Source organism: Coenobita brevimanus, chromosome 53 (assembly GCF_032717465.1).
Source record: "Coenobita brevimanus isolate Jiangsu-jjx chromosome 53, ASM3271746v2, whole genome shotgun sequence".
Taxonomy (NCBI): domain Eukaryota; kingdom Metazoa; phylum Arthropoda; class Malacostraca; order Decapoda; family Coenobitidae; genus Coenobita; species Coenobita brevimanus.
The window spans coordinates 34877243-35021421 of record NC_137006.1 but is presented as its reverse complement, the minus strand read 5'-3'; positions in this window follow the sequence as shown (position 1 = coordinate 35021421).

The window sequence follows — 144179 nt, the reverse complement described above, 5'->3', positions numbered from 1 at the left end:
GGGAAATATGAGAAAAGCAAGACAAGACCTCTAAAGGTGACTTTCCAGAGTGTAAACACTGTGGAAGAGATACTAAAAAATGCAAAGAATCTTATGGAAAAAGAGGAGTTCAAAAATGTATGGATAAAAAGATGCCTAACACAAGAGGAACTGGAATTACTGAAAGAGAAAAGGGATGAAGCAAAAACAAAAAATGAGGGAAGATCAGAAAAGGAGAAGAAGAAATTTTTTTCCAAAGTAATAGGATTGCAGGCACGAAAGTGGTACACAAACAGGATGGAATAAAAAGGAGGAAGGTAGCAGAACCATGTCATGACAAGTATATAAACAAGATGATAAAGTTGATGTACTCAAATGTGGATGGAATGGTATCTAAATTACTAGAGATGAATGATTATCTCAGAGAAAATGAACAACAAGTCTATCTATCTATCTATCTATAGCCCGACGCCCTAATCCCGCAAAGGGTGGCCGCAGACAAAACGCCTCCAAGTCACTCTGTCACCCACCATTTGACTCCCCTCCCCCCAACTCACCCCCCCCTCCCTTACTTGAACAACAAGTAATATGCCTAATTGAAACAAAATTAACACCAAGGATATCCAATGACATACTAAACTTAGAGGAATACAATATATGGAGAAGAGACAGAAATTTAAAAAAAAGGAGGGGGAATTATAATATTAACTAAGAAAAATCTAAAAGTCAATGAAATAAAACTAGATATACCATCACAAGTAGAACTGATTGCAGTAGAGATCAACACATCTGAAGGGAAAGTAATTGTAGCCAATTTGTACATGCCACCCAGATCAAACACATGGGAAAGAGATGAATATGAGGACCTGGCAAAGAGTACAATTCAGAGTTTAAGATCATTACTACATAAAATGGAAGAGAAATCAGAAAGAATTATACTAACTGGGGATTTCAATACAAATATAAATTGGAATACTCTAGATATAATTAGCCAAGAAAGCTGTTGGGACCAAAAGCTCCTGGATCTCGTACAAGAGTTCTTCCTAACGCAACATGTGAGGGAAACCACCAGAAAAAGAGGACTTGATGTACCTTCAGTGCTAGATCTAATATTTACTAGGCAAGAAAATGATATTGACAGTTTAATATATCACCCTCCACTCGGCAAAAGCGATCATGCAGTACTAAATTATAACTTCAGGATAGCATATGACACAGTAAACAGTAATGACAGTTACAAAAAGAGCCTAAACTATAAAAAGGGAAATTATCAAGACCTAAAGAAGTATTTCTTAGAAACTGATTGGGAAAATGAGCTTAGAGGACAAGATTTAAATGCTGTATATAAAAAGTTATGTGAATTTTATGAAACAGGAGTCCAGAAGTACATCCCACAGCACAAAGAAGCAGATAAGAAAATACAGAAATGGTTCAATACAGAATGTAAAAAATCAAAAGAAAGAAGAGATTTGTTGTGGAATAGATACAGAAGACATAATAGTGAAAGGGCGTATAATAATTACAAACAGGCAAGAAACGATTATACAAGAATAAGGAGGGAAGCCCAAAAACAGTTTGAGGAGGATATAATAAATAAAAGTAGTGATCAACCAAAGCTGTTTTACAGCTATATCAGAAGCAAAACCAAAGTAAAAGATATAATACAAACAATTACGGACGAGGAAATCACTTATACACAAGAGAAAGATATTTGTGATGCACTAAATAAGAATTTCCAATTAGTTTTTACAGAGGAAAAAAATTTTGAGAGGGAATATGTGGAACACGCATGTCCACACATACTACCAGATATACAAACAGCAGAAAAAGTAATACAGGAGGAGTTAAGTTGATTAGACAAAGGAAAAGCAAGTGGTCCTGATGAAATTTCATGTTGGGTACTACGGGAATGTGCAAAGGAGTTGAGTAAACCATTGTTTTTAGTTTTCAAGAAATCCTTGAGTCAAGGTAAACTACCTGATATTTGGAAAAAAGCAAATATTGTCCCCTTATTCAAGAAAGGAAATAGACAAAATCCACTCAACTACCGACCAGTATCACTGACCAGTGTTGTAAGCAAGGTATTAGAAAAGCTTATAAGAAAAGCTTGGGTAATTCATCTAGAAGAACACAGTATGATAACAGAAAGACAGTTTGGTTTCAGAAAAGGAAAATCATGTGTTACTAATCTGTTGAGCTACTATGACCGAGTAACAAACACAATACAGGAAAGGGAAGGATGGGTGGACAGTATCTATTTAGATTTCAAGAAAGCTTTTGACACAGTACCACACCAAAGACTTTTATGGAAACTGTACCATCAAGGAGGAATTCGAGGCAAACTGTTTAGTTGGATGCAAGACTTTCTCATAAAAAGATAAATGAGAACAGTACTAAGAGGAAACTACTCATCATGGAAAGAAGTGACTAGTGGAGTACCACAGGGTTCAGTGCTGGCCCCAATCATGTTTTTAGTGTATAGAAATGATATAAACAGTAACACTGGAAATGAGAGCTATCTGAATATGTTTGCAGATGATGCAAAAATACAAAGGAGAATTACTAACACAGACTCTTGTAAAGAGCTACAAGAAGAATTAAATAAACTTCATGAATGGAGTAGTACCTGGCAACTGGAATTCAATGTGGACAAGTGTCATATAATCAAGTTTGGTAAAAGTGGAAAAAGACCTGATTGAGATTATAAGTTAGGAAATAAAACCCTATACACATCAGAAAGAGAGAAAGACCTAGGTGTGATCTTCAAAAACAGACTATCTCCGGCTGACCACATCAGCGAGAAGGTACGGAACATGTATACACTGCTTGCAAATATGAGAATAGCATTCACATACATAAATGAAGACATGCTAAGAAGGATAATAACATCATTCATTAGACCAACTCTGGAATATGCATCAGTAGTCTGGAGTCCTCATCTCAAAAAGCACATAGAGAAGATTGAAAAAGTTCAAAGGGCCGCTACAAGATGGATACAAAGCTTAAGGGACCTAAGCTACGAAGAAAGACTAAATAAACTGAATCTACCAACACTACAGGAGAGAAGGAAAAGAGGTGACATGATAATGCTATATAAGTGCATATCAGGGAAGGAGAAAATAGACATAAATGATTATTTAACATATGGAGATGCATCAGTAAGAGGACACCGCAAAAAACTGCATAAGAAGAGAGGTGATAAAGACGTAAGGAAATTTAGTTTCCCAAACAGAGCAATTGATCAATGGAATGCACTACCGAATGAAACAGTGTGTGCCAAAACAATTCACAAATTTAAGGATATGTACGATAAATATGGTTTAAGACACGGGACAGTACAAGCTTGACTCATTCCTGTAAAGATACAATTAGGTAACAATTAGGTAAGAACACACACACACACACACACACACACACAGAATCTCATACCTTTATATTACCCATCTTCTTCTCTTCTCTTCTTAAACCATTCTCTTGATGACATCTTTTTCAATATATTCTTGTTAGCACCAAGACAGAGAGAGAAAGAGAGAGAGAGGTAAGGAGGTATGGACACATCACAGTTCCCTTGGGCTGCTAAGCTTAGTGATGAAACGAAATTTGTTTACTTAACACTACGACCACTGGCCTTCTCTACCTAAACCATTTGTATATATTAAAATTATACATAATTTTGTTATATATAATAGTATTTAACTATATTTCTTAATATTTTCACGATCTGGGAGGAAATAAAAATGGTACTAAAATACAAGGTTGCTATACTTGGGGGTGTCACCTCTCCCAAAACGTGACTCCAGTAAAGATCCATTATTGTATAATATATAATGCTCTTAATAAAAGGAAATTAATTAAAATATGGTACTGACCCCTCCGGGCGATCTGCCAGTAAGGGCAACTGGTGATCTTCAAGGGTCCCACCCTGCCACAACATTGCCACGGAAAACGCCTACCAGTCAGCAAAATTTCGTTTCCCAATGTTAAAAACTATGACCGTCCAAATTTTCATTACCGAGGTGCCAGCAGACTGCTCACTCCATCACAAGGGGCGAACGTTGTTCATTCATTCCTCTCATCCGTACACGTGACTAGGGTGAATACATATCAATTTTTAAAACATCAAATTTTGGCCATGAATATGAGTAATGACTCTGACCGAGACCACCGGAGTTTGCTCCCCCCTGCCTCCCTTGTGTGGGGTGGCCCTCTGAGGATTCAACTTGCCTTACATTATTACTGCATAGGTCATACAGACATACCATCTGGCCCACTTTAGTCGCTGCTAAATCTATGGGAGATTATATTTTGGACTGAGGGTGTTGTGGTACCGACTGCGTTATATGGGGCTGAAATATGGAATATGGAAGTAATACAGAGGAAAAGTTTGAATGTAATGGAGATGAGATGTCTGAGGAGTATGTGTGGAGTGACGTGCATGGATCAAGTGCAAAATGATGAAGTGCGAAGGAAAACTGGACTTGTGCGGAAGATGGCTGATCAAGTCAAGCAGAGGGTGTTGCGATGGTTCGGGCATATGGAGAGAATGGATAATGAGCGATTGGTGAAAAATCTAAATAGATCTGATGTGAGAGTTGTAAGGCTGAGAGGAAGACCACGAATAGGATGGATGGACTGTGTGAAGAGAGCGTTGGATGCAAGAGGGATGTCTGTTGACCAAGGAAGGGTGGCTGCGTGTGATAGAAATGATTGGAGAGAAATTGTGAATGAATAAATGATGACGCAGCCCTGAGGAGATATTCTCACGCATTTGGTCTGACCAGCTGATCAGGTCAGGTGCAGGTAAGGGGATGGGTCCATTATGATGTGGCAAGGGTAAAGCAGCTCTGCTGTTGGGTCCTGCTGCGGATGTCACTGATTGCACTGCGCAGTTGACCCTTGTGTGGTGTGATGCAGTGAGGATCTTTCCCTTCTTCCCTTGGGGCTAAGATGTGAATGAGTGTGTTTGAGTGGATGAGTAACTTGGGAGTGTGTCGTCCTGTCTCGGCCACCTCCCTTTCCTTGGAGGAAGCAGCCGAGGTATATAGATAGATAAACACTGGATTTTTTACAAACCTGTATTACTTTGGATACGTTCAAGGCTGTAATTACTAAACTTATATGTGTGTATTCACCATAAATTGTTCCCAAAACCACTTGCTATCAACCGAGAGTTATGCTCGTTTTGAATGACTATCCGCGTGTCCCCCCACAGAGCTTCATTCTCAACTCTAATAACACCATTCATTTTACCTACATTTATGAAAGTGGGTCTGTCTGTTTGATTGTCTGTCTGTCTGTGTTTGGCCACTATGAATATAAAGGGGGACCTATCTAGAGGGCTCCAAAGGCGTCTAATGTGCAACTTTTTTGAGTAATTTAATTGGCGCAGTTTAAGTAGGAAAAGTAGTGCCCTTGACGGCCAAAATTAGAAATAATTAGAACTATTCAAGTTAACATAATGGAACCATCGTGCCCAACTGCCATAGAGCTTTTAACTTCCACCTACACACATATCAATAGTACGACAATTTGGCTGGTTGGGTGTGTGGGTGGGTGTTGTGGTACAGGGTGGGACATTGTGGGTGGTTTGTTGGGTTGATAATGGGAGAGTAGGTGCATGGTAAGATAAGCCCATGGCGAATAAATTCCCTGGAAAATGGACACAAAGAATAAAACTGGTCCAACGGTTAAATGGAATCCCATTGGTCGTCTCCCACAGGGGGTGGCCCCCTAGAATCACAGGCTATGGCACTATACACAGTCATAAATTTCCCCCGGGGAATGTTGGATACCTTTGCTGTTGCTTAATTTAACAGAGTTTCACTCTCACTTGTACCTATACAACCTCACTGTCACTCTTACATACGTGTGGTTGTTGTAGTCGTTGATGTTGTTGTTGTTGATGTAGACGACGTAGTTGTGCTAGTTGAAGTGGAAGACGTGCTTGTTGATGTTGAGGTAGACGATGTACTTGTGCTTGTGCTTGTTGAGGTTGATGATGAAGTGGATGATGAGCTTGTTGATGATGAAGTGGACGGTGGGATTGTAGATGTTGAGGTGCTTGGCGTACTTGTACTTGATGTTGGTGCACTTGTGCTTGTTGGTGAAAGAGATGGTGCACTCGTGGATGTTGGTGGTGAGGTGGTCGATGATGTACTTGTGGTTATGAGCACGGAGGTGGTTGGTGTGCTAGAGGTTACTGGAGGTGAGGTGGTGGTTGATATGCGTGTTGTTGTTGATGTTGTCGTCGGAAGTGGAGTGGAGGATGTTGATGTGGTAGTGGGCACTGGAGTGGTAGATGTTGTTGATACCGGCACTAAGGTGGTTGAAGTACTTGTAGTAGATTTACTCGTTGGCGCTAAAGTGGTAACCTTAGTTGTAGTCTTTGGCTGTGTTGTAGTAGACTTTGTTGTTGACACTGGCCTTACAGTAGATGTAGTTTTAGGAGGTGTTGGGAAAGTAGTGGATGTTGTTGTTGTTGCCGGCACTGAGGTGGTTGTATCGTTGCCTGCCTCACTTGATGTGGGTACTGCTGTGGTTATGGGAGGTGAACTCGCTGTGATACTTGTTGATGTCACCTTGGAAGTGGTGGATGATGTCTTCACAGGTCCTGTGCCAGAGGCCAAGGTTTAATAAGGTAATCTTTATATCTAAATCCTACTTCTATTTACTAATCTTTTACTTTAAAAATATATACTTTTGGGGTGTTAAGACTTTCTACCAAAGTTAATGCTAACTTAACTGTAGAATAAGTCTGCATGTACGAATATACAAGTATTATTTTGTAATTACTTTTAATCAGAGTGATAAGTTTTTCATACAAGATCATGGCAAATTGAAAAAAAGAGCATACACTTCATTATCTGGCTTATACAGGTCTGTAAATATCTAATTGTTGGCCAGCAGAAACGTGTGTCAGTATTTTTATTTTTCATTCGTTATTATGCCATTGTTTCAAGCATAGGGAAAAACGTATTAAATAAACTGATAACATGATTTTCAGAGGGTTCTGTAACTAACTGTATAGAAATGGGTGTACCAGTTTTCATTATTATGGATCCACAGATATAGAAATATGAGAAATATAACCGTACAATAACAGTCCAAAGGCTAGACCACTTTCTGCAGCACTTGTAGTCTATGCTAACAAGGGAATAATATCCATTATAATACCCCAAGTAAAGGAAAAGGGCTGATGACTGCCAATCACCGTATGTTACTTTTATGTACCTTTCGTTAAAGTTAAGTTTTGGCCTATGCAATAATATGCTTAATAATATGCTAATCATTTTGTATTTAAAAAAAAAGTTAAAATTGGTCTCATCATCCTTAAAATATGCTAAATTTTCCTTACCGCTCAAATTATTGATAAAACCATATATTATGGGGATATTGGCAAATTTAGTATTATAATATACCATCTAGACACCATGCTTAATATGACTTGTGTTCAAAAGCACATTATTAGAGGCATAACGTTCAATTCGTCAGAGTAAGCTTAGTACCCTAAGAGACCATGTCCATGTAATTCTTAACGTCATCTGTGTCAGTTATCCCCAGTACAATCACTGATTCACCTGGAAGGCAGCACCAACAGTTCTTCTTTTTGCATCCTCCTGGCAGCTCGAACTCACTCCTGAGGCACGCGGTCATCTGACACCGACCCCCGGCCACGCGACACTGCTCAGTGGCACTGCAGCCTGCGCACACCACACCGCAATTATATATATATATATATATATATATATATATATATATATATATATATATATATATATATATATATATATATATATATATATATATATATATATATATATATATATATATATTATATATATATATATATAATCATTTCCACCCCACGGGATGCATAGGGCCTCGACGAACTCTCTCCATCAATATTTGTCGCTTGCCATCTCATTCAGGTCCCACCAACACTCCTCTCCTGCTTCTCTTTTCATTGTCCTCAACCAGGTTTCCCTCGGCCTACCTCTACCTCTTCTTCCTCTAGCAGTCCACTCTGGCACATCCTGTATTAAACTGCCTTCTTTTCTGTATTGTGCCCCAGCCACTTCCAGCGAGACAGTCTCACATAATCATTAACTGGTTCCACTCTAGTAATATCCCTTACTCTTTCATTTGTAACTGTCTTGCCACTTTACCCCATGAATCCTTCTCAGTAATTTATTCTCAAATCCTAATACTTTCTGATCTGTTGCAATTGTACTGTACCATGACTCATGCCCATAAATTAAAGTTTGTCTAACCATGGACTTGTAAATTTTCACTTAGTATGTACCGAAAGCATATTATTATTCCAGATTTCAACATTCCAACAAGCTCGCCAAGCCTGTCTAATCCTCTCCTCAATTTCATTGTTTAATGATCCATTAGATGATACAATCCATCCATCCATCCATCATCCAATCCTACATTGCCCCATGAGGAGCGTAGGAGCCCTGGGCTAGGCAGTTGGTCCTGACATTTAAGATGAGAGTGACCAACCTCACTCATCCCTGAGTGGCATTACGTGATCAATAAACCCCAACCACCCCTTGGATATAAACCATCACCCTCTCAATCCGATTGGAGCACAATAATTACCCACTAAACCGCCAGGCGCCAAAATTTGGATATATGGTTACCACCCAGCGTAGTAAATAGTTCCCTGGTGTACAGGAAACCATTTGACGTGTCACTCAGTGTAGAGTCACCCGTAGGCAGAAGAAAGAGGAAAGAATGAAGGAATGAAAGACAGAAGAGGGAGTGTAAAGTCACCCGTAGGCAGAAGGACGAGGAAAGAATCAAGGAAAGAAAGATAGAAGATGATGGAAGGAAAGAAGGATGGAGGAGAGGACAGGGCAGACACCCGAGAGCAGCACTACATTGAGTGAGTGGATGGTGAGCGCCCCCACCTACCACATATGATACAATCGTTCCCAGATATTTAAGGTTTTCTACTTTCTTCACCACAATATTCCCAATTACACAATCGATTTGGTTCTCCACGTTCATATTAATAATTTCAGTCTTTCCACAATTTATTACCAATCCCACTTTTTCTCCTTCCTCCACCAGACAATCAAGCACCCTCTGCATCTCATAAATACTTCCGCAAATCAGTACAATATCATCAGCATAGTCCAAATCCATCAGCTTCTTATTTTCTTTCCAGTTAATTCCTGTACCTGTTCTCCTTACAACCTTTCTCATAACATAATCCATAACCAAAACAAACAGCAATGGCGAAAGAACTCCTTGAATCACTCCTGACCTAATTTCAAATGGATCACTCAAAGAACCACCCACCATTATCTTACAAAAAGTACCTTCATGCAGTCTTCTAACAATATTTACAAACTTTTCTGGTATACCACAGAATCTCATAACATTCAACATAACTCCACGTGAAACACTATCAAACGCCTTTTCAAAATCCACAAAACACATACTAAGTGGCATTTTCATCTCATTAGCTTCTTGCATTAGATACCTTACAATAAAAATCTGATCATTACAACCTCGACCCTTTCTAAATCCTGCTTGTTCTTTTCTTAAAATTTTATCAATTACTGGCTCTATTCTGTTCAAAAAGATTTTGGAAAAGACTTTTGCAACTACAGGTGTCAAAGTTATCCCCCTCCAATTGCCACACACACTTAAATCACCTTTTTTCGGTATTTTTATAATCACTCAATTTTTCCTCTCTTCTGGAATTCCACCATTATCCCAAGCCACGTTAAAAAGTTTCAAAAGCGCATTCATCAACTCATCATTTTCCACCTTAAGCATTTCAGGAAATATTCCATGCTCTCCTGGGGCCTTAAAACTCCTTTATAGATTTTGCTACCTCTTCCAAAGTTATATACCCTGTTTCTGCAAATCTCTCTCGGCTGGCAAAATGTCCTCTTCAGCTGGGATTGGTCTATTTAGAACAGATTCAAAATGCTCTTTCCACCTTCCTTTTATATCCAAATCTTTAGTCATCAGATTATCATTTCTATCTCGTACAGGTATTTCCTTCCTTCTCTTTTGTCCCAGTTAACTCCTTTATGGCCTGATACGCTGCTCTTGTGCTCTGACCGTCATTTTTACTTAATTTAATTTCTGTCTCTGTCGCCTTTTCATCATATAGCCTCCTCTTATCACGTCTATCGAGTCTTTTTACTTCAGAATGTATACTCCAGTACTTTGCTCTAAGTACTTCAACTACCTGGCCATCAACATGTTGTTCTTCACTTCTTAACTTCGCCCCTTTCCTTTTCTGAATTGCATTCCATGTTTCATCTGACATCCACTTTTTCCTTCTCGTTTTTCCCTTTTTTTTTTTTTTGCACTATCATGCAAAACCTCTTTTACCTCTCTCCACATTTGATTAATATTATTGTCTTCAGATTCCATCTCTCTCTCTCTCTCTCTCTCTCTCTCTCTATATATATATATATATATATATATATATACAATATATATGTGTGTGTGTGAGTGTGTGTGTGTGTGTGTGTGTGTGTATCATCAGCCGTCTGAGTATCCACTGTAGGACCGGCCTATCCCGACCAAAGTCGGGACGATATAGCCAATATATCTCTACCAAGTGGCTTAGGCTGTCTGGTAGACATTGTATGTAGGGTGAGAAGTGCTTGTATGTGTAATTGTAGTGTTGGAGTGTCTTTGGATGTGTGTGTAGTCTATGAACCAAGTGTAATCGGCCTGAGCAAGCCGATTGGGTGCAAGTAGTAAGCGACACTGGTTCAACCAAGGCACCCCTTGTGTCCACCAATGCAGTACGTGGCCGGGTGAACACTCCCAAAGTTTATTATCCTGGCAGGACGCGAACCCTGGTTCACCCGTGTACGAAACACGCACTCTACCACAATACCACAGAGGCTCCATATATATATATATATATATATATATATATACAGGATGTGCCAGAGTGGACTGCTAGAGGATGAAGAGATAGAGGTAGGCCGTGGGAAACCTGGTTGAGGACAATGACAAGGGAAGCAGGAGAGGAGTGTTGGTGGGACCTGAAGGAGATGGCAAGAGACAAATATTGATGGAGAGAGTTCATCGAGGCCCTATGCATCCCGTGGGGTGGAAATGAATGATATATATATATAAATATATATAAATATATATATATATATATATATATATATATATACATATATATACATATATATACATATATATATATATATACACATATATACATATATATATACATATATATACATATATATACATATATATATATATATACATATATATATATATATATATATATATATATATATATATATACATATATATATATATATATATACATATATATATATATATATATATATATATATATATATATATATATATATATATATATATATATATATATATATATATGCCGCAACACGCTCTATGGCACATTATACTGCCACACCTCATACCCAGCAATGCTATCACAATGCGAACCACACAACACACCATACCACACCATACCAACTTTAACATCACATAACATAATACTATAACGTTATATGGCACACCACACCATACTCTTTATTATGTCATCACATATTATACCAGCACACCACACGCCACGATTACCATGTTATACCAGCACACAGTACCACAACGTATCCTATTGTGCCACTACAGCACACCACAAATTTTCACACCACATTAAATTACCACACCACATCATATTATGCTGATATATCAGAAATCATACATGACCCCACCCCACACAGCATACATCACACCACATACAGTAATACACCACACATCACACCACACACTACACATCACAGCACGACCCACATCACACCACACAACACAACACACCACACAACACAACACAACACACATCACACCACACAACACAACACAACACATCACACCACACAACACAACACACATCACACCACACAACACAACACAATACACATCACACCACACAACACAACACACAACACACCACACAACACAACACACAACACACATCACACCACACAACACAACACAATAAACACCACGCCATGTCGTGGATATCATACTATCCCATCACACCACACAGCATGACATCACACCACAATACACCACAACACAATACATTGCACCACAATACTACACACCACAGTACAGAACACCAGAATGCACAACACCACAACACACCACACGACATCACAAAGGGTCATACCAAAGTATCACATTAAGCCAGGTTACCACACCTTAGTAATACATCATAAACAAGTACGAAGGAATAACAAGGCAACAAAGGCACAGGCCATTTCGAATATGCAATCTCTTGTATCATTCAATATAATGATAGCAATGAAAAAATTCTCCCTCACAGGGGAGAGAGAAAAACGGGGCGGGGGAAGGGGAGAGAAAGAAAGAACAGAGAACAAAATCAGATGGAATAATTAAGAAGCATCACCATATACGGTACCATAAGTGATCTGCCATGAAATATTCCTGCAAAAAGATATATGGCAAATATATTCTGCATTATGATAATATGTAAATCTAGAATAACTTCAAATGCATAAAAATGCAGCACTGCTGCTGTATCCTCCGTAATCTGTGTAAGAGAAACATAGTTAATCAGATATTTATATCGTTCATATCATACTTATCCATAGGACTGTTCAATTCTTTCGCAGACTATCACACGGCAAATTTTCTTTTGCTCTGTATATTTATAATCTACTTGATTCCAGATGAAGTTTTATGATTATTTCATTCGATAAAAACAGTGTGACAATTGTGTAACCATTCCATTTACTCAGTTTTCTAGGGAGTCTGAAACCTTATTAGTATAACACTATCATTTATTTTTACATAGACAAATATGAACAGTAACTTCGTTGAACTGCAAGATAATATGCTCATCTTCTGTAGTCCTATATCGTCCATTCGGGGATTAAAGATGGAGTTCAGGGACGTTTTTACTGTACAACAGGGCAGCAAACCCGCCTGGATATATTGATGCCTTGGCATGAAGGTGTTCCTCTCCATAACCAAAGTATCCGATGAAGACTAAATAAATTTAGATCAAACCCCCTCAGATTCTGCGCTTGGTACTTAATCCCGGTCCGCCTGGCTATGCAGACCTGGTGACCACAAGTAAGCAACTGCCCCTATTGTGTCGTCCCATATGTTCCTTCACAGTTGATGCTACTTTTGTACTTTAGTCTGACGCTTTCTGTACAGTGCTTCAGTATGTGTACTATGTTGTCTGGACCTATTCTACAAGCCTGCCACGTGCCACCTCTCATTCCACCCAATCGTACTGAAGCTGGTAACTAAGTGGACTGGGTAATTTCCTGAACGAAGCCTAGCTAGCTGAACTCTGTCAGCTGTAATTAAGAATATCTCTGATGGGTGATTGGTGGGTGAAGGGGCATGTAGTATAGTGTCCTGATCAAAGTTTTGTATTGGTCTGCGCGTGAAATAAATATATACAGTAGATATTTCTTCTTTGCTAGTACTGGTGTGTCTGGAGGGTGGATGATGTCGAAGAGGGTCTGGTAATTTAGGGGGGGTTATGTTATGGGTAAAATTGTGTTGTGTGGCTGTGCCGTGTAATAACAGCGGTGTTTTGTGTGCTGCTGCAGGCCGGTAAGTCTTTTCGCCGAGACACCGAGGGCCACTGGAAAAGCAAGTTTAGGTTAAGTTAGTTTAGGTGGTCCTCGGTGAAAAGACCAACCCCCGGGAATCGCTGAGGACAATATCGTGGCACACCGAGAACCAATGGAAAAGAAGGGTTAAGTTAGATTAGGTTAGGTTAAATGAGGTTAAGTTAGGTTATGTAGCTCCCGGTGGTCCTCGGTGAATAGACCAACCCGCTGCAGACTGCTGGGTAGGACTGTATGCCTGTCATATCAAAATACTCTCCGATAGGACGGATTTTATTTTCAACGTGTAAGTCATCGGTGAGAGTAGTTTTGGTGCAGCCAATCAAGATGCACAAGGCGATGTTGCCCTGTATGGTCGTCAAGGTGCTGTAGTGGGTGTTACATAACATGGGGACCCATGTCGGGGAGGCACTGATCTGGCAGAGTAGGAACCTTTCCTTTTGTTGCCCAAAGTTTGTCCCTGTAAGTTCCTTGAGTGCAGTGAGGGGGGAGTCCAGTGTCGTGATTCACTCAAACGATCATCGAGGAGGGTGTGTGTGTAATGTCAGGTGAATACCTGTGTTCGTGCTTGTTGGTGGTGATGAGTGTAGTAGCGGAGTAGACTGGCGCAGTCATCAGCCTCATTTCCTCGACCTATACCTGAAGAAAGGTAAGGTAATCATAATGCAGTGAGTAGGTTCTGTCCGTGATGCTGTTAGAGGTTCTTATGGTAATGTCGTCTGCCTATGACTGGCACGGAACTGGAGATGTGGGGGCATGCATACTCGCCATATTCCCAGTGTATTTCCTAGTATAAAGTAAGTATTATATACCAAGCTATATACAGTTAATATCCTAAAACTATATCAGTGAAAAGAGGGACTTCGTAACGTATTTCAAGGAACTGTTAATGAGTCAGAATAAATTCACTTCTTTTGTATCTCCACTGGGAATCAAGCAACCTCCTTTTTCCTAAGTGTTGACTTCGGCCATTTATGAGGTAATGTTTGTCTACGGTCAGAGTGTAGGAGTATCGCTATATGCAGTAGCTTATAAAGTGTGAATGAAAGCACTGAGCCCCGTGGAGCGCCGTTAGGAACGGTATGTGTTCATGATGGCTTGGCCTCGAGTGTAACATGTGCTTGTATACCAGATAAGCAGTTGGCAAGCCCGCTTTGTGGTGGTGTTTCCATGTTTTACTATGTGCGTTTTGCACAGAAATGATGCCGTCATATACTTGTTTTGTAAAATAGGTTAATAAGGTGTTTGCGGTGTTTAATACTCTAAACCTAAAGTCATGCGGTAAGGGAGAAAGGAGGATATGAAGTGTGACATTTTTAAGAATTTGGAGTTCGGTAATCGTGCATTGCGTGCCCCAGTCGCTTACCTATGAGTTCTGGTTTTGTCTGGCAACTGCAGTGTAGTGTATGTGGTGTGGATCAGTTTTCTGCAAGTGATTCATCGAACAGATCCACACGTTCTGTTGGTGTTTGTTGTTTATGGAGGAAACCGGGCAAATGTATCGTGTTTAGGGCCCAAGACTGCTGTCAGCATCTTCAGCTTGTATTGGAAGCTGGGATATGACACCAGGAGAGTCATTTTCCCTTATATATATATATATATATATATATATATATATATATATATATATCCGCACATGCTTCTTTTCTCTCTACCCAGGGCATCGACGGCATCAGCTGAAGGATCCTCTCCACCCACCGACGCTTGGTAGGTTAAGCAAATTTAACAACCCATGTTGTTCCTATTCTTGGGTATTATTCTTCAGGCCCTTCGATGTACTTTCTATTTCGTACAAGTATCCTTTATTTTTTTTAGTTTTTTCTTTTTTCTTTTTAAGAAGGTGAATGGAGCTAAGCAAATTACTCCAATTGTTCTTGTACTAAGGAAGTGTATATGATGTGGATAGTATTGTCTCATTTTGAACTCGGATATTTCCCCGTGTTTCAAGTAAATGTCACTGCTTTAGTTGCCTGCATATCAGCTGGGGTTTAATCATTTCTTATTATTATTACTAATAATTATTCAGATTTCGAAGATGGCATCGAATACTACTCATGGCATGATTAACTTTCTCTAGCTATGGTTAGGAATTTGCTATTTGTAACTTTAAAATCCATTTTTCAAGTTTGGGACTTAAAGATCATATTATTATTTTTTATAAAAGGCTCACTGCTCAGATCCACATTTCCTTATTATCAGCAAATTTGGATATTTCACAATGCAAACCATCACCCATCATATATGTGCATTCAAAACAACTCAGAACCCATTACCACACTATAATCACCATTACCATAAATATAAACTGATGGTAGTATATACACCTACCTATCTATCTATTTATCTATTGCCAGACTACTGCACCAAAAATCACCGTTCCATATCACTAGCCCCACAATCATTAGCAACTGTCACCATTATCATCAACATTAAAGACAGTTAACACTAAACTGTCTGTAACATCATTCAACCTAAGCATACTTTAATTATTTTATGTATCGCCTCACCACATTTTCACCAGATTATAATAACTACGGGTATTACCATTAGCTCTGGACTTTGTTAACATCGATAGACAACTTGCCGTCACTACTCTCTTTATCTCTTGTCATTTCTCATCATTGTTATTATCATTAACTATCACCACTCTCACCCCCACAAACAGGAAGGCAGCACTGGCAGACTCCTTCAGGCTTCTTGGATTTCCTCTTCTTCGACCTGTAGCCAACGGGACACTTGCCAAACAGGTATACACCGCCCTTCTTGGAGCAGGACCTGGACGACTTCTTATCTGACGGCCATAAAAAAAAGTGTATCTGAAGTACAAAATAGTATCACTGCAGTTTCTGAAGAGTGAACCAAACAAAATTTTAGCGTAGAAACATGCAAGCATGATGGCCAAATAAAGATCAGATGTAAAAAAAAAAAAAAAAAAAAAAAAAAAAAAACACTGGTATTCGACGTAAATGTCCGAAAATGAAAAGTAAAGATAAACTGTATTAAAACGATTTTTTGGAGGTGTCACCTTGATTTCGGAAGTAGTTTAAAAATGGGCAGTCTTTAAACAAACCTTACTGGACACCATGAGTGATAGCAGGGACTGGGTGCTGTCCCTGGCAAGTACGATGGCTTGTGCTGGGAAGGAAAATTATACACACACACACACACACACACACACACACACACACACACACACACACACACACACACACACACACACACACACACACACACACAAGTGCCAAGTCTGGTAAAGAATCGATCATGTAGGTGTAAGTCATCTGGTTTATGATGGAAAGCAGTTCATCACTTACTAAAACCCAACTCTTATTATTCAAATAAGAAAAATTAATAAATGGATAAGTAAATATAACACACTTACGCAAATAAAATTAGTTGTACCTGAATCATGGTGTCCATGAAATACAAACTATAGGATAACTAACTGCAGCCAACAAACCTCCTCCAACACATGGACCCTTGATGGGCAGAAACAGGTTTTTCCTCATTTACTTTAAACCTTAAAAATGAGTTTATATTATTTCATAAACATTTTTATCACCTTCTGTAGCATCATAAGTCAATATCAAGTCCGGTAACTCTTGTAGACTTCATTAACATTTGTTGTAATATCACCATTAAACCAAATTGAGACTTAACTATTATAACTCCTTTTACCAACACCGTAATCAACATCTCCCGACATCGGTCATGCTTAAGAACTATCATTAGTAATAATAATCACCATTAAACTATCACATTTTATGAAGCTTATCATTATTAACCTATTACACAGGTATAGCCTGAAAAGCTGTTTTGATTTTTTCATGTGATTTTTTTTTATTATTTTACTTTCGGGCACTGAATTGAAAAATGAAAAAATGAAAACCATTTTCCTCCATAATTTCTTTTCAAATTTTTTTTTTTTTAGTTTTCAGTTAAAGTATTTTGTTAATCATTTTGCACTATATAATTATTTACTTAATTATATTCCATTACATTGATAATATTTTTGAATTTATTTTCTAATATTGAAATTCATGTTTAAAAAAGCAGTTATTTTACTTGATAATAAGCCACAAGAGCTGCGACACAATAGTGATGAGTCATACTGCCACTGGAGTGCAGCAAACATATCCCAGTGTGACACAGTTGACTAGTGTGCTTGTAAATTACTTTCAGTGGAGTGTTTCTTTTTCTTTTTTATTTACCACAGTGATATGTATTTTTTAAGTAGTGGTATTTTATTGAAGTAGTGATATTTATTTTTTTTTCTTTACTGATAAATTAACATTTTGTTGCACAGTTATTGGTCTTATTAATGTGTCTGCAGGTTGTGTGAACAGTCATGATCTTTTTTGTCATATCTGTGGAAAATTTTTAGTGAAAAAGCAGAGACAGAACATAAGAGATTTTATTTGAAAAAAAACAAAACAAAACAAAACAAAACATTAAGCGTACTTTGAAATAAAGCTTGGTGACCTGGGCAAAAGGTGGGTCCCTCAAAGTGTCTGCTTTGGTTGTGTTGAGGAACTAAGACTATGGACAAAAGCTAAAAAGAAGGCCCTTGCTTTTGGTATTCCAATAATATGGAGGGAACTCCAAATTCATAGTAACGATTGTTATTTTTGTTCTTGCAAAATTCAAGGATACAACAAAAAGAATCATAAAAAAATTACATCATATTATTCCATCAGCAATATGACCTGCACCACATGGACCTGATCTACCAATTGTTGTCCACCTGATAGTCTTCATTATGTACAAGCTCACACACAGGAAGAAATGACTGCTGTAGACGAAGAAGACTTTGTCCCAAAGTGTTCCAGCAATGAGCAAAAGTAGTTCTCTCAGGATGACCTTAATGATTTAGTAAGAGATGCCGGTCTCCCCAGAGATCCTACAGAGCTCTTTGGGGTCCCGCTTAAGAGATAAAAACTTATTATACCCAGACACAACTTTCTCTTGGTACCGAAATTTGACAAAAGAGTTTGTACCATATTTCAAGAAAGATGTATCCTTGGTTTATTGCACTGACGTTAGTGTCCTAGTGCAGAAACTTGGGAGACCTGATAATACAGAGGAATGGAAACTATAGATTCATATGCAAGAATCCTGAAAGGGGAACTTCTTCAAATTGGTAGTAAAAATGCATCAATACCTGTTGCTCATTCTGTGCATTTAACCTGCCATGTGCCACAGCCTTAAATATACTGTTATGTCTCCACCCCACACTGCCAAAAGCTCCAACAGCAGTAGTTCAGTATAGGGAGGACGTTGCCCAGTGAGTTGTTCTTCCTATGGTCAGCCTTTATGCACAGTACACAGGATTAGCTCAGCCGTCGTAAACAAACACTGGGTTCTTAAGCTCACTGTCTTTATTTTCCAAATAATTACACTTAATGCTTTCCGACTTCACTATTCTCACAAGCACTTCACTGTTTGCCAACAACACTTCACTGTTTTCACAAGTATCAAAAACATACAAACTACACTGACACTGCACTGACACTGCACTACACTCAAACTGAATTGAAAACCAACTAAACTCAGTGTTCCCAGTGGGAAATCTGAAAACGTAACAAAAAAACGTAACATCTGGCAAGAAAAAGTAACATTTATGATTTTTGATCAGGTGTTTGAAGTGTAACCTATTTTCATCTATACTATTGAACAGACATTATCTGAGTAACAAAAACTCTATACATGTTAATTCTTTAGTTAATGAATCAGGTGACCTGGTTTCAGTAAGATAATTTTCCCCAGATCTGCCAAGATATTGGGTGAATATCCGATACATAAAAAAAAAAGTTAACACGAGTGTTTATACAAGAATATCAGCGGAAGAATGCACTAGAACCAGCAACGCATTCGAAATGATCTGTGCATTGTAAATATGCATGTACAGTGTATTGCCTTAGTTTGCCCTCTGAAGTGGCTAGTTTTGTTTCATAGTCCTTTCTTCATATTAGTACAGTCTAAGTGGACTCTATAGTTAATACATGAGGAAGGTGATTAAGTTTATCAAGGCTTTAAATTGATGGAAATTGTATTGTCTATAACAGAACAGTCTACAGTCAGCAGAAATGTTATTGTCTATAACAGAACACTCTAGAGTCAGGAAACTTATAATTATGTACTCTTTGTTTGCTTGAACACAGTTTGTGCAGAATGAATCACACACTGAATTTGGTAAACAGATGACACTATGACAAGCCCCCTACTGGAACCCCTTGTAATCTACGTATTTCACGTATAAATTCTCTTTATTTAAAAATAATAAATCACAACACGCAAACTTTAACACCACTTTTCAATCTAAAACTCTTAACAATATCAAGATGGCATACTAGCACCAAGAAATGCGATGTAAAATTGACCTGCTATCTGTCTACTCTTACCTTTAAGCTTTCCTGTCTTAATCTAGCTGAGTACAGACATATTGCCCACAGCAGGAAACGCACTAAAGTACTGACATGCCAATCAGCGAGCAGGTTGAGCAGCACTAACTCACTGAGCAGCTTAGTACAGAAAGACTCAGCCACCGGGACCTTGTTTACATAACAATGTCTTCACAGACTGACGCTGACGGTCTGTCAACTTATCAGGTACATTACGTGTACAAAATTTGCCCGCCTCCGCGGCGTCTCCTCCAGTCCTCCCCAGTTGCCAGTACATGTTTTGCTTCTATTTAAATACCATAAGGATGGAAAATTTGGCCCTTTCCTGCACGTTCTTAAGCCATTGTATACAAGGAAATAAGAAATAAGATCCTAGTTTTCACTAGAAGAGAAAGTTTCTACAGTATATTGCAAAACGTAACAGAAAAGTAACAAATTGTAGGAGTTTTATCAATTTCGTAACATTTTGGTCAGCGTCGTATAAATGTACAGCCTTTCTAAAAAAGTAACAATATGTTACTTTCGAAACATTACTGGGAACACTGACTGAACTTGCTCTAGTCTCTTCCCCATTCTTATATAAGCTTGCACTATTCTAGAATTATCTACATCCTACGAGAACAACAGTTGCACCTCAAAGATATCCAAAACATGCCAGAGCTTTCTTACATTACATAACACTGTAAATTATTTAGCATACATACTTAAACTGAATTACACAATTTAACAATAAGTCACAAAAATAAAACATTATTGAGAAAAAGAGCACACAAATTAATGTACAACTTACGAAATAACTACGCTCACAAACAGCAGGCAAACTGGCAACTCTGACTCGTACCGGAACTACTGTACAGTATGGGAAATATCGAGAAGCTTCTCTACTACCTAACTGGCAAATCTTGCTTCTTAACACTACCCCCTCCCTAGCCCTTTTCATCCCGAAAAAACTAGATAATATATACAAGTATAATTAATCCTAATGAAACATTAACCATACAAAAATAATCCTTTTACTTATCAGGTCTTCTCCTATGCCACTTCCGATGATGTCCCTGCTCATCCACACAGTCCACTCCTCCTGGAAGGTCTTGATCCTCTTCCTGATTCACTTCTTCCCTCAGGAAACTGTCACCATCCTCTTGCACTTCAGCTCCATGGTCCTCCTAAACATCCTTGGCTGTGGGAGAGCATGATTCCTCGGAGACATCTCAGCTGTACTGTCCTGGCCCTTGGTACTGCCACAGACACTTCACGTGTACCACCTTTGGCCGAGATTTCCTGCCTCCCCGAATCCGATATGTTACATCTGATAGGTGGTCCAGCACAGTGTAAAGGCCATCTCATGGACTCTGCAGCTTTGGTGACTGTCCCTTCTTTCACTGAAGATTGCATAACCAAACTTGGTCACCATCCTTGAACCTCGGCTCACTTGCCTTGGCATCATACTTGCACTTCATCATCTCTCCTGATTACTTGAGGGCTCCTCGCATTTGATGATGTACCTCAGCCAGCCTTTCTTGAACTTGCTTTGCATAGCTGGAGGTGTCGGTAGGCAGCTCTTCACCAAGTGGTCTTCCCATTAACCTGCCGTGTCCTGACAGATTTTTCACCACTGCTCCCCGCCCCCCTGAATCATGGCAGATTTTCGATTTTTTTTTTTTTTTTTTGCTCAAACCTCCGATTTTAGTGAGAAACAATGAAAAAAGAGAAAGTGCTCACCTGGGCCTAGAAGTGGTCTAAACATTTGACCTTCTGCACACCTGGTATCGTGTTCTCTGGAGCCGCAGTGCGGCTGTCACGTTTTCTATGGTAGGGATTAGTATGGGAAACCACTCAGAATAGGTAGATATTTATTAATTTGGTGCAAAAAAACTTGTACAAGATATATTAATACAAGATATATTGGTTTTCAAACAAAAATATAGGCAATATAAGCATTGTTCCATATAGCGATTACCTGAAAATCGCCCGATACTTGCTGATATGACTCACTGACTGTTGTTTCAACTTACTTTCTACTTTTCCACTTAAATTTTACTTTTCCATTAACATTATACCAGTTTCCAACTTATATAACTGTTATCACATATTTACACGCCTTACTATTATAATAAGCATCAGATTATCGCATATTAACAGGCCTAACTATTATAGCAAGCGTCATATTATCGCATATTTACAGCACTTAGTATTATAGTAAGCGTCATATTATCGCATACTTACAGCACTTAGTATTATAGTGAGCATCATATCGCATACTTACAGCACTTAGTATTATAGTAAGCGTCATATTATCGCATAGTTACAGTACTTAGTATTATCGTGAGCGTCATATCGCAAGAACGCAGTATTAGGTTTGGTATTCTTTGAAACAAGGCTCAATGCACAATCCTACATTGCATTCCACACACTCGTATCTCGCGTCTTTTCTCTGAGTGGTTGCTCTCACTCTTGATTGGCTGCATACGTGACAGCAGCGCTGGAGTCTAAGATGGTTCAGTTGAGGAGGGATAGTGGTGAGGAAGTGGTGTCCTGAGAGATGTAGGGGAGTATGGGTGGCAGTGGCATGGCGGGTGCAGTGGTGGGGCCTGTCCTCTGCATACCTCGCAGTGATTTCCCGAGACAGCTTCCTCACAAACCCCTCAAAGGTCTCAGAGGTTCCTGTGGTCATGGCGTGGAGGTAGTGGGCGTTCAGGACTGTGATATCGAGCAAGAGGAAGAAGAGCTTTTTGTACCACTTTATTGTGGTCCTAGCATATTCCACACTGGAAATCATGGAGTCTGACAGGTCTACTTGTCCCCTGTTGACATTATAGTCCAGTACTGACTCCGACTTCCAAATGCGTAACCTCCTCTCGCTGCGGTAATCCACGGAGTTGGTGTGGTGCATCAGGGGGCGGTGTACCATCGACAGGAGGAAAACTTCCCTCTTGTGATTCCATATGGTGGCAAGAATGTTGTTCAGCTTGAAGAAAACCACCTCATTCTTGTCAAGTTTCTTCCCACCCTTGACAATATGGAGAAGGTTTTTGACTGTGCCACATACTCTGTTGTCATGATGGTGGAGATACCAGTTACCCAGGTACAGGACATGACCACAATGAAGGTACTACTCTATCATTGTTTCTACCAAGGCCCCAGGGAGTCAAATACTTCGATTTTCTGTTATTTCTGTACGCCAGTGTACAAGACTATGTCTTGCACATAACCAGTTTTACAGTCACACATAACGAAGATCTTGAACCCAAAACGGTGTCTCTTGCTGGGTATGTACTGCCGAAAAGAAATATTACCTCTCCACAACACGAGACTCTCGTTTATGACAAGGTCTCTGTAAGGATAGAAAGATGAGTGGAACTTTTCCTGCAGGTGATCAAATACCGTCCTTATTCTCCCAATTTTATCGGTGTTATTTGCATTAGCAGGGTCGTCGGTATCGTAAAAGTGGAGGCGGCTCAGAATTTGCTGAAATCTATTCCAGCCCATTATCTTCCCAAAGAAAGGTGTGCTGGTCATGGGGTCCGTAGACCGGTATCCTGGAATTTGTCTTTTCTGTACAACACTCATCAAGAGAACCAGGGCAGAAAAGATGAACTTTTCACCTGTGGTAACTGGGTAGTCATACTGCTGGGAGTGCTTACTTGTCGTACCTTTATGCTCACTTTCACGGTGTTGGCTGCTTGTGAATGTGTTGGTATGCTCCACAATTCGCTCCACAAACTCCTAACCAAAGTATAGGTGGAAGAAATCCACCCTGGTGGAGCCTGCATGGAGTCACAGAGCAGTACAGCCTGACTGCCACTCCTCAGTGAACTGGTGAACGATAGGCGTGAAGTCACTCCAATTCTTCCAGTCCCACAACACACAAACGTCCCAATCTTCCACTTCGTCAGGGTGGGGAGCAGAGGGTGGTTGGGATGGTTGGGGAGGTGGAGAGTGATGCCCTTCCCTACTTGCACTCCTCTTCCCTCTCCCTTTTCCCTTCCCCTTTTAGCATGACAAAGTAACAGTTATCCAAAGTTTCCCTACACCTACCTTAGTGACAGCAGTGCTCAGCTTCCTCTGATTGTCAGGGAACTATCGAAGGTTCCTTCCAGGGTATGCAAACATGGCCTTTCCTCTCACTTGATTACTGAAGGAGGCTCCTTTGTTTCGAGACCTGATCAGGAGATGGCCTTCACCGATTTAAAGGCAAGGCAGCATTAATCTCTGCGCCTATCCTATCCTTCCGAGACTTCGACAAGCCATTCACTATCTATATTGATGCTTCTGGTAAAGGTCTTAGAGCTGTTCTGACCCAGCATGATGTTTCTGGGATGTACAAGCCACTAGCGTATGCAAGTAGAATTCTTAATGATACCAAAACCCACTGCTCTGTGATGCATTTAGAAGCCTTAGGTGTCGTGTGGGCTCTTAAACACTTCCGTGATCTCATCTTTGGGTATGACATCACAGTTTACATGGATCACAAGGCCCTTACTGATCTCTTCAAGGGTTGCAATCTGTTCGGCAAACTAGGTAGGTGGTTCTTGATCATTCAGGACTACTATCCTGACATACAGGATCTACCTGGAAAGGTGAATGTCATGGCTGATGCATTGTCAGGGAATGTTCCTGTTGCTGCAGCTGTCCACTCTCTCTCTAGTCAGGATTTGGTCTGCTCAACAGAGTATTCCAAGTGGTCTCGTGTTGTGTGCACGCTTGAGTCAGGTGATCCACTTACTGATAGGGATATCCCCAGATCGTTGTTTGATTATGACTTGATCGACGGTGTCCTAGTGTGACATTTGAACTATGATGTCACTCAAGTCGTGGTTCCCTCTGAGCTGATTCAGGATGTGTTGGTTCTTGAACATGACTCCCCAGGCAGGTCTTCCTGGAGTGGAACGTTGTTTGCTGCAGGCTCATAGACGTTTCTATTGGCCTTCCATGCACTCCGACATTAAAGCCCACATCCAACGTTGTTTGTTGTGTGCTCAGCACTAGGGTTTGACTGGACCTCCTGCACCAATGTTGTCATAACCCTGCTATTACTAATAAACTACCTCCCTTACAAATAAGAACGAATGTTGCCTCCCTTGCATTATTTTACAGATATTTTTATAGCAAATGATCAGACGAAGTTGCATCCACTGTGCCACCTCTCCGTGCCTTCCCTCATGCTACATGGACATCTGGTAGTGCTCATGACTGGAATGTAACTCAGCCTTATTGCAGAACTTCTGCCTATCAGAATTCTTTCATTCCCCCAAACTGCATCTCTCTGGAACTCACATCCCCAGAGTTGTTTCCCTTAAAACCTCAACCTACAACTGTTCAAGTCTAACTTTTACAGGTATTTTATGAATAGAGGACACCAGTAATCTGGTGTATGAATTTTTTTTTTATTCATTTCTTTTTCCTTCCTCTGTTCTGTTATTTAAAAAAAAAATGCTAAACCATTGGCCATGGTTGGCACTGACACTCTCAAGCTCCCTGATAGTGAGTGACATGGAGTACTTATTGGTGTGTGCAGATCATCTCAGTAGGTATGTATTTTTAGCTCCTCTGCCAGACAAGTCTGCCTTCTCGGTGGCTCATGCTCTGTTCAAGCATCTGTTTCACCCATTCACAACTCCAAGGGTCTTGGTGTCTGACACTGGTATGGAGTTCTGAAATGAATTGGTGAGTGACATTTGCTCCCAGTTCAGCATTGCACAGACTTATGTAGTGACCCATCATCCTGCTTCTGATGGCTTAATCGAAAGGGGATAACAGGAAGATTCTGGAGGCCCTCCATCATGTTGTACAGGGTTCCCACTAGTCATGGGATGAATGGATTCCTCAGATAGCCTCTGCCATCAACAGTTCACCTCATTTTGTTGTGTTCAATGAGGACAACCAGCTTCCACATACTCTCCTCCTGCAGGGTCCCAGTCCTGTGTATAATGTTGAAGATTATGCTAAGGTTCATTTAGCCGTCAGTCAGGACATCTTTGGCAAGGTTCATAATACCCTGACCACCTCTCATCAGTTGATGGTAGATTGCCTGCACCAACACGCACAACCTAGTAATACTGTTACTGGTGATTTGGTCTTTGTGGCAGAGCCTGACTGCACTTCTAAGCTCTTTCCACGTTTCTCAGGCCTAACACATGTCATTAAGGTGGAGCTAGGTAACAAGTTGTGTGGTCAGGAGTTACATTCCGGTGCTGAGCGAGTTGTGCACATTGATAATTCTAAGAAAGTTTGTGGTGATTTTCCTCCTCCATCGGTGGATAATGATTCCTCCTTTCAGTCTCATTCAAATCTTCCTCTGTCGTCGTCTAGCACTGATGATTACAGGATTAAATTACGTTCTGCCACTCGCCATGTGTAAGTCATTCTTATGTATCTGCAATGTACCCTGTATTCAGAAAATCATGGTGACTACACTTCTCTGCCTTGGGTTTCTGGTGTCAGCCCACGGGTTCCCTGTTCTCAGTGTGATGCGTCTTGGTGTGCTTATGGCTCTGGAGAGCTCCGTTCTGATTGTGGAGGATGTGGTCAATGTCAAATGCTACATATCCCCCATGGGTCAGGTCATGGCACAGATACCTATCCTGGCCCAACTTTTAGATGGTTTGAGAGGTTTCTTTCAACCCCTCCTCACCACGGACTCCACAAACGTTAGTACCTTGGATCTAGCATTGGACACATCTCTCCATCTATCAGTTGAGAGGATGGACACTCTTCATGACCAGATCCTTGACCTGTCTAACCGGTTCCTCATCAAGTTTCTTGATGCTGGTCTTGTGCATCCTCCCGTCAGTGCCAAGGATTGTTCGACCTTGGAGAACTGGTACCCAACAAGTTCTTCAGCACCACTCAGGCATCATATGTGACTGCATTAGGCATGAGACTGAATGTGATAGCTCAGGTAATTAAATCAGAATAGGCTCGTCACTTACGAGCATGCTGAGTTTGTGAAATTTAGGACGCACCTTTACACTGTTGCTGAGCATACAAATGTACTAACAATACGTTTTCTTAGTCTAGGATTTCAGGTTGCCATGTTTGAGAACTTGTTCTTTCTCACTCAGTACTTTGCACAGTGAGATTCAGACATTTCCTTGCTACAGAAGCGGTGTTCCACAATAGTCACCTCCTTTGTCAATGCCGGGCTGGGCAGTGTTAATGCAGAACTGCTACCTCTAGATCATCTAAGGACTGCAACTCAGTTTGCCCTCAGTTTGCCCCCACTCTTTGAGGGTTGTCACTTAGAATTATATTACCCTTTGTTGGAAGCATCAGTCACTGACTCACAAATACTGGTTCACAGTCCCTTGAAATCTGATGTAACTAATTCGGCTTACAGTGTCACTTCCTGATGTATCTCAAAGATTCATTGCTCACTCTTGTTTCCCAGTCAAACATGTTTCTTGTGGTAGATGATTATCTGTCTGTTGTGCTCACTCGCCAAACAGTAAAGAATTCCTGTAAGTCAAGTTATTTGCGCGTTCACGTTTGTCCTGCTTACTTGTTTGCTCTGTTGCCATCAAGTCAACACCTTGTGAACTGTCCATAGTTCGGAATAAATCGGGCCTGATCCATAAATTCTGTCGGTTTGAACCCGTGGGTCCAGAATAGCCGGTCTACCATGTGCAAATTAGCGGTAATCGGTTCTTCAAGTTAAGAGAACTTGCAAGTGTTGCACTACTGTGTTCTCGCCATAGTAACAATGTCATTGCGGAAGGCTACTATGTTGCTCCTGATTCATGAAAAGTTCGTTCATCAGTGATCTCTACCCTTCCTAACAGGCAGTCTCTTGGTTTTCTGGCAATTCTACCTAGTTCTTTGGTTCCACTGTCCTTGTCCTTTGTTGTTCATCTTGAAAATCTGACTGTGGTGTCTGAGCATTTGAAGGTGTTGTCCTACTGGGATGACAGTGATGTCCTTATGTCCTCTGTCCCATCACTCATACACCCTCATGTGTTGTATCCTACGATTTCTGTCCCTGTCATGGCATTGTTAATCATTGTCTGTGTCTTTTGTTGGTGTTTTAACCCTGTAACAGTGGGCTACTTTCCAATTTTACATCCGTGTGGGCGGGTTATTTTGGAAAAAATAAAATAAAGTGTTATGAAATCAGGCAAATCATGCATAAATGGATCAGAATAGCTGAGAAAGCAAACAAACAAAGAATTTGATGTTACTTCAAATTGTGCACGGGCTGGGTGGTGGTCAGAGGTTAGTAAGAGGGGTGGTGGTGCATCAAGGTCACTCTCAGTGGCACGTGACTGAGAGCAGGCAGGCAGAGAGTTTTTTTTTTTTTTTTTCCTGCTCTTATTTGTAACAGCAGACTAAAATATACATTTTTTACATAATGTACACTGTTCTGTGTCTTCATGGTGCATTTTGAACACTACACACTATATTGATGTAAAATCTTTCTTATCCACTTCTGTGCAGTTATAATTTTATGTATGTAAATATTATGTACAGCTGTCAACAGACAGCTGTTCACACCAATGTGTCCTCAGTGTGCGGCATTCTGCAAAGCAATCGATACAGAGACCCACACCACATGCTCTTGGTATATAATCGACCCGTGGAATAGAAATGTGAGAATAGAAATGCATTGTGGAACATCTACTGCCTTATCCTTGACAGACATTCCGGAACATTGACCGCCTTTTAGGGGTTAATCGTCTAGAAGATCGCCTTCATGACATATGTGAGGCGTCAGGATTGGAAGATGTTCCACCAGTCCCTGCCCCACGACAAGTTAGCTATTGTAGATTGTAGTAATATTCTGCCACAGTACTAATTCAGTTTTTCCGACCTGACGACAGCCCTATTTTACATGGCTGAGCAGTGTACCAGTAGTATCCATATTTTTGCTTTTCATTTGTAAAAAATAACTATATATTAATTATCTCATTATCTTATTATCTTATCTACCTGCCGTACATATCTATCTACCTATATACCTAGGCTGCTTCCCCCAAGGAAAGGGAGGTAGCCAAGACAGGACAACACACTCCCCATTTACTCATCCATTCAAACACATTCATTCGCATCTTAGCCCACGAGGGGAGAAGGGACAGATCCTCACCGCACCACACCGCACAAGGGTCAACTGGACAGTCCAATCAGTGACATCCGCAGCAGGGCCCAACAGCAGAGCTGGTTTACCCCGCCACATCATAATAGACCCATCCCCTTACCTGCACCTGACCTGACTAGCTGATCAGACCAAATGCGGGAGAATATCCCCTCAGGGCTGCATCATCATTTATTCATTCACAATTTCTCTCCATTTATTTCTGTCACTCACAGCAACTCTTCCTTGCTCAACAGACATCCCTCTCACATCCAGCGCTCTCTTCACACTGTCCATCCATCCTATTCGTGGTCTCCCTCTCAGTCTTACACCTCTCACATCAGATCTAGTTATCTTTTTCACCAATTGCTCATTATCCATTCTCTCCATATGCCCAAACCATCGCAACACCCTCTGCTCAACTCTATCAGCCATCTCCCGAACAACTCCAGTTCTCCTTCGCACTTCATCATTTTGCACTCGATCCATACGCATCACTCCACACATACTCCTCAGACACCTCATCTCCATTACATTCAAACTTTTCCTCTCTGCTACACCCATATTCCATGTTTCAGCCCCATATAACGCAGTCGGTACCACAACACCCTCATACAGCCTTCTCTTTACATCCATTCTAAGCGAATGACATCTAAACACCTTGTTCATTCCTCCCAGCACCTTTCCTACGTCATTCATTCTAAACTTCACTTCTGCATTTATTCTTCCATCCACAGCAACATGTGACCCTGAATATTTAAAACACTCTACCTCCTCAAGCAACTCACCATTCAAAACTATATTCATCCCCCTACCATCTACCAAACTCATACACTTCATCACTTTACTCTTATTCTCATTTACTTTCAATTTCCTCCTGTCACACACCCTTCCAAACTCCTCTGCTAATTGTCTCAGCCTCTCCTCTGAATCAGCCACCAGTGCAGTATCATCTGCAAACAGCAGCTGCTTCAAATTCCACTCTCCACCATCAACATCCACCAGCCTCAGACCTCCACCTAAAACTCTTGCTTTCACCTCCCTTACAACGCCATTCATATAAATATTAAACAGCCAAGGCGACATCACACATCTCTGTCGCAGCCCCACTCTCACAGGAAACCAGTCACTCACAGCATTTTCCACTCTTACACACGCTCTATTATTTACATAAAAACTCTTCACCCCTTTTAGTAAACTACCATCAAGTCCATACAATCTTAAAACAGTCCACAAAGCCTCCCTATCAATTCTATTATACGCTTTCTCTAAATCCATGAATGCCCAAAACTCATCCTTGCCTTTCGCTAAATACTTTTCACACACTTGTCTCACAGCAAACACCTGATCCACGCATTCCCTCCCTCTCCTAAAGCCACACTGCTCATCACCAGTCACTCCCTCTGTACCCTCTCTAACTCTCATAATTAACAACTCTGCCATACACCTTACCTACAACACTCAAGAGACTTATACCCCTAAAGCCAGTACATTCATACTTATCACCCTTGCCTTTATACAACGGGACCACACAAGCACTTGCCCAGTCAATTGGCACCATACCTTTCACAAAGCACACATTCAACAATCTTACTAACCAATCAACAATAGTCACTCCACCACCCGTCAGGCATTCCACAGCACACCCATCCATACTTGTAGCTTTCCCTGTTTTCATCTCTTATACTGCCTTTTCCACTTCCTCTTTCGTGATCAAAGAATCATTCAACTCTCTCAACACATTTATCCCTTACCGTACATATATAGAAATACCTAAAGAATCACATAGCAACATAGCATCACATGGCTTGCCTCATATGGCGTCAGCGTAGAAGGATCTAACCTTCCATTGCATCGCCAGCTTCTTTCCCACGCCTAACTGTGAGCACTGAGCCGGCAGTTCTAGAGAGGGAGTGGGGATAGAAACACGTACTTACTTAGCACACAGATTTGCATTGTATAAGCCCCTTGTACGTAACTGTATCGTACTGTTAAATAGTGAAATGTTTATTTTGCTATATCAGACTTTATATAACCTCCAAACCACTTAATTAATACACAGTGCTGAAGATATACTAATTCATAAGTGTGCTACAAGTTCATGAGGGAGAGGAAAAATATCAGCAAGTGACACAGAGTGATTCATTGCCAAGCCAGCTACCCCAAACATCGAGAAGACGCCCAATGGACATCGCAGTTACACAGCTCCTACTGTTGTTCAATGCCTGATCTGTGGTGTCCGGTTCCGATAGTTATCTTTTTATCGAGTAAAATAATCAGTAGTTTGACAAACTCGTCTGCTGTTAGCCAGAGAAAAAATCCATACGTTAGAACTAGAGTTCTGAAACTAAAGGTTGCGACCCCCTCCCCCCCCAGGGGCCGAGAGATGATTTTTAAGAAATAGCAAGATAATTTCTGGAAAGAAAATAAAAAAATAACTTTGCCACTTTTTTTTTCTCTTTCGATAAAATATAATTATGTAGCCTAGTGAAAATTAATACAGTGATTATATAACGTATTGTTACAGTCATAGGGGTGCCTTTCATACATCAGGAACGATACTTAGACAGGTCAGGCGGTAAATCAAAGGCAGATGAACACTTCTGGGCTTCTAAGCACAGTTAGGGTACAGTTGCAGAACATTGACTTTTTCTCCCACGTTCACTCTTTCCTTCATGAACTACAACTAGCTCACTGTCCGTTCACAGACTACTCACTGAGTCTGATGACTACTCTTTCACCACTGACTACTCTCACTGTCCCACTAACACTGTCACTGTCACTGTCACTGTCTGTTATCTGACGACATCTGCACAGAACTCGCTCAACCTTCCATTCTTGGCTTTCGCACGCAAACTAACAGTTTATGCTCCCTGACAAACTCGACTGAACTGGCACACTGCCTAAACTGAAGTGAACTCGCACACACAACTGTCTATTCCTCGTTAGCAAACTCACAGACTTAAACTCCCTGAGGGGGAGGGGGACTGTCCTGTAATTGCTCCCCCCGTCTCCCCGACTCCTCCCATCATCGGAAGCCCAGAACACCCTAGAGCTGTGGTTCTCAACTGGTGGTCCACGGTGACTTTTTGGGTGGTCCACAGGACGTTCACTATATTTGGTAATAAACTGGAGATTGGTGCATATATTATTAAATTTATTGAAAATTCAGTACGAAAAACTTTATCAAAATAAATAATTGGCCATTCATTTTATTGTATGATTCCTACTGATTATTCCAGTATTATTGGTATTTACCCAGGTCTGTCAACACATGCAGTCAGAAGTCGTCTGCCATTTGCATTAACTTCCATGTGTGAGAGCAGATTTTCATGTTTTTGCACATGAAGTCCAAACAGAGGAATCGGCTTGCAGTGGAAAGCGATATTCATTGTGCATTATTAAGTACCACTCCTAACATTGAAAAGCTTGTCAGTGAGAAGAGAATCCAAAAGTCTGGTTCCAAAGAAAAATGTTAGTTGTATACTCCTACATAATTTCAAAATTCTTTATGTTAGAAATAAACTTCACAGCAAAATGTTAGAGAAGTATTCATGTATTTCTTGGAAAAGTATGTTTGGAAGAAGTATATTTCAGACCAAAATGTCAGCTGTCTACTATTTTATATCATTTCTCGAAATTCTGTTTGTAAGAAATATATTTCTAACCAAAATGTTTGTTGTCTATGCTTTATTTATCATTACTCAAAAATGAAATGGTCCACGACATATTTTTTTTTTTTAATTGGGCTGGTTGTCCATGGCCTGAAACGAGTTGAGAACCACTACCCTAGAGTCTACGAGAGAACTGACATTTCCGAAGCAATATTGCACGTAATATAACAGTGCACAGTAACAGTAATGACAAGACCGAATTACTGGGTATGAGAGAAAGTAACAAACAAACATATCGAAATCTGCAGAATGTTCCTCAAATTTCCAGATAACAAACATTAGCCTAATCCTATTGTATAATCCTTAATTTCTAGAATGTTTCTCACATCTCCAGAGATAAATCACTAACCTGATTCTACGGGCATAACAGTATAATTTAAGCAGTGTTACGTTTTGTACACAGTGCTTTGCGAAATGTTACAGGTGTGTAAGGCATCTCGAATATTGGGTGGAATATATGCATGGAAATTGGGTTGGAAATTGTGTTCAAGGAACAATACGAGAACAAGACAGTGGTTGCTTAGCTTACATTTGCATTATTCTTTACATCTGGTGCATGCTTACCATTGAAGTGAATGCTAAAATTGAGACTTTTTTTTTTTTTTTTTTTTTTTTTTTTTTTTACAAATGTCGAGTTGTGGTATTTGCTCATCAGCATATGATGCAGGATATTGTTAAGTGACATTTGCAGTTTTTCGTTTGTTCGAGTCCAAAGTGACAGCTGATGAAAAATTTGTGTGTTCATTGCCCAGGGCCAAAATATTCTTTCCCACTCTCCCCATCCCTAACCACTTTATCCTGACCATGTAAAAAAACATCAAATTATGCCTCATGAACACCGGGCTGTCTGCAACACTTAGCCAGGATCATGACGCTCTTCTGTTCCATACGTAAACCAAGTGGTTTTTCTGGAGGAAAGTTCTCACCCTCCTGTACTGCCTGTGAGACGACCTGCTATTATACCTGATCACTTTTGGAACCCATCTCGCCAACTGTCTAACTGACTGACTTGCTATCGGATCTTGCCTGCCTGCTTGTATACTTGAAAAACATTATGCTGAACTTATCTCAACAAACACAAAAGACAGACATCTTGCCTCTGTTAGCAATGGGCCATGCGAGTAGAGGAGGATATTGTGGAAATATTACTATCTGGAAAATTCACGAAAGGGAATGCACTGAGCTTGGATAACATCAAGGAGATGATCTCTGTTACCTTCGGGATCTCCTGGACGGCCTGAGGAAGTACTCCTCAAAGAAAATAACTTCAAAAAAATATAACCGGGTACAACAATCGTTCACTGTTGTTGAGGATCAACAGTAGTCAGACCTGGAGGACGAATTGCTGGAGCTGTCCAGTGATAAAACCTTAGTGACAAAGTTTGTTAGAGGAAAACTCGTTGATTTATGGATTTCTGTCTTAGGATAATATCCAGGATTATCCAAGGAAACTGATTTCTTTCGAACTGACCTGCTTGTGTGAAACATTCTTTTCTGCACTGATATTATGTTAAAAATAATTACCGAAAACGACTAAGTGTAGAGGACGATCTCAGAGTTGTTATTTGCAGCGTCAATCCGATGACGGTGTTGTTATGTTCCAAAGAGTAGGCCCGTTCATCTCACCAATGAACGTAGATTATTTTTGCCAAACATATTTGTAAATTTGTATGAAAGAACAGAGGATTATATATTATTTTAAAGCTACGATCGGAATCAGATGGTCTGTACTGTGTATCGCGGCGAGCAGGGGAGGAGGCAAGGAGTGAGGGAGAGGTAGACAGAGCTTCGTAAAAGGTCGGGGGTCGCTAGTCTTCCCAGCACTATTTGGAGGGTCGGGGGCCGAAAAAGTTTGAGAACCATTGTCTTAGAACATAGATTTTTAATGAAGGTTTAATAATCTTGAAGAGGCATGGGTTTCTCTCCTTGTGACCAGATAATTTATATTAACCTGAATGATCTCCACATTGTGATGCAGGCTAAATTTTTCTTCTGTACTGGGTTAAACTGTAAGTCGTCTGTCGTTAGCCAGAGTATAATTCATATATCAACTGCCGGGAAAGGAGATTTCCTATAACGCGTAAAGTCGTATGACTTTAGAGTTATATTTTTCCTTTCATAGGACGTTAATGCCTGGTGCAAGATGGAGCAAACCCTTATGGTTTCCATAGCTGAAGTCTGTTTTACTTCTTTCACAACGATGATTCCTATATATATGACTCTTGCCACTGCTGTTCAATATTATTAACTTTAGGGGAAATCTCATAAAGTGGTCGAGGTTATTTAAGGGTGCATTTATCTCCTGTAATTTTTACGGTCTCTTACAACCTGCAACTTTAACTAAGTGATAATAAAAATAAAACTGAATAATTGTCATTGCTGGGCAGCAGGAAAGGGTAAGAACATAAAACCGAGATTAATTTTGATACCTTTCACTTGCCAGGTAGTGTTCCTGTGATGAGTGAAATCAACTGCCCATAGCCGGAATGAAGGTAAAGGCGTTCATATTTGAAAGTGTGGAATGTGTTCCAATCAGTAAGCTAGCTAAAATTGTAATATTCTCTAAACGAAAAAAAATGCAATTCCAATCGATAATAATGCATACTTTGAAATTTTCCATGTTCACGTTTCCGAACGTGAATATAATAAACTTGAGGGCTTTGGACCCTCATGTCAAAGCATGTCTGGTTACACGCTTGACTCAGATTTTGTGCTCAATTTGGCGCTTTTAGATTCTTTTCAGCGGTGTATTCCCAAAAAAGCCACGAAGGTAACATCCATTGATTTTTATTAATAAGGTTTCCCACGACGCACGTGACTCAGCAGCTGCATCTAGACCAATTTCAAAGACAATCCATTTATGATTCTTAATTTCCGTTCTTTGATTTTTTCTAGGAATGACTTGGCAAATTTTCAGAAAAGTCACATAAGTAACTCTTGTTGCTTACGAATTTTAGGGGGTGGGGGTAAGCTTTCCAACGATACACATTGCTTTGCTGGAGCTTTAATAATCTCCAATATATATATACATATATATATATATATATATATATATATATATATATATGTTTGTTACATGCAACTGGAATGATAAAACTATGTTGATGGAAATAACTATCCTTAGCCATGTTGGATGACCAGACTGTCTCCCACTATGCTCCATGTATTTAACCCCTATAATATGGTGGTCCTTTCATTCAATTTTCTCTTGCTACATCCAGGCAATTTAGCCACGTCTGTCCAGCTGATGGAGTCAGTTAATGCCATATATAAGTTCTCCGTTTCAAAACGTCTTTTTTTTTTTTTTTTTAATGACGATTATAAGCATATGAAGAAAGAAGGAAAGAAAGAACAACAAAATACATCCGCGGGGTGAAAATAATAAAGGTTGAAAGGGCGGTGTATACCGAGGAGAACAACACTTCCAGCTTTGAAGTAAAATATATTGTTTTCCAAAAGACAACACATTCCACAGTAACAGTATTAAGAGAATGACGGATATGAAGGAACACAGAATTTCCGGTCTTATTTTGCCTGATAGTTTAAGAAGCTTACTTGTCGACCGCGTGACCTGCTTTGCGTAATGAAATGGGTGTGCAGAACAAAGGAATGGTTGAGATGGATTGGAGCTTTGATGCATGGTGAGGCTAGGGCAGGGAAGAATACCATGCGTAAATGTGTTGTACGATTTGTAATTTGAGTGAAGTCAAGAATTATTTCAAATTATCCTCTGAAAATGAACCAGATGGGGTTAAAGAAAGTGAATTGGGGAACAAAGAACTGACTGGAAATAGCCCGAACTGTGGTTACAGCAAGGAGGGTTCACGCGGATATGGGTGACGTGATATTAATGAGCAGTGCAGTAAAGTTTTTTTTTTTATTCTTCTTCTTCAAAGCGTTCTGCAAAATAAGGTCGTGTTGCTTCATTTGCCTGGTCTTGCGAAGCAGGTAAATAAATGTCTGATTCTAAAGCCAGCACTTACTTTCAGGTAATGTTGCAAACAAAACTCGACTTGACCAATATATACGTGTGTGGAATAGTAAGAAAAAGAGAATCTATTCGTATAACCGACGCAAATAATTACACCCGCACGCGCTATTGTATGGCAGGGTATTGTTTTGCTTGGTGTGTGCGGGGGGTGGATAATCGGTTTGGGTGTATGAGCAAAATAACTCAACTGTCTATTCGACTGGACCCAAACTTGATGGAACAGTTGAAAATGAGCCAAGGGGTTGACTACTAATATCTTGAACAATGGGTCACAGACAAGAACACGTCAAGATCAGTTCAAACACCATTGATCTGATGTAGATCAAACTTAGCGGAATGGGTAAAGATCAAGCAAAGATGAAGTGACTTGATTACTAAAATGATCAGTCTGAAATCAAGGTCATAGTGTACGCTCAAAAGTACGACCCGGTTATTCAAACGTTCTTTAATTCGGTTGGGACCATGCTTGGAGAAGTTGGAGGTTAGATAGAGATGAATAAATTCGATTTTGCAAACAACAGTTCAAAGGACAAAATTATATAGCAAAGAAAACTTACGGAGAGTTGATCGGATTTGGATCAAGCTTGGTGGAAGTTCAAAGGTTCAGGAAATGTTACATCAATTGTTTTCAGATAATCGGTCGAAATCGAGCAAATAATCAACCAGCACACCAATAGTTGGCGTCCGGAGTTGCATTCTCTGAGTGCTCCATATAGGCTAAATAACTTGGGCCTTTACATTATGTTTCCAGAAACGATCATGTGAGCAATAATCACAGTCGGTGAAAGGGTTTACAACGCGACTTTGCTGGTTATCGATGTTGTTGTTACGATCCCAGGCTAATATAAACTTGACCCCGATGGACTACAGTCAATAACTGTAGCGTCTCCTGCAGGCCGTTTACCATCCTTTCAAGGGACAGAGCTAACGGACGTGTTTATTTCAGATCCGTTGCCCAGATATGCGTATGACTATGAGTGAAATCGTGCCCCACCAGCAATGAATTTACTGTCAATGTATATGTTTAATGATTATTCAACTAATGGCAGACACTTTTAATTTTGCTGAAAATCTCGTGCATGACAAAGCTTTTAATAAGATATGTTCACTTATTAATTTTATCCTTCAACCAACTAATATTACGCTCTTGTAACTAAATTTACTCTGGCTAACGACAGACAGATCTTAGCAAAGTGTTAGTCACAATAAAGAGTTATATGTAGATTTTGTTCCGTCGATGGCCATAAATAATATCCAGTCGCACTGTTACTATCACAAAGTCAAAATTGCAGCATGTAAGAGACAGTTATATCTGCAGGAAATAAAAGCAGCCTTAAATAACCTTGTTAAATGTAAAAGATTTCCCCTAACGTTAATTGTATTGTGCAGCAGTAGCAAGAATCAAATACGAGTATATAGGAAGCATCGTGGTGAAGGAAGTAAAACAGACTTCAGCCTTGAAAACTTTAAGGGATTACTCTGTTTAGCACCAGACATTAACGTCCTATAAAGAGAAAAACTATCATTCTAACTGACTACCGTCATATGAATATAATAGTTACAGAAAATCTCCTTTCCCGACGGTTAATACTGTATATGCATAATACTCAGGCTAACGACAGACGACTTGACTCATTACAAGAGAAAACCTCAGACTGCACCACAGTGTGGGGATCATTCAGGGTAATACAAATTATCTGGTCACAGGGAGGGAAACCTATGCCTCATCAAGACTAATAAACCTTCATTAATAGACGGTGTTCTAAAGTATGGGGTTTTACTCTGGCTGACATCAAACGAGTATGGGGAATTTCTGGTCATTTTACTTGATAAATGGATATAACTCGTGGAACAATGGATCAAAGTATGTTTCAAAAGTCATATGTTTTTAACAACTTCATTTTCCTCTTAGTTCAATATTCCACCCATAGAAAAGCTTACACAAAATACAACTCCAACACAAACCGAGACAGTAGGAATTGTATTTTTTTTATATGCAAGACAGAAAGAACCAAAGGCCAGGAGCCCGCAAATCGTTCCTTCCAAGAAAGAAACAAAATCAATACAAAAGAGAGCCAAATTCAAGACCCGTTCATTTCGAGATGCCTGGACACACTGCGTCTGAAAGCCTAGAGATCATAGGAAGTTGGAAATAAAGACAGAGGGAGACAGCTCCAGAGCTGATCTGTTCCATAAATGAAGGACTGTGAGTAACGGTTAATTCTTGCATTAGAGAGCTGGACAGAAAAGGAATGAGAGTTTGTTGGTAGACGTTGCCATGCACCCGTCTTAAAGGTGGAGGGATCCAAGCAGACAGTTCAGAGGTGCAGTGACCACTGAAGTAGCGATAGAAAAAGAGATGAAGATGCAACAGTGTGGTGAAGAGACAGAGGCTGAAGGGAGCCAGTAAGAGGAGGAGGGTTAATGAGGTGAAAAGCCTTTGACTCCACCCTATTGAGAAGAGCTGTATGTGGGGTGCCTCCCCACACATGAGAGTTGTACTCTAAACAGGGGCGAATAAAACTTATGTATAAAGTCAACAACTGTGCAGGGGTAAAGAAGGTACAGAGTCGGCTTAGCACACCCAATCTCTTCGAAGTAGATTTGACAAGAGATGCAATATGATCTTCAAAGATAAGTCCCGACTGAATGTAATCCCAAGCATGTTCAAGAATGATGCAGGATTGAGCTGGATGTTGTCAAACATTAGTGGGTACTCCTGTGAAAGGTTGTATCTGGTTTATAGGTGTAAAAACTGAGTTTTTGATGCATTAAAACAAGATTATTTTTACCCCAGTCAGAGATACGAGCCAAGTCAGACATTAGATGTGCCATAGCCTCATCCCTTGTTTGTTGAAGTAACTGCTGAGATGGACGTTGCAAGAACTGAATGGAAAGGTGAAGGGTGGAATCATCAGTGTACGAGTGGATAGGGTTAGATGTACAGCTTAGAAGGTCATTGATGAATATAAGGGAGAGAGTTGGTGAGAGGGCAGAGCCTTGAGGAACACCGCTGTTGATAGATCTAGGAGAAGATCGATGGCCGTCTACAACAGTCGCTATAGAACGACCAGAAAGGAAGCTATAGATGAAGACTCGGATAGAAGGATAGAAACCGTAAGAGGGCAGTATGGAAATTGAGGATTTATGCTTGACTCGATCGAAAGCCTTTGAGATGTCAAGTGCAATGCCAAAGCTTTCGCCAAAGTCCCGAAAGGAGGATGACCAGGAGTCTGAAATGTAGGTGAGAAGATCGCCAGTGGAGCATCCCTGACGGAACCCATACTGACGATCAGAAAGAAGGTTGTGATAGGAAAGATGCTTTAATATTTTTCTGTTAAGAATTGACTCGAAAACTTTTGAGGCACAGGATGTTAAAGCAATTGGACGATAGTTAGAGGGTTGGGAATGGTCACCCTTATTTGAGACTGGCTGAATGAGAGCAAACTTCCAGGAAGACGGAAAGGCACAAGTTGAAAGATAAAGGCGAAAAAGTTTACCTAGGCAGGGTGTAAGCACAGAAGCACAGTTCTTGGGGATAACAGGAGGGACTCCATCAGGTCCATATGCCTTGTTTGTATTAAGACCAGTGATGACAGAAAATACATCAGCTGAAGAAATTTTGCTGTCAGCCATGAGGAAGTCAGAGGGGGGAAGTGATGGAGGAACATCAACGGTCTCGTCTAAGGTGGAATTGGAGGAGAAAATCTGAGCAAAGAGATCTGCTTTATCAGTAAAAGATATAGCTACAGAGCCATCAAAGTAGAAAAGAGGAGGGGTGGATGATGAGGTAAAGTTGTTAGAAAGGTTTTTGACAAGGTGCCAGAAGGACTGGGAAGAGTTCGAGTTGGAGAGCTGAGCGTATTTACTACGGATGAAATTATTTTTAGCAGAATGAAGAACAGACTTAGCACGATTCCGGGCAGAGACATAAACAAGATGTGATTCGGGGGGGGGGGGGCCTCTGGTACCTTTTATAGGACCTCTCCCTGTTGGGGACAGCATTAGAACAAGCGTGATTAAACCAAGGGTTTCTTGCATTAGTCAAAGGATATGAGAAGAGAATGTATAGTGTACTTCCATGCCCAAGAGAATAGCCTCTGTAGCTTGCAAAGCACTCTCAGATGGCTCCCGGCCATGGAATCAACAATCATTCCATGGAAAATCAAAGAAGTTCTGCCTGAGAGCCTCCCAATCCGCAGCTCCATATAGTCAACGTTTCTTTAGGGCATCCACAGGCCGTACCAAAGTGATAGGGCAGGTCAAGGTAATAAGGTTGTGATTGGAGTAGCCCATGGGAGAGGAAAGATTAACAGTGTAAACAGAAGGATTAGTTGTAAGGAAGAGGTCAGTTATGTTGGAGCTCTCTCCAAGGATGTCAGGGATACTGGTAGGGTGCTGTACAATCTGCTCTAGATCATTAAGGATAGAAAATATGTAGGCTTGTTCACCAGGAGGATCAGTGAAAGGAGAGGATAGCCAAAGGTGACGGTGAACATTGAAATCTCCTAGAATGAAGATATCACAGAAAGGAGAAATGGAAAGAATGTGTTCCATTGTAGAAGTAAAATAGTCGAAGAACTTTTCATAGTCAGTAGAATTAGAAGATAACAGCGCAGATATAGTTAGTCAGAGAATGACGGGAAAGCCAAAGCCAGAGAGTAGAGAATTCAGAAGAATCAAGTTCAGGAACACGAGAGCAAGATAAGTCGTTGCTACATATACACAACAGCCACCTTTGGCTTTGAAATGAGTATAGAGAAAGAAGGAGGAAACAGAAAAGGGTTTGCTGTCAGTTGCCTCGGACAGCTGAGCTTCCGTCAGGAAGAGAAGGTGAGGTTTAGAGGAGGATAGTTGGTGTTTGACAGAGAGAAAGTTAGAGGAATGGCAGCGAATGCTGCAGAAATGAAGAAGGAGTCAGACAGTGGTTCCAGGCATCTCACTTAGTCGCCACCGAGAGAGGGGTGGATGGAGCATTTATGGTCCCCCCTCTGGGGACGGCGAGGCCTGATTATTCTGTGCCATTTTTTTTTTTTTTTTATCAATTTTGAAAAGGAAGTGTAGTGTGAACTGTGCATGTAGATTGGTGTTGACAGTAACTGAGACTTGTATTGGAGAGCATGCTGGCCTACTCTCTGTGTTACTGAAACACTGAAAATGATCAGCAAAGGAGGACAGTCAGGAACTAATCCTGAGGGCTGATGAAACGAGAGCTCCAACTCTCCCTGTCATCAGTTTTCCATCCACCTTGGAAGTACTGCCCTGCTCGATTGGTGCTACAGTCTACTCCTCATGTGTGTGTGTGTGTGTGTGTGTGTGTGTGTGTGTGTGTGTGTGTGTGTGTGTGTGTGTGTGTGTGTGTGTGTGTGTGTTTTAAGAATCACTAAGTAGTACAATGTCTCTTACTCCAGGATGTGTGTGTGTGTGTGTTACGAATCACTAATTAAATGTCTCCTACTCCATGATGTGTGTGTGTGTGTGTGTGTGTGTGTGTGTGTGTTAAGAATCACTAAATGATTCAATGTCTCTTACTCCATGATGTATGTGTGTGTGTGTGTGTGTGTGTGTGTGTGTGTGTGTGTGTGTGTGTGTTAAGAATCACTAAATGATACAATGTCTCTTACTCCATGATGTGTGTGTGTGTGTGTTAAGAATCACTAAATGATTCAATGTCTCTTACTCCATGATGTGTGTGTGTGTGTGTGTGTGTGTGTGTGTGTGTGTGTTAAGAATCATTAAGTGATACAGTGTTTCTTAAGCCCCTGTCACACAAAAGCGACTCAAGGGCCGACCGCGGCGCAACTCAAAGTCATAATGCATTTTTTCATCGATCGTCCCTTGATTCGCTGACAAAGCCCAGACTCTTTAGACGGTCATGAGCTGCTGGGATGACTCGTCGGGCCTCACGTTTTTTTTATGCACGCATTAAAAAATCACGGCCGCCTCATGACTTGCCAAAAGTTGTGTCACAATTGTGTCGCAGTTGGGAGCGTCATACGTCAGTCGTGAAGCAGTCTTAGCTCAATCGGATGCATCCTGATGCAGTCGTTGAATATCCTGATGCTGTTGCTGACAAAAAATTTTTTATGACTGCGTTTCCCTCATCAACTGATTAGACGCAGGAGGTGTCCATGGTGATGCGCTAGGTGTCATTGGTGGTCCAGGTGTGATGCCCCACCTCATGCTGGGTGTCACTGGTGGTCCAGGTGTGATGCCCCGCCTCACACTGGGTGTCATTGATGGTCCAGGTGTGATGCCCCGCCCTTCACTGGGTGTAATTGGTGGTTCAGGTGTGATGCCCTGCCCCATGCTGGGTGTCATTGGTGCTCCAGGTGTGATGTCCCGCCCCATGGGTCGGTCGTGAGGGGGTCGTGGGGGGGTCAGGGTGCATTCCCCAAATGCATCACGCAGTCGTCTTGCGTTCGTGGGCGGTCGTGTCACGGTCGTGGCTGACAAAAATTCATTTAAATTTCACATTTGAAGACTCGCAGCTCCGTCGCCTTGCAGTCACCTGGTGATCTTGTCACTTTCTTGAGGACGTCACGACTGGTCGTGAGGCAGTCCTGATGCAGTCATTAGGCAGTCATGAGAAGAGCAGATTCGGGGCAAGTCGGGAGGCGTGGGAGCCAACTAAGACACGACCTTGAGTCACGCGGCGGTTGGACCTTGAGTCGCGTATGTGTGACAGGGGTTTTACTCTTTGATGTGTGTGTGTGTGTGTGTGTGTGTGTGTGTGTGTGTTTTAACAATCACTAAGTGATACAATGTCTCTTTCTCCATTACTATCATTTCCTTCGGTATTTCTTGAAAGCTCAATATGCAGTAGCATTCCACCACTCACTCTGCCTCTCGCTCATGGTAGCAAATGAATCGTTGGGCTCAGCTCTCTCGGTGTGACTGAAGGGTTCAGATCTAGTGGAAGTCGAGGAGTTGAACCAAGTCTATACTGCGATGTCTGTTCGCTGTTTTACTATGTAATCCAAGAAAATGCATTATTTATATACAAGTTATCTGTGTCGAGCTCACTCGGTGTATGTTACGTCAGCTTTACATACGAAAATAAGTCTTGAGCTTAAGGGTTACAACAGAAATGTATAGCAGGCAACTGTGGTGACGAAAACAGCGGCGCTGCCACATTCACATGTTGGCTGGAGGAGGGTGGATTGCTACACCTGGCCTCAACAGTACAATCTCTAATTAGGTAATTCACACCAGAAGCTATATGGTGCTTAAGGCAGGGCCTGTTTGACACACCAGCGATTTTTCTCTGCACTGCTTGGCCTCCCCGTGCTCTGTATTAAATTTTTCTCAGTAGTTCCTTGCAGTGTTATGTATGATAAAGAAAAAAAAATGTGTAACAAATGTGTTAGATTATGCTTGGAACGCGTAAAAGACAAAAGGATCGACAGACCGTGCTTTTGTAGTCCGTATTCGTACTGAAAATCATGATCAAGCCAGCTTTTGCCTGTTCATTGTATAGATTTATCCTAGTTATGTTGGGTTGTAATTTGACGATAAGTAGGTCCTTAATAACAAACAAGTACACAGTTAATTACTGTATAAAGATCTTTCGTAGATTTACTTTTAGATGAGAAAAAAATTCCTTCCATAGTGAGAAATACGTAAAAAAATGAATTCTGCCACAAGTATTCCTTTATTTCCCGAATCGCTACTCTTTAGAACTCACTTTCCCCACTTATTTTTTCCCCACCCACGCCTCCAAAATTCAGCAGTTCAAGTCCAGCTATTACAGGTTTATGTCAACAGAGGACACCTGTAATATTGTGTATGTATATATTTTATTTAGTTTGTTTTTCCTTCCTCTGTTTATCTTGCGTAAAGAAAAAAAATCTCCAGCCTTTCCTGAGATTGTAGGGATTGCCTGTTCCATGTACCATCTCTTTAATGTAATTTTCAGTTATTTCAACCGCCGTTTTAAACTGTGTCTTGAGACCTCAGTGTCTCCTCCTCTGATGTTTGTTTCATGTAACAAATTATTATGACCTTTCGCCAGAAAAAAAAAAAAAATCATCATAACCATTGTACATAACTGGCCATCTTGTGTAAAGGAATCGTTATCTTCGAGCAGAGCTGGAGAAACACGTCTCATGGTGTGAGATCAGCATAGGTATCTCAGCACGCGTAGTGTCCATAGCACTGGTTCTACTGCGGGATGGCCTTTATACTCGGGCAAACCTGGGACTTAGGACAGTTTATACTATGCTCTAATATGACTCTAAACTGGAATTTCCAGATCCGACCAGTTGCGCTAGCCACCGAGCTGGATCAGCTGCTTAAAAAATGCGGTCAACAGTTAGTTTATAGAGACACGATTTATTTTTCACTTGGAGCACACACACACACACACACACACACACACACACACACACACACACACACACACCATTACAATCGGCAGCATGGCACTGCACTCTCCCAACATTATATGGGGAAGAGTCATACTGACAAAGGAAAACGAAATCACCGGAATCATGTGTCATTGATGATGATGATAATTAGCTGATGATGATGATAATTAGCTGCTCTACTCCTGTATCTGGCAGTTTCTGGCACATGTTTTAGGATCCTGCATATCCAAAGCTAGCTGTGAGAATCTGGGTCATTTTAATGAGTATGATGATGATGATGATAATGATGACTGTCTGGTTATAATGCTTCAGTGTATTAAAGTTCCTGATTTCTGGAGTCTGCCCACTTCAGTTTCAACATCCAGAAATATGATGATGATTATTATTACTATTATTATTATTAATTTTATTATTATCATTACAGTATTATTATTATTTCTAGCCTCCCCCTTCCATCTCCAAGCACTTACCTCTACATGAAGGCACACAACACTGGCACTTGGCACCTGCACACAACTTGCTCTTGCCTTTGTAACCTGGTGCACACTTGCCTTCCACACACAAGCCTCCCTTCTTGGTGCACTTTTTATCTTGCTTGCAACCTGCAAAACGTTGGAGGAATGAATTGGGAAGGACTGGGAGATGTATATGTTGGTGAAGTAGACGAGGATAGGACGGAAGGGACAATGGAGAGAGAGGGATGATCTAGGTGGGTGTATGAGAGAGACGATAGGGTATATAACGAAGGGTAAGTTGTATATGAAAGCAACATCACATGAGTACGCGATCAAAAAATATGTTGCATAACTCGCAGGAAAATGAAATAATTAGGGCTATCAAGAATTCGTCTGCTTTTCAAGACATTATGAAATGCATACGAAGCTTCGTGGTCCCCTTTATTTTATTTTCCTGCTGGTAATACATTTCACGCTAGGACAACCAAATATATCCAATCTAATCATGACAGATAATGCCTAACTCCTATATTACCTTCAATGCAACCAATATTCCTATCTCAACAAGTAATGAAATTCACGTTGTTTCTCTTAACGATACCCTCAGTTGGACCTCTCATGTTAGACCACTAGGACCTCCTCAATGAAACTTGAATTATTTTACAAAATCCGTTACGACTTCATTGAGGCGCAGTTAACTGTAATTTACCAGAGTCTTGTTCTCTCTCAGTTCGAATATTGCTCACCATTGAGGAATGGATGTGGATAGGTTGCACTAAAATAGCTGGAAAAAATCCAGAAAATTCTATAAGAAGAATTAGTCTATCTATCTACCTATCTATCTATAGCCCAACGCCCTAATCCCGCAAAGGGTGCCGCAGACAAAACGCCTCCAAGTCGCTCTGTCACCCACCATTTGACTACCCTCCCCCCAACTCACCCCCCCCTTCCCTCATATACCTCTCAACTCCATCCCTCCACCTCATCCTCGGTCTCCCCCTCCCTCTCCCTCCCTCCACTTCACCTACATACTTCCTCATAGTCAGTCTTTCATTCTCCATTCTCTCCACACGTCCAAAAGCACCTAAGTCTATTTCTCCTAATCTTCTCGTTGACATCCACATCCACCTCACAACGTTCTTTCACTTCTTCATTCGTCAACCTGTCCTTCCACGTCACTCCACATGCTCCTCTCATGTAACTCATTTCCATTGCTCTCACAATTGACTTGTTCCCCTCTAGTAAGGTCCATGCCTCGCTTCCATACGTCAGGGTAGGGATCACAATACTGTCCCGCAGTGACTTCTTAACTTCCATACTAACCCCCCTATTTCTCATCACCGCTTTCAGTGAACCAACAACCTTCCTTCCCTGCTGTACCTTTTCAAGCACTTCATCCCCCAAACTTCCATCCTTACTCATCACACTACCCAAGTACTTGAATGCACTCACACTCTTCATATCCTCACCCTCCAATCTCACTGCGCATTCTGTGATTTCATTCCTCTCAACCACCATAACACTACTCTTCTGTACATTAACTTTCAGATTCCTCTTCTTACACACCGTCCCAAATTCATTTACGAAACCTTGCAACTCCCATTCATCTTCACTCAACAATACTGTATCATCAGCAAACAGCAACACCGGAATCTTCCACACCTCACCCTCATTCATTAGGGCCACCCGCACATCCACTGCCCTACCTTGCACCTCCTTTACAACCCCATTCATGTATGTATTAAACAGCCATGGAGACATCACACATCCCTGTTTCAGTCCGACATTTAGAGTAAAGAACTCACTCAGCTCACCATCCACTCGCACCACAGCCCTTGCTCCTTCGTACATACTCTTCACAGAACACAACAATTTCCCATCCACTTCATATATTCTTAATACCTTCCACATACCTTTCCTATCTGCTCTGCCAGTGCTTCCTCCAAGTCCATGAAGGCAGCATACACTTTCTTTCCCTTCTTTAGATACTTCTCCACTAAACATCTTAGAACAAAATTCTAAATACCCTTTTCCCTTCTTAAATCCCCCTTGTTCTTCTCCAAATAGCTCCTTTGTCGTATGCCTAACCCTATCGATGAGTATTCTAATATATATTTTTCCAGTTACACTAAGAAGGCAAATACCGCTCCTCAATCACATCCACGATCACCCCACAACGTTCTTTCACTTCTTCATTCGTCAACCTGTCCTTCCATGTCACTCCACAAGCTCCTCTCATGTAACTCATTTCCACTGCTCTCACTCTTGAATCAGTAACCCAACAATTACAAATGAACTAGCTCCCTCCCCTATGTTTATAATCTAATTCTTTCTATATCCAGACAAATTCATATTGCTGATCAGAAAAAACTCACAGTGTACGGGATAGGAGAAAAAGTCCATTATCACTTGCAACGTCATTATGTAATTTCAGTTCTAACTCCTTCACTTCAATTAAAAATTAAACTACCTTCCTATCTCCAAACAAAACTATACACCCTTCATAAGTAAAAAAGAACTATCCTAACCAGATAATAAGTGTCTAATGATAGAACAATGACCGGGGTCTGATGATGATGTGGGGTAGCAAAACACATCAGGGCCTACATGTAGGCTTTACTCAACATAAAACTATGATACATCTGAAACAAGCATAATATCTTTAGAATAGGAACGGAACACAGACACTCGTACAACACAATAATCCACAAGTAAAATATCACTAGACCGTATATTAGAATACACACCTGGCTTGTTGCCTGCTTCTCCCGAACTGACACCACACCTACAGACTCGCTCCCAACTCAACTAGTATACAGTGTTGCCAGACCTAAGCGCCAGCGAATAAGTAACTAGTACGACCAGTTAAATGGTTACATTGTTACAGAGTTAACAACTACAGACAATCATTACAATTATCATTACAGATGATAATGCTGTTTGTAAATTACATTATTCAGATTAAGGAACCCTATTGCTGTATGGTGGAAGATTTAGGTAAAAGTAAGTTGGTCTCACTTTCTGCTGTTCCCTTAAAACATACCTTGCTAAAGGGGAGGCAAGCTTCAAACTTTTATACTGTAATTTTTAGAATGTGATGATAATATACCGTTCTTGGCATCCCTGTCTCTCCTGCCTGCATATTGTAATATGTGATTCAGGCTGTCCTAGTTTCTTACTCATAGGCATTCCATAGATATTACCTCCCTATGACTAAACTCTCCGACATAAACAGGGAAAGAGCTGACCCACTTCAGAACAGAGTCGCGTTTTCGCGACTGTTTCAAGTCAAGATCATCTTGACATCCGTTTTGACTGATACTGAATTTCAAGTGAGTGTCGCGAAAATGGGTCGGCAAATTTGTATTGCCTTTACTTCAGAGCCATCTATAAACATTCTATCGTGCGCCATATGGCTGCCTTGGGAGATTTCCTGCAAGTAGGGGGATTAAATGATATTCATGTGACCGACCAGACGGGGCTTTTGCTTGAAATTTTGGCGTCAGATGAAAGGGCAGTTGTACCATTGTTGTTGGACACAAGGTAGAATTTTCAAAATCCTCAAGACCCTTACGTTGTGACTGCATTTGGGTAAAACCAGAGTAGATTTGCTCTAAGGCCTGTGGCAGGATCTTGTTTTAAACAGTTTGTTTTACAAAGTAACTAGCCATGTCAAACAACCTTACATGGAACCACTTTTATGTCTCGATGGGATTAAATGAAGAACTTTTAATAAAGTTGCTGCTATATGGAGCCGCCATAGGTGTCAACTGACAGCAAATTTAGATTCTCCAGGTCAATAAACTGATATGGGACCACATTATGTCTCAATAGGTCATAAGTACTTTCTTCTTTCTGTCGAGTTTAGCTCGCCTTCGATAGCTCTGGGTTTGTTTACAAAATGCAAAGTCAATATCAGTCAAAATACCTCGGGAGGAACATTGACTAATCTTGACTAGTCATGCTCAAAACTCAAAATCGTTTTGACTCTTGGTTCTCGCGAAAACGGGTACAGCACGATAGTCAATATGCGATATCAGTATTATTCAAATTATCTTACTTTTAACTTCGCAAAAACGAGGGTCAGCTAGGTAATGGAAAAATAAGAGAATGAAAAAATAAATGAATGAAACGCTGCAATGCTCCTTCTCATAATGTCAGTTCACACCCTTTTGATTTTTCATTGTCCTAACTACTGGTTGGTTGCGATCAGTTTTGGGGTATGTCATGTGTAGACTTATAACGTGATTCCGCCTCTGTAGTAAACAAAAATTAATGGAAATCTGTGTAATATACTCTTGAAGGTAACATTATCATACTGTTCATGTATAAGTTATACTGCAATTCATTTGTTTTCCACGGGAAACTGCTACCATTGCCGAAGGGTGTGAACTATTTTGAAACAACATCATGATGGACAAATTAGGTGGTAGGGTAGTCATACTTTTATGGGTTGTTACGAATCTAAAATTACTCACACTGGTACACAAAAATAACGTTTGGAAGATCTAGGAAAACCAGGAACATAGGGTTACCTCTAGCATAGTACCTGCAGCGTGATGTGCAAACGATGAGGAGCAGCACCGCCAACTATGATTTCAAACAAACAATTGGTGATAACCAAAGCCTGTGATTTACCTCTAGAAGTAGGAACGCAACACTGGCACGAGTGTTTACACAGGTTCGGATACCCTGTGTAGCCTGAAGCACAGTCGCCCTTAACACATATTCCTTGCTGTTTAGAGCAGCCCTTCTCTTGCACGCAGCCTGAAAGAGGTTAATAAGTCACTCTAAGTCCCCGTCCTAAGGATACTTTGTAGATATTTTTTTGTTACTAATACCACACTTAGTTTCAGTAATGCTATTGAAGTCCTTCTTGCTTCCTAAAACGTCTGTCTGCCAGTTGCCACGAATATGTAATACTATTTGTATGAGAATAATTGTGATATCCTGGCTTATGATGTGGTTTTGCAATACAGTGTATGAATAGGACCAAAACTGGCAACTACTGTGTTGGCCAACTGCACATGACGTAGCTAATGTAAAGTGCACCGGCGATTCCAATTTCCTCTCATAGATACACATCTGCACAGGGGCACGACTGTTTCACATTGCTGAGCCAACTGCCACTCCAGCTGACATATCAGCCGGGTTCTGTTGGGCATAAGCACTGGCTTTTGTGTTCTTTAATACAAAATTTGTGCATAATCAAGTACTTTATTATGGTATGGTTAATTTTTTTTTAAATTATTCCTCGTGATTTTCCAATAGTATGTAGTTCATTATATTATACTGAACGAAAAAAAAAAAATCTACAAAACATCGTTACAAATATCTTTGTAACGTTTCCTTGAACAAGTGCATTTGCTAAATTCCTGATGTCTTCATTTTTTTTTTTTTCATCTTGGAGAGTTTACTGCATCGAACCATTTGTCTGTCCGTCTATCCATCTGCTTATCTATCAGTATGTCTATCTATCTATCTATCTGTCTATCTGTCTCTCTATTTACCTTTTTCCGGCTTTGGTAGCGTTGGTTTACTTGGCTTTTTATATCTGGGTTTACTTGATTTGTTCTTCTTGTTCTTCTTATACCCTTCACGGTTTTTCCCGTTTTCTTTGCTCTTCTTTTTCTGCTTCGTCTCTTGAGCCCGACGGTTTTTCTTTTCTGTTCTGTTAACATTCATCCTCATTTCATGCTTTCTGTTTTTCTTCCCGACTTTTCTGTCTTCCTGCCTCTTCTTCTTGTGCTCACGATGCCTATTCTTTTGGTTTTTGTTCGCATTTTTCATAGTTTTCCTTTCACGACTTTTCTTATTTTCTTTTATCTTTTTCTTGCTTTTATTCTGGCCATGGTAATCCTTCTTTGTTTTTTTGGTCATATTCTTCTTGGACCTTTCCCTTCCATGATTCGGCCCGGCTTTTCCATTTTCGTCCTCCTTCTCCTTCTGTCTTCGGCGACGTCTGGTGAAAAGTCGCCTTCCTGATTTACCGATGCCATTTTTCCCTTAAAGAAAGCAGAGTGGATCATTAGGCAGCTTTATTCCTACAGCTTTACATTTATTCTCTATTCCACAATTTGTATTCTTTTGCACCACTTATTCTCTCTCTCTCTCTCTCTCTCTCTCTCTCTCTCTCTCTCTCTCTCTCTCTCTCTCTCTCTCTCATTCCGTATGTATTCTTTCATACACCACCTTTTTCCTCTCGCTATGATTGTCCACGCTCATACAGTAATTTTCTTGCACCACCTTTTAACTTCCCTTCTTCCTTCTTTATTCCGTGCCATACCATCTTTTTAATTCTTCGTACGACCTTCACACCTTCTTATACATAATGTATTATAATCCTGTGTGTGTGTGTGTGTGTGTGTGTGTGTGTGTGTGTGTGTGTGTGTGTGTGTGTGTGTGTGTGTGTGTTCTTACCTTACCTAATTGTTCTTACCTAATTGTATCTTTACAGGAATGAGTCAAGTTCGTACTATCCCGTGTCTTAAACCATATTTATCGTACATATCCTTAAATTTGTGAATTGTTTCGGCACAAACCATTTCATTACGTAGTGCATTCCATTGATCAATTGCTCTGTTGGGGAAACTGAATTTCCTTACGTCTTTATCACCTCTCTTCTTATGCAGTTTTTTGCAGTGTCCTCTTGCTGATGCTTCTCTATATGTTAAGTAATCATTTATGTCCATTTTCTCCTTCCCTGATATGCACTTATATAGCATTATCATGTCACCTCTTTTCCTTCTCTCCTGTAGTGTTGGTAGATTCAGTTTATTTAGTCTTTCTTCGTAGCTTAGGTCCCTTAAGCTTGGTATCCATTTTGTAGCGGCCCTTTGAACTTTTTCGATCTTGTCTATGTATTATTTGAGATGAGGACTCCAGACTACTCATGCATGTTCCAGGGTTGGTCTAATGAATGATATTATTATCCTTTTTAGCATGTCTTCATTTATGTATGTGAATGCTATTCTCATATTTGCAAGCAGTGTATACATGTTCCGTACCTTCTCGCTGATGTGGTCAGCAGGAGATAGTCTGTTATTGATAATCACACCTAGGTCCTTCTCTCTTTCTGATGTGTGTAGGGTTTTATTTCATAACTTATAATCCCAATCAGATCTTTTTCCACTTTTACCAAACTTGATTACATGACACTTGTCCACATTGAATTCTATTTGCCATGTATTGCTCCATTCATGAAGGTTTTTTAATTCTTCTTGTAGCTCTTTACAAGAGTCTGTGTTAGTAATTCTCCTTTGTATTTTTGCATCATCTGCAAACATATTCAGATAGCTCTCATTTCCAGTGTTACTGTTTATATCATTTCTATACACTAAAAACATGATTGGTGCCAGCAATGAACCCTGTGGTACTCCACTAGTCACTTCTTTCCATGATGAGAAGTTTCCTCTTAGTACTGTTCTCATTTCTCTTTTTATGAGAAAATCTTGCATCCAACAAAACAGTTTGCCTCGAATTCCTCCTTGATGGTACAGTTTCCATAAAAGTCTTTGGTGTGGTACTGTGTCAAAAACTTTCTTGAAATCTTAATAGATACTGTCCATCCATCCTTCTCTTTCCTGTATTGTGTCTGTTACTCTGTCATAGTAGCTCAACAGATTAGTAACACATGATTTTCCTTTTCTGAAACCAAACTGTGTTTCTGTTAACATACTGTATTCTTCTAGATTATTTACCCAAGCTTTTCTTATAAGCTTTTCTAATACCTTGCTTACAACACTGGTCAGTGATACTGGTCGGTAGTTGAGTGGATTTTGTCTATTTCCATTATTGAATAAGGGGACAATATTTGCTTTCTTTCAAATATCAGGTAGTTTACCTTGACTCAAGGATTTCTTGAAAATTAAAAATAATGGTTTACTTAACTCCTTTGCACATTCTCGTAGTACCCAACATGAAATTTCATCATGACCACTTGCTTTTCCTCTGTCTAATTTACTTAACTCCTCCTGTATTTCTTTTTCTGCTATTTGTATATCTGGTAGTATGTGTGGACATGCATGTTCCACATAGTCCCTTTCAAAAATTTTTTCTTTTGTAAAAACTAATTGGAAATTCTTATTTAGTGCTTCACAAATATCTTTCTCTTGCGTATAAGTGATTCCCTCGTCCGTAATGGATTGTATTATATCTTTTACTTTGGTTTTGCTTTTGATGTAGCTGTAAAACAGCTTTGGTTGATCACTACTTTTATTTATTATATCCTCCTCAAACTGTTTTTGGGCTTCCCTCCTTATTCTTGTATAATCGTTTCTTGCCTGTTTGTAATTATTATACGCCCTTTCACAATTGTGTCTTCTGTATTTATTCCACAACAAATCTCTTCTTTCTTTGATTTTTTACATTCTGTATTGAACCATTTCTGTATTTTCTTATCTGCTTCTTTGTGCTGTGGGATGTACTTCTGGACTCCTATTTCATAAAATTCACAGAATTTTTTATATACAGCATTCAAATCTTGTCCTCTAAGTTCATTTTCCCAATCAGCTTCTAAGAAATAGTTCTTTAGGTCTTGATAATTTCTCTTTTTATAGTTTAGGTTCTTTTTGTAACTTTCATTGCTGTTAACTATGTCATATGCTATCCTGAAGTTGTAATTTAGTACTGCATGATCGCTTTTGCCGAGTGGAGGGTGATATATTAAACTGTCAATATCATTTTCTTGCCTAGTAAATATTAGATCTAACACTGAAGGTACATCGAGTCCTCTTTTTCTGGTGGTTTCCCTCACATGTTGCGTAGGAAAAACTCTTGCACGAGATCCAGGAGCTTTTGGTCCCAACAGCTTTCTTGGCTAATAATATCTAGAGTATTCCAATTTATATTTGTATTAAAATCTCCAGTTAGTATAATTCTTTCCGATTTCTCTTCCATTTTATGTAGTAATGATCTTAAACTCTGAATGTACTCTCTGCCAGGTCCTCATATTCGTCTCTTTCCCATGTGTTTGATCTGGGTGACATGGACAAATTGGCTACAATTACTTTCCCTTCAGATGTGTTGATCTCTACTGCTATCAGTTCTACTTGTGATGGTATATCTAGTTTTATTTCATTGACTTTTAGATTTTTCTTAGTTAATATTATAATTCCTCCTCCTTTTTAAAAATTTCTGTCTCTTCTCCATATATTGTATTACTCTAAGTTTTTATTATGTCATTGGATATCGTTGGTGTTAATTTTGTTTCAGTTAGGCATATTATTTGTGGTTCATTTTCTCTGACATAATCATTCATCTTTAGTAATTTAGATACCATTCCATCCACATTTGAGTACATCAACTTCATCATCTTGTTTATATACTTGTCATGACATGGTTTTACTACCTTCCTCCTTTTTATTCCATCCTGTTTGTGTACTTTCGTACCTGCAATCCTATTACTTTGTAAAAAAATGTCTTCTTCTCCTCTTCTGATCTTCCCTCATTTTTTGTTATTGCTTCCTCCCTCTTCTCTTTCAGTAATTCCAGTTCCTCTTGTGTTAGGCATCTTTTTATCCATACATTTTTGAACTCCTCTTTTTCCATAAGATTCTTTGCATTTTTTAGTATCTCCTCCACAGTGTTTACACTCTGGAAAGTCACCTTTGGAGGTCTTGTCTTGCTTTTCTCGTATTTCCCTAACCTTTTGTGTTCCTCTATGTCTTTACTACAGATTTCCTGTGATACTTCTTTCAGTAAGCTCATTACATTTGCCATCTGCTTTTTGTCTCTTGTGATCTTGTTTTTTACTTCTTCCTCTTCTATACCAGTGATTACTATAGATTTGTTTATATCTACTGAATCTCTGACTAACTTTGGATTGTTTTGGATTATTCTTTTCACTTCTTGTTTAATGCTTTTTTCCTTCACTCTTGTTTCTAGGTCTTTCTTTACTTTCACCATTTCAGCATAAGTGGTTTCCACATCATTATTGTAGCTTTGCACAGGTTCATTCACCTGTGTTATCTTCTCCTCAATATCACTGCTTTGGTCTATCAGACTGCTTACTTGCCTAATTGTCTCTGTACCATTTTTGAACTCTTCCATAACACTCTCGTGATTGACTACTGTACTTGCTATTTCACTCATTTTCTTCCTAAGTGTACTCAATTCCACTGTTAGTTCACTGATGGTTGTGTCTTTCTTGTTGGCCTCCCTTCCTAGTTTTTCTATTTCTTCCTTTTGCAAGTGCATCTGCTTCTTTATTTCATCAATTTCATTTTTGAAAGCCATTTCTAGTTTGTGAACACATTCAACCAGTCTATTGTGCGTCTCCACTTCAACCAGTTCTTGGTAGAAATCATCATTTTTCTTTCTACCTTTATCCCTTTTCTTTTCCAAATTTGCTTTACTAAAGTATGTGTCCATTTTGCAATACTAAAAGCACAGAATATATGTACTTACATACCCCGTGCAGCTGTAGTCTAAACAAACCTCAGCTGACCGAGCGCATTCTTTCGCCTCTTGGTTCTCTTTTCTGTTTGAACAAGTCTTGTTTAAACTTCTTATTTTTTTTTTCTTTTCATAATGGAAAATCATTTAGTCTAACCTGGTACAGAGCTTGACTCATATAAAGATACTAATTTAGGTAATGCCACTCACCATGCTGGTTCGGAGCGCCGAGGTCACATGTCTGCTACCTGTGACTCCCACTGTGTGTGTGTGTGTGTGTGTGTGTGTGTGTTTAGTGCAAGCAAAACTGGGGAAAGGATTTTAATGAAACCTAACAAGATGGTTGGAACTGGGTCCCAGATGGGCCAGTTTCAATTTGATGTCCATTGATATTTTCTGGACCCTAATAATTGTTCCCATTGGTGTTACAATACTCGAACGCGGAATTTGACCTATATATAGCGTACACACACACACACACACACACGCACACACACACATATATATATATATATATATATATATATATATATATATCACACACACACACACACACACACACATATATATATATATATATATATATATGTATATATATATATATATATATATATATATATATATATCAGCAGCAGCAGCAGTAGCCTTTTGAGTATCCACTGCAGGACCAGCCTATCCCGACCGAAGTCGGGGTGATACAGCCAAAGTATCTCTACCAAGTGGCTTGGGCTTTTGGTAGAGATTGTATGCAGGGTGAGAAGTGCTTGTAAGTGTAATTGTAGTGTTGGAGTGGCTTTGGATGTGTGTAGTCTGTGAACCAAGTGTAATCGGCCTGCGGAAGCCGACTGGGTGCAAGCATACTTTATAGTAAGCGACACTGATTCAACCACAACACCCCTTATGTCTGCCAAAGCAGTACGTTGCCGGGTGAACACTCCCAAAGTTTATTACTCTGGCAGGGCAACAACCCTGTTTCACACATCTATATATATATATATATATATATATATATATATATATATATATATATATATATATATATATATATATATATATATATATATATATATATATATATATATATATATATATATATATATATATATATATATATGTATATATATATATATATATATATATATATATATATATATATATATATATATATATATATATATATATATATATATGACAGAACAGAGGAAGGAAAAATAAATGAAAAAAAAAAATCCATGCGCCAGATTACTGGTGTCCACTGTTCATAAAATATCTTTAACAGTTAGACTTGAACCGCACTAGGTTGAAGTCTGGAGGGAAACAACTCTGGGGAAGCGAGTTCCAGAGAGATGCAGTTCGGGGAATGAAAGAATTCTGATAAGCAGAAGTTCTGCAATATGGCTGAGTGACATTCCAGTCATGAGAACTGCCAGCTGCCCGTGTAGCACGAGGGAAGGCATGGAGAGGTGGCACCATGGACGCAACTTCGTCTGAGCATTTGCTGTAGAAATATCTGTAAAATAACGCAAGGGAGGCAACATTCCTTCTTACTTGTAGGGGAGGTAGTGTATTAGTAATAGCAAGGTTATTAATAATTCTAACGGCTTTGTTCTGAATTTTGTCTACTTGTTTTAATGCAACCTCTCCACATCCGCTCCACAAGGGTGAGCAGTATTCAAGCTGAGAGCGCACGTGACTCTTATAAATTATAACTAACTGTTCGTCAGTGAAGAAGTTACGGACTGTGTACAATAATCCAAGTTTCTTTGAGGCGGTTTTAGCAAGTGATCTGACATGAAAGGTCCAGCTGAGGGCATTGTTAAGCGAGACACCGAGAACTTCAATACTTTTGGAAATGGGAATATTTGTAGCATTGAAGGTAATATATGATTCTGGCAATACCTGCCTATTAGTAAATTGTATATATTTAGTTTTACTAGCATTAAATTAGACAAGGTTCTTTTGTCTCCATTCACTAATCGTGGATAAGTCTTGATTTAAAGAGATGGCTGTACTGAGGTGAGAGTTAGAGATATCAGACTTTGCAAATGGATGTCTGAGTGTGAAAGAACTATGAAGTGTTGAGCCATCTGCATATGAATGGATGGGGTTGTGGGTGACAGATAAGAGATCATTAATATGAACAAGGAACAGGGTTGGTGCCAGAACTGATCCCTGCGGCACGCCGGCGTTAACTGAGTGGAAAGTGGAATATACATCATCTACTTTTACTCTTTTTTTCTATTGCTGAGATATGAGGAAATCAAAGGAACAAAAGAGTTTAGTCCATAGCAAGGGAGTTTGGACAGCAGGGAATGGTGCCACACTCTGTCGAAAACTTTAGAAATATCCAGGGCTACTGCATGAGTTTCATCATGTAGGTCAACTGATTGATGGATGGTATGAGTTAGGAGATTATGTCAATGGTGGATATTTCTTGGCGAAAACCATATTGTCTATCTCTAATTAAGTTGTTGGATTCAAGATGTTTAACTATGTGCATATTAATTACAGTTTCAAAAACCTTACCAAGAGAAGATGTGACAGCTATTGGTCTGTAATCAGGGGGGTCAGAGGAACTTCCTTTCTCTGGAATTGGGTGGATATTGGCTTCTTTCCACGAATTTTGGAATGAAGAAGTACGTATGCATAGTCTGAATAATTTGCAAGAATAGAGGCAAGTTCTGGGGAACACTTTTTCAAAACAATTGGCGGGATTCCGTCTGGGCCTGGAGATTTGTTGGTAGGTAAATTGTCTAGGATGGATTTCATGTACCTTGTCTGTATCTTAAGTGGAACAATGTCGGGAGAGGCAAGTTCTAGTGCTGGGACATTCTGGCTGGCTTCCTCTAAGGTAGAATTTCTGGCAAATGTACTGGCAAAGATATCTGCTTTCCAACATGGGTCATTTGTAATGTTGCCATCTGGAGATTTTAGTGGGGGAAAGGATGATGACTTGTTAAAGTTATTATTGAAAGAGTTGAGAGTTGACCAGAATATTCTATTGTTATTAGGGTTGTTAAGTAGTTTTGATGCTTGGTTTTGGAGATAGTTTGATTTAGCAAGATTTAGTACAGCTTTTGCATGGTTTCTAGCAATTTTAAATTGAGAGAGTGATTCAGATGTTTTTGATTTCAAGTAATAGTTATATGTTGAAGACTTTTGGGCTGTTGCTCTGGCACAGGTGCTATCAAACCATTTTGGAGAGTTCGATCTTTTAGTGAACTGTTGAGTTGGTATGAATAAATCCATACCAGCTAGTATTAAATCGCAAATGTGGGACTGGATAGAACTGACATCACTAGAGAAGAAAGACTGCCATAGAATGTCAGCAAGATAATTTCTAAATTCATCCCAGTTTGCCCTATCAAAGTGCCATCGGGTCACCCTGACAGGTTCAGAATGGGGAGGTTTGGGGGGGGCTAAGTAATGAGGCTTTGATGAGATTGTGGTCAGAGGATCCAAGTGGAGACAATACCTCTATCCTGTACTGATCTGGATTATTTCACAGGATCAGATCCAAAAGATGGGCATTATGGTCAGGATTATCTGGTATCCTGGTTGGTTGCTCTACCAATTGCGTGAGATTAAATGATTCTGCAAACAGCTCTCACTCTAGACCAGCATCGTCAGTCCTGGCAGAATGCAATAACCATTCAACATTATGTATGTTAAAATCACCCAAGATGGTAACTTCGGTGTTAAGGGCAAGACTAAGGTTACTCAACTGTGTGGAAATGGAATCAAATACACTGGGTTCAGAAGAAGCATTGGGGGAGCGATAAACTACACAGATATATTTGGTAATATTTTGATAGTTCAGTTTATACAGCGAGTAATCAAACCTGCGTGAAGTGAAGTTTAAAATGGTGTCAAATGCTTATTGGGATTTGATATAACAACAGGTGTCTCCCTTATTACAGAAGTTTGTGAGGAGATTGTAACCAGGAAAACAATATGGGGATATTTCAGTAGACGGTGAGATTTGCGGTTCTGTGAGGAATAAGGCCAGAGGAGATATGGACTGTAGGAAAAAATGGACTGAATTTAAGTTAGTATTAAGCCCACGGATGTTGGTGAAGAATATGGCGGTATTTTCACTTCGCTGACGAGCATGGCCTGAAATCGCACTAGTCGATGCTGGCACAGTCGCTTGATGGCGACCTGGAGGACCCTGTGCCGCCAGCCCTACCCTGCCGGTGGTGGCAATCCGAGGTACCACCTCTTTTGAAAGTAAAATTGCAGCAGCCATTGCTAAGAGAGTGGAATAGAGGTGTGATGTCTTATGTGCATGTAGTGTGGTGTAGACAGTTGAAGGTAGAGGTATTAAGAGAGAATGCTGGCCTACTCTCTGTGTAAATGAAAGCACTGAAAATGTTCAGCAAAGGGGGATGGTCAGGATCAAGTCCTGAGGGCTGGTGAAACGGGAGCTCCAGCTCTCCCTATCACCAGCTCTCCCTATATATATACAGTATATATATATATATATATATATATATATATATATATATATATATATATATATATATATATATATATATATATATATATATATATATATATATATATATATATATATATATATATATAATTTATATAGATAGATAGATAGATAGATAGATAGATATAGATATATAGATATCACTTTACTCTTCCCTATATTCACCTTTTGAGAGAGGTGAAGTCAGTGAATGTACAGCAAGGTTGGATGGTAAGGAATTGGAAAATGTGAGTACGTTTAAGTACTTGGGTAGTGTGATGCGTAAGGATGGAGGTTTGGAGGGTGAAGTGCTTGAAAGGGTACAGCAGAGAAGAAAGGGTGCTGGTTCTTTGAAAGCAGTGATAAGAAACAGGGAAGTGAGCTTGGAAGTGAAAAAGTTACTACATGACAGTATTGTGATACCAACTGTAACGTACGGAAGTGAAGCTTGGACGTTGTTGGAAGGACACAAGTCAAGAGTGAGGGCAGTGGAAATGAGTTATTTAAGAGGAGCATGTGGAGTCACATGGAGAGACAGGCTGACGAATGAGGATATAAAGAAGCGTTGTGGTGTTGATGTGGATGTGATAGGAAGCGTTATGAGGAACACCCTGAGGTGGTTTGGCCATGTGGAGAGGATGGAGGGTGAAAGACTGACGAAGAGAGTGTATGTGAGTGAGGTGGAAGGGGGAAGAGCGAGGGGGAGGCCGAGGATGAGATGGAGGAATGGGGTGGAGAGGTATATGAGAGAGGGGTGTGTGAGTTGGGAGCAGGGCAGTGAAATGGCGGGGGACAGGGCGACTTGGAGGCGATTTGTTTGTGGCCACCCCAAACGGGATTGAGGCGTCTGGCAATATATATATATATATATATATATATATATATATATATATATATATATATATATATATATATATATATATCTAGAGAGAGAGAGAGAGAGAGAGAGAGAGAGAGAGAGAGAGAGAGGTGTCGTATATAAACAGTCCAATATCTACGATATCTATTACTTCACTGATGCAGCGAACGAGCGATTTTATTCAGCATAAAATGGTGGTAGCCGTGGTGGTGGTGGTCGTGGTAGCTGTAATGATGATGGTAGTGGTGGTGGTGATAGCTGTGATGATGGTGATGGTAGTTGTGGTGATGGTGGTGTTAGTGATGGTAGCTCTGATAGTAACAGTGGTGGAGGTAGCTGTGATGATGGTGCTGATGGTGGTGGTAGCTGTGGTGGTGATGATGCTGGTGTTGGTAGCTGTGGTGATAGTGGTAGCTGTGATGGTAGTGGTAACTCTGATACTGATAATGGTGTTGTTGTTGGTGGTGGTGCTTGTTGTAGTGTAATGGTAGTTGTGATGATGATGATGTTGCTGTTGTAGCAGTAGTAGTAGTTGTTCCCTAGGCAGTCTGGCCGAACAGCCCAACCCCTTAGGAAGGCCATGGCCGAGACCGGGCTTTCCCACAGAGCTCTCAAAGAGTGTATGTTGTGTTGTTGACGTAGGTGATTGTGTGCAATGCAGTCTTCCATAATGTGCTTAATAGTATGGGGTGCTGTGTTGCATCCTGGACAAGCATCAGCAACGGAGTCATCCAGCCTCTTCTGGTAGCTTAAGAGGGCTGGATGGTGCCCACATCTCAGCCTGGCCAGGTGGACCCTGTCCTCACCAGGAAGATGGGATTCAGAAGGGTGGATGTCAGGAGGCCGTGCATGCAGCTGTGTGTTGTCTTTAAGTGACTGAATGGAGCGGCGAGTGATCTGAGTGTGGATATGCTTCTGGAAGCTGGTGTGTGGTGGGTGAGGGGGGAGGGATGACTATTTGTGTATTGTATCGTGTGCTGGGTTTTGTTTTGATGTTCCTTGGTGTGGGTCGATGTGCTGCCATGTACTGTCGTGGATGTTGTGGGTTTGTGGAGGCTGCAGCAAGAAACTGGGTGCCTCTCATGTCTAGGTGATCCTTGACTTTCAGGACTTTGGTTTCTTGATGTACGTGGTCTGTGGGTGTAGTAGCTGTGCAGCCTGTGATTATTTTTAGGGTCTTGTTCTGTATGGTCTGTAGAGTGTTGTAGTGTGTTTTGGTGAGGTTAGAAGCCCAGGCAGGGCTTGCATAATTCATCACTGAACGTATGTATTGTTTGTATACTGTGGTGGTGGTTTCTTTGTTGTGTCCGAATGTTGTATGGGCAAGTGACCTCAAAGCATTGAGTCTTGGTGTTATTTTATTTTTAATGTTTGTGATGTGCTGTTTAAATGACATTGATGTAGTGTATGTTACACCAAGGATTTTGTGTGTGTGTGTGTGTGTGTGTGTGTGTGTGTGTGTGTGTGTGTGTGTGTGTGTGTGTGTGTGTGTGTGTGTGTGTGGTAGGGGAGTGTTGTTTATGGTGAGGTGTGGGATGTGACTGTGTTCTGCTGTCCAGTTTTTGAGAAGAGTCATTGTAGATTTGGCTGGGGCTATTTTGAGCCTGTTTGTGGTGAACCATTCGTGTAATGTGTTGAGGTAAGGTTGAATGATGTGTGCAGCTGTGTTTGCATTTTGGTGCGTACATGTAAGTGTTATATCATCTGTATATGGAGCTATGTGTATCTGTGGTGTATGGAGTGTGGGTACATCGTGCATGTATAGGTTAAAGACTGTAGGGGACAAAACAGATCCTTGGGGGACGCGGTTTGTGAAGTTTCTGATGTTAGAAGACTGACTGGCAAATGTTACGTATGCACATGTGCCTGCTAAGTAGTTTGCCAGCCATCTTTTTGTGTTATTGTGAATGATTGTGTTGAGTATTTTGTTTGTGAGGTTGTGGCAGAGGATGGCATCAAAAGCTTTGCTAATGTCTAGTGTGATTAGGAGTGTTCTGTGTGGTGGCCTAGCTGAATTCATGCCATCGAAATCTCTCTGTGTAAGGTCTGTCAGAAGGGTGTTTGTGGAGTGTACTGGCCTAAAGGCATGTTGTGACTGGGCTAGGGGAATGTGAGGTGTGACTAGTTGTTGTACAAGTCGTTCAGTGACTTTAGAGGGGGTGCAGAGGGGCGTGATGGGGCGATGTGAGGAGGGTAACGTGGGGTCTTTGTTGGGTTTAGGGATAGTGATGATATTGCCATGCTTCCAGATGTTGGGTATTATGTTGTGTGAGTAGCTGTAGTTTGATATGCTGGTGAGTGTTTATATGCCTTGTGGTCCTAGGTATTTAAGGTGAATGTTACTTATGTTGTCTGGTCCACAGGCAGATGAGTGCTTTGAGGTTGTTAATGATGTGCTTCGTCTGGTTGTAAGTGAAAGGTGCGTAGTCTGGGTCTGTGGGGAACTGTCTCTTAAGTCGGATGATACGTCGTTCTTCGGGATGGGGGTTTAGATGGCTGACTTGTGAAAAGTGATTGATGAGAGTGTTTGCTTGTTGTTTGTTTGAGGATATGGTGTCTGTTGTTGTGATGGCAGCGTGTGATTGTGTGGTGTTGCTGTTGGAAAGTGTGATGCTGTTTTGTGTTTTGTAGAGCTTGCTGATGTTTGTTTTGTGGTCAAGTGTTTGGAGGTAATTTTTCCAGTTTAGTGTTTGCTGTTCTGATATTTTATTGCCTATCTGAGTGTTGAGTTCTTGTATTTGTTGTATGGTGTCTTGTGTATGGGGTGTTGGGGAGTGTCGCAGTGTGTCCCGTTGTCTGATGATGCCTTGAATTTCTGGTGTGAAGTTGGGGTTGTGTCCCTTTCTGTTGCCTCTAGGGATGTGTCTTGTGTCTGTGTTTTGTATAATTGTATTGAAAGTGTGCACAGCGGTGTTGATGTTTGTGTTGGGTGTACTGTTTAGTGTTACGAAATGTTGTTCTGTTTCAGTTACAAAGGCCTCCCAGTTGGCTCTCTTATAATTAGTGTATGTGTGTTTCTGGCCAGCTGGGGTGATTCTGGTTTTGGTAGTGATGATGATTGGGAGGTGATCAGAACCTAGGGTTTTGACCACTCTCCATGATGTAGTGGGGGTGAGGTTTGGGGGGCAGAAGGTGATGTCTGGAGATGATGGGAGGAAGAGGGCTTGGTGTGGGATATGGGTATGTTGGTCTAGATTGTTCAGTATGAAAAGATGATCTGTCTGGGATTGTAGTACCAGCCCTTTGTCTGTGTCAGGGTTGTTGCTGTTGTTGTTGGTGGTGGTAGTATTATGGTAGATGTGATGATGATAGTGTTGTAGGCATTTGTGGAGGTGGTTGTGGTACCTGTAATGATGATGGTAGTAGTGCCTGGAGTAGTGGTTTTGGTAGCTGTGATGGTGGAGATGGTGGCAAATCTCATCCTGGTAAATGCTTGCAGGCTACATCGGGCTGCAAAGCACTTGCTCCAACTGCTATTCACACCACATCCCTCTAACCATTTTTGTATCTCTCACCCCTCCTTTTATCTTCTTTCGCACCACTTTCATTTTCTCTGGCTCTACTTTTATCTTCCTCGCTCCACTCCTGTCTTCGCTTGCACCATCTTATCCTCTATCATACGAACATTCTGAAGACTGTAGGAAGGAACGTACGAAGAAAACTGTTGGGATAAAGTGTAAAATAGAAGGACAAGTGATAATTTGTAGGGGAAAGGTTTAGCAGTGGGGGAACAGCGGTTAGTTTTAAAAGTCAAATATAGGACAGAGGGAAAGTATGCGAGATAAGTGCCACACTTGCTCTGAAGCCTCTGCCTTGTCAATATCCATTGTACAGAAATTTGCAGCGAAACCATCAGCAATTAATAAAAACAAATGTAACTAAAGTCCAAGTGAACAAATGTATTATCACCAGCTAAAGTCCTGTCATCTTCCCTGGTTTTCCGTATACGTCGTTGAAATTTAGTTTCTTGAATCCGAAGATAACATTAAGAAGTTTCACAGAAACAGATTATTAGATTAACACATTAAACAAACAAACAAACAAAAAAATCCAGGGCCAAGTAAAGCTAACCTTTTCATTGAAACCTTCTCCAGTAATGTTAGAATATTATTCTCATCAAATAATTATGTATGTGATACTTCACTGAAACTTAATAATAAACATGCATGTTTTTAGGAACATAGGTCCTTAATATCTTGTTCTGTTACAGAAAGACTAACACGAAGTTCCTCATCTGGTGAATTCAGACAAGATTTTTTTTTTCTTTATATTTTAAATGTTAATGTTGACAAGCATATGTTGTTGGAAATTACAACATCACGTCAACAGCACACTTGGAGATAATTGTTCGTTTGCTCTCTTTTCTGCTTTACCCAAACTATGTCAGGTTACTTCACTGAATGTAAGTTTGAGGTTACAATAATTCTTAATATCCTCAAGTTCCTCTCGAACCTTCTAATTCAATTAACCAACTGACGGTTCGGCAACTGAAACCAAAGAATCACGAACAACTCAACCTGTTCTGTATAACACAGGAGCTTTCTAGTAAGATATTCCGTTCTAGTGAATAGTTCAGAACTTCAGTGTTGGATAAACTCGTATAATAAAGAAAGAAAAGCATTCGGGAGCCGAATTCTAATCGTCCGCCAGAATACCGTGATATCCAAAATTTTGGCCATATCTTAATACCCTGAAGGTTTCTTGTTGATAGCTCAAGCCGTTCATGAGATATAATGGTGTTAAAGGCAAGCGATAAAACCTAGTTGACCTTTAGCAGCCATTTTGGTGACCTTGACCCTGAGTGCCCATTTTCGAGCTCGTCCAAGATTTTGGCCATATCTTGATACCCTGAATGTTTCATGATGATAGCTCAAGCCGTTCATTGAGATATAATGGGGACATACACACACACACACACACACACACACACACACACACACACACACACACACACACACACACACACACACACACACACACACACACACACAGAGGCAGGCCAAAACATTATCGCTCCACCTTCTAAAGGTGGGCGATGACAACACTAAAACACCAGCAACCAATGCTGCAAAACTAAGGACCAAGGCACATCATACTGAATGAGACAATTCCTGGAGACAGATTCGAAAGTACGGAAGCGTAGTCGTATTACAGGAGTACCGGTACATGAATGCGAATAGTGAAGTTTACTACACCCGTTTATTTACTTTCAGTACTAATATCTATTTTATTTATTTATATTAGTGGTAATTTCTTATTATTTTCAAAGGAGGAGGACAATAATGTATGGAGCCATAGGCCTATCAGGAAGCTTTTGGCTGCACACCAGTAACCAACGTGCCGCGGGACACAGGCTGGAAAGCATTGGCATAGACAACAGCACCCAACAATGAAATGGTCGAGTGTTCGTTGACCTGATTAATACATTATTTCATCCTGTAACGCCTTCATGTCAACGTTTACGGTTCCTAAATTGTAACATAATTACCTCTGATTTACTTGAGTTTTCAGTTACTACATTGTTTGGAAAGAATTGGTATATCACTGTATCAAAATAAAGCACATGTAAGGAATTACCAGAGGGTAGACCACAGTGTTGTATGTTGGATATTTTCTCTTCAGTTCCCAAACTTTGAAGGGTACCTAACGTGCATAGACAGACAGATAGATAGATGGATAGATACTGATATAGATAGATAGTTAAATAGATATATAGATATAGATAGATAGACAAATGAATAGACAGGTATAAAGATATAATTCCCCCTCCCATACACAGATATTCTTTACGGCGGCATATGACCATGGCACTCGCGCAGCCAGATTTTAATTACAAGCAGTCAACCAATTTTAATCCCTCTCTCTTTCTCTCTCTCTCTCTCTCTCTCTCTCTCTCTCTCTCTCTCTACCCCCTGGTACCTTACTTGCAAGGGTTCGTGCACTTGATCTTATTTAATACGTCAATAAACTGTCATGACCATGTTCTCATTTGTTACTTCACGTACAACATATACTGTACAGTTTTTCTGCCAATACCTTGGAACATTTTACATATTCAGCAACAACATCCAGACGCGTAAGGTGTTTAGTGATTAGTATATCAGGTGAAAATAAAAAAGTGGATTATCAATATTTTTATAACCCTTAAAATTAGGTGTGTGTGTGTGTGTGTGTGTGTGTGTGTGTGTGTGTGTGTGTGTGTATTATACTCGTGTATACACAGACACACACACACAGACACACAGACACACACACACACGCAAACAACCACACGTACACACACACACACACACACACACATATATATATATATATATGTGTGTGTGTGTGTGTGTGTGTGTGTGTGTGTGGTAGTGGGGGCACCCATCATCCACTCAATCAATGTAGAGGTGCCATATGATCTCTACACTGAGTGACAAGCCAAATGGTTTCCTGTACCCAGGAAACCATTTACTACGCTGAGTGGTAACCATATAACCGGGGTTTCTGGCAGCGTTAAGTGTCCCTCAGATTTTCCTATCCAAAATCACTTAATCATGGCACTCGTTTCAGAGAGCCTCAGAGGGCCCAATACCCGCCCAGGGCCCCAACCAAATGGGCAGACTCGCATGGCCATGTGGAATGTGAGAGGTATGAATGAGGACAGCAAGAGGGTGGAAGTGATGAGTGTGTTTAAGAGTGCGCGATATGCCGTGATGGCACTGTGTGAAACGAAGATGAAGGGATGCGAAGTGCTGGAGTGGGAGGGTGTGAAATGTGTAAGATCGGGAATGAATGGGCGAGGAAGATGCAAGGAAGGAGTTGCTTTGTTGATGAATGAGGTGTGGCAGTGTGGAATGAGAGACTACAGATGTGTCACTCGAGGCGTATGTATGTCAAGTTCAAGTTTGAGAAGGTGAAAGTGGCAGTGATTGTAGCGTATGCACCGTGTGAGGACAGGAGCGAGACAGAGAAAGGCAGGTTTTGAGATGAAATGGGTGAAGCAGTGGGAGAAATGCACAGGAGCTATAAAGTGACTGTGATGGGGGATATGAATGGAAGAGTAGGCACTGGTCATGGGGATGACATAATGGGTTGTTATGGAGTACCATGAAAAAATGATAATGGGAAGAGACTAAAGGATATGTGTCAGAAAAGGAGGTTGTGCATTTGTAACTCGTATTTCAAATACAGAGATGCACATAAATATACATAGTATAGAGGGAACGGGGATCATGTTGAAAGAAGCCTGATTGATTACATGCTTGTAGAGAGGTCGATGATGGGAATGGTTGCTGATACGAGGGCTGTGAGAGGACGATGTGGAGGTCTGTCAGATCATATGATTGTGGTATGCAAGATCAAGCTGAGAAGAGTGAGGTGGATCAGGAGAGAGAGGAGCAGTCAGGGAGAAAGACTGAAAGTTGAGAAGCTGAGGATCAAAGAAATGGCAGATGAATACAGGACCAAAGTAGAGGACGAGTTAGAATTACTGAATTGGAATGAAATGGACCTGGACAGACTGTGGAATGCATATAGGGATTGCTTAGTTAGGAATGCTAAAGCGGTGTGTCGTGAGGCAAGAGTAACAACACAGAAGAAAGGTATGGCTTGGTGGGATGAGGAGGTAAAGAGAGCAGTGGAGGAAAAGAGGAAGAAGTGGCTGAAGTGGTTACAGGATGGGGGTTCAGTTGAAATAAGAACTGAATGTTGAGAGCAAGAAGCATGTAAAGAGACTAATGAAGAGGAAAAAGAAGGAGGTAAATGAGGATCTAGCAAGAATAATGAATGCGAACTACTCTGAAAATAGAAAGTTATTCTGGAAAGAGGTGCGGAAATGTAGAAGTGAAAGAGGAAAGGAATGGGATGGTGTGAAGGATGCATGTGGTAGATTATTAACCCATGGAGATGAAGTAAGGACCAGATGGAAAGAATATTTTGAAAGCCTGATGAATGGGAAAAGAGAGAGCAGAGCAGCTGTAAACATGATTGGTTTTGGGGGTGTGCAGAGAAGGAATGCAGTGCCACGAGACGTGACACTTGCGCAGGTGAAGAGTGCTGTGAAGCGGCTAAAAAATGGGAAAGCAGCTGGGGTTGATGAGGTGTATGCAGAGATGCTTATATGTAATGGAGAGAATGGAATGAAGTGCTTGTTGGAGATATGTAAGAAGGCATGGATGAGTGAAACTGTACCTGCAGAGTGGTAAAAGGCTGTGATTGTACCCCTGTACAAAAATAAAGGTGAGAGAAGTGAATGCAAGAATTATCGTGGCATAAGCTTACTGAGTGTGGTAGGGAAAGTATATGGAAGGATTATTATTGAGAAAGTAAGAGAGATATCAGAAGTCTTAGTGAGTGATGAACAGGATGGCTTTAGGAGTGGCAGAGGATGTGTGGACCAAATATTTGCAGAGACAGATAGTAGAGAAGGCTTGTGAGAAGGACCATAAGGTGTTTATGGCATTCATGGATCTGGAAAAAGCATATGACAAAGTGGACAGACAAGGATTGTGGAAAGTTTTGTGCACGTTCGGTGTAGATGGTAAGCTGCTAGGTGCCATCAAGAGTTTTTATGATGGTAGTGAAGCATGTGTAAGGGTTAATGAGCATCTAAGTGAATGGTTCACGATCGATGTGGGCGTGCGACAAGGTTGTGTGATGTCCCCATGGTTGTTCACTATGTATGTGGATGGGGTGATGAGAGAAGTAAAAACACGAATAATGGAGAGAGGGATGGCATTGGTAATGAATGGTGATGGATGGAGTATCTCAAATTTGTTGTATGCTGATGATGCAGTACTGCTTGCAAGTACCGGACAAGAACTTGGTAGCTAGTGCAAAGTTTTGCTAATGTCTGTAAGAGTCGTTCCTTGAGAGTAAATGTAGAAAAGAGTAAAGTGATAGTTATTGAGAGAGATGGTGACTCCAAGTGCAATGTAACAGTAAATGAAGAGAGACTGGAATTGGTGAGAGAATTCAAATACCTGGGTACAGTGATAGAAAAGAGAAGAAAATGTGCAAAAGAAGTTGAAAGTAGAGTGACACAAGGAAGAAAAGTAGCTGGTGCAATGAAGGCCTTGATAAGAAACAGAGGCTTGAGTGTTGCAGCTGCACAATGCCTACATGAAGGAGTGTTAGTGCCAACTTTAACATATGGATGTGAGACTATGGTGTGGCATGAAAATGAAGAGTCAAGAGTAAGTGCAATAGAGATGGGACTGCTGAGGAATATATGCGGAGTACAGAGGGTGGATAGGATATGAAATAATGCGATTCATGAAAGATGCGGAGTGAGGAAGTCGGCGGACACCAGAACTGAAGAAAGTGTACTGAGATGGTATGGTCATGTGGAGAGAATGGATAACAGAGTGGTGAAGAAGGTATATCTGAGCGAATTCAAAGGAGGGAGGAGGCGAGCTAGTCCAAGGAGAAGGTGGAGATATGGTGGATGAATGTGTGAGGAAGAGAGGTTTGGAAGTCGGTGAGGGCTAGGGAACTGACAGGAGATCGAGCTGGCTGGATGAATTTTGTGGGGAGAAGTGCATGATCAGGGATTTTTGGCACCCTTTTTTAACGTGGCAGCGTCTGGATTGACTGTCAGATACGATTATGCGAAGCTGCAGAACGTGGTGAATATTTTTGGCATATCCGATAGAGCCAAGATTGTTCTAGTGTCTGACACTTTTTTCCACATTGGAGCATGTCTCTCGTTACTGTACACAGTATTCATATTTAGAGAAAATGTGTTGTACCATTGAGATAAGAAACCAAATACCACTTTAGTGTAGTGTGGTATGGGAATGAAAATGGGCACTAGATTTGCAGAGCCCAGCATTTTCTATTATAAACAGCGAGGGTAAAGGCAAGGCGATAGAGAAATATGAATTGTATATATGTTTAAAGTCTTGGGGAAATATTTACCTTGTTGGTATACTTTAATGTAATCAATACTACTTTAATGAGGTGTATAATGTGCATGGTAAAGTTGTGATGCTTCTACTCATATATAAATCCCAGTTGTCTGTGGGGTTTGGCACCTCTGAATATGCTGACCTCAGCGCCACTCCCACCAGGGTCACCGGCCAGCTTGGGCAGAATGCACTTATCATTCAGTTGAGAGGGACGTATTAACTCTGAGCTCTCTGTGTCGCAGTTGTATCTTTCTGTGGCCAATAAAGAGAGATAAATTTGCTCAGTATTCAGTTCACCTGCACACGCTACCTACCTCTACAATTCCTTCAACAGTATCTACACCGATTTCCACCATCACCAGTGTGTGAGAGACATTTGGTGGAGTGTGTCAGCCGGAAGTGACTTCGACCTGGCGGAACGTTATTAACCTTGCTTGGAACAGTGAGGTCACGTCTAAGCTGATATATAAATTGGTGATAAGCTATGGGGTTCCAATAAGCTCATATATTAGTGACCAGTTGAGGAATTCATATAAGCCGACACATGATTCCGGGGGCTTGAGTGATGAGTGAATGGAAGCGTGGCCCATTGGATTGGGCAATTTTGGGCTGTCTGGATATAGCTACTCCTCACCCTGCCCTAGGGTGGGAAAGGAGGTCCGGATGATGATGATTCTGTTATATATATATATATATATATATATATATATATATATATATATATACTGTATATGTGTGTGTGTGTGTGTATAAATGAACAGAGGTAGGAAAAACAAATGAATAAAAAAAAAAATCCATGCACCAGATTACTGGTGTCCTCTGTTCATAAAATATCTGTAACAGTTAGATTTGAACAGCAGTAGGTTGGCATTTGGAGGGAAACAACTCTGGGGAAGCGAGTTCCAGAGAGATGCAGTTCGGGGAATGAAAGAATTCTGATAGGCAGAAGTTCTGCAGTATGGCTGAGTGACTTTCCAGTCATGAGCACCGCCAGCTGGCCGTGTAGCACGATGGAAGGCATGGATAGGTGGCACAATGGACGCAACTTCGTCTGAGCATTTGCTATAGAAATATCTGTAAAATAACGCAAGGGAGGCAACATTCCTTCTTACTTGTAGGGGAGGTAGTTTATTCGTAATATCAGGGTTGTTAATAATTCTAACAGTTTTGTTCTGAATTTTGTCTAGTTGTTTTAATGCAACCTCTTCACATCCATTCCACAAGGGTGAGCAGTATTCAAGCTGAGAGCGCACATGACTCATAAATTATAATTAACTGCTCGATATATATATATATATATATATATATATTGTTACGGAACAGAGAAAGATAACGTACACTTTAAGTGAGAATACTAAGAGTCACTACTGTCCCGTAAAGTTCCAGGTTCAAAACAAAAGAGTTAGGTAAAATTACAAGTTAAAGTTTAATGCACAAACTAACAACAAAACATTCGGGACTCATAAGGATAATGTAATGGCAAAATAAACAGGTTAAATATATGGTTAACTGCAATAGCCTCTATTAACACGAAATTAGCAAGAGTAAATTGATCTAAGTCAGCCCTGATAAAATGAGATACCAGATAATACTCAGTGAATGCCAGATAAATTATTACAGATACAAACTATTATCAAAAATGACTGACGCAACCCAACATCAATCAAAAACCTCACTAGGCCTAAGAATTAACCTTATGCTACACAGTACAAGAAAAAATGCAATAACAGTAATACTCAAATTAAACACAGCTGCTAGATGTTTGGAGATTTCTTGAGCACTCACAATAATAATATCTGTACAGGGGAGGACAGAGATATGAACAAAATGAGGAGCAGATCTAAGTGGCCATGATGCAAAGACTGAGCTCATTATATAGGGGCCAGCAGAGCTTGATACAACTTGTAAGAGGGACGCGCAAATGAAGCCATGGGGACAAAGAGATGAAAATCCCGCACTGAAACAACAGAAATGACGACTTACTCTACTATAACGGTAGAAGGGGGGAACTGAGGCAGAACACGCTCGTGATCAAACATGCAACATACTGTGCGTTAAAATTACACAAAGGATGATGAAATCATAGGCTATGTAACACCTCCCCACAAAGAAAAAAGAAATTTACAAAGGAAATTTCTTATTACTCTAAAACAATCTGTATATGGCATTACAGACCATGCAAAGGTCTTTCCTAATGTTACAAAACATGAGATCTCCCTAGCACATTCAGTCATAGGTACTTGCCAGTATCCCTTTAACAAATCAAACTTACTTATGTACCTAGCCTTTCCGATCTTGTCTATGCAATCTTCCACACGAGGGAGAGGGTAAGTGTCTGTTTTGGTTATCTGATTAACACGTCTGTAGTCAATGCAAAGCCGCTGTGACCCACCTGGCTTAGGGACCAGAGTGACAGGAGAACTCCACTCGCTCTGACAGGGCTCAATCATCTTGTGGTCCAACAGGTAGCCAAGCTCCTTCTGGATGAGAGGAACTTTCACTGGGTTCACACGGTAAGGAGGCAATTTAATTGGCTTTGCGTCTCCAACCTCGACATCATGCATCAACACAGTAGTTCTTCCTGGAGTGGCACGGAACACTTGCGGGTACTCCTGCAGTAATGCCGAAAACTCCTGCCTTTCCTCGGGAGGTAGATGAGAAAGCTTAGTCTGGAGATCATTCATGATATCAGGATTCTTCCCCAAACTATCACTCAGGCTCATGCTGCATGGGAGAACTTCACTTGTAGACTCGGGTGGAACAGCTACAGTGCAGACTGGATTATTTTCGTCCTGCCTGTGATATAACTTTAGCATGTTGATGTGACATAGTTGCTTGCTCTTTCTACGATCTGGCGTGGCGATGACATAGTTGACATCACTGAGTTTCTTCTCCACGAAATAAGGACCACTAAACTTGGCTTGAAGAGGTTGCCCATGAACTGGTAGCAGAATCAAAACCTGATCTCCTGGCTGAAAGTGGCGTAACCTGGACTTCTTATCATACCAAGTCTTCATCTTCTCCTGAGCAGCTCCTAAATTCTCTCTCGCCAGCTGTAAAGCAGTGGACAGCCGTTCTTTGAACTTCATCACATACTCCAGCAGGTTGACGTCATCTCCCTCCGACAGCCAGCATTCCTTGAGTAACTTAAGGGGTCCTCTTACTTCATGGCCAAACAGTAGTTCAAAAGGTGAGAAGCCCAGTGATTCATTTGGAGATTCTCTTGCGGCAAACACAACGAATGGAAGACCTTTATCCCAGTCTTTCTGATGTTCCAAACAGTATTTCTTGAGCATCGATTTGAGTGTTTGATGATATCTCTCCAACGCTCCTTGGGTCTGGGGATGGTAAGCTGAAGACGTGATCTGGGTGATGCCCAACTCTTTCAGAGACTGCTTGAAAACGTTTGACATGAAATTACTTCCCCGGTCGGACTGTACCTCCTTGGGCAGACCAAACTTTGTGAAGAACCCTAGCATTTCCTTAACCACGTTCTTTGCTGAGATATTTCTAAGTGGAATGGCTTCAGGATAACGAGTAGCCATATCAATCATGGACAACACATAAGAAAATCCTGAAGAAGTCTTAGGAAGAGGGCCCACAATATCCACCATCACACGGGTGAAAGGCTCCTCAAAAGGAGGAATGGGAACTAGAGGTGCAACCTTTTCGGTCTGATTACACTTCCCCACAACTTGACAGGTGTGACAAGACTTACAATACCAGGAAACATCCCTGAAGATACCTGGCCAGTAGAAGTGTTTCAAAATGCGTGCCACAGTCTTCCTCACTCCAAGGTGTCCTGCCAAACTGGAATCATGAGCCACTCTAATGATATCCTGCCTACAAACCCGAGGGATGACAATTTGATGTACAACCTCCCATTCACAGTCGGCTGATGCTGTTGGGGGTCTCCACTTCCCCATAAGTACTCCTGACTTTACATAATAACAAGTAGAAGCACCGGCTGACTCTTCTTCACTGTAAGCAGAGTTAGCTAGACCTTTCAACTCAGGGTCAGCAACCTGCAACTCAACCAACTCTTGACGAGACAAATTATCAACACTACGGGGTACTGCCTCATCTGGTGAGTGGTCCAAATTAGCAAGGAAAGTGTCAGCTAGGATAACATCATCATCATCATTATCCTCTAAATCACCAGTAACTTTAGACTTAGCCCTAGTGACAGCACATGCAGGGAACACATCAGGGACATCACAATCCTGGGACACAGCCACTGGCTCACTAGACAACTGAGGAGCTGGACACACTTGACTTCCACCAATATCATTTCCAAGTAAGAAAGTTACACCTGACATTGGGAGTGTCTCAACCAACCCAACCATAACGGAACCATTAACAAAACCAGACTAAATTCACTCTGCACAGAGGGACAGAGAAGTAATTATTCCCTACACCTTGTAAGATTACAGTTTCATCAGAGGAATTAACATTAGAGCCTAGAACACTGGTCAGCATAAGGGATTGGCAAGCACCTGTATCACGATATATTTGAACTGATTTCCTGTCATTACTGTCCAGAGGACTGACAAAACCATCAGACAGGAAATTAGCACATGAACTCTTGAGAGTGTCACCCACGTTACTGCTCAAAAGAGGAGCTCTATCATGAGAATTTAAGTTACCCCTCAAAGCAGGTTCAGTTAACTCAGTTAAAGAATTCTGGGAACTCTCAAGAGTGGACACTAGACCAATTGACTGAATATTTAAAGACTCCTTTTTGTTCACATCACGCTGTCTCCTGAAACATCTCTCCGTAGTATGACCAAGCTTACTACAATAAGTACATTTACTTTTCTGAAATCTAGAGGTGAAGCTGGTATTTACTTCCTGAGAAACATCATCCTTATTCTCTTTCCTGTTACCTGTACTCTGAGTAGAGGCAACGTACTTACTCTCAGCTTTCCCTTTTTCTTTAGAATATCTCTTGTGAGTGAGAACATATTCATCAGCTAAAACTGCAGCATCAGACAAATTATCTATTCTTCTCTCATCAAGATATAGGCTTACATCTTTACTAATACACCTTTTGAAATCCTCCAGCAAAATCATCTGCTTAAATTTATCAAAATCAGAATCCACATTCTTAGAATTTAACCACTGCTCTAACAGATCTTCTTTGATTTTTGCATACTCAACATGGGATTGCTTATCTTGCTTGTAAGTTGTCCTAAATTTTACTCTATAGGCTTCAGGAACAAGCTCATAGGCCTTAAGAATCAAGCTCTTAACTACATCATAATTATCAGATTGATCCTGAGGCAAAGATGCATAAGTTACTTGAGCTTTACCGGTGAGAACAGTTTGAAGGAGTACTGGCCAATACTTTTTTGGCCAATTAAAACCTGTAGCTACCCTCTCAAACAACTGAAAATACTTTGTTAAATCAGATTCATTAAAAGGAGGGACAAGTTTAACATTTTTAGCCATATCAAAATCATCAGAGCTAGATGATCCAGTTCCACCTTGTTTCATGCGATACTCATGGTCTGCCTGAATCCTGGCAAGTTCAACTTGTGCCTCAGCCTGTATCTGTGCCTCCTTAACGCGAGCCTCCTGCAGGGCTAGCTGTAACTTAGCTAATTCAATCTGCGTTTGCTCATTTGGAGGAGTTACATTAAACAAGCTTTCATTAATCATGGCAAGAATTTGATCTTTAGACTGATGAGAGCGAACAACAAATCCCAATTGTTGAGCAACAATCTTAAGTTCATTCTTTGTTCTGTTTTCTATATCACACACTGTTTGCACATTTGACAAAAAATCTTTGGCTTCATCAAGTGTAGTAATAGTAGACATAATTAATAAGTAACAGTCACAAAATATCAAGCAATATCCTTATGATAATATCCTGAATATCCTGATATGAGGTCGCCAAATTTATGTTACGGAACAGAGAAAGATAACGTACACTTTAAGTGAGAATACTAAGAGTCACTACTGTCCCGTAAAGTTCCAGGTTCAAAACAAAAGAGTTAGGTAAAATTACAAGTTAAAGTTTAATGCACAAACTAACAACAAAACATTCGGGACTCATAAGGATAATGTAATGGCAAAATAAACAGGTTAAATATATGGTTAACTGCAATAGCCTCTATTAACACGAAATTAGCAAGAGTAAATTGATCTAAGTCAGCCCTGATAAAATGAGATACCAGATAATACTCAGTGAATGCCAGATAAATTATTACAGATACAAACTATTATCAAAAATGACTGACGCAACCCAACATCAATCAAAAACCTCACTAGGCCTAAGAATTAACCTTATGCTACATAGTACAAGAAAAAATGCAATAACAGTAATACTCAAATTAAACACAGCTGCTAGATGTTTGGAGATTTCTTGAGCACTCACAATAATAATATCTGTACAGGGGAGGACAGAGATATGAACAAAATGAGGAGCAGATCTAAGTGGCCATGATGCAAAGACTGAGCTCATTATATAGGGGCCAGCAGAGCTTGATACAACTTGTAAGAGGGACGCGCAAATGAAGCCATGGGGACAAAGAGATGAAAATCCCGCACTGAAACAACAGAAATGACGACTTACTCTACTATAACGGTAGAAGGGGGGAACTGAGGCAGAACACGCTCGTGATCAAACATGCAGCATACTGTGCGTTAAAATTACACAAAGGATGATGAAATCATAGGCTATGTAACAATATATATATATATATATATATATATATATATATATATATTGGCAAGTAAGAATGTACCAGCCAGTCCCATTATTATAAGAATTATTCTAATGCCATTAGGAGTACATTGTAACTACGGCAATCTTTTTCTTGTACGATATGTGAAGTGATTTTTTTTTTTTATAATAGTCGTGTGTGACTGCTGGTTTTATTTATGCACAGGAGAAAATGCAGGACGAGTGGAGGAGTAGTATGACTATACCTATCTGAAAAGAGAATGGACGCATCCAGGATTGTAGCAGTTGTAGAGGGATCAAGATGATGTCCCATACAATGAAGGTTTGGTACTGTATTTGATTACATGGAGAAAGGTTAGGGAGGAGACATTAGGGGAGGCCAGTTGGGTTTTACGGCGGATAAAGAGATGACAGACGCACTTTTTGCGAAGAAGTAGACGATTTAGAAGCATAGGGGGCTACATGTGATATTCATTAGTTCTACGACAGAGGGCATCGTCAGGAGGTTTGGAGGTGTATGAGGGAGAAGGAGGTGCAGGAGAAGTATATATGTGGTGATAGTATTGGTTATGTATATGGGGTCAAGAACCCAGATCAGGAGCAGCGTAGGGCTGACAAACAATTTTTTTATGAGAGTTTATTTACATCACGGATCTTCCCTTTCATCTAATTATGGACGTGCAAGAGACGAGATGAAGTGAATATGAACAACAGAGAGGAACTATGAAAGATATAAGAATAAAGTTCAGTAGGAAGGAAATGGAATACCTGAAATTCAATGAAGTTCAAAATTCAGGGATTAATTTGCAGTGAGAGGTTGTAAAGAGTTGAGTTTAAATATCTACGATCGATGCTGGTCAAGGATGCGGAAATAACCCGCAAAGTGTTGGTGAACCGGTTGGAGGAATTACAGGAAGATATTGGGAGTGTTGTGTTAGAAGAGTCGCCAAGAGGCTTAAGGGTAAGGTACATAAAACGATGGAGACCGGCTAAGATATGTGGGGTTTAGACGCGGGGAGTGAAGAAAGCAAAGAAGGACACGTTGGATGAAGCGATGAGAATGTTAAGATGGATGTAACGAGTAACGAAGTTGGATAGGATTAGGTATGAGAGAATCAGAGGGACAGTGAAGGTGGGTGAAGTATCCAAGAAGGTGCAGGAAAGAAAACTACATTGCTATGGGCACTTGGTGAGAAGGGATAAAGTTTATGCGCGGAGGATTGTAATGGTGATGAAGGAACAAGGAGAGAGGAAGATGGGAAGGTAGAAGAGGAGGTGCATGGACCCTGTGAACAAAAATTTGAGAGAGAGAGAGAGAGAGAGAGAGAGAGAGAGAGAGAGAGAGAGAGAGAGAGAGAGAGAGAGAGAGAGAGAGAGAGAGAAGGGGCTGTCGGTGGAAGAGGCACAGGACCAAGCTGTACGAATAAAATTAGTCAAACACATCGACTCAGTTCAAAAGTGGAAAGACATGGGCAGGGATGCACAAAACTCCGTCGGATGGCAGCCTTAAGGCTGGCCTTAAATGAAATATTAAAGGCGGCCCTACGGCTGCCTCTAAGGCCCATGCACGACGACCCCTTGCCTTGTCTTAAGGCTGACTTAAGTTTCGTGCATTGGCTTTACCTAAGGCTAGCCTTAACTGTAGGGAATGTTTGGGGGGAAATCTCGTGCGTCAGCTGAGACTCTTCCGACCAATCAGACGGCAGAACACAGAAACACTGGGCCAATCACAGAGCTTTAAGAATCAGCTGGAGATGAGAGGCGAGAGCGAGTGTTTATGTTACCGGCAATGTGGGGAAACCCGTCACACATAATGCCTAGGTAAACTATATAATGCTAAAATTTCAAGACAAGGTCTAAGAAAATCGTCTGTACACATTTCCTTGGAATTCTGTAGATTACCGTGTTTGTTTTAGGCAAAGTGAGGAACGACCAAACTATAGCAAACCGGCAAATGTGAAATCAGTTATTTCAGTATGTTAGGCTAATTTAGACTGCGGTTAGGTTAGGCTGGGATAGTCTAGGCTACGTTCAAATTCAATATAGGTAGGTTAGGTTACGTTAATTTAGGTAAACGCCTAACACAGCGTTCTTCTAAATTAGCCTAACTTAACCTAGCCTAACCTAACTTAAACTTAACCTAGATTATCCCAGCCTAACCCCCTGTTGTTTATTATACTTTGCCATAAAAATGCTAGACATACTACAGAATACCTAGCATTCTAATAAAATTCCTAGGTAAAATGTATGAAGTCAGAATGAAATAAGCTTATTTCATACCTTGCCAAAAAATGCTAGACATTCTGTCGAATACCTGGGCATTCTATACAATACATTATTTTCACACAATGCCGGTAACATTAACACAACAGTCAAGGATAAGCAAGTGAAGTACCAGTAATTAATTGAAAACAATGTAGGGTGCAATGAAAATCACTCCAGCATTACACCCACACAACCTTTAAAACATTAGTAAGATGGGAGGGTTTAGGAGTAAAGAAACAAAATAGCAATATGAACGGGAACTTATTATGCCTGCCATGTTTTACCTAACCATTGTCCGACTTCACAAAAAGTAATCAGCAACCACAGTTACCTAGCAGAAAACTGTCACCATAGACACCTTGGTTCACATCTCTGGTGGAGGTTAGAATTAACCCAGATATAGGCAGTGTTATTGCTGCCATCTGTAATTACAGCTCAGTATCATTTTGCTGCTGTCACAACTTGGACATCCAGTGAATGGAACCCATTGCAACTGACAAGGACATGTTCTTTGTGATCTTGGGCCTTAATTGGTACGAGGGCTCAATCCATTGCTCCATTCACTTTAGGAAGTTAACAATGAAGAATTATCACCAACCCATAATATGGCTGCATGGCAAAGCAAACGTAGAGGGAAAATAAAGACCATAAGAAACATGCAAACATCAAGAAAAGGGGGTAGGACAAAAGACAGAAGAGGACATTTAGGAATGAAGGACTGAAGACAAAAAGGCTCCTCCTTAGTTGCCCTTTACAAGCAGGGATACTGGGGATGTGTTCTTTCCCTCCCTTCTCATGGGGGACCCAAGCAGTTTAGAAAAATGATTTATTCTGTGGAAACCCTCTAGTCTGTTCTTCTCAGCAAAACACTGGGCATCTTAATTTCTGTCATTTCCTGTATAAAGCATCTGTCACACGTGATATCACTTTGGATACTTTTGTTGACTGATGAATACCACTCTCCAACAACACTCTGAAAATTCCCCTGGGTTGCCAAAAGTTGTTGCGTAGGCAAGAATGGCATGGGAGTGTAGCGTGACACTCCCAGTATGAGGCTCAAGTTCTGTTAAACAAAGGAATTTGCTCCTGGGGAGGCGATATTGTCTCAATGCATGTTCATCATTTGTGTTATGGGGGTTCAGTGGATCCAGGAAACCTCCATTCTCTTCTCAAAGCACGATCTAGTTCACAGGCAACCATCAACTCCATACCGAGATAAACAATAACAAGTTTGGTCCGGTTTGTGCTATAGAGAATATCAAATCGGAGTTACTTTATTTACGGGTCTCAATACAGTAAGGCTGCTCCGACCCAGCCTCAGCGGCTGAGGCGGCCTTACCGAGGCTTACCCTCCTATAAGTGCTTCGTGCATGGGCCTTAGCGACCCACGGCCTTAAACTACCCGACTTAAGGCCGTGTGTAGCCTTAAGGTCGTTTGTGCATCCGGGCAATGGTATATAAACAAGATGTCGTACCTGACCGCTCCGACCATGCTACTCTCCCGAAGGCACAGATACTACTGTACTGACAAATAAATGTTACGTTCACTGCACCTGAGACGGTTCTATAATCTCCTCCAGTCAGTCAAACATATGTTTAATACATTAACCATTTGGAAAACCAACCCAGCCTAACGCATCTTAAGCTAATCTAACTTCAACCATTTTCAAATGACCTAACCTAACCAAACCTAACTTGACCTGGTCTAACGTATTCTACAAGCTAAACTAACCTGTCCCATCCTGTTACAAAAGGAAATGATACATGCGCATCATGTGGATACAGTTACTTACGACGATGCTCTTCTATTTATGAAACAATGACAGAAAAGATTCATTCGTCTTTGTCACAAAGGCCGTTGGAATTAATCTGAATCATTAGATAATTAATTTCCCTTGGCCTTTTTGACATAGACTAACGAATCTCTGGTGTCTGGGTAAGAATGGTCAGGTGCGAATATTATATAACAACTGTCGCACCATAGAAAATGCCCTAAAAGACCGCAATCAATCTGTTTTAAAAGATCACGACGAATAGTAAATCATGCCGCAAAACTGCAGTTTTACCTGCTGGCAAAAGCATTCGTTTTTATAAACAGTTTTGTGTGATAATATGTTTGCCTCACGATCCGCCTGTTGCATCAGATGAAATAACCGATCACATTTCTCTGTCCACATTAAGGAATTAGTAGTGTTTTGTAATCGACACGTGCAAATTATATTTGTTCTTCCTTTACTTTTGCGGCGCTTTCTTTCGACTTCACACTGCCCTTTCCTTCCTGGCGTCTTCAGCTTGGCATTAGTGACTTTTTCGGGTCGTTTGGAGTAGCGCCTTAACTCGTCCTCCCTATTTTGGCGCACCTCCTCAACTCTTCACTTAGCTTTTGCTCTTCTATCTTGTGCCCATTTCCGTTTCTGACTTTCTCCTCTAACTGTTTATTCTGGCAGTGCTCCGCCTCCAGTCGCCTTTCGCCAAGTTCCCTCAACATCATATCTTGAACTCTGGCTGGCATGAACGATGGGGTCTTGGACCCTTCAGAGGCGCTGCTGAGGACACTGTTGGTGGAAGCGACCCTTTTGAGTCAGGGTTCCTGCCGGAAGAGGTAGTGGCCCTTCAGGGGTGTTGGGATGAGGAGGCGGGAGACGAGGATGGTAACTTCAAATCATCCCCCATCTCTCCCTTGGCTCTCTTTCAGCCCGAACCCAAGTTGGAAATTGTGGAGACCCTCCTGGGATATTGACAAGGGGCCGGATGAACTAACAAATTTACGGTCCCGTAACTCGCTACGGGCGGGGGAAAAGGGAGCGGCGTCGGATGTTGGCATGCACTAAACACTTTCGGAGACCTTACGGGAGCCGGAGTTACGATCGCCGCTAAGGTTGGGCCCGACCAACCTTAACGTCTCCCGTATCTTTCAGACACCCGAAAATAAATTGAATTAAGCATTCTCTCGTGAAAACGAATTATTTCACTAAACTGGGTAGTTAATAGAGGTGCTGTACAACAATATACAGTGCGATGAATTGTACATTAGTGTAAATTGGTTTCAGTATGTGTTCATTAGTGTTCTACTGTATTATATGCTCATCAGTGTTGTGTAATACTATAAATTAGTGTTTTACAGTATTAACGTATGTTTTAGGTTGGTAGAAAATTATAGTGTGCTTTAATGTAGTCTATAGTAGTGTACAGCAATGTTAGTGTGAAATAGTGTAAGGTGTAGTGCTGTAGAGTAGTATAATATGTTCTGTTGTGCAGTAGAGTACACCGTCAGTACAAGAACCTCTAGGAGAATAGCCTAATAGGTCAAGCCCCTAGAAAAAAAAATCCCTTTTCTAATATAGTTTCAAGATAGGTTAGGTTAATTTAAAATCAAGGTTAGGTTATTTTTGATTAGGTTAATTTTTGTTAGGTTAGGTTTGTTTATATGTGGACTGGATTATTGTAAGGTTAGCTTAGTTTAATTTGGGCTCATGTAAGGTTATGTTAGCACTGGGTTAGGTTAGGTTAATTTAAGAATTAGGTTAGGTTAGGTTAAATGTTGGTTAGATTAGGTTTATTTTTGTTAGGTATGATTTGTTTGTTTTTGGATTGAGTATTGATAAGGTTAGCTATGTTAAACTAATGTTAGGCTAATTTAAGGTTAGGTGAGATTAGGTTGGTTTAAGAATTGGGTTAAGCCTTGGTTACTTTTAGCTTAAACTTGATTATTTTAAATTTAGGTTATTTAAGTTAGGGTAGTTTATTACTGGAATGGGGTGGGTTAAAATTATCTTAATTTATTAAGCTAGGTTAATTTAAGTTTAGGGTTATGTTGAGTTAGCATATGATAGTTGTGTGAACAGGGCAAGGGGAATTTTGACATTTCAAGGGGGAAATTAATTATAAAAAAAAAAAAAAAGCCAAAACGGTCATAAAAGCCTGTTATGTTGGTTTGATTTTATGGTTTTTGGCTTTTGATTTGTGCCTTCTGAGAGTAAGGACAAAATTTGGATCCTCACATAATTGTTATGTCCACATAAAAGTACAAAATCTTAATATAAACAGATTATACCAAAATTTTCACTAAAACCACTAAATTCCATGCCATAAAAATTTAAGATTAACCCGAGTATATATTTATTCAAAACTTCAAAGGAGGGATAGAATCCCTCTTGGGACTTAGAAAGGAATTATTCAGTATTTTCTGGCAAAAGTGAGGAATGACTGAGAACAGTATATATGTGAATCTCAGAACAAGGTTAGGGTTGGATAAATTCAGCTTGTTAGGTCCATTATTATTATTATTATTATTATTTTTTTGCTGGCTTAGGTTAGCTTGTTCTATGTGGCTCTTGTTTCTTCAGCTAAGTTCTGTTAGTTTAGGTTATTTAGTTAGGTATTGTTAGGTTGTTAGGTAAGGTGAAATTGTTTGGTTAAGGTTTGGTTAGGTTAGGCTCGTTGGCTTAGCTTAGGCTGTTCAGTTACCTTTGGTCAGGTTACTTTAGGTTCTTAGGTCAGGTTAGTTAAGCAAAAAATAAAAAACGACACAAATTTATTTTCTTTGCTGGAGCTTTTATCCCAGGGTGCTTTTTCTAGGGTGCTTTTGTTCAACATAAAATGTCAGGTACAGTACTGTACAGTGTACAACAGTGTCAGTTTAGTTTTGCAGAACGCACATTAATGTAATAAGTGTTGTACGGCTGAAATGTTAAATATAAGAGCGATTCAGTCTGTGCAGTATACTGAAGGCACTTTAATGTACTCGTACATTATTGTATAATAGTAATGTGCAGTACTGCTGCACAACATGCAGCAGTAGCTATGCTGGTAATATTGTGAGTAATGCTTTCTGCTCACTGCGCTTCCCAAACTGACAACACTTCATATATTTCATCCAAGCCTGTCCTCTGTTTTGTTTTTGAGTTCTTCTCAGCTGAGAGTCAGTGTCACCAAACACGATGATTGGCTGAAGCGTCTAGGCAGAGAAGCATCCTGCGTTGTGATTGGCCAAAGCGACCATCAGCTGAGCGGGGAAAAATTCCCTCAAACACAGCGAGTTTTTCCCCGCCCTTAGCCTTACGGTCACCGTACGATGGTGCGAGAAATGTTAGTACATAGCAAAACACCGACTATCGTACGGGGACCGTAGCGGCGACGACCTTAAGGGGACCTTACGGGGACGTGTTAGTGCATCCGCCTCAAGGAGGGCACAAAGGAGAATGGAATGGTCACCTCAGCCCCCACCTCTACTGAGACCCTCTCAAGCCAGAAACCCACCCGGAACTGATGTTGTTGGCCCTTTGAGAACAGGGCAAGGGGGGAGTGGAGGAGGTCGGCGAAGCCACTTCATCCACCATCTCTACTAAGACCGTGTTAAGCCCCGGCCCCAGCGGGAAAAGGTGGTGGTGGTGGTGGTTCTACAGGCGTGGAGCCGTGCCTGCTGCAAATATCCCAGAGTTTGGATGATGCAAGAAATTATGTAAGGGAGCTAACTGAAATGAGTAAGAAATGCAGGCTGGAAATAAACAAGAGGAAAAGCAACTTCATACTATTTAATGTGGGAGAAGAAATACAAGATATAGAAGGAATAAAAGTGGTGGATAAAATTAAATATCTTGGAGTAACAATAAATAACAAGAGGAAATGTTTCAATGAACACAAACAGGAATTAATAAAAAAGGGACAAAAACTGGCAAACCTGACTTACAGTATAATTATGAAGAGCTGCAATAAGATGATGATTGGAAAAACATTTTGGAAAAGTGTTACGGTGCCAGCACTGATGCACTGGGCTAGTGTATTAGATTTCAAGAAAGAAGAGTTACAGAAATTACAAAGACTCGAAAACGGTGTGTACAGAACAATATTAGGAGGAAGAAGAAACACAGCATTGGCAGGAATAAGAGGAGAGGTGGGGTCTTCACTGATTGAAACAAGAGTGATAAAGGCCAGGCTGGCAGACATTCAGTCAACATTAAAAGGAGGAAGGAATGAACTAGTGGAGAAGATCATGAGAGAAACCCTGGAAGGAGGAACTGATACCTAGGCAAAAAAGAGCAGGAATTTAATGAGATGAATAAAAATCAACGAACATAGATTAGGAGAAGAAAGTAATGAGAAATTGAACAAAAAAGTGGAAGAACAAGACCTAGAACTGTGGAGAAAAGAAGTAGAAGAAAGATCAAGCTTAAAGATATATAGGCAATGGAAGAAACAGATGGGGAAAACCGAAGATGTATATGACATCAGGCCAGAATCAGCGATATTATTCAGGGCAAGAACGAACAGCTTGCCGTTGAGAGCAGAAAACAGACACCAAGAGGGTAATACAAGATGCCCTATATGTAATGAAGTCCTGGAGGATTTGGAACACTTTCTACTGTTTTGCGAAGGATACAAAGAAGAAAGAAAGATAATCAATAAATTACATCAGCCATACGAGGAAGATAAAGAGAGAATAATAGGAAGACTCTTATTTGAATATGAAAACATGAAAGAGATACAAGAGGTAAAAGACTACATATATGCGGCATGGAATAAGCGAGAGAAGAAATTGAAAAGCGAACAAGAACCAGCCACAGACTAAAGAAGAAGAGGGGACCCGTTACAAAGGCATATCCCCGAGAAATCATCAGATCGGGTCGGAGTACTACCTTACATTGCTGAGAAGGCTTGTGTACTGCATCAACACAGTGCGGTCTTACCAGAAGGGCCTAAAAGTAGCAGTCAGAATAAAAAGACTCTCAACACCCACTGAGGGAGGGGGAAGGCAAGACAGCCCAATTACTTGCCGGTCTCAAGTCCAGATAAATGAGGGAGGTTGGTGTCAGGAATGGCGTCTTGAGTCACGAATGGCGAAAACCAAAATGACCGAGTTGTATGACGGATATTGATCAAACATATCGACCTTTATGTAGATGAGCGAAAAGATAGAAGGTAAAGAAAGGAGGTTCTTTATTTAGATTCTAGTCAAGAAAATAAATTAGTTCATATGATTTCAGACTACTATGCGTAACTGGTGGTGTTGGATTGTACTGTAAGTACAGTTATATCAGTGCTAGATCACAAGCATTGATTTAGTATTTATATACAATTTTCTCTCATTTTATATTCTTTTTATAAGTACAGAAAATTAATTTTCAAATTACAGTACACTATTTAATTTGGAGGTGACGCTCTTCTGCTCTTGACTACAGGAATTATTTATCTGGTGTACTAATGTATTTAGTCTTTATTCCCTAACATTACAGAGATTGGAATACTTTAGCATCGCTCATTCCAGGTACCAACTAATGTTTCACTTTTGACAAGGTAAAGAGAGAGAGAGAGAGAGAGAGAGAGAGAGATTGTGAAAGCCGTTGCTGACTGCACAACTAAGGAAAGCCTCGTCATTCATTCAGGAACCAATGGCGAAGTACAAATTCGGACTGAAGAAGTCCTAGATAAGTACAAAAAAAGTATCTGGCAGTTCAATGCGGAAACTAACAACACTCCTATTTCAGGTGTACCCCCAAGGATTAATGTATGGCAAAGTCTTTATAAGCAAGGCTTTCAGTCTGAGTAAGTTCAAGATAGTACACAAAATGTTACCTAGAAGAAAACAGAGACTATGTATGGATCAAAGCGGATGCAATTCGGATAACATTTGTTGGAAAGAAAAAAAATAAAAAAAAAAAAAAAAGGTTCTTGGTGCGTGGCCAGGGTGATGGACAGTTTTGCTGTTGCTTCATTATAATAGCCCATAATCTGTAAGTGGGAGAAGCAATTCAAGTTCATTGCATTTATAATATGTTGTGACGGTGTGAAGACTACAGCAAAAACCACCACGAGCGGACGAAGAGGAAGTGAGGCACAAAATGAGGAGAGAACAGGAGGAGGAGGAATGGGCGTGGCTGTCGGAGGCAAACATGGTGACGATGTAAACAAAGAAAACTGTGGTAACTACTGTATGGTGTAGTGGTATCAAGCGGAGGATAAATCGGTCTTCTGTGAAGTATGTGAATTCATGAGAGGTTAGTAACAAGACCGAGTAGGCAGACATGATCAAGAATAGGGCAACACAGGACACTGTTAAGCAAGAATTGGAACAGGTGAAGCTAAGAATGAATGAAAATGACAGCAAGCTTAAAGAAAAAGCCAAGGAAAAACAAGAAGAAAAAATGAGAGACCTGAGAGATGAAGAAGCCGAAAGAACAACATTGTCATCTATGGAGTACACAAAGTAAGGAAAAAGAAGGATTGCAAAAACAGGAGGAGGATCAGAGGTTTGTTGTGAAATTAGTGCAATAAGCCTTGGAAATGGAAATGCAATACAACAGTATAAGAAAAATAATTAGGCTAGGAAAATTAAATGAAAACTCTTATAAGCCTAAACCCCTGCTTGTGGGCTTTGATACACTGAACTGCAAATGTGAAGTTTTGAAGGAAACGAAGAAACTAAAAGACAAAGAGAAATACAAGGGCATAATACTCCAATATGATCTCACACGACCACAAAGGAAGAATTTGAAAGGTTTAGTGTCCGAGGCTAAAAAGAAGGAACTAGCAGATTAGTCGGGAAACTTCATTTTCCGAGTCAGTGGCCCACCAGAAAGAATGGTGGTAAAGAAAATAAGAAAGCAACTCTATAATAAAAGTGTATATAAACCGGTATTTAATGTAAGTAGTTTGTCTGGTAAATGGAAAAGAAAAGTTTTATGTTGTTGGTATACAAATGCAGAAGGTTTAACAAACAAAATGACAGAGTTAATAATGAGGGTAACTCAAACAGTGATCACCCCATGTATAATTATGATAAACGAAGTTTAGCAAAAAATGCAAAACATTGTGTGACAGAGCCAGAATTGAAAATAAGAGGATATGATATCCACTCAAATATCATGAATGAAGAGGGTATAGGCTCCATAATTTACACAAAGATCTGCATAAAGACTAGAAAAGTAAAGATGAAATAAAATTGTCAAGAATCTGTGTGCGTAGAAATTATGCTAGAAAAGGGTGATCATCGTCTCGCTGGTTTCATGTATCACAGCCCCAGGAGTAAGTCCATCAGTAATGAAAACTTGCGGAAAATGTTAAAGTAAGCTATTGATCGAAGAACAACACACATTCTGTTATCAGGGGATTTCAGCAACCCTAGAACTTATTGGAAATATTGGACAACATCTTGTGAGATGACGAGCAATGAATTTGCGTTTGTGGAAACAATGAGCGACATATGCGCTGTATGTATCAACATTTAGCCATGGCTACCAGGGGCAGAGGACTTGTTTTGTCAAATAAGGAAGGGATGGTTGATAAACTGGTGGCTCAGTAGGTAGAGAGTTGGCCTGCAGTCCTAACGGACCCGGGTTCAAATCCCGCTGGGGCAGGGAACAGTTTAAGGATTCGAGTTTCATAAATATCAGACTTTACTGATCTACCAAAAGACCCGCCGAAATGTCGTAAAAATACCCCCTCTAACATCAATACACCAGTCCTGTATGAGACAGCCCTATCTTGTATTCAGTATGGACGGTGGGCGTTAGCACCTAAGTGGTGACATGTAGAGGTGTACGGTACGTCGGAGGACTACTGGGCCTTGAAAACAAGCTGTGAAGCCTATGCCCAGAGTCGGTCACATAAAAGAAAAAAAAATCTTTTACATCCCCTTTGGCAAAGAGTGATCATCGCACACTTGAATTCATGTATAACTGTTACACTCAGAGAAGAGCAACAAGAAGGATATTTCTGTATGACAAGGAAAAATACACAAATATGAGAGCAGCAATTACACAAGAATGGAAGGACCATACACTCGTAAGTAACTTGAGAGGAATAGAAGCGAAGTGGGGTTAAATTAAGGAGAAACTAAAAGTAGCTGAAACTCTCCATGTCCCAACCAAACTGTTTAAAGATAATTGCCAATAGACAATGCACAATATTCCTATCGATCTGCAAACAAGAGCGACTATAAAATGAAACACTGGTGTTGTCAGAGGTGTATAGACATAGGATCCAGAGAAACATCTACTATATACTCGTCAATGAAACAAGGTGAGGAAGCTAACCAGGAGACTACAAAATGACAGTGAACGTAAAATAGATAGTGGAGCAAGGGGGAACCCTAACAAAAATTGGCGTTGCGTGAGAAGTAAATTGAAAACTGGAACAGGAATTGCTGATCTAAGAACAGAGGTAAATGGAGAAGAGGAATTTGCAAGAACTAATGAAGACAGAGCAAGAACTCTCTCCGAATTGTTTGCTAACGTATTTACAAGAGAACCAGAAAGAGAATTCACACACACACTCCAGCACTCAACGACATCAAGCGATTTCCAGCAGTAATGATCAGCACGGAAGAAGTCATGAGGCTCTTTTAAACACTGAAGACAGAAAACTCTTCCCACCAAGACGGTATCCACCCAAGAATTTTGAGGGAGCTAAAGGAAGAATAACTATGTGAAGTCCTAACTGATTTATACGAACTTGAAATAGCCAATGTCAGTGCAATCAACAAGACGGGGGAGAAGTCAGAAGCCAGTAATTACAGACCATTAAGCTTAACTAGTGCTGTGTGTAAAGTCATGGAAACCATATTGCGAGAGCATTTAATGAAATATGTGTTAGGAAATGGTGTTCTGTCCCTGAAACAGATTGGATTCATAGCGGGTGGGTCAGCTGTCCTTCAAATGCTGCCTGTGATGGATGAATAGACTAGAGTAATATATGTGGAAGGAAAGGTGGATGCTATTTATATGGATTTCCAGAAAGCATTTGATAAAGTCCCACATAAGCGAATTTTGCTATTGGAAACTGGCTATGGCATTACAGGAAACATCTGCAAATGGACTGAATCATTCCTGTCTGGAAGGAAGCAGAGAGTGCACATCAACGAAGTGTACTCGGACTGGGCAAATGTTCTGAGTGGAATACCGTAAGGTAGTGTGTTGGGACCAATTCTTTTTGTGTCGTTTATAAATGACCTACCAGACTGTAAAGTCAAGAACATATCTATTTGTGGATGACACCAAGATATTTCAAAGGATTAAGACAAGCTGAGATCAAAGAGCACTACAGGAGGACTTCAATGCACCCCAAGATTGGTCGGAAGATAGTCTTCTCCCTTTTCACCCAGAGCAATGCAAGCACCTTAAAATCTGCAGCAGGTAGCCTATAAAGCACCGGAAATAGCTAGCTACTACCAAAAGACGGAGAATAATGAAATCACAGAAATAAAGTCAGTTATGAAAAGGATCTGGGAGTGATAACAGATGGAAATCTAACACTTGAAGTACATATACATGATAAAGTGAACAAAGCAAATCGGATAATGGGTTTGACTAGAAGATCCTTTGTATCCTTAGATATAGCTACATTCCGAAACCTTTTTAAAACAATAGTCAGACTCCACGTGGAATATGCCCAGTCTGTGTGGTCACCATACAAGATAAAAGACATATGAATGGTGGAAAATGTCCTCGGAAGAGCCTCGAAGTTCATACAGGAATGAAGTCTCTCAGTTACCCAGAACGATTAAAAGCATTGGATATCCCTTCTATGACTTATAGGCATGTAAGGGGGGACACGATTGAAGTATATAGGATAATGAGTGGTTTGTATGACCCCGAAGTGAACTTCACTCTATAAAGAAATGAAAGGCCAACCCGTGGTGATAGCAAGAAACTGACAAAAGAATAGAGTAAGACAAAACTGAGGCAGATGTCTTTTAGCTCAAGAATTGTGGATGTGTGGAACGGCTTACCCAACGACGTAATTGAGGTAAAATGTGTGATATCATTCGGAAAGCTCCTTGAGAGGTTTTGGAAAAATCAAGCCATGAAATATAAATTTGAGGAAAAAAATATCAACCACCCCGCGCCACCACATTTGTTTGAACTTGGGAGATGATGATGCTCTGGACATAAAGGACTAACAAGACCTGCGTCCAGTATCACTGTAAGGTTCCATAAGGTAAGGTAAGGTTATCCAGACACTTCTCTTAAAGGACAATGCTAAGTTTGTTAATGCCAGGAATCATTTATATGAGCAGCAGACTGTTTTCACATGATACTCAACACTTAATTTCGGTTGACTATACTCGTCTCCTTCCTCTCGTGGACGATGCTGTACTTTTGTGTGTGTGTGTGTGTGTGTGTGTGTGTTCTTACCTAATTGTTCTTACCTAATTGTACCTTTACAGGAATGAGTCAAGCTCGTACTGTCTCGTGTATTAAACCATTTTTATCGTACATATCCTTGAATTTATGAATTGTTTTGGCACACAATATTTCATTCGGTAGTGCATCCCACTGATCAATTACCCTATTTGGGAAACTAAATTTCCTTAAGTTTTTATCGCCTCTCTTTTTATGCAGTCTTTTGCAGTGTCCTCTTGCTGATGCATCCCTATAGGTTATGTAATCATTTATGTCTACTTTCTCCTTCCCTGATATGCGTTTGTATAGCGTAATCATGTCTCCTCTTTTCTTTCTCTCCGGTAGTGTAGGTAGATTCAGTTTCTCTAGTCTTTCTTCGTAGCTTAGATCCCTTAAGCTTGGTACCCATCTTGTAGCGGCCCTTTGAACTTTTTCAATCTTATCTATGTGTTTTTTGAGATGAGGACTTCAGACTACTGACGCATACTCCAGAGTTGGTCTGATGAATGATGATTTTATCTTTCTTAGGATGTCCTCATTTATGTATGTGAATGCTGTTCTCATATTTGCAAGCAGTGTATACATGTTCCGTACCTTCTCACTGATGTGGTCAGCCGGAGATAGCCTGTTATTGATAATCACACCTAGGTCCTTCTCTTTTCCTGATGTGTGTAGGGTTTTGCTTCCTAACTTAGAATCCATATCAGGTACTTTTCCACTTTTACCAAACTTGATTACATGACACTTGTCCACATTGAATTCCATTTGCCATGTATTGCTCCATTCATGAAGTTTATTTAATTCTTCTTGTAGCTCTTTACATGAGTCTGTGTTAGTATTCTCCTTTGTATTTTTGCATCATCAGCAAATATATTTAGATAGCTTTTATTTCCAATGTTTCTGTCTATATCATTTATATACACTAAAAACAATGATTGGTGCCAGCAGTGAGCCCTGTGGAACTCCGCTAGTCACTTCTCTCCATGATGAGTAATTTCCCCTTAGTACTGTTCTCACTTCTCATTTTTTGACTAAATCTTGCATCCAACAATACAGTATTCCTCTGATTCCTCCTTGATGGTACAGTTTCCATAAAAGTCTTTGGTGCAGTACTCTGTCAAATGCTTTCTTGAGATCTAAATAGATACTGTCCACCCATCCTTCTTTGTCCTATATTGTGTCTGTTACTCTATCATAGTAACTCAACAAATTAGTAACACATGATTTTCCCTTTATGAAACCAAACTGTCTTTCTGTTATCATATTGTGTTCTTCTAGATGATTTACCCAAACTTTTCTTATCAGCTTTTCTAATACCTTGCTTACAACAGTGGTCAGTGATACTGGTCGGTAGTTGAGTGGATTTTGTCTATTCCCTTTCTTGAATAAGGGAACAATGTTTGCTTACTTCTAAATATTGGTAGTTTACCTTGTCCCTTGGATTCCTTGAAAATTAAAAATAGTGGTTTACTTAAATCCTTTGCATATTCACGTAGCACCCAACATGAAATTTGATCAGGACCATTTCCTTTTCCTTTGTCTAATTTACTTAGCTCCTCCTGTATTTCTTTTTCTGATATTTGTATACCTGGTAGTATATGTGGGCAAACTGATTGGAAATTCTTATTTAGTGCTTCACAAATATCCTTCTCCTGTGTGTAGGTGATCCCCTCATCTGTAATGGATTGTATTTTATTTTTTACTTTGGTTTTGCTTCGGATGTAGCTGTAAAATAGCTTCGGCTGATCACTACTTTTATTTACGATGTCCTCCTCAAACTGTATTTGGGCTTCCCTCCTTTTTCCTGTATAGTTGTTTCTAGCCTGTTTATAGTTGTTATATGCCCTTTCACTATTGTGTCTTCTGTATCTATTCCACAACGAATCCCTTTTTTCTTTTGATTTATTACATTCTGTATTAAACCATTTCTTAATTTTCTTTTCAGCTTCTTTGTGCTGTGGGATGTACTCCTGGACTCCTGTTTCATAAAGTTCACAGAATTTTCTACGAGTATATATAACATTTAAATCTTGTCCTCTAAGCACTTTTTCCCAATCTGTTTCTAGGAAGTATTACTTTAGGTCATGATAGTTGCCCTTTTTGTAGTTAAAGCTCTTTTTGTAACTTTCATTGATGGTATGTCAAGTCCTCTTTTTCTGGTGCTTTCTGTTACATGTTGTGTTAGGAATAACTCCTGCACAAGGTCCAGGAGCTTTAGCTCCCAACAGCTTTCCTGGCTTTTTATATCTAGAGTATTCCAGTTTATATTTGTATTGAAATCACCAGTTAGTATCATTCTTTCATATTTCTCCTCCATTCTATGTAGTAATGCTCTTAAACTTTGAACTGTTTTCTCTGCCAGGTCTTCATATTCTCCTTTTTCCCAAATGTTTGATCTGGGCGGCATGTATAAATTTGCCACAATTACTTTCCTTTCAGACATACTAATCTCTACTGCGATCAATTCTACCTGTGATGGTACATCTAGTTCTATTTCCTTGACTTGCAGATTTTTCTTTGTTGATATTACAATTCCTCCTCATTTTTTAAAGTTCCTATTTCTTCTTCATATATTGTAATCCTCTAGGTTTAGTAGATCGTTTGATATCCTTGGTGTTAATTTTGTTTCGGTTAGGCAAACAATATGTGGTTCCTTTTCTTTGATATAATCGTTCATCTCTAGTAATTTAGATACTGTTCCATATATATTTGAGTACATCATCTTAATCATCTTGTTTACATACTTGTCATGACTTGAGTCCACTACCTTTCTCCTTTTTATTCCCTCCTGTTTATGTACCACTTTCGAATCTGCAGTCCAATTACTTTGTAAAAAAATGTATTCTTTTCTTCCCCTGATCTTCCCTCATTCTTCGTTTTTGCCTCCTCCCTCTTGTCTTTTAGTACTCCAAGTTCCTCCTGAGTTAGGCATCTCTTCATCCATACATTTTTGAAGTCCTCTTTTTCCATATGTTTGTTTGCATTATTCAGTATTTCCTCCACAGTGTTGACACTCTGGAAGGTTACCTTCAGGGGCCTTGTGTGTGTGTGTGTGTGTGTGTGTGAAAAACTCGCGTCATCGGATGTCTATACACGAGTCAAAGTAGATGTCGGAACTCGCAGTCAGATGAATGCATGTAATTACATAGAAGCTTTTCTCGAGAATTCACATTGTTTGTGGCAAAAAACTTCTAATTACGAGGCTCATGTTTTAGCTGTTATAATGTGACTGGCATAATGGAATCATTTGTCAGTATCGAACAAGATTTTTTTTTTTTTTTTTTTTTTTTTTAAAGCAGAACAGTAGCCTCTAGCAGACAATAACATTTTCAGTAGTGAGAGCAATATCAGAGCAGCAGCAGTGCACTATTGTGCAATAGTATGAACTTCATCCGTCGTAATTACTAAGTCTTTTGTCGATAATATTAATAGTATTTATTTCCTGCGGAGAAATGACTTACATAACACAAAAAAAAAGATTTGGGTTCATTTATCATCCGCCAGCGCACACACACACACACACACACACACAAATCTGAACCAGAAACTACCATCCAATAAGTTTCATATCTTTGCTTTGCAAGTTGTTGGAAACGATTTGAATAGACAAGTGTTCAAACACAGAGAAACAGTTTCATTAAAGATCACAAATTGGTTTTCGAAATTATCGTTGTTGTCTTACGAATATTACTGGGGGGTGGGGGGTGGAGGAGGGTGACAAACTGAACCTAAACAATGAAACTAAAGTTGCTGACATTATCTGTATCGATTTTCAAAAAGTGATTAATATTATCGTATGTGCATTATACAACTGTAAGTTCCCTGTTTAAGTACTTGGGTAGTGTGATGAGTAAGGATGGAGGTTTGGAGGATGAAGTGCTTGAAAGGGTACAGCAGGGAAGAAAGGTTGCTGGTTCTTTGAAAGCAGTGATAAGAAACAGGGAAGTGAGCATGGAAGTGAAAAAGTTACTACATGACAGTATTGTGATACCAACTCTAACGTATGGAAGTGAAGCTTGGACATTGTTGGAAGGACACAAGTCAAGAGTGAGAGCAGTGGAAATGAGTTATTTAAGAGGAGCCTGTGGAGTCACATGGAGAGACAGGCTGACGAATGAGGATATAAAGGAGCGTTGTGGAGTGGATGTGGATATGATAGGAAGCGTTATGAGGAACACACTGAGCTGGTTTGGCCATGTGGAGAGAATGGAGGGTGAAAGACTGACGAAGAGAGTGTATGTGAGTGAGGTGGAGGGGGGGAGAGGGAGGGGGAGGCCGAGGATGAGATGGAGGGATGGGGTGGAGAGGTATATGAGAGAGGGGTGTGTGAGTTGGGAGCAGGGCAGTGAAGTGGCAAGGGACAGGGCGACGTGGAGGCGATTTGTTTGTGGCCACCCCAAACGAGATTGAGGCGTCTGGGAATAGATAGATAGATAGAAGTTCCCAGTGCTCTCAATTGTCTTTGCATGACGTCACTACCACCGCATTTTACTTCGAAACACACACACACACACACACACACACACACACTCCATACCGAGCCAGCATGGCCAGTGGCATTACCTAAATTAGTATCTTAATATGAGTCAAGCTCTGTACCAGGTTAGACTAAATGATTTTTTATTATTAAAAAAAAAAATATTAAGAAGTTTAAACAAGACTTGTTCAAACAGAAAAGAGAACCGAGTGGCGAAAGAATGCGCTCAGTCAGCTGAGGTTTGTTTAGACTACAACTGCCCCGGGGAATGTAAGTACATGTACTCTGTGCTTTTAGTATTGCAAAATGGACACATACTTTAGTAACGCAAATTTGGAAAAGAAAAGGGATAAAGGTAGAAAGCAAGATGATGATTTCTACCAAGAACTGGTTGAAGTGGAGACTCACAATAGACTGGTTGAACGTGTTCACAAACTGGAGATGGCTTTCAAAAATGAAATTGATGAAATAAAGAAGCAGATGCACTTGCAAAAGGAAGAAATAGAAAAACTAGGAAGGGAGGCCAACAAGAAAGACACAACCATCATTGAACTAACAGTGGAATTGAGTACACTTAGAAAGAAAATGAGTGAAATGGCAAGTACAGTAGTCAATCACGAGAGTATTATGGAAGAGTTCAAAAATTATACATAGACAATTAGGCAAGTAAGCAGTCTGATAGACCAGAGCAGTGATATTGAGGAGAAGATAAAACAGGTGAATGAAGCTGTGCAAAGCTACAAAAATGATGTGGAAACCACGTATGCTGAAGTGGTGAAAGTAAAGAAAAACTTAGAAACAAGGGTAGAGGAAAAAAGCATTAAAAAGGAAGTGAAAAGAATAATCCAAAACAACCCAGAGTTAGTCAGAGATTCAGTAGATATCAACAAATCTATAGTAATCACTGGTATAGAAGAGGAAGAAGTAAAAAACAAGATCACAAGAAACAAAAAGGAGATGGCAAATGTAATGAGCTTACTGAAAGAAGTATCAGAGGAAATCTAGCAAAGATATAGAGAAACACAAAAGGTTAGGGAAATCCAAAAAAAGCAAGACAAGACCTCTAAAGGTAACTTTCCAGAGTGTAAACACTGTGGAGGAGATACTAAAAAATGCAAAGAATCTTATGGAAAAAGAGTAGTTCAAAAATGTATGGATAAAAAGATACATAACACAAGAGGAACTGGAATTACTGAAAGAGAAGAGGGAGGAAGCAAAAACAAAAATTGAGGGAAGATCAGAAGTGGAGAAGAACACATTTTTTTTTTTACAAAGTAATAGGATTGCAGGTACGAAAGTGGTACACAAACAGGAGGGAATAAAAAGGAGAAAGGTAGTATAACCATGTCATGACAAGTATATAAACAAGATGATAAAGTTGATGTACTCAAATGTGGATGGAATGGTATCTAAATTACTAGAGATGAATGATTATGTCAGAGAAAATGAACCACAAATAATATGCCTAACTGAAACAAAATTAACACCAAGGATATCCAATGACATACTAAACTTAGAGGAATACAATATATGGAGAAGAGACAGAAAATTAAAAAAAGGAGGAGGAATTATAATATTAACTAAGAAAAATCTAAAAGTCAATGAAATAAAACTAGATATACCATCACAAGTAGAACTGATTGCAGTAGAGATCAACACATCTGAAGGGAAAGTAATTGTAGCCAATTTGTACATGCCACCCAGATCAAACACATGGGAAAGAGATGAATATGAGGACCTGGCAGAGAGTACAATTCAGAGTTTAAGAGCATTACTACATAAAATGGAAGAGAAATCGGAAAGAATTAAACTAACTGCAGATTTTAATACAAATATAAATTGGAATACTCTAGATATAATTAGCCAAGAAAGCTGTTGGGACGAAAAGCTCCTGGATCTCGTGCAAGAGTTTTTCCTAACACAACATGTGAGGGAAACCACAACAAATAGAGGACTCGATGTACCTTCAATGCTAGATCTAATATTTACTAGGCAAGAAAATGATATTGACAGTTTAATATATCACCCTCCACTCGGCAAAAGCGATCATGCAGTACTAAATTACAACTTCAGGATAGCATATGACATAGTTAACAGCAATGACAGTTACAAAAAGAGCCTAAACTATAAAAAGAGAAATTATCAAGACCTAAAGAAGTATTTCTTAGACGTTGATTGGGAAAATGAGCTTAGAGGACAAGATTTAAATGTTGTATATAAAAAATTCTATGAACTTTATGAAATAGGAGTCCAGAAGTACATCCCACAGCACAAAGAAGCAGATAAGAAAATACAGAAATGGTTCAATACAGAATGTAAAAAATCAAAAGAAAGAAGAGATTTGTTGTGGAATAGATACAGAAGATACAATAGTGAAAGGGAGTATAATAATTACAAACATGAAAGAAACGATTATACAAGAATAAGGAGGGAAGCCCAAAAACAGTTTGAGGAGGATAAAATAAAAAAAAGTAGTGATCAACCAAAGCTATTTTACAGCTACATCAGAAGCAAAACCAAAGTAAAAGATATAATAAAATCCATTACGGACGAGGGAATCACCTATACACAAGAGAAAGATATCTGTGAAACTCTAAATAAGAATTTCCAATTAGTTTTTACAGAAGAAACATTTTTTGAGAGGGACTATGTGGAACATGTATGTCCACACATACTACCAGATATACAAATATCAGAAAAAGTAATACAGGAGGAGTTAAGTAAATTAGACAGAGGAAAAGCAAGTGGTCCTGATGAAATTTCATGTTGGGTACTACGAGAATGTGCAAAGGAGTTAAGTAAACCATTATTTTTAATTTTCAAGAAATCCTTGAGTCAAGGTAAACTACCTGACATTTGGAAGAAAGCAAATATTGTCCCCATATTCAAGAAAGGAAATAGACAAAATCCATACCGACCAGTATCACTGACCAGTGTTGTAAGCAATGTATTAGAAAAGCTTATAAGAAAAGTTTGTGTAAATAATCTAGAAGAAGAAAGTATGATAACAGAAAAACAGTTTGGTTTCAGAAAAGGAAAATCATATGTTACTAATCTGTTGAGCTACTATGACAGAGTAACAAACACAATACAGGAAAGAGAAGGATGGGTGGACAGTATCTATTCAGATTTCAAGAAAGCATTTGACACAGTACCACACCAAAGACTTTTATGGAAACTGTACCATCAAGGAGAAATTCGAGGCAAACTGTTTTGTTGGATGCAAGACTTTCTCATAAAAAGAGAATTGAGAACAGTACTAAGGGGAAACTACTCATCATGGAAAGAAGTGACTAGTGGAGTACCACAGGGTTCAGTGCTGGCCCCAATCATGTTTTTAGTGTATATAAATGATATAAACAATAACACTGGAAATGAGAGCTATCTGAATATGTTTGCAGATGATGCAAAAATACAAAGGAGAATTACTAACACAGACTCTTGTAAAGAGCTACAAGAAGAATTAAGTAAACTTCATGAATGGAGTAATACATGGCAAATGGAATTCAACGTGGACAAGTGTCATGTAATCAAGTTTGGTAAAAGTGGACAAAGACCTGATTGGGATTATATGTTAGGAAATAAAACCCTATACGCATCAGAAAGAGAGAAGGACCTAGGTGTGATTATCAATAGCAGACTATGTCCGGCTGACCACATCAGCGAGAAGGTACGGAACATGTATACACTACTTGCAAATATGAGAATAGCATTTACATACATAAATGAAGACATGCTAAGAAGGATAATAACATCATTCATTAGACCAACCCTGGAGTATGCATCAGTAGTCTGGAGTTGTCATCTCAAAAAACACATAGACAAGATTGAAAAAGTTCAAATGGCCGCTACAAGATGGATACCAAGCTTAAGGGACCTAAGCTACGAAGAAAGACTAAATAAACTGAATCTACCAACACTACAGGAGAGAAGGAAAAGAGGTGACATGATAATGCTATATAAGTGCATATCAGGGAAGGAGAAAATAGACATAAATGATTACTTAACATATGGGGAAGCATCAGTAAGAGGACACTGCAAAAAACTGCATAAGAAGAGAGGTGATAAAGACGTAAGGAAATTCAGTTTCTCAAACCGAGCAATTGATCAATTGAATGCACTACCGAATGAAATGGTGTGTGCCAACACAATTCACAAATTTAAGGATATGTACGATAAATATGGTTTAACCCCTTAACCGCGGGTGTCATTCCAGAATGACGGCGACAAAACTGGACCAAACCGCGGGTGGCATTCTGGAATGATCGTGAATATTTTGAACACCGCGCGTTTTCCCGGCGCGCAAATATTCTCACGCAAGAGTAGCTGTCGAGTTCTTTCACGCCAGCCATCCCACACCTCCCTCCTCCAACCCCGAGGGGACCCCCCCCACCCCTGCCCTGACCCGCGTCAGTCAGTATCTGTCCAGCTCTGCGTGATAATGGCGCTCCGTCCCGACTCATCGTCGCTCGCTTCCTCCTCTACAATGTTTAGTGCTAGTGTTCCCTCTACCTCTACACCGGTAAAGGAACTGCCGACGGCGAGGCAGAAGGGGTTGAGCACTCCTGAAATTAGAACTGAGCTGGACAAAACAGTAAGTACTACTCTTGATTGTGGCAGTGAAAGTGACACACTCACAGCAAGCAGTGATGATTTGGCAGTGATTGGTGGTGAACCATTTTCCATTGATAGTGACAGTGATGAAAGTGATCGTGTTGATTCCCCCCACCACCCCCAACTTACTCTGGGAAAGGAAAGGCTCCTATGGGCAAATCTGGTATTGCACGTGGGAAGGGAGTGAAGCGCAGGCTCACGTCTCCCACACCAGGCCCTAGTACGCATTTCCCATCAATTTCCCGTTCCCCTAGCCCAATTGCCCTCACATCATCATCATCATCATCTGTCGTGCCCTCTCCTCAGTCTACATCATCTGAGGAGTACGAATTACCAAAGCCTGCAAAGCGAGGAAGGCAGGCCGTGCAGGCCGTGCAGGCAGGCCTAGAACAAAGGGGATGCGTGGCAGTTGGAGGGCAAAGCTGGGCGATAAGCGAGGCGATAAGCGAGGTGATAAGCGGGGTAGAAAGGGTCAAGTTTCACCACGCACCAGGTCAGAAACCCCCGCCTGCCCCCCGCTCAGTTCCCTCACCCGCGCCACCCCCCACTCACCGCCCCCACACTCACCCCCTCCCCGTTGCCTCCTGCCTCACCCACCTCCCGCTTGCCTCCTGCCTCACCTCCTGCCTCACCCATTGCCTCTACATCAGCTCCTTCTCACGGGGAAACGAGTGAAATGCAACATGCCCCTGCCACTGAACCACGCACAGGGCAAGTTGATGCATTTGTTTGGACTGACGGTGGAGATTTCCAGCCACACAATCCACCGTTTGATATGACAAATGCTGGAATACAGCCTGCCTTCCCATGCAACGCAGGTGATGAGTTTGTTGATTACTTCCTGGCCTTCCTTGATGATGAAATTGTGCAGCATGTCAGCGATGAGACCAATAGGTATGCAACTCAGTGTGCAGCACAAGGGCTGGGACCTATTGGCTCGCCAAAGCAAGTGTCGTGGTTGCCTGTCGGGATCAGAGAGCTGTATGTTTTGTGCACTCATGTTTTTGATGGCCCATATAAAGAGACATGAGTTGGAGGAGTACTGGCTCGTGGATGACATAACTACTATCCCCATATTCGGGAAGTATATGTCACGGGATCGGTTCCGACAGCTGCTTGGATACCTGCACTTCGCTGATAATGACAACCCGTCCCAAACTGACCCTTTGTGGAAAGTGAGGGATTTCCTCAACAAGATTAGGGATCGATTTATGCGATTTTTCAGGCCTATGCAGAAAGTCGTCATAGACGAGTCCCTGGTATTGTTCAGAGGACGTCTCAAATTCAGGCAGTACATCCCCAGCAAACGCCACCGCTTTGGGATAAAGTTCTTTGTGCTGTGTGACTGTGAGACGGGGTATATAATGGATTTTGTCATTTACTCGGCTAGCACAATGGATGTGAACAGGAAAGACCCCCTTGGCTTCTCTGGCTCCGTTGTAAAAGTGCTGATGGAGAGGTATTTTGGTGGTAATCATGTGCTGTACACAGACAATTATTACACAGCACCGAAACTCTCCAAATACCTTGCTGAACACGGCATTGGCACTGTTGGCACTGTACGGAGCTATAGGAAAGAGTGGCCTAGTTTCCCCGAAGCATCATCATCATCCAGGGGAGATGTTCACCTGAAGAAGTCAGAAAAGCTTCTTGCGATCAGGTGGCATGACAAGAAGGTTGTCAATATGATCAGCACCATCCACAAGGGGGAAATGAAGAGAACTGGGAAGGTCAGCTACAGGACGGGAGAGCCAATCATGAAGCCTGATGCCGTCATTGATTATAATGTAAATATGAGACTCGTTGATAAGTCTGATATGATGATTGGCGAAATAGACTGTCTCAGGAGAAACACCCGATGGTACAGGAAGGCTTGCCTGCACATGCTCGATATGTGCATGCTCAATGCCTTCATTCTTTACAAGACACAAGTCGGGGGCATAAGGCAACCATCACTGAGACAGTTTTCCAAGACTGTCGTTCAGCAGCTACTTGAACGATTTGGTCAGGTGACGGCATTGATCCCGAGGCGACACTCTGACACACAACCTGACCGTCTTGAGTGCCGCAATTACATGAGCCGGCACCAGCTTGTGAAATTGCCTCCTAAAGCAGGCGGCAGGTTGTCACAGGGCCGCTGCAGAGTATGTTCAACCACCACACGAAGGCCTACGACGAGAAAAATGAGCACACACCAGTGCCTTGAATGCCAAGTCGCTCTATGTGTAACTCCGTGCTTTGCCGAGTACCACTCTCTGAGTAAATACTGAAAGTGACAGTGATATATAGTGATGCGACAGTGACGTGCTTTGCCAATAATTGTATAATGGATAATGTAGTAATAAGGGATATTTTGCCTAGAAAATAAAGGAAATATTGGCCAGTATAATAAGTGATATTGTAATAAGAGAATCTGCGGCACTTGTGGAATTCTGCGGCACTTATGTAATTCTGTGATGCGCCAGTGACGCAATATAGTAATAAGTGCATTGTAAATATAATGTACATTGCCCATATTATATGTAAAATAATATTAGAAGTTAGAAATAATGAAAAGATCGCAGGAAACGTCAGTGAGCGGGTGCCGCCGCAGTGAAGTGAGGCGCAGCCGCAGTGAAGAGCGGGCGCAGCCGCAGGGAAGTGCCTTTTACCTACCTCAGTGAACACAGAGTGGGTGTTTATCGTATGTACAGTGTTCATATATGTTTATATTACTATTATGAGAGAGTGGTTGGCATTTGGTACTGGTGTGTGGGGCGTAAAATAGTTATTTCACACCCCTCACTTCTAACGGCTCTCCCCGTCCTGTGAAAGTCAACGAAGTCATGAAACCTACATCAATGGAAAGCTGAAGGTTTGTACTTTCTAATGGTACCTTATTTTTTTCTCTAGCTTTATTCTGTGCAGAGTTATTAAGGTTTAAAGGTTTGTTTACATTTGGCTGAAACCCCCGCGGGAGAGGACAGTCAGACCAAAACAATACCCGCGGTTAAGGGGTTAAGACACTGGACAGTACGAGCTTGACTCCTTCGTGTAAAGATACAATTAGGTAAGAACAATTAGGTAAGAACAGAGAGAGAGAGAGAGAGAGAGAGAGAGAGACAGAGAGAGAGAGAATAAATCTTTTGTGATTAAATGTTGCGGTAGTAGACACCACTTTTACACACACACACACACACACACACACACACACACACACACACACACACACACACACACACACACTCACTCACAGAGAGAGAGAGAGAGAGAGAGAGAGAGAATAAATCTGCTGATTAAATGTTGCGGTAGTAGACACCACTTTTAAACACACACACACACACACACACACACACACACACACACACACACACACACACACACACACACACACACACACACACACACACACACACACACACACACACACACACACACAGAATAAATCTACTGTGATTAAATGTTGCGGTAGTAGATACCCCTTTTACACACACACACACACACACACACACACACACACACAGAATAAATCTGCTGTGATTAAATGTTGCGGTAGTAGATACCCCTTTTACACACACACACACACACACACACACACACACACACACAGGGGCAGAGAGAGAGGGAGAGAGAGAGAGAGAGAGAGAGAGAGAGAGAATCTGCTGTAGTTATATGCTGCGTCAATAGAACACACACACATACACACACACACACACACACACACACACACGCACACACAGACACACACACACACAGACACACACACACACACACAGAAAATCTGCTGTGATTAAATGCTGCGATAGTAGAACACACACACACACACACACACACACACACACACACACACACACACACACACACACACACAGAGGGGAGTTACAAGGAAAAGTTAGGATCTTAATGACTATGCAGCCCATACCGTGGAGATACTTCTTGTTTGCCTGGGAATGCATATCCAGTTCACATTTATTCTAGTATCCTGCCGATGAATCCCTTAAACTTCTCTACTGTAATGTTAACAACGTCCATGTTGAGTCAGTTCCATGTGGAGCAGATCTTGCACGTGAAAAAGTTTTCACGTAATTCTGCTGGTAAATTTTCTCATTTACAGCTTCCAGTCATGGTTGTGTGCCGAGTCTGTGTTAAGAGTAAGCAACTTTGTATGTAATGATTGTGATACCCATTCAGATTTTAAACACTGTAATGAGCTGACCTCGTAGTCTACGAGTTTCTACTAAAAAAGTCCCACAGCCCTCAGGCGAACCTGATACCTTAGTCTCCTGAACTCTTTTTATGTCGACGTATGTCTTTTTCAAGCGACGAAAATTCCACAGCAACTCAGGAAGTGGCCGTATTAAGGAGATATAGACTGTGAGAACAATCTCTTTATTCCTAGAGAGAGAGAGAGAGAGAGAGACTTGTAATGGTAAGAAAATCAGGAGAAATACGGATTAAAAAAGTGAGTGAGAGGAGAAACAGAATCAGAGAAGAGGAAAACATGCAGGTGAAAAAATGGAACAATGTTATAGAAATGACACAGGGACGGAAGCAAAGTGCGCGCGCGCACACACACACACACACACACACACACACACACACACACACACACACACATATATACTCACAAACGCACACTTTCTGAATATTTGTCGACCGATGTGTCTGTGCCTGTCTGTGTACTGTCCCCCCCCCCCTCTCTCTCTCTCTCTCTCTCTCTGGATCCTTTGTCTCATCCCCAGTTTCCTTTTCCCTCCTTCCCTTTTCTTTATAGGTATCTGCTCAGTCCCTACCTTCCTCTCTCTGTCCTTTCCTTCGTCTCTCTCCCCCTCTGTCACTCCCTCCTTACCTCACTCTTCTTTCTCCCTTTCTGTCACAACTTTGTCTTGCTTTTTTCATCCATCACATGTGTTACCTTTTTTTATTCATTACTCTCTCCGTGTTCCTTTTCTTGTACTAAATCCATTTTCTTCACTGCTTTCTTTCCCCAGTAATAACTGCATGCTCCTTTTTCTCTCTCCTGTCTCCGTCTCTCCCTGTCACCAGGAATCTCTTCTTTCATTCCACTCTTCCCACTCTTTCCCTCCCTTCCTCCCTCCCTCTCCCTCCCCTTGTCTTCCCTTCTTAACATCCCCCTCCTCTTTCTTGCCCTAAAAATAAAACTATTTTCTTCTCACCCTTAATCTCTACTTTCTCTCCGCAAATTTCTCTAATTCCTCTGTTTCTCTCCCTCCCTTTTTACTTGAATGTCATTCGTTCTACTCAGCCTCAATGCTTTCGTCTTATCCTGCTTAGTTCTTTCCCTGCGTCCTTGCCAGAATAACACACTTTCTTCTTCCACCCTGTTACCTTGCCTCTTTTTCTAATTTTTCCCATTCTCGTTCTCTGTAATCCGTTCCGTAGCTCTCCTTCCCACTTTCTTCTTTTGTTATCCCTATTTCTATGTTTGCTCCATTCCCATTTTATCTCAGCTGTCTCCCCATTTGTCTCTACTTCCCTGTCTCCCGGCCTTTCGATTCACATCTCCCTTTTCTCTTTCCCTTTCACACTGCTTGTATCTCATTTCACCTCTCACTGTCTCTTCTTCTCACTCTCTCTTTTCTTAACTCTCGTTTTTCTCTCCTTGCCTTCCCTCCCCCCCCCTTTTTTTTTCTCCGTAACTGCCCTCTCATTTCTCATTTTTCCACTCGCTATCACTCTCCACCTGTCGCTCCCTGTCTTTTAACTCTCTCTCTCTCTCTCTCTCTCTCTCTCTCTCTCTCTCTCTCTCTCTCACAGACACACACACAGTGTAATAAACTTTTCCTAACTTGGTTTATGATATATACTGTACTATTCCTTTATTATTTGTTCGGACTACACGTAATCAGAGAGGTGCTTGAATTACAGATACCCCTACCTGGCTGTGAGCGAGAGTATGGAGGGTACCGGGTGGGGTTATGGGGTCGGAGAGAAAAGTAGGGGGGTTGGGTGGGAGTGTGGGACTATGAGGAAAGGAGGAGGAGGGGATACCTCTCCATCGAGCAGTGTTACAAACACCTTAGTCCACGGAAAAGGAAATGAACTTATTCCGACGTCTGTACATGGGTTCAGCACAGTGTGCGTCGATGGACTGGTAGCTGACTTGCAGGATGTAATCTAAGTGTCAGAATTAATAAAATGTACCCTATTAGACTGGAACGTCACATGATTCAGTGTTGGGTTCAACCTGTCTGTTACTGTATATATATATAGATAGATAGATAGATACTGTAGATAGATAGACAGATACATACATACATAGATACACAGATAGATAATATATATATATATATATATATATATATATATATATATATATATATATATATATATATATACATTTATATCCCACTGGAGCCCAGTGTCCCCAGTACTGGACAGAACTGGGAATCTTCAGATCTTATTAAAGAAAGGAACCCCCGGGTAGGGACCTATAAGCTTCGCGACTGTGAGCCAACAGGTGGAGGGCTTTGCCCCTAGGACCCTCCCGGAACAGTGCCTCGTCCAGCAACCGTGGGATCCAATGGGATATATATATATATATATATATATATATATATATATATATATATATATATATATATATATATATATATATATATATATATATATATATATATATATATCAATCAATCATTTCCTGTGGCACCCTCGGGGATGCATAGGGCCTCGATGAACTCACACCACCACATCCTATCTTGTGCTAACTCCTCAAGATCTCCCCAACACTCATCTCCAGCTTCCCGTCTCATTGTCCTCACCCACGTCTCTTTTGGCCTTCCTCTACCTCTCCTACCAAGTGCCACCCACCCTGGTGTACCTCGTACTATTCCCTGTCTCCTATACACATGTCCTAGCCACTTCCATCGTGAGAATCTAACATATTCATCGATCGGCTGCACTCCCGTTATTTCTCTAATTCTACTATTTGGTATCCTTTCCCACCACTTAACTCCTAATATTCTTCTAAGTGCTTTATTTTCAAATACCAAGAATTTATTTTCCATAGTCACTGTGCTGTACCAAGACTCGTGTCCATAAATTAAGATACTCCTAACCATTACCTTATAAAGTTTGATTTTTGTATGCACAGAGAAATTGTTATTATTCCAAATATTTTTAAGCATTCCCATTGCCTGATTAGCCTTCTTTAACCTTTCCTCGAATTCAAAGTTCAAAGAACCATCCTTGGCTAAATAAGTACCTAAATATTTAAACCTATCAACTTGCTTTACAACCATACCTCCAATTACACATTCCTGCGCATTTTCCATATTCATATTGATTATTTCAGTTTTTCCACAATTAATAACCAAACCCACCTTGCGACCTTCACTCACCAAACAGTCCAACACTCTCTGCATCTCTTCTGGCCCATCACAAATCAAAACTATATCATCTGCATAATCTAAATCCAAAAGTTTCCTGTTCTCTCCCCAAAGTATACCTGCACCGGTTTCTGTTCCAACGCGTTTCATAATGTAATCAATGACCAATATAAATAGTAAAGGCGATAGAACACCACCTTGAATTACTCCGGACTTGACTTCAAACGAATCACTAAGACAACCATCAACCATCACTTTACAAAATGTGTCCTCATGCATGTTCATAATGACCCTCACAAACTCCTCTGGTATTCCATAATGTCTCATGATCTTCCCCATAGTCTCTCTCGAAACACTATCAAAAGCCTTTTCAAAATCAACAAAACAAAGACTTAACGGTACTCTCATTTCATTAACTTGCTGCATCAAATGCCTAACTATAAAGATCTGATCATTGCAACCACGTCCCTTTCTAAAACCAGCCTGTTCATCCCTCAGAATACCCTCAACCACCGGCTCCAACCTGTTTAACAACACTCTGGTGAAAACTTTCAAAGCTATCGGTGACAAAGAGATTCCCCTCCAATTACCACATTCACTCAGGTCTCCCTTCTTCGGAACTTTAACAATTACACCATTCTTCCAAACTGATGGTAGTAACCCCGTCACCCATATCTTATTGAATAGCTTGGTCAAGATCATTATTAATCTATCCCCCTCCACTTTAAACATTTCCGGAAATAAATCATCCTCCCCTGGTGCCTTATTATTCTTTAAATGTTTTAATGCTTTCTCCACTTCTGCAAGCCTCAACTCTCCTGTTTCTATATTTAAATCTTCCTGAGCAGACGGTATATCCTCTTCTGGTGGTATTGGTCTATTAAGAACTGTCTCAAAATGCTCTTTCCATCTATTTTTAATATCTCCATCTTTGGTCAATAAATTTCCTTCCCTGTCTCTAACTGGTATTTCCTTGCGTTTACCTGCATTACCACTCAGTTCTCTAATCGATTCATATGCTATTCTTTGACTCTGTCCATCATTTTTGTTTATTAAGATTTCAGTCTCTGCAACCTTTTCATCCACACATCTTCTTTTATCTCTCCTAGCTAACCTTCTTACTTCTGAATTCAAACTCCAGTACGCAGCTCTTGCTAATTCAATCTCTCGTTCATCAACGCATTGCATCTCACTCCTCAATTTAGCCTCACCTCTCTTTTTTATCATATCCCACGTTTCCTCTGATATCCATTTCTTTCTCCTGAAGCTATGTCTCCTTCCAATCGTACATTCAGCATTCTCATGCAAAACTTTGTTCACATCCTCCCACATCTCATCTACACTTCTCTCCCCCTCTTCCAGCGTTTCCAACACCAAAAACCTATTTCTGCATTCTAATCTGAATTCCTCCTTTTCTTCTCCTTCCCTTCTAAGCTAAACAATATCGTATCTACCAACACCAGATTTTTCCTTCTTCTGATTTTTAAGTTTAAACCTTATTTTTGCAATGCTGAGTTGATGGTCACTACCAATATCCGCTCCCCGTTTAACATGAACATCTAGCAGAGAACTTCTATGCCTCCTACTGATAGCGATGTGATCAATCTGATTTTTATATTTTCCACACGGCGACACCCAAGTTGTCTTGTGTATATTGCAATGCTGAAAGAGTGTGCCCCCGATGACCAAGTCATTTGCTAGACAGAAGCTTCCAAACCTCACTCCGTTTTCACTCGTCCTACTACCAACTCCCATCTTACCCATACATGCCTCAAATCCCTCATTTGAACAGCCCATTACTGCATTAAAGTCTCCAACGCAGATCAAAACATCATGTCTAGGTACCCTTCCTACTCCTTCTTGCAACTTTTCATAAAATGTGTCTTTCCTTTCATCGAGTGCATCATTAGTAGGTGCATAACACACAAACAGACTGATGTTGCCATGGTTTGATTTAAACCGTGCGTATAACAATCGCTCATCTATAGGATCCCACTCACATAAAGCCTTATTTGCCTTACAACCCAGCAACAACCCTACTCCCTGATAATGCATTCCGTCCTGTCGACCAGATATCAATAAACGTATACCATCCTCCAAATCCAACTTATCGACTCCAGTTAATCTAGTTTCTGTCAGAGCACAAATATCAAGTTCGTAATTTTGAAAAACCTTCACTAACTCATCGATTTTACAGTCATGATTTAGCGTTCTCACGTTCCAGTTACCAATTTTAATTGTATTTTTTGCATTGACAAAGGAATTAGATTGTAATTGAGGCAACCGTGAGATTCTTAGCACCCCCTGCCCATTTAAGGGCTGCACGGGACTGGGGGCCATTATTGTTCTTTCAGAGTCCATCAAGGTTTCTTTGGCTAACTTCCTGAACACCTCGCCATTGTGTTGCAGTCGCAGTAGGCAGCTAACTTGCCTGATTGCCCACACCCGAAAGACCCAGCTATGCTGTAGCCAGTCACGTGCCGGCATGCTTCCCAGCCATTTCACTCTCAAGGAGTTCCTCTGCCTGAGAAAGCAACCACCCCCCTGCTCCCGAGGGCTTTTGATCTGTGTAGGTAGAGGGCGATCACTCCCTCACTAGCCATATATATATATATATATATATATATATATGTGTGTGTGTGTGTGTGTGTGTGTGTGTGTGTGTTTGTGTGTGTGTGTGTGTGTGTGTGTGTGTGTGTGTGCTTGTGTGTGTGTGTGTGTGTGTGATAGTGGTTATGGTTTATATTCTAAAATATTTTAATTTACTGATGAGTCTAAAACTGGTAGCAGAGAAGACACATATTTACACAGTCCTGCAGTTCAAAGAGACCTCGATCGGCTAAATCAGCCCAAACCTGGCAGATAGATTACAATATAAGCAGATGGAAAGTGCTAAGCATTGAAAGTAGAAACGAAAAGCCATTTACACTATGGAGAATATTTTTCTAGATAATGTAAACGAGGGACAAGATACAGAATTTATTATGACAACTGAACTACAAAGAAACAAGCATTGTGTAGAGGCTGTTAAGAACGTCGGCAAGTTAATTTGATTAATTGTTGGAGCATTCTAATACAAATACGAAAATATCATCTTAAGGTTGTATGATTCACCAGTATTCCCACACTTGGAGTAGAGTATCCAGTTTTGGTCACCGTATTAAGAGGGAGAGAGAGAGAGAGAGAAACGGACCTTGAGACTACAATGACAGGGTGACAAAAATTATAACCAAGACTGAGAAATATAAAATGCAAGGAACGCCTATTAATCTCTCAGCTATCCAGATGTCCCGTATCCAGACATGCTCCATATCCGAACGTTAGGCCTTGGCTCCATCATGTCAGTACAGTATCTGAAATCTTTGTCTGTATCCGAGCATATTATTTTCGACATGGCCAATTGGGTGACCCACAAATTAAAAAAAACTGGCCAACCAACCTCTCTTGCCGGCAGTGGGTAATAGATCCTAACTCACCAACTGAGCAAAAATGGCTGTCTGCCTCCTCACCAAATGGTCAAAGTCATCTGGACGGCCAGCTGGCCTCTCAAGCTGCGCATGGGGGTAATAGAACCTAACCCACCAGCTGTGCAAAAATGGCCATCCACCTCCCTACTGAATGGTCAAAGTCACCTGACCGGCTGGTAGAGACATGGCAGCGCTGTGTTGAGTGGTGGGTACCACAAATCCCCACTCACTGGCCATCGCCCAGCTCCAACGGTTGGAGGAGGAGTTTTCCAACATTTGTAAAGTGATTACGTTAGCCACTAGACCACAGGGGATTGCTATACACCAGCTACTGTACAGGCTAGTGGGTTACTAAGCCTATCCACCATTCACTTGGTGGTAGGTTCAGTACAGTAGTTCTGTATGTACTATATTTTTTTTTTTTGCAACATTTTTCTTAATTTTTTGTGGGTTTTTGTTGTTCATGCATTGTTTTCTTAGTGTCTACCATTATATCAGATCTTCTCATGTGTGTTTTGATGTCTAAATAACTGAGAGACCGAAAAACACTGCCAAAATAAAGAGGGTTACTGTACATAACAGGTATGGGGTGAATAGTATGGGTATTGTTGCATATCCGGACATCGTCCGTATACAAACATCCGATGGCTCTATTACGCTGGATAATCGAGGGATCACTGTAGCTCTGAATTTCTAAGCCTAACTAACCACGAGTGTCAAGGGAATTGAAGTGATCGATATATTCAAAGCCCATTATAAATATCACTATGGTATAGGGTTGCCATGCGTCCAGATTTTCCCAGACATGTCCTGCATATAGGTGTCAAAATCTTCGTCCGGGAGGAATTTTAAAAATTCTTCTTAAGTCCAGAATTTCAGCTTCCATCACTTTTTGTCAAATAATTAAATATACCATTACACTCTAATGACGAGAGAGAAAGAGGCCTTTGTTGCTTTCGTCAGCTGTTAAGTGTTGCCAGCTTGGCTGGTTTAGTCCTAGCAACTAGCTAAAATGTCCTGCCTTTTCCTTTTGTTCAGCCACGAGTCTTTTTTTTTTTTTCTTCCATAGTGCTGTTATCACCAAAAATACATAGTAATTGCACACAATTATTGGCTTAGTTTTCATTTTTACACTGTAGCATTTGTTATTCTTATGATCTTATCCTGCATCTAAGGTGCTTTAGCATTATTCAGTCATAAACTGGCCATTTCTGTACTTTGGCTGTTTTTCATTATATTGTAAAAAGATTAAAGATAGTCATACAATACAGCAGTACTGGTGTGAGTATCATCATCATTCATCATTATCCGGACCTCCTTTCCCACCCTAGGGCAGGGTGAGGAGTAGCAATGTCCAGACAGCCCAAATTTGCCCAATCTAATAGGCCACGCTTCCATTCATTCACCATTCAAGCCCCAGGAATCCTGGCACTATCGAATACGCCAAAAACATTCACCACGATTTGCAGCTTCACATAAACGTATTCGGTTGAGTCAGTCCGGATGCTGCCACGTTAAAAAGGGGTGCCAAATCCCTGATCATGCATTTCTCCTCACAACATTCATCCAGCCAGCTCGATCTCTTGTCAGATCCCTTCTCCTCACAACATTCATCCAGCCAGCTCGATCTCTTGTCAGTTTCCTAACCTCACCAACTTCCAAACCTCTCTTCCTCACACATTCATCCCCCATATCTCTCCACCTTCTCCTTTGCCTACCTCCCCTCCTCCCTCCTTCAAATTGGCTCAGATATACGTTTTAAACCACTCTATTGTTATCCATTCTCTCCACATGACCATACCATGTCAGTACACTCTCTTTGATTCTGGTATCCACCAACTTCCTCACTCCGCATCTTTCACAAATCACATTATTTTGCATTCTATCCACCCTCTGTACATAACATACATTCCTCAGCAGTCCCATCTCCTTTGCTCTTACTCTTGACTTTTCATTTTCATGCCACACCATAGTCTCACATCCAGATGTTAAAGTTGGCACTAACACTCCTTCATGTAAGCCTCGTGCAGCTGCAACACTCAAACCTCTGTTTCTTATCAAGGCCTTCATTGCACCAGCTACTTTTCTTCCTTGTGTCACTCTACTTTCAACTTCTTTTGCACATTTCCCTCTCATTTCTATCACTGTACCCAGGTATTTGAACTCTCTCACCAATTCCAGTCTCTCTCCATTCACTGTGACATCACACTGGGAGCCACCTTCTCTCTCAATAACCATCACATTACTCTTTTCTACATTTATTCTCAAGGCACGACACTCACAGACATCAACAAAACTCTACACTAGCCTACCAAGCTTTTGCCCGGTACTTTAATCACTAATGCATCATCAGCATACAACATATTTGAGATATTGCATCCATCACCATTCACTAATAACGCCATCCCTCTCTCCACTACTCGTGCTTTTACTACTCTCATCACCCCATCCGTATATAGATTGAAGAACCATCGGGACATCAAACAACCTTGTTGCACGCCCACATCGATCGTGAACTATTCACTTAGATGCCCGTTAACTCTTACACATGCTTCACTACCATCATAAAAACTCTTGACGGCACCTAGCAGCTTACCATCTACACCGTACATGTGCAAAACTTTCCACAATCCTTCTCTGTCCACTTTGTCATATGCTTTTTCCAGATCCATGATTGCCATAAACATCTTATGGTCCTTTTCACAAGCCTTCTCTGCTATCTCTCTAACTGCAAATACTTGATCCACAGATCCTATGCCACTCCTACAGCCACCCTGTTAATCGCTCACTAGGACTTCTGATATCTCTCTTACTTTCTCTATAATATTTCTTCCATATACCTTCCCTACCACACTCAATAAACTTATGCCACGATAATTCTTGCACTCACTTCGCTCACCTTTATTTTTGTACAAGGGTACAATCACAGCCTTTTTCCACTCCACAGGCACAGTTTCACTCATCCATGCCTTCTTACATATCTCCAACAAACAGTTCATTCCACTCTCTCCACTACACTTAAGCATCTCTGGATACACCTCATCAACCCCCAGCTGCTTGCCCATTTTTCAGTCACTTCGCAGCACCCTTCAGCTGTGCGAGTGTCACGTCTCCCGGCACTGCATTCCTTCTCTGCGCACCCCCCAAACTAATCATGTTTAAAGTCTCTCTGCTCTCTCTCTGGTCCCATTCATCAGGCTTTCAAAATATTCTTTCCATTTGGTTCTTACTTCATCCCCATGGGTTAATAATCTACCACCTACATCCTTCACAATATCACATTTCTTTCAGATGTCACTTCTACATTTCCGCACCACATTCCAGAATAACTTCCTATTTTCAGAGTAGTTCGCATTCATTTTTCTTCCTAGATCATCATTTACCTCCTTTTTCCTCTTCACTAGTCTTTTTACTTGCTTCTTGCTCTCAGTATATTCAGTTCTTATTTCAACTGATCTCCTGTCCTCTAACCACTTTAGCCACTTCATTCTCATTTCCTCCAACGCTCTCTGAACCTCCTCATCCCACCATGCTGTACCTTTCTTCTTTGTTGTTACACTTGCCACACCACACACCACTTTAGCAAACGTAACCTAAGAAATCCGTATATGCATTCCACAGGCTGTCCAGATCCATTTCATACCAATTCGCTGATTCTAACTCGTCCTCTACTTTGGTCCTGTAATCATCTGCCATTTATTTGATCCTCAACTTCTCGACTTTCAGTCTTTCTCCCTGAGTGCTCCACTCTCTCCTGATCCACCTCACTCCTCTCAGCTTGATCTTGCATATCACAGTCATATGATCTGACAGACCTCCACATCGTCCTTTCATGCCCTCGTATCAGCAACCATTCCCAGCATCGACCTCTCTACAAGCACGTAATCAATCAGGCTTCTCTCAACACGATCCGCGTTCCCTCTATACCATGTATATTTATGTGCATCTTTGTGTTTGAAATACAAGTAACAGATGCACAACCTCCTCTCCTGACATATATCCTTTAGTCGCTTCACATTATCATTTTCTCCTGGTACTCCATAACAACCCATTATGTCATCCTCAGGACCAGTGCCTACTCCTCCATTCATATCCCCCATTACGATCACTTTATAGCTCTTAGGCATTTCTCTCACTACTTCATCTAGCTCATCCCAGAACTTGTCTTTCTCTCACTCCTGTCCTCACACGGTGCATACGCTACAATCACTGCCAATTTCACCTTCTCAAACTTGAACTTGCCATACATACACCTCAAGCCGACACATTTGTAGTCTTTCATTGCACTCTGCCACACCTCATTAATCAACAAAGCAACTCCTTCTTTACATCTTCCTCGCCCATTCATTCCTGATTTTACATATTTAACACCCTCCCACTCCTCCACTTCACACCTTTTTATCTTCCTTTCAAACAATGCCATCACGGCATATCTCACACTCTTGAACGCGGTCACCACTTCCACTCCTTTGCTCTCCTCATTCACACCTCTCATATTCCACATGGCCATGCGAATCTGCCCATTTGGCTGGGGCCCTAGGCAGGTACTGAGCCCTCTGAGGTTCTCTGAAACGACTGCCATGATTAAGTGATCTTGGATAGGGGAATCTAGGAGACACTTAACCCTCCCAGAAACCCCGGTTATATGGTTACCACCCAGCGTGGTAAATGGTTTCCTGGGTACAGTAAACCATTTGGCTTGTCGCTCAGTGTAGAGATCATATGGTATCTCAACATTCTGTGTGTGTGTGTGTGTGTGTGTGTGTGTGTGTGTTTATATATATATATATATATATATATATATATATATATATATATATATATATATATATATATATATATATATATATATATATATATATATATATATATGGATGGGATGATGAGAGAAGTAAAAATACGAGTAATGGAGAGAGGGATGGCATTGGTAATGAATGGTGATGGATGGAATATCTCAAATTGTTGTATGCCGATGATGTAATATTGCTTGCAAGTACCGGACAAGAACTTGGTAGGATAGTGCAGAGTTTTGCTGATGTCTGTGAGCGTCGTTCCTTGAGAGTAAATGTAGAGAAGAGTAAAGTGACGGTTACTGAGAGAGAAGGTGACTCCCAGTGCAATGTAACGGTGAATGGAGAGAGAGACTGGAACTGGTGAGAGAGTTCAAATACCTGGGTACAGTGATAGAAAAGAGAAAAATGTGCAAAAAAAGTTGAAAGTAGAGTGACACAAGGAAGAAAATTAGCTGGTGCAATGATAAGAAACAGAGGCTTGATGGTTGCAGCTGCACGAGGCTTACATGAAGGTGTGTTATTGCCAACTTTAACATATGGATGTGAGACTATAGTGTGGCACGAAAATGAAAAATCAAGAGTAAGAGCAGTGGAGATGGGACTGGTATGGAATGTATGTGGAGTACAGAGGGTGGATAGGATACGAAATAATGATTCGTGAAAGATGCGGAGTGAGGAAGTCGGTGGACACCAGAAATGAAGAGAGTGTACTGAGATGGTATGGTCATGTGGAGAGAATGGATAACAATAGAGTGGTGAAGAAGGTATATCTGAGCGAATTCGAAGGAGGGAGGAGGGGAGGTAGGCCAAGGAGAAGGTGGACAGATATGGTAGATGAATATGTGAGGAAGAGAGGTTTGGAAGTCGGTGAGGCTAGGGAACTGACAGGAGATCGAGCTGGCTGGATGAATTTTGTGAGGAGAAGTGCATGATCAGGGATTTTTGGCACCTCTTTTTAACGTGGCAGCGTCTGGATTGGCTCTGTCAGATACGATTATGTGAAGCTACAGAACGTTGTGAATGTTTTTGGTGTATCCGGCAGAGCCAGGATTCCGAGGGCTTGAATAATGAGTGAATGGAAGCGTGGCCCATTGGACTGGGCAATTTTGGGCTGTCTGGACATTGCTACTCCTCACTCTACCCTGGGGTGGGAAAGGAGGTCCGGATGATGATGATGAATGATATATCTGACAAGGTTTCGTAACGTCAAAGACCCAAAGTGTGTTGAGGGGGCAGGGGAGCAAGGATTTCAGTGGAGGCTTCCGGTATATTGACAGTTCAGATATGGCAACTCTACTATAGTAAGATACTTCATACTAGATCGATTGAACTATACTAGAGGTAACGGTAGGGTTGTCATACGTCCGGAATTTCCCGGACATGTCCTGGATTTAGGTGTCAAAATCTTCGTCGAGGAGGAATTTTAAAAATTCTCCAAAAGTCCGGAATTTCAGGTTCCATCATTCATACTCGAAAATTTTAATATACTCTTAAACTCTGTAATGACGAGAGAGAGAGAGAGAGAGAGAGAGAGAGAGAGAGAGAGAGAGAGAGAGAGAGAGAGAGAGAGACTTTCAGTGTTTTCGTAAACTGGTAAGTGTTGCCAACTTGGCTGGTTTAGCACTAGCAACAAGCTAAAATGTCCTGCTATTTCCTCTTCTTCAGCCACGATTTTTTTTTCCAAACTTAATGCTGTTATATCCGTAAAATACATGGTAATTGCACACAGTTATTGGCTTAGTTTTCATTTTTACACTGTAGCATTTGTTATTTTTATGATCTTATCCTGCATCTAAGGCGTTGTTGCATTTTAGTCATAATCTTGCCAATTCTGTACTTTTCCCGTTTTCCAATATATCGAAAAAAGATTAAAGAAGGCGCTCCAATCGGATTGAACCTGTGCAGATTTATATCCAAGGGATGGTTGGGTTTATTCTTCACGTAATGCCACTCAGGGATGAGTGAGGCTGGTCACTCTCATTTTAAATGTCAGGATATTGGATCATGGATGGATGGATAGATGGATGCAGTACAATAGCACTGATGTATATACAGTATATACCTATCTACCTATCTATCTATATATATATATATCTGTATCTATCTATCTATCTTTATCTATATCTATCTATCTATCTATTTGTCTATCTATCTATCTATCTATCTATCTATATCTATATCTATCTATCTATCTATCTATCTATCTATCTATCTATCTATATATATACAGTATATATATATATATAGATATATAGATAGATATAGATATAGATAGATCTATCTATATATATACAGTATATATCAGATTACCATCCATTGTAATAAAAAGTGATACTGTGCTAATAATTAAGAATAGCTTTGATAAGTACATATCTTCTATCCCGATGTTAAATGTGTTTACCTCTGATTAATACATTTTTGAAGTATGCTTTTTCTTTTTTCAGTTTAACACGTAGAGGACACAGCCATAGAAAAACGTTGATACTCGTACACTGGCTCTACTTATTTTAACCACAGGCTGTGACGTTTCTTTTCCTGTTTCTCCCACGCGTCATGTCATTATTCATTACTCTTCTTTCTGCTTCAGGTGGTTCCATACTGAGTGACAGACTAACTGGTCGCCTCTAACTCAAGACACCATTTACAGTGCTGAGTAGTGACCCTATAGCCAATAAGGGGGGTGACATGGAGCCTACTATGATGCCCCTGTTAACAGAGACGCCAATGGGATGTCCATCCAGGAAACATTCTTCCCCACTCATACCCACTGCTTGCTATGGCGAGACATTGTCAGCAGCTTGGAAAAATCATTTCACTGCGCGAAATCGTGGCTGTTCCTTGCTGCAGTATATGGGTTTGCTCAATCAGACGCTGAAGTAGCAAAACAATTATAACACGTGTGGCTTGTTAGAGGTCGTCAGTGACACAAGTGTATTTATTAATGTCTTACATCTATTGTGTTGGAACAACCCCATTATAGTAGTCCGACCACTGCAGACAAAATATGTAAGTAAATACACTGTAGTCTATTTGACTGACCTGTGCAGCGGAGATGTATGGGGCAAGTACGGTATGTCTTTTTCGCGGCTACTGTTTGGCTGCCGATGATGTCACTGAAGTAAGTGCATTCATGTACTGTAGTGCAATATGTGGACGTAGGTGTACACCGTGTGTGGATATTATAGTGTAACGTGGATATAGGTGTACACCGCGGGTGGATGTAGTGCAACAGGCGGAAGTGGATGTACACCATGGGTGGATAATTTGCTTCAAACATCACTCATCGTTTTATAAAACTTTATAATCAAGTTTAATTTTCTTTGCTAACAGGAAACTTTTAAAGCTAATTTTGACCTCTTCATTTTTGGAAATTATACCATATTGTATTGAAGGCAATTAAAAAATATAAATATATATGTGTTAAAATAAGAGGAGGTGTAGGTTCAAATCATCGACTCGAAGCCCATCTCTCGTCGCGGCAAGACCTCCCGGCAGGACCAGCTATCCACAGCAGCCATTCCAGCCGAGGGACGGGCCCGTCGTTTCTATCTGAGGGAGTGCCCTGGTCTGCCCATCAGGAGGTCGAGGCTCCTCCGCCCTAGACTACCCGGCTGACGACCCTCCCTCTGCCACGATCTGAACTGGGGCTGTGCCATCTGTGACGTCCAGGACCGGGCCTCCCCTCTGTGCTTCCACCTGCTGCTGCTGGAGCGCTGGAGCGAGTTTACGTCGCCCTTTCCACCATGGACTTGGGGGTTGAGTGCAGCGCTGGGGCGGTTTTCCACCTGAGCTCATCAGCGCCTCCTCCATCGGTGCTGTGTCATCTACCTGGCTCTCATCCCACCCTACCTCATCGATCATCGGGCAGCCGATCTCACCACCAACCATCGCACCTTCCCCTGCCTCTGCTGCCTTTCCCTCGTTCGCCAGTTTCCCGTCCCCGCTATGCTCTCATTTGAGAGCTTCTTTCTGCATGTTCCCTGACGGGATCTTATGTTTGCCCGTGCCTCAACAAGTGCGGGGCGAATATTACAACAACAACATCAAATCATCGACGACCAATCTGCAGCCACGATTCAAACACACCCTAGTCGCCACATACATCTCAGCTGCACAGGCCAATCAAACCAGATCACTCTCCATGCATCGCTTGGCCTGGCCAGTCACCACTATGCCCGGGCTTTGAGAAGATACCAGTGATACTGCTCGTGCCTGTGCCCCTTGAGGGGGACACCCAGCAGCAGATCCGAGCCACCAGGAGCCACTTCCAACAAGGGAACCGTGAATTGGTTCAATGTTAGAGCGTGCTATGGGTTCATCAATCACCAGGACACTGGAACTAATGTTTTCGTGCACGTCTTGGAGATCGCTGTACCGAATTCACGGCATTTCACTAGGCAAGGGGCAGATGGTGGAGTTTCGTGTCGTTCAGGCTCCCAAGGGTCCCGAGGCCAGGGATGTCACTGGACAGGATGGTGTTGCTGTGCAGGGCGCTGCCCATGTGCAGCAGTGCCCCCTGGCCCAGGGACGCCGGCCTAGGGGTCCTGAGGGTTCTGCTGATACAAACATCCTCGTTGCAATGTGTATCGTGATGGCCGAAGCTTTCAGTGGGGGTGACAAGGTGGTTCTGGCTGTTCTTCTCCCTCAAATCTTTGAGGAGAACGACCTTCCACACCTTGCCATCCCTCAAAGCTTTGCCCGCGATCCACGTCTCCCCCCTCGTCAGGAGCATCAGGCCAGGCAGAGGCAGCCACCACCATTTTGCACGACACCGCAAAAATGGCTGCAGCTTGATGCCCCACTCAACAGTGCGGCTGGTATCACCACTCCTGCACCTTTGATCACTGACCCGGAACCGTCACAGGCCATGGATTTAGACCTAGGGGAGACTTTTGTGGAGGTTCACTTCCTCTCGTCAGGAGCTGGGGAGGAGCGGCTATCTTCTCCCATCCCGTCCATGCATCTGGACGAGGAAGAGCCCCCCTCCTTGCGTTCATCTGTTCCTGACGCTGTGGAGGCACCTCTTCCACCTTCACCACCGCCTGCAGCCGTTGCTCATTCTTATTCTCCCCCTCCACCTAAGAAGAAGAACAAGAACACGAAGAGTGGCAAGGGCAAGGCCGACCCCTCCAGCATCGCCAGGCGCGCTGAGGCCCTCCTTCCGCCTCTTTCCGATCCTGGACGATGAGACTCCCGCAAGGATACGTACCTCGAGCAGCTTCTGTGTGACCTCACGGATCCCATTGACGATAGCGATGTACTGCCTCCTATCATTCAGCAGGTGTATCAAAAGATCTGTGAGGCATACATTTCTAACTCCCTCTCTGGATCTAAGGAAGCCAGTATCTTTGCAGGCGTCAGGGTCGATCCACCTCGCGCTGCCCTGATAAATTATATCGCCTCCAGACTGCTCTCTTAACCTTGTTCCATCCTGTACCATCTGCTGCCGTAGCGCCTGTCTACTGCCTTTGCCTGGAACGTTGTTTTGGCTGTTGTTCCTCCTTTTTATTTTTTATTTTTTTATTTATTTTCATTTATTTATTTTTTGCTCATCCTCTTTTATTCCTGCTTATCTCTGACGGGCTCTCTAGTTTGCCCGTGTCCCCACCAAGTGTGGGGCAAATATTACACAAAACAACAATCAGTCAAACAGGATATAGTCTACCTAAGAACCCCAACGCAAAACCATTATGTTACTTGTAAGTTGAAGCAATTATACATATTATCGACTTGATGTTACTTTCCCTTCAATGAAAAGGTAATATGGAATATAAATCCCTTTTTTCCTGTGCAATTTCCATGACAGCTTTTCTGTGCTGCAAGGTGGTCCTTTTTCACTCCTTCCTGCCCACTTCGGTTGGAGGATTTGGTGGTGGTATTTGAGCCATTCTGCTTTTGTGTCCTTGTCTTTAACTCATAACAAACAACCTCGAAATGACCAACCAATCAATTGCTGTTTGTTTTCTTTCATACTTGTTTATGAAGTGTAGGTGAGAGAGCGAGGGGGATGGTGGTAGGAAAGCAAGGTGATGGAGGTGGGAATGGAGCTCTCTCTCTCTCTCTCTCTCTCTCTCTCTCTCTCCACGATAAATAATAATAAAAAATGCACAGTCTACTTATCCATGAAGATAGTCCAGGCTCTTGCTGTACGTCCTCACCATAATCACATTTTAATATGACGATAATATTTCCATTCAAAATCAATTCATATCATACAAGACCCATCATATTTATCGTATATTAATATCAATTTTCAGATACTCCTGCATATTTTTTATCTGAAATGTCCCATCATTTCACAACACTGTCATACAAGACTTAATCTTTCTCTTATTTATATCAACCTTCAGACACTCCTGCATATATTTGATCTGAAATGTCCCGTCGCTGCTCATCATGTTCACTCTTTCACTCTCACCACAATACAGCTTTTCCACTTACCGCAGTAACGTATACAGCTGTAACATCTAGCTTTTGATAACCTTGATCTTTCCTGCTTTTTGCTGCCGGGGTTCTCGTTTCGGTCTTGCTTTCTTTTTATATTTCCCAGTTTCTTCCGTTCTCGATGTTCATTTCGTTTTCCTTGTTTCTTCATTTCATTTTTCTTTTTCGCTCGTTTGCCAGTAGAGGAAATAGTTGGTCTGTCGATCGTATTCATCTTGTGCAATTTTCTTTTTGGTTTCCTGGAGTTACGGTTGTTGATGCCTTTCTTCTTTATTGTCCCCCTTACTTGTTCACCTATAATGATACAAGAAAAATTAGTTGTATATATATATATATATATATATATATATATATATATATATATATATATATATATACTATATATATATATATATATATATATATATATATATATATATATATATATATATATATATATATATATATATCGTTAATAGTATATAATATGAAAAAGTTACTCAGTCACTGGCCATACCTGACGAGAAGCTCCAGTCTAGTAACTGTAGCATCCAATCCCAAATTATCCCTTGTGGACATGGGAGCCCGAGGTTCGGATAGCGTAGTTAAGAACACTCGTGAACCAGGCAATAACCTTTATCTCTGACAGCATTCCATGATTATCAAAATATCCTCCAGCTACCTATAAGGATTCAAATCAGTTCACCCAAGGCACATCACCTTAGTATACCAGAACACCTGGGATTTCTTAACACTAATCAGTGACTCATCAGTTATGTTATACTCACCTAGAGGTACAATGAACTTGTGTTTTTTCCGATTATCTCTGTTCTTGTCTGTATTGTGTTGCTTCGGAGGACCAGAATGTCTATTATCCTTGGTTAAATTTAGTTCCCCATCTTTACTGGCGCCCTGTTTTTTCTTCGACTTCCGTTTATTGTCAGTCTTCCTAGGTTTTTTCCATTGTGTGGATTTCCTTGACTCCCTTTTCGCCCTGATGTTCCCACTGCCAACAAAGACGGATGCATAAGGGGGGTTCTGGGAGTCCAGGCCAACCTTTGTTTCCTCTGTGGCAATATTTTTTTCTGCAAGTAACATAGGATACGTTGTTATTAAATAGAAATAATAGTACTATGCATAAACTTGACCTTAATGTTGAAGGCTGTAGTATAATGTTAAGGTTACATTATGTGATGATACATGTCATATTTAAAGTATTGTTGATTTAAGTGCACAGTTTTCGTCCAATGGAAGGGGGAAAAAAAGAGCTAGATTTGCCCCTTGTCACCGATTGCCTTTCTGCTGTGCCGTCTATTATTTTTCTTTCTTTCAGGATGGACAGTACGACAAACTACAGTACCACATGTAGATGATGTATAGTTTTGCCATTTTTTCTGATTCTAGATCCCTGGCGTCAACTGGTTTTTAAAATTTTCTCATTATTTTCTCTCTAAAATGATGGTGTTTCTTTGTAGCTTATTCTTTCTGTTATCAGAAGGTTGGAAGAGGAAATTAAGCCAAGATAACCGTATGGAAGATGTCCTTGATGAGGTCACACAATGTTTTTCAGCTTAGTAAAGAGGCAAAGGAATGATAAGCTAACCTCTATAGTTCAAAAAGCCTCTCATATTTTCAGTTCAACAGCCAGGTATGAGCGGAGAAGAATCGAATCAGAGACCCTCATTTTAAAAGGTGATATTTTAATCGTAGTTCCAGGTCAACTAACCAGTTTCTTGTCTCCTGATCTCAAGTGGATTATATTGCTTCAAAGGGTGTGACTAGCATATTACATGACATAATTATGCAATTGTAGCCATTTGTAAAAAAAAAAAATCATGCGTGAAATCTGAAAAGAATGGGCCATGGAAAACTGTGAAAATGAAAAATAATGTTAATTCCTATATTCGGTATGACTACTTCTTTAGCTCGGGCCTCTTGATTTAAATTATCTCCAAAGAGGACTGAAAATTTACCATATTTAGAGTGGATCAGAAGCTGGATCAGAAGTAATTTAGAGTGGATCAGAAGGTGTGTATATATATATATATATATATATATATATATATATATATATATATATATATATATACGTATGTATGTATGTTTGTATAATACTGACCCAAAGAGCAGCAAAGGCCTGGTTGGCAGTCATTGTACTGAGAGAGAAGGGGTGAACACTCAGTCCGATTTGCCACACACTGACCCCCCGCAGCCTGACACGCCCGACCCTCGAAAATCTGTTGGCATGGAGAAACCTCGATTCCACTTTCAAAGACAGGGAAATTGATATATGGTAAATACTGTATGTTACTTTCAACTGAATGACATTATTAGTATTAGTATTAGTATTAGTATTAGTATTAGTATTTTCTAACGAAGCTTAGTTTTTACAGGATATGGCATGGAAAACAGCAGTGCACACCCGTGGTAACCACAACTTTAATTCACACACTTACCAATTATCGTTTCCCATCGTAGTTAAAGTTTGTCTATGGAGGAAGGACAATTTAATGGGAGTGCAGATTAATGAGACGGTGTTTATTCACACCACAATGTAAATAATACATCCAAACGTACAGATCGTAAATTTCTTTGTAAATCTCAATAAAGATTGCAGCAGCCTAATATGGTTCCCCATCTAAACTCTGACGGAATGCTTGCTAAAAGGTGAGGCAGCTGATAGATAAAAATAATTTCAACTTCAGAGCAAGCCAAATAATACTGTACTATGCCATTAAGAACACACAGACAGATAAACTTAGATAGACAGCTAACTGAACATGTAAGCAAGCCTAATATTATAGCTTACAGACATAAGAAGAGAGACAGAGGTGCGAGCTACGTAGGGCTGTAGCGTTTTCGTCACGCCTGCGACGTCAAGGCCTTCGCACGAGCGTAAAATTGGCAAAATACATTTTCAGAATGTATCAATATTTGTTCCCATATCACACAGAAATGCACACGCACACCAACCAATAAATCTAAATGAATGTCCTAGAGTGTCTGAATGCACTGCTAATACTGCTATTCATATTTGACAAAAAATGAACAATCGCATGACCACCCAAAACATACCCTTAGGCACCCATTCTGCAAGTGATTTTTTGTTGCACAGTATTAGTCGCGTGTTCAGACATGTTTTTTTTTTTTTTTTCCACCCCTTCACAACAACTTTTTTTGTCTCGTGCCAATACTGAACTAGGGTAGCGTGCCAAACTCTCTTCATGATCAAGGACGTGAGGAAGAGAACTGTGTTTGTTTATGAAGTGACTGAAACCAAGAAGAAGAAGAAAAAAAAAAGCATCATAATTGCTGGATCCATCCCTTGAGCAGCTGCAGACTCCTGCAGGGTGCATTTTACTCCTTTTATGAAGACCTAACAACATGATATCAAGTTCTTCAACTTTTTTCGCATGTCCTACAGTACATTCCAAGAACCTGTGACCCAGGTGAGAGATAAACTTCTACTGCAAGACACAAACATGAGACCATCCATTCTATGTGAGGAAGCTGCAGCTCTAAGTATCGTGCAAGACGAAAATATGACAGACTATTGTAAAATGATTTAATTCTTCTCTTTTTCCACGAAACCAATCAGAGAAGTCTTATTCATATCCCTTAGTGTTTTTGTTGTAAAATATTTCATGCATTATGATATTTTCATAAGGACACATAAAGTGAGATGGAAAAACTGTACCTACTGTATTATGAAATATGTGCTCTAGAATCAATTATATTCTTTGGAAATAGAGCTGAAACACAACTCTTGTAAGAAGGGGGAAAAATGTCCATGTGAGCTGCCCAAAGTCCCATATAGCCAATAAGCAAGCCTGTCGTGAGGAGCGCTTGCTGGCCGGGAGTTCGGTGATAGCTGTCGCGGCGACGGTTTTGTCACTCATGCCTCGTGTGAACGATCTCATTTAACTTCATGTATTTCTAAGTCGTACGATAAAAATCGCTGGTTTGAATGAGGCCTTGGAAGTCGTTTGTCTGGACCAAACTCGGAATGTCAGCTGTTTTTTTTTTCTTTTTTTTTTCCTCTGGTTGCATATGCAAAGATTCTTAAGAAAGGATTTTTTGGATTATTAATTTAATGTCTATATACAAACTCTAAGCCAGTATTAACGACAAGTGCCTTCCCTCCTTGTGCTTGCTCAAGTGCATGCTCCGCTGTGGGCACGAATCCGCCACAACAATGGCAGCCCAATCTTCTAAACCTCTGATGTAATAAGATACTACAATTTATCATCTTCTTGTTTAAGCTACAGTTTTTCATCGTTTGTTTAACTGGTAGCCAAAACACTCTGAGTTCATCATGGTAAACCAAACTCAGAATGTCGGCAAAGGATTCTCCATTGGTTCCTTGAGTAGTTTCATTATAAACCTTGTCACAGTTCGGAGTTTTCCTACTAACATACAGGCTTCATGAAAATTCTTTGGATAACTATAGCCAGACGACGTTATACTGTACTTGCATTCGCCTCTTCATGCCATATGCCCATTCCTACTCCAGTTTCTTCTTTACCCTACCTGTTCCTCCTACCAGTTTCTCTTTCTTAACCATAGCTGCCCTCGCTTCTCCGCCTTCATGGCACTTCATACTACAAGGGTCCTTTCCAGTCATACCTGCCCCGCGCCCCATGAGACCTTCCTCTCAGTACACCACCTTCCCATAAATACCACAGCATCTTTATCCCACCCCAAATCATTCCCTCGTTTTCACGCCAGCCCCCTTCTACCATACCTGCCATCACTTCCACACCATGCCTGGCCATTTCTTCCACACCTAGGTTAACCACAACCCTTTCCTATCTCGCCTTATTTTTCCACTTGTGTTCTCTCCTCTAACTACCTGAGTGGTTGGTGGGGGCACCCATCATCCACTCACTTGATGTAGTGTTACCTACTTCTTCCTTCATGTCTATTTTTTTTTTTTTCTGCGTCCGTCCTCCTCCCTTCCATTTTTCTATTCTTCTTATCACTATCATTTTTTTTTTTCATCTTCACGGGGCCCAGCACTGAACGACAAAACAAGTGGTTCCTGTAACTCAGGAAACCATTCACTATGCTGGGTGGTAGCCATATAACCAAATAGCAGGGTAACGTGGAACCTACTATGATGCCCCTGTTAACTGGGTGAAGACGCAAATGCGACGTCCACTCAGGAACCAAACCTTCACATTAATCCCCGCGCCTTGTGGTGAGGCGCTCTCAGCCGCATGGGATCATCGATTCACTGCATTGGATGGTCTTGCAATGGCGGCTGCTTGCCTGGGGTTAATGGGTCGACCAGTCAGACTTACTCGGGTAGAACAACAGCAACAACAACAAGTTTTTACCTTTCGCACCCGTCTTTACCATAATGTTCATTTCCTACAACGCTTACCCATTTCTATCACACCTGCACATCCCAACACACAGGTGCACCATCACAAACCAATCAGCCGTACAGAATAGTTGCACTGAGTTGCGTGTTGTAAATCGTACATAGCAGCATCGACAGTTTTGACACGTGACGGATTTTTTTTATGACGCCACATGTTTCTGTTCTCGTCTGTACTGGTTTCCCTATATCTGTATCACCAGTAACAACGTGTTGTGCTTATACGGATAGATAGATAGATAGACAGAAAGGTAGATTCCTATTATATACTATTAACGAGAGAATGTATATATACTGTATATATATATATATATATATATATATATATATATATATATATATATATATATATATATATATATATATATATATATCATCCGGACCTCCTTTCCCAACCGAGGGCACGGTGAGGAGTAGCAACGTCAAGACAGGCTAAGTTTGCCCATCCAATGGGCCACGCTTCTATTCCTTCATCATTCAAGCCCCCGGAATCCTGGCTCTATCTGATACGCAAAAAACATTCACAAAATTCTGTAGCTTCACATAAACGTATCCCATAGAGTCAATCCGGACGCTGTCACGCTAAAAAGGGATGCAAATCCCTGATCATGCGCTTCTCTTCACAAAATTCATCCAGCCAGCTTGATCTCTTGCCAGTCCCCTAGCGTCGCCGACTTCTATACTTCTCTTCCTCACACACTCATCCACCATATCCTTCCACCTTCTCCTTGGCCTACCTCGCTTCCTTCCTTCTTCAAACTCTCTCAGATATACCATTTTCACTACACTATTGTTATCCTTTCCACATGACCATACCATCTCAGTACAGTGTCTTCGATTCTGGTGTTCACAAACTTCTTCACACCACATCTTTCACAAATCACATTATTTCGTATCCCATCCACTCTCTGTACTCCCCATACATTCCTTAGCAGTCCCATCTCTACTGCTCTTACTCTTGACTTTTCATTTTCATGCCACACCATAGTCTCACATCCATATGTTTAAGTTGGCAATATCACGCCTTCATGCAAGCCTCGTGCAGCTGCAACACTCAAGCCTGTTTCTTATCAAGGCCTTCATAGCACCAGCCACTTTCCTTCCATGTGTCACTCTACTTTCCACTTCCTTTGCACATTTTCCTCCCCTTTCTGTCACTGTACCCAGGTATTTGTACTCTCACAAATTCCAGTCCATACACTGTAACATCACACTGGGATTCAACTTCTCTCTCAATAACCATCACTTTACTCTTTTCTACATTAACTATCAATGCACGACGCTAACAGACATTAAAATCTCTGCACTAGTCTCTCTCTCTCTCTCTCTCTCTCTCTCTCTATATATATATATATATATATATATATACTGTACATATATATATATATATATATATATTATATATATATATATATATATATATATATATATATATATATATATATATATATATATGTTACAGTGAACTTGTGTAACCAATGATTTCATGAAATCCCTTGGGAATTCGTGAAATGAGTTTAAAGTAGGATGGCTTAATTAAGGTTAGGTTAATTTAGGCTGCAGATAGGTTTGGCTGGGATAAACTAGGTTAAGTTTAAGTTAGGTTAATTTAGATGAATGCTAAGATATGTTAAGCGTTCATCTAAAGTAACCTAACCCAATCTAACCAAACTAACCGGGACCTAACCTAATCTAAACCTAACCTACATTATCTAAGTCTAACCTAACCGCAGCTAAAATTAACCTAACTTCAATTATTCCATCCTAATTCAGACTCATTTCACGAATTCCCAAGAGATTTCATGAAATCACTAGTTATACATACTCCCTGCAACATACTGGTGTGTGTATATTTATATATATATATATATATATATATATATATATATATATATATATATTCTTATTTAGTTATACTGTATATCATCATCTATAACCTTTCCTGTATGAAGGAACATGAGTGGTTAAGCTGAATATCATTCATGTTGCAGGTGGTTTGAAAAACAAAAATGCTGAAAAGCATAATTTTAAATGCCATAATTTCCAGTTTCTTCTTTGCCTCCCAAGATGTAGGATGAGAACACAATGCCCAGTGGATACGATTCATTTAAACTTGACTGTTAGAAAGTGTCCCTTTCCGATATGGCACTAACACCTAATGCAAAAATATGGCAAGACGGAACAGTTCTTATGGTGCTGCTATATTGCACCAGACATATTTTTTGCATGGCATGCCATTGGACATACGGTAAAGAACTGAATCTGTTTTTTTTTTTTTTTTTTTTTTTATGCGAGGAAGAAGGAACCAAAGCCTGAGCCTGCAGAACGTTCCATCCAAGAAAAAAAAAAAAACAATACAAAGGAGAGCCAAATTCAAAATCCATTCATTTCGAGATGCCTGGACACACTGCGTTTGAAAGACGAGTTCATAAGAAGTAGGAAATACGGACAGAGGGACAGATCAAGAGTTGACCTGTTCCATAAATGAAGGACTGAGAGTAACAGTTAACTCTTGCATTAGAGAGTTGGACAAAAAAGGGATGAGAGTTTGTTGCTAGACGGGTGCTACGCGCCCGTCGTAGAGGTGGAGGGATGCAAGCAGACAGTTCAGAGGAGCGGTGACCACTGAAGTAGCGATAGAAAAGAGATAAAGATGCAACAGTGTGGCGAAGAGACAAAGGTTGAAGGGAGCCAGTAAGAGGAGGAGTGTTGATGAGACAAATAGCCTTTGACTCCACCCTAGTGAGAAGAACTGTATGTGGGGAGCCTCCTCACACATGAGAGTTGTACTCCACACAGGAGCGAATAAAACCCATGTATAAAGTCAACAACTGTGCATTGGTAAAGAAGGCACGGAGTCGGCTTAGCACACCTAATTTCTTGGATGCAGATTTTACAAGAGATGCAATATGATCTTTCCAAGAGAAGCCCCATGTGAATGAAACCCTAAGCATGTTCAAAAAATGATGCAGGATTGAGCTGAATATTATTAAAAATTAGTGGTTACTCCTGTGGAAGGTTTTGTCGGGTTGATAGGTGTAAGAACTGAGTCTTTGATGCATTAAAAACAACAAGATTATATTTACCCCAGTCAGAGATATGAGCCAAGTCAGACAATACGTGTGCCATAGCCTCATTCCTTGTTTCTTGAAGTAACTGCTGAGATGGACGTTGCAGAAACCGAATGGAAAGGTGAGGGGTGGAATCATTAGCATACGAGTGGATAGAATTAGATGAACAGCTTAGAAGATCATTGATGAATAAAAGGAAGAGTTGGTGATAGGACAGAGCCCTGAGGAACACCACTGTTGATAGATTTAAGAGAAGAACGATGGCCGTCTACAACAGCGGCTATAGAACGACCAGAAAGGAAGCTGTAGATGAAGGTACAGATAGAAGGATAGAAACCGTAAGAACACAGTTTGGGAATTAAAAATTTATGCCAGAGTCGATCAAAAGCCTTTGAGATGTCAAGTGCAATGGCAAAGCTTTCGCCGAAGGCCCGAGAGGAGGATGACCAGGAGTCTGAAGAGTAGGTGGGAAGATCGCCAGTGGAGCGTCCTTGACTGAACCCATACTGACGATCAGAAAGAAGGTTGTGATAGGAAAGATGCTTTAAAATTTTTCTGTTAAGAATAGACTCGAAAAGTTTTGAGACACAGGATTTTAAAGCAATTGGACGATAGCTAGAGGGTTGGGAATGGTCACCCTTCTTAGGGACTGGCTGAATGAGAGCATACTTCCAGCAAGAAGGAAAGGTACAAGTTGAAAGACAAAGGCTAAAGAATTTACTTAGGCAGGAAGTAAGCACAGAAACACAGTTCTTGAGGACAACAGGAGGAGCTCCATCAGGCCCATATGCCTTGTTAGTATTGAGGCCAGTGATGACAGAAAATACATCAGCTGAAGAAATTTTAATATCAGTCATGAGGAAGTCAGAGGGGGGAAATGATGGAGGAACAGCACCAGAATTGTCTAAGCTTGAATTGGAGGAGAAAGTTTGAGCAAAGAGATCTGCTTCATCAGTAGAAGAAATAGCTACAGAACCATCAGAGCAGAAAAGAGGAGGGACAGATGATGAGGTAAAGTTGTTAGAAAGGTTTGTGGCAAGGTGCCAGAAAAAGCGGGAAGAATTCGAGTTGGAGAGTTGAGAGCATTTTATACGGTTGAAATTATTTTTAGCAGAATGAAGAACAGACTTAGCATGATTCCAGGCAGAAATATAAAAAAGATGTGATTCAGGGGTGGGTGGGTTCTGGTACCTTTTATAGGCTCTTTCCTTGTTGTGGACACCGTTAGAACAAGCGTGATTAAACCAAGGCTTTCTTGCATTAGTCAAAGGATATGAGAACGGAAAATATGCTTCCATGTCCTAGAGAATAACCTCCGTAATGCGCAGGGCACACTCAGTTGGAGTAGGAGTAGACTGTAGCACCAGTCGATAAGGGCAGTATTTCCAACGTGGATGGACAGCTGATGACAGGGATTGCTGAAGACACCGTTTCATCAGCTTTCAGGACTAGTTCCTGATCCTCCCCTTTTGTTGAACTTTTTCAGTGTCTCAGTAACACTGAGAGTAGGATAGCATGCTCTCCAATACAAGCTTCTCTAACAACACCAAACTACATGCACAGTGCACATTACACTTCCTTTTCCAAAATTCAAAAATAAATTATGGAGTCTGAACACCCAGCCTCGGAGTCCCCAGGGGGGGACCATAAATGCCCCCACCTTCCATCCCTCTCCCGGTGATGACTCGAGCTGCCTGGAAGCACTGTCTCACTCACTTCTTCTATATTTCTGCAATATTCGTAGCCTTTCCTCTAACTTTTGCTCTGTTGAGCACCACCTCTCCTCCTCCAAACCTCACCTTCTTTTCCTAACTGAGACTCAGCTGTCTTAGGCAACTAACAGCAAACCCTTTTCAGTATACTCCTACTTTCTCTATACTCATTTCAAGGCCAAAGGTGGCTGTTGTGTATATATACGCAACAAATTATCATGCTCTCCTGTTCCTGAACTCGGTTCTTCTGAATCCTCTACACTCTGTCTTCGGGTTTCTTGTTATTCTCAGACAAAATATATCTGCGCTGTTTACTTATCCCCTAATTCTACTGACTATGAAAAATTCTTCGACTATCTTACTTCTACGATGGAACACATTCTATCCATTTCCCCTTTCTCTGAAATCTCCATTCTAGGAGATTTCAATGTTCACCACCACCTGTGGCTCTCCTCTCCTTTCACTGATCCACCTGGTGAACAAGCCTACATCTTTTCTATCCTTAATGACCTAGAGCAGCTTGTACAGCACCCTACCCGTATCCCTGACTGCCTTGGTGAGAGCTCCAACATACTTGACCTCTTCCTTACATCTAATCCTTCAACTTACACTGTTAATCTTTTCTCTCTGTTGGGCTCCTCCGATCACAACCGTATTACCTTAACCTGTCCTATCGTTCCAGTACGGCCTGTGGACCCTCTAAAGAAACGTCGCCTGAGGCACTTTGGAGCTGCAGGCTGAGAGGCTCTCAGGCAGTACTTCTTTGATTTTCCCTGGAATGATTATTGCTTCCATGACCGAGAGCCAGCCGAGTGTGCCTTGCACATTACGGGTTATTCTCTCGGGCATGGAAGCATATTTTCCTTTCTCATATCCTCTGACTAATGCAAGGAAGCCTTGGTTTAATCACGCTTTTTCTAATGCTGTCTGCAACAAGGAGAGGGCCTATAAAAGGTACCGGAGCCAACCCACCCCTGAATCACATCTTTTTTGTTTCTGCCCGGAATCGTGCTAAGTCTGTTCTTTGCTCTGCTAAAAAATAATTTCATCCGTACTAAATGCTGTCAACTCTCCAACTCGAATTCTTCCCGCTCCTTCTGACACCTTGCCAGAAACCTTTCTAAAAACTTGACCTCATCATCCTTCCCTCCTCTTTTCTGCTCCGATGGTTCTGTAGCTATTTCTTCTACTGATAAAGCAGATCTCTTCTCTCAGATTTTCTCCTCCAGTTCCACCTCAGACAATGCCGATGCTGTTCTTCCATCACTTCCCCCCTCTGACTTCCTCCTGGCTGATATTAAAATTTCTTCAGCTGATGTATTTCCTGCCATCTCAGTCCTCAATACTGACAAAGCATATGGGCCTGATGGAGTCCCTCCTGTTGTCCTCAAGAACTGTGCTCTGTGCTTACATCCTGCCTAGGTAAACCCTTTCGCCTTTGTCTTTCAAATTGTACCTTTCCTTCTTGCTAGAAGTTTGCTCTCATTCAGCCAGTCCCAAAGAAGGGTGACCATTCCCAACCCTCTAACTATCCTCCAATTGCTTTAACATCCCGTATCTCAAAAGTTTTTGAGTCAATTCTTAATAGAAAAATATTAAAGCATCTTTCCTATCACAACCTTCTTTCTGATCGTCAGTATGGGTTCCGTCAAGGATGCTCCACTGGCGATCTTCTCTCCTACCTTTCAGACTCCTGGTCATCCTCCTTTCTGGACTTCGGCGAAAATTTTGCCATTGCACTTGACGTCTCAAAGGCTTTCGATCGAGTCTGGCAAGTCTTTAAAACTGCCCTCTTACAGTTTCTATCCTTCTATCTGTGCCTTCATCTATAGCTTCCTTTCTGGTCGTTCTATAGCCGCTGTTGTAGACGGCCATTGTTCTTCTCCTAGATCTATCAACAGTTGTGTTCCTCAGGGCTCTGTCCTATCATCCACTCTCTTCCTTTTATTCATAAATGATCTTCTAAGCTGTGCATCTAACGCTATCCACTCATACACCGATGACTTCACCCATCATGTTTCCATCCAGTTCCCGCAACGTCCATCTCAACAGTTACTTCAACAAACAAGGGATGAGGCTATGGCACACATAATGTCTGACTTCGCTCGAATCACTGACTGGGGTAAAAATAATCTTGTTATTTTTAATACTTCAAAGACTCAGTTCTTACACCTGTCAACCCAACAAAATCTACCACAGGCATACCCACTAATGTTAAATAATATTTAGCTTAATCCTGCATCATCCTTGAATATGCATGGGGTTTCATTCACTCAGGACTGATCTTGGAAAGATTACATTACTGTACATCTGTCGTAAAATGTTTTTAAGAGATTAGGTGTGCTAAGCCATCTCCGTTCCTTCTTTACCCCCGCACAATTGTTGACTCTATACACAGGTTTTATCCGCCCCTATGTGGAGTACAACTCTCACGTGTGGGGAGGCTCCCCATATACAGCTCTTCTCACTAGGGTGGAGTCAAAGGCTTTTTGTCTCATTAACTCTCCTCCTTTTACTGCCTCCCTTCAACCTGTCTCTTCGCCGCACTGTTGCATCTTTATCTCTTTTTCTATCGCTACTTCAATGGTCACTGCTCCTCTGAACTGTCTGCTTTCATTCCTCCACGTCTACAAGGGGCGTGTAGCACCCATCTAGCAACACACACTCATCCCTTTTCTGTCCAACTCTCTAATGCAAGAGTTAAATGTTACTCCCAGTCCTTCATTTATGCAACAGGTCAACTCTGGAACTGTCTCACTCTGTGTGTATTTACTACTTCCTATGATCTCCAGTCTTTCAAACGCAATGTGTCCAGGTATCTCAAAATGATTGGATCTTGAATTTGGCTCTTGCTTGTATTTTGTTTTTCTCTTGGAGGGAACGATTATTGCGGGCTCGTAGCCTTTGGTTCCTTCTTTTCATTCATTCATTGCCAGATGCCATGTATCCCAAAAACGGGGTGGCCAAGGCTTAGAGTTAATTGTTTTACAGAGAGGGGCACTAATCCTCCACCAACCCCACTTAATATGTAGGGAGCATGTATGGTTTCGATAGATGTAAACCACCCAGCATTGTATATGGTTACATGGCTTAAAGGAAGGACAAGCAGGAGAATCCTGTTGTCACTGGCGGTTGAGTAATAAAATCCACCTAACCCTCTTCCATGAACACTGAGTTATTTGATTTTACATTGAGGGGTACAAATCCTCCACCAACCTATTTGGTACGTAGGGAGCAGGTCTTTCGATCTTGATTAATGAAAACATCCTTGGCAAATGCTTTCGCAGTAGTTCGTCCTGCGACAGTCCAAGAATTTCACCTCTAGCGTCACAATACGAATGCCCCCGCCTGTTTCTATTAGTCATTTAATATGCTTAAATTTGGCGGGTGATCTCTCCTGGGATGAGGTCGTGACCAAGAGTGATTATTGTTTGGTACTGGCAAGGTAACACCCTCCACTACACTTCTTCTTCTCCTCCTCCTCCTCCTGCTGCTGCTGTTGCTTTGTGGCTCTCTGGTGGTATCAGTACTACTATGGCACTGCTTGTTCCGAAGTACTTCTCGGTAAGGTGGGCAGCTGCTGCTGCTGCTTCTCTTTTGGGCCTCACTGCTGCTATTGCTGCTGCCGCCTGTGTGAAGAAGGCATCTGCAGCACCAGCACCGGCACCGGCAGCAAATCAACTGCTTTTCTCACCTGACACTTACCGACACACCACCACCACTTCTACTGGCAGCAACAGCAGCAACCAGCTTCCATAAGCTCGTTCGTGTTGTCAGGGCTTCCCCCGCCCCCAGTACGTACAACAATCATTGAGGAGGTAGTAGGCACCATGCCCGATCCCCATCATCGGGCACGCATGACTCCTCACATAAGCCAGACTTCAAGTTTCACCCACACTACTCGGGACCCTCAAGGAGCTCGGGCCTCTGCATGCGGGCTACTCCAGGCGATCACGACAATGGCGAACATCTGGGGCCTCCGCCGGGCCCTCGTTGAGTCCTCCTCCTGCAGTTCCTCTAGAGAAAGGAGAAGAACAAGAAGCCTCCTCCTCTCCAGGCTGCAGTTGGCAACGAGGGCCACTTCAAAAGGCTTGTTGGCGACAGCCAATGAGCAGTGCAGGACAAGGAGAAACGAGTTCTCCTCCTGCTCCTCCTCCTTCTTCTTCTTCTTCTTCTCTCCCCCCACGACGAGGGGCAAGAAGGGAGGAGCCGGTGCTTGGCAGTCTGTTCACTGACTTGGCCAGCGCGACAACCAGACCCTTGCAAATGCCAAGTACTGGTAGGTGTCGATTCTCTGTGGACTTACAGAAGCAAGGAGTGAGGGATGCATCAGGCAGCCGTCTGACACGTCCAACAACAACAACAGCACCCTGCTGCTGCTGCAGCAGCATTGTTACCACCCTTTCCACTTCTCTTTCCTCTAGCCTTCACGTACACCACCCACAACCCCCAGAGGCGTGCCACAAACGCCGTTCCTCAGGGACCGGCACGGTTCAATTCAGACTCGAGCGGACCCGAGGCTCTCTCCACCGCCAGCAGCAGCCCCTGCCTGCCGCCGACTATGGTGGTCATTGGCACATCGGCAGCGGCTGCTGCTGCTTTTGCAGTGAGGAGGCGCAGGGAAGGGGGGGGGAGGGCGGATTGCAGTGGGTCCCAGAGGCCCTTGGTTGTCTTTCTTATCACCCATCACTCAAGTCAAATGGACGAGCACAGAAGGGAGAGAGCACGGCAAAGGTCGGCCAGGTATATTCTATAACCCAAAACAAACTACCTTCGCGGCCAACTTCTCCACCTGCCTCTACCTGTCCACTTTCCGTTCCACTACCGTTTTTGGGGTCAGTGGAGCGCGCACACACAGTCATTCGTCTCTTGCTCCTGTGCCGCCAAACGAGAGCCACGGGCTCCTCGGATGACGAGGGTGTGAACGTGTACCCGGCAAACTCTTCTTGCTCCTCCTCGGAGCCGAGTTCCCACCCGGTTACAGAAGGGGTGACTGATGCACTGACGGACTGACTGACCATCTGACTGGCTGGCTGAGCTATCGGGACCAATCAATCCCATTACCGTCGACCAGACTGGCCTGAGGCCAACCAACGACAACAGCAGCAGCAACAGCAGCACAAGGTCAGCAGGACAATGATCCACTCACTACAGCATCCAAGAAACTCCTCTCCACGGACCCACCCACTCACCCACCCACCACAGGACCACCCTCGTCAAGGTTGTTGCTCCTTGACTCCACAGAGCAGACCTCAGTATTGGTGGTGGTAGCGGTAGTAGGCCACAGAGCACCCTTCGTCCCTTCTGTCGGAGACCCCATGATGAGCCTTCCAACGGCGCAGAAGAGAGGAAAAAATGAACTATGTCGGGCTGTGCGTCACTTGGGACAAAGGAGGTGAGAGCAAGAGCAGGAGGAGGAGGAGGACTAGCATAAAAAAAAATGAAAGGATGGCTCCCAGCCATGGAAGCAATAATCATTCCAGGGAAAATCAACGAAATACTGCCTGAGGGCCTCCCAATCCGCAGCTCCAAAGTGCCACAGATGACGTTTCTTTGGAGGGTCCATAGGCCGTAGCAGAGTGATAGGACATGATAAGGTAACAAGGTTATCACCGGATGGGCCCAACGGAGAGAAAAGATTAACTGTGTAAGCAGAAGGATTAGCTGTAAGGATGAGGTCAAGTATGTTGGAGCTCTCTCCAAGGCAATTAGGGATATGGGTAGGGTGCTGTACAAGCTGCTGTAGATCATTATGGATAGAAAAGATGTAGGCTTGTTCACCAGGTGGATTAGTGAAAGGAGATGAGAGCCAAAGTTGGTGGTGAACATTGAGATCTCCTAGAATTGAGATTTCAGAGAAAGGAGAGAAATGGATAGAACATGTTCCATCGTCGTAGTTAGATAGTCGAAGAATTTTTGATAGTAGAATCAGAAGATAAGTAAACTACGCAGATATATTTTGTTAGAGAATGACAGGACAGCCGAAGGCAGAGAGTAGAGAATTCAGAAGAATCAAGTTCAGGAACATGAGAACAAGACAGGTCATTGCGTGCATATACAGAACATCCACCTTTGGCTTTGAAATGAGTATAGAGAAAGTAGAAGGATACAGAAAAGGGTTTGGCATCAGTTGCCTCAGACAGCTGAGTCTCGGTAAGGAAGAGAAGGTGAGGTTTAGAGGAAGAGATGTGGTGTTCGACAGAGAGAAAGTTAGAGGAAAGGCCGGCAATGTTGCGGAAATGAAGAAGTGAGTCAGGCAGTGAATCCAGGCAGCTCAATGAGTCGTCACCGGGAGAGCGGCGGATTGTGGGGGCATTTATGTCCCCCCCCCCCCTGGGACTCCGAGCCATGATTGTAGTGCGCCATTTTTCTTTTTTTTAATTTTGAAAAGGAAGTATTGTGTGTACTGGGCATGTAGTTTGGTGTTGATAGTTAGAGAAACTTGTAGTGAAGAGCATGTTGGCCTACTCTCTGTGTTATTGAAACAATGTAAAAGGTCAGCAAAGGGGGATTGTCAGGAACTAGTCTCGAGGGCTGATGAAACGGGAGCTCCAGTTCTCCCTGTCATCAGGACCTTGGGAGTTCTGCCCTGCTCGACTGGTGCAGTCACCCATCCGGCAGGTTTATATTTCAGTGCTTACCACTGCACCACACCTACCCCAGGGCAATGTTATGCCATGTTTCTATATATCGGATTTAATATGATGAAAAATATTTTATTGTTGGGTTAGCAACGCGAGTGAAATCTCTTTAAATGGGTCTTGTATCGCCTAATCTACGTCCAGTTTCAAATGTGTGGACTTTTTCAGACCAATAAGACTATAACGGACCTACGTAGTTGTTCAGATGGCTAATGAAGACAATGTGTATGACCCATATACCTTCTTTCTCTCTCTCTCTCTCTCTCTCTCTCTCTCTCCCTCTGTGAAGAACTGCAGCAATATTGGTGGAAACACACACAAACCCTGAGAGAGAGAGAGAGAGAGAGAGAGAGAGAGAGAGAGAGAGAGAGAGAGAGAGACGGATAAACACAAAGAAAGACAACAAAAAAACACAAAAAAACATTCACACACACACACACACACACACACACACACAAATGCAGGCACACACAAACTAGAAATGGCTTTCAAAAATGAAATTGATGAAATAAAGAAGCAGATGCACTTGCAAAAGGAAGAAATAGAAAAACTAGGAAGGGAGGCCAACAAGAAAGACGCAACCATCAGTGAACTAACAGTGGAATTGAGTACACTTAGGAAGAAAATGAGTGAAATGGCAAGTACAGTAGTCAATCACGAGAGTGTTATGGAAGAGTTCAAAAATGATACAGAGACAATAACGCAAGTAAGCAGTCTGATAGACCAGAGCAGTGATATTGAGGAGAAGATAACATAGGTGAATGAAGCTGTGCAAAGCTACAAAAATGATGTGGAAACCACGTATGCTGAAATGGTGAAAGTAAAGAAAGACTTAGAAACAACGGTGGAGGAAAAAAGCATTAAACAGGAAAGTGAAAAGAATAATCCAAAACAATCCAAAGTTAGTCAGAGATTCAGTAGATATAAACAAATCTATAGTATTCACTGGTATAGAAAAGGAAGAAGTAAAAAACAAGATCACAAGAGACAAAAAGGAGATGGCAAATGTAATGAGCTTACTGAAAGAAGTATCAGAGGAAATCTGTAGTAAACACATAGAGGAACACAAAAGGTTAGGGAAATACGAGAAAAGCAAGACAAGACCTCTAAAGGTGACTTTCCAGAGTGTAAACACTGTGAAGGAGATACTAAAAACTGCAAAGAATCTTATGGAAAAAGAGGAGTTCAAAAATGTATGGATAAAAAGATACCTAACAAAAGAGGAACTGGAATTACTGAAAGAAAAGAGGGAAGAAGCAAAAACAAAAAATGACGGAAGATCAGAAGAGGAGAAGAACACATTTTTTTTTTTTAACAAAGTAATAAGATTGCAGGTACGAAAGTGGTACACAAACAGGATGGAATAAAAAGGAGGAAGGTAGTAGAACCATGTCATGACAAGTATATAAACAAGATGATAAAGTTGATGTACTCAAATGTGGATGGAATGGCATCTAAATTACTAAAGATGAATGATTATGTCAGAGAAAATGAATCACAAATAATATGCCTAACTGAAACAAAATTAACACCAAGGATATCCAATGACATACTAAACTTAGAGGAATACAATATATGGAGAAGAGACAAAAATTAATAAAAAAGGAGGAGGAATTATAATATTAACTAAGAAAAATCTAAAAGTCAATGAAATAACACTAGATATACCATCACAAGTAGAACTGATTGCAGTAGAGATCAACACATCTGAAGGGAAAGTAATTGTAGCCAATTTGTACATGCCACCCAGATCAAACACATGGGAAAGAGACGAATATGAGGACCTGGCAGAGAGTACAATTCAGAGTTTAAGAGCATTACTACATAAAATGGAAGAGAAATCGGAAAGAATTATACTAACTGGAGATTTTAATACAAATATAAATTGGAATACTCTAGATATAATTAGCCAAGAAAGCTGTTGGAACCAAAAGCTCCTGGATCTCGTGCAAGAGTTTTTCCTAACGCAACGTGTGAGGGAAACCACAAGAAAAAGAGGACTCGATGTACCTTCAGTGCTAGATTTTATATTTACTAGGCAAGAAAATGATATTGACAGTTTAATATATCACCCTCCACTCGGCAAAAGCGATCATCCAGTACTAAATTACAACTTCAGGATAGCATATGACATAGTTAACAGCAATGAAAGTTACAAAAAGAGCCTAAACTATAAAAAGAGAAATTATCAAGACCAAAAGAAGTATTTCTTAGAAGTTGATTGGGAAAATGAGCTTAGAGGACAAGATTTAAATGCTGTATATGAAAAATTCTGTGAATATTATGAAATAGGAGTCCAGAAGTACATCCCACAGCACAAAGAAGCAGATAAGAAAATACAGAAATGGTTCAATACAGAATGTAAATAATCAAAAGAAAGAAGAGATTTGTTGTGGAATAGATAGAGAAGACACAATAGTGAAAGGGCGTATAATAATTACAAACAGGCAAGAAACGATTATACAAGAATAAGGAGGGAAGCCCAAAAACAGTTTGAGGAGGATATAATAAATAAAAGTAGTGATCAACCAAAGCTGTTTTACGGCTAAATCAGAAGCAAAACCAAAGGAAAAGATATAATACAATCCATTACGGACGAGGGAATCACTTATACGCAAGAGAAAGATATTTGTGAAGCACTAAATAAGAATTTCCAATTAGTTTTTATAGAAGAAAAAAATTTTGAGAGGGACTATGTGGAACATGCATGTCCACACATGCTACCAGATATACAAATATCAGAAAAAGTAATACAGGAGGAGTTAAGTAGATTAGACAGAGGAAAAGCAAGTGGTCCTGATGAAATTTCATGTTGGGTACTACGAGAATGTGCAAAGGAGTTAAGTAAACCATTATTTTTAATTTTCAAGAAATCCTTGCGTCAATGTAAATTACCTGATAATTCGAAGAAAGCAAATATTGTCCTCTCATTCAAGAAAGGAAATAGGCAAAATCCACTCAACTACCGACCAGTATCACTGACCAGTGTTGTAAGCAAGGTATTAGAAAAGCTTATAAGAAAAGCTTGGGTAAATCATCTAGAAGAACACAGTATGATAACAAAAAGACAGTTTGGTTTCAGAAAAGGAAAATCATGTGTTATTAATCTGTTGAGCTACTATGACAGAGTAACAAACACAATACAGGAAAGAGAAGGATGGGTGGACAGTATCTATTTAGATTTCAACAAAGCTTTTGACACAGTACCACACCAAAGACTTTTATGGAAAACTGTACCATCAAGGAGGAATTCGAGGCAAACTGGTTTGTTGGATGCAAGACTTTCTCATAAAAAGAGAAGTGAAAACAGTACTAAGAGGAAACTACTCATCATGGAAAGAAGTGACTAGTGGAGTACCACAGGGTTCAGTGCTGGCACCAGTCATGTTTTTAGTGTATATAAATGATATAAACAGTAACACTGGAAATGAGAGCTATCTGAATATGTTTGCAGATGATGCAAAAATACAAAGGAGAATTACTAACACAGACTCTTGTAAAGAGCTACAGGAAGAATTAAGTAAACTTCACGAATGGAGTAGTACAAGGCAAATGGAATTCAATGTGGACAAGTGTCATGTAATCAAGTTTGGTAAAAGTGGAAAAAGACCTGATTGGGATTATAAGTTAGGAAATAAAACCCTATACACATCAGAAAGAGAGAAAGACCTAGGTGTGATTATCAATAACAGACTTTCTCCAGCTGACCACTTCAGTGAGAAGGTACGGAACATGTGTACACTGCTTGGAAATATGAGAATAGCATTCACATACATAAATGTAGACATTCTAAGAAGGATAATAAGATCACTCATTAGACCAGCCCTGGAATATGCATCAGTAGTCTTAAGTCCTCATCTCAAAAAACACAGACAAGATTGAAAAAGTTCAAATGGCCGCTACAAGATGGATACCAAGCTTAAGGGACCTAAGCTAAGAAGAAAGACTAAATAAACTGAATCTACCAACACTACAGAAGGGAAGGAAAAGAGGTGACA